This window comes from Sciurus carolinensis, chromosome 1 (genome assembly GCF_902686445.1).
Source record: "Sciurus carolinensis chromosome 1, mSciCar1.2, whole genome shotgun sequence".
Classification (NCBI taxonomy): domain Eukaryota; kingdom Metazoa; phylum Chordata; class Mammalia; order Rodentia; family Sciuridae; genus Sciurus; species Sciurus carolinensis.
Genome location: NC_062213.1, coordinates 131,227,164 through 131,371,342, shown reverse-complemented (window position 1 = coordinate 131,371,342; position 144,179 = coordinate 131,227,164). Strand labels below are relative to the sequence as shown.

At 35.6% G+C, this 144,179-nt stretch overlaps 1 protein-coding gene across 1 annotated transcript; it reads right to left on the bottom strand.

Annotated features, from left to right (window-relative positions):
- Nucleotides 1–52,117: 52,117 nt before the first annotated feature.
- Hfm1 (helicase for meiosis 1) lies at nt 52,118–139,342 on the bottom strand. The gene is made up of 38 exons (XM_047564451.1): nt 139,249–139,342; nt 133,409–133,521; nt 131,892–132,198; nt 125,286–125,542; nt 124,962–125,009; nt 120,520–120,590; nt 119,949–120,081; nt 118,952–119,103; nt 118,313–118,390; nt 117,935–118,093; nt 114,721–114,921; nt 114,550–114,638; nt 109,323–109,366; nt 109,119–109,220; nt 108,571–108,716; nt 107,576–107,670; nt 106,142–106,275; nt 103,495–103,542; nt 96,398–96,478; nt 91,335–91,426; nt 89,676–89,782; nt 89,536–89,583; nt 87,885–87,982; nt 87,673–87,804; nt 86,882–86,967; nt 86,576–86,659; nt 86,291–86,448; nt 84,764–84,867; nt 84,178–84,324; nt 72,522–72,602; nt 72,159–72,274; nt 69,510–69,589; nt 68,402–68,505; nt 59,137–59,259; nt 57,542–57,632; nt 53,717–53,828; nt 53,473–53,624; nt 52,118–52,363 (listed from the first exon to the last, which is right to left on the bottom strand). The coding sequence occupies exons 1-38, from the start codon at nt 139,317–139,319 to the stop codon at nt 52,294–52,296; spliced, it is 4,314 nt and encodes a 1,437-aa protein (XP_047420407.1). The 5' UTR covers nt 139,320–139,342; the 3' UTR covers nt 52,118–52,293.
- Nucleotides 139,343–144,179: the final 4,837 nt, after the last annotated feature.

Here is a 144,179-nt window from a genome sequence, read left to right as displayed (position 1 = left end):
AGTTGCACCATGCTTGCTCACTCCAGTGTAGGGGAGGCAACTTAGAGTGAACTTACATTGGAGGGTAACACAGTACATATGTTTTTAGGAAAGTAGCTAACAAAGTTCATTCCAATGGATTTTGCAAACACAATTGTTCTCCTTAAAAATGGCAGAAAATAGCACCACCTTTCATTGTGGTTTACAAAGGTGAATGTACCTACAGCTGGACACTGTTTCCCTGCAAAGACTGATCATTCTGAGACTGCTCTGGTGTGGCAGGGTGTTTGTGAGCAAGAGCCCTGTGGTAAATTCTTCCATTTATGGTAGCTGCCACTGAATGCAGAACACAGAACCCACATGAAGTCAAGTAAGCAACATAGAACCACCATCCAAACTTGTGGTAGGCAGAATAATGGCCCTCCCTCCCCAAAGATGCCTGTATCCAAGTCCCTAAAACCTGTGCATACGCTACCTCACACAGGAAAAAGGATGTGGTGATTTCCTAGGGATGCCATTACAAAGTACCACAAACTAAGTGGCTGAAATTACAGAAATTTATTGTCTCACAGTTCTGGAGGCTGAAAATTCAAGATCAAGGTGTCAGCAGGGTTGGTTCTTTCTGAGAGCTGTAACTGAAGGATATGTCCCAGGCCTTTCTTCTTGGCTTGCAGATGGCTGTTTTCTCTCTGCATCTCTTTAAATTGTCCTCCCTCTGTGCATCTCTGTCTCTGTATCCAAATTTCCCCTTTTTTGAAAGGACACCAGTCAAATTGGATTAGGGCCCAATTTCAGCTATCATCTTAACCAATTGCATCTGTAACAAACCTATTTCCAAATAAGATCACATGCTGGGGATTAGGAAATTCATCCCAAAACAAGGGTCTTTGTAGAGATAAGAACTTAGACATGGGGTGGTTAGCTGGAGTAATCTGGGTGAGCTCAATCTAGTCACATGAGTTCTCAATCTGTGGTCAGTGAGACAGAGTAATGATGACACAAGAAGGGTCCAAGAAATGCAATGTTTCTGGCTTTGGAAAAGAGGAAAGTTGCCATGTTTCTTTTTTTTTTTTTTCTCTACTTTATTTTATTTTTAAAATTTTTTTTAATTGTAAACAAATGGGATACATGTTGTTTCTCTGTTTGTATATGGAGTAAAGGCATACCATTTGTGGTTGCCATGTTTCAAAAGCTGCTGGTGGCTCAGAAGCTGGAAGAGGCAAAGAAGTAGATTGTCCCTTGGAGCCTCCAGAAGAGAGCCCAACTCTGCCAACACCTTGATTTTAGATCAACACCTGATTTCCTCAGGTGAGACCTACGTAAGACTTCTTACCTACAGAAGTATAAGAATATATACTTGTGTTGCTTGAAGCCTTTAAGTTTGTGGTAATTTGTTAAGGCAGGTGTAGAAAACTAATATAACTTCCTCCCAACCCCAGCCTTGAAAGTATCCACGTGATCTCTCATCCCCAATGGTTAGTGCTCCTCTGCTGGAAATACCTCATCACAGAACAGTCCCCACTCCTGCTGCAGTCACTAATCAAAGCCAAGTCCTATAAAGTGGCAGATGCCTCCCAGGGTGTCTGGGTGGTCCATGACCCACTCCTTTACTTCATCTTCCAACTGCTGGATGAACCTTGACAACCACATTTACAGGAGACCCTCCAAACTGGATGCAGCAGAATGGAAAGGTGACACACACTGCAACAGATTGATTTTTTTTTTTTTTTTTTTTTTTTTCAGTGCTGGGGATCGAACCCAGGGCCCTGTGCCTGCAAGGCAAGCACTTTACCAACTGAGCTATCTCCTCAGCCCTTGATTCTCTTTCTTGAGATTTTGAGCTAAGAAGACACTGAGCCCAGGGGCTGGGAGTTGCTGCCTGTTATTGTCGGGCATCTGGTGAGAAGGGCTGTGGATTTGTGCTTCTGAGTCTGTGCCATTTTGCGTAAATGGCAGTGAGTTTGTACAACTTGCCAAAGAGCCTTAGTACTCACATTTATGAAGCCAGAAAGTCCCACCAGGACTGTACCGTGGACAGAAGGAAAGGAGGGGGACAGACAAGAAAGTCCAGGGCAGGAAGCTTCTGGGGGCCCCAGCATGGAAGAAGGCTACCACTCCTAGAGAAAATGAGTCTCAGAGGGGTTTGTCACAATGAAATGTTGTCAAGTGACTGTCATTTTTCCATGAAAGTAGGAGCCAATTTCTGGAGGCCTCATTTTTTTTTTTTTTTTTTTTTTTTTAGATGAGCTAAAACATGCATCTCATTTTAGGAGGTTGTTGGTTCTTTCATCGTGAGTATTTTATTTCTCCTTACCTGAAGATTTCAAAATGTGCAAGTACCTCTCTGTGCTTTTGTTTTGCATTGCTGCATTTTGTTTTAATGTGTTTGATTTTTTTAAAGCTGTTAAGCCCTAGATTGGAAGCTCTCCGGTGATCAGATCTCCGGTGTCAGGATGCAAACATGTTAGTCCCTACGTACACAGGGCTTCAGTTTTTTCTCTGTTATCTATTCCATCAGGAACTGCTGGAGATAAAAGCAAATGTCTTAGAAGAGCAAGTGTGACATCTGGTACGCTATCAGAGATAAATCTCTACCTGCCAAGCAAGACTGTAAGGCAATCTGGAACTAGTTACTATACAAACTTGTTTTATTTCAAAACTGCACCGCCTGACTTACTTTTCTGTTTCTTGCCTGTCTTGAGTTCTTTTTCAGTATCAAGATGCTGCTAATGAAACGCAGTTGACCCTAGCTTTGAGGTGAATTGTGAGAAAAGAGTTTGTAAAAAGAATGAATGAAAGGGAGAGAGCCCTCATTTCCTTTAGCTTTTGAAAGAATGGTGTCAAAAACAGACTGAAAAGGTATCACAGGAACCAAGACCCAGGAGGGCAGGGAAGGAACAGGAGATTGGTGGTGCTCTGACACTCAATCTACTAGTTTGAGGAGCTGGTTTTAAGATGTGGAAAATATGCCAGGAGGTTTTGCACTTGGAGTCGGATGCCTGTGGGACCACTATGCAGGGTGTTGGAGGACCCTCAGGCAAGGAGCTCTGGATGGCAGGCCCGTGTCTGGGTATCCTGCGCTGAGCTGTGCTACACCCAGGCAGGGTCTTTGCAAAAACCTAAGATGACTGACAGGCCAGGGGAACACCTGGAAGTTGCCTATGCTGACTGGATGGTACTCTAATGCCCTGGCTGGTTAAGATCTGGTGTTCATCCAGGTGAATATTCAATTTCAAAACCCTGGAGATGCCATTGGCAGGTGAATGTTTTGAATGTGACCTCCAAATTTCATGTGTTGGAAACATAATCCTTGTTACTCGGGAGCTGTTACTCAGCAATTGCAGAGTGCTGCCATCCAAGAACAGGGAACCTTCTACTTTTCAAGAGAAACCAGGATATGGGTTATTTTTGTATGTGTGTAACTTATTAAAAACAAATTATTAAAAACTTAAAAAAAAGAAAAACCCATGAGGCCCCAATGTCCTATCTTAATGACTCTGAAAACTCTGTCCTGTCTTCCTGCCAATGTGCAACTTCTGCCGCGACTCATGTTGCATGTATTGAGCGCCTGCCATGTCAAGGAACTGTGCTGAGTGCTGGGAAACACCTTCTGGGTGAGGCACACCTTCTGGGGGCTCCTTCATTCATGTCTGCAGAGTCTCTACAGGCTCAACGTCTATTTCTGGCCTTGTGCTGGCTGCTAGAGATTAAAAAGAAAAAGAAGAAAAAACAAAACCAAAAACCACAATGTTGCACAACAATGTGCATGTACCTAATGCTGCTGAACTGTACAGTTAAAAACGGTTAAAATGGTGAGGCTTGTGTTATATATATTTTACCACAATAAAAAGTCATGCTAACAACAACAACAACAAAAAAAAAAACCACATAATTTTTATCCTTAAGAAAGATAAAATCTGAAAGAAGAGAGAACATAGCGCTATCAAATATTTCAACCCAACAAATATTTGAGTCTCAAGCACCATTCTAGGTGCTGGGAATATAAAATGGAGGAAACTTTATTTCTGTCTTCAACTGTAGCACCAACTAGGTGAGAATAATGTAGGGAGCGGTCTTGTTTTATTGCAGTAAATAATAGCTGCCATTTGTGGAACAGTAACTCCCTGCTAGGTTATTTTGCAACTGCTCTCTGCACACTGTTGATCTCATTTTAAACTCACAGCAACCCTAGGGGGCAGATACTAGTGTTTTACATTAAGTCCATTTTACAGAAGAGGCAGCGGAGGCTTAGAAATATTCCGTAACTTGCCGAAATTCACACAGTATGAGTAGTGGAGAAGCCAGATTTTTTTGTTTGTTTGTTTTTTGTTGTTGTTGTTTTTGGTACCAGGGATTGAACCCAGGGGTGTTTAACCACTGAGCCACCTGCCCAGCCCCTTTTATTTATTTATTTTTTAAATTTTGAGACAGAGTCTCACTAATTTTGAGACAGGAGGGCTTTGAACTTTCAATCCCCTTGTCTCAGCCTCTTGACTTGCTGGGATTTCAGGAGTGAGCCACCATGAACCCAGGTATGCTTCACCCTAAAGCCCATAGGCAGAGGGAATCCAAGAGCCGTGGTGGTGCAGCCTGCTCAGCGGAGATCAGAGTGGAGCCTGGGAATCTGGGCAGAGGAGCTTCAGGATCAAGGTAAATGTTCTGCAGACCCAATACAGGTGTCTCCTGTTCCAAATGCAGGGACAGTTTCACAGAGAAGATTCCTGATGATTTTTCCCTAGTGATGGGACAAGATAGGAAAGGACTTTCTAGTCACACAGACCAGGGAAAGGGGATCTGCCTATGTCACTGAGCATTTGCTGCCCATAGCTGAGATGCTGAAGATCATATCACACAATGTGGTGGGCATCTCAGGGAGATAGCAGTTGTTGCAGGGCCTCTGTTCCTTCAGGGGGCCTGGCAGGCCTCAAAAACTTCAGCAGGAGGCATCTTACCTGGAACAGGATTGGTACAAAATGCCAGGTACTACCTGGCAGCTGTGAGGGCTAACCTGGACAGATCTTGAAATAGTAGGAAAGTTGGCTTCTAAAGAACTGGAAGTTCTACCAACATGCCTGAATGGAGACAAGGAAAGGAGCGGAGGAGATGAGGTGTGCCTGGACGTGCCAATCATATTGGGCCACCAGGCTCCAGGCTGAACGGAGCTCGTGCACTGAGGATCTGGGGGAGCTTCAGCAAGTGGGAAAGAAGTCCCTGGACTAGGTGCGAGGGGTCCAGGGGGAAAAAAAACCTGCTGGAGGGTGAACTTTGTAAAGTTGATTGACAGTGCAGGATACTGTGTCCAAAAGACCTGGGGGATTCAAGTTGGGTTCAGGAGGGCATGGTCAGAGGAGGGTTCTGATGTGGAGCAGAATGTGGCTGTGGGAATCTGCCCGACAGGTCCCCAAACAAATCAGCGTCAGCAAGTGATGAGGGGATTGAGGTTGGGGCAAAATGGAAAGCGATCCCTGGAGGACGGAGCCAGCGAGGCAGGCCTGGTATCAGGCCTCTGTTTCAGGGTTTATCAGGAAACAGAAGCCGAAGCGAAAACCCAGGCAGCAAGTCAACACTGTGGCAAGCTGAAGGGAGTTGTAGTGGAGGGAGGGTTTAGGGAGGGTGATGGACAGAAGCACTGAAACCAAGCTCAGTCCTAGGAGGAGCACTGACAATAAGGCTGACTTGGGCGCCACCTGCTGGGAGCAGTGGCCACTGCCACTCTTCTGGTCCTGGTTAGGCCTACCTCAAATGGAGGCAGGAGGGAATTTGAAACAGCATTTGTGAGGGGATTCTTCCTATTTCAGTTTTGGTTGAGGCATGACTACAATAGATGCTAAACTCCAAAGGGGCCACTGTGCAGACATTTCAAAGTACTATCAAGAACAGGACAATTTTTTTTTTTTTTTTTTTGTACTGGGAATTGAACACAAGTGCTCTTTACCACTGAGCCACATCCCCAGCCCTTTTTATTTCTTATTTTGAGACAGGGTCTCGATAAATTGCTGAGGCTGGTCTCGAACCTGCCACCCTCCTACCTCAGCCTCCTGAGCAAGCTGGGATTACAGGTAGGTGCCACCACAACCAGCTGACAAAAAAATCTTATAATCCTTGACTGTTAGGAAAAGGCGAAGAGGATTTGCAAAGAGAATTTTTAGAGTGAAAAGCTGGTGCATCCAATTCTTCCCAGGGTTAGTGGAAGGGGTCTGTGACTGCTGCCTGAGAGGGGTTGGAAAGAGACTGCTAGGAGATTTTGGTAGGAGCTTGCCGAATAGAGATGAGGGATGGGGGTGTGACTTTTGCCTACTTTTAATGGAGAAGAAAGGCTGGTTGGCTGCTAGGAGGGGGAGATATGGCTGCTGCTTTTGGCAGGGTTGGTAGGGGCAGTGTGTGTGGTTCCAGATGAGAGAGAGAGGAGGGTTTTTGGTCTGCTGGTTGTGGTTGTAGTTGCTTGCTTCTCAAGGTTTTAATGAAAATAGTTAAATGGCACAAGATATGAAATACCATATTTCCCAAAGCTAACATCTCTATTTTTGTGATTATAAAAATAACACATGCAAAAAAAAGTCAGAGAAGCTCAGAAATATACATTAGCAGAGAATGAATTTCCATTTAATTCTAACCCTGTGAGTATATTTTAAGGCAATTCTCAGCGTTAGTGTTCTCAACTACTTTCTGGGGCACGTTCTGCTTTGCGACCAGCAGGTGGCAGCACGCCACTGCTTTAGGGAACACCAAGCAGGGGATTTGAGAGGCAAGTCCCATGGAGACTTTGCAAAATGGTTTCTATTTCACACTTCTTATGTTTTAAAAAATGATGTCAGGACAACCTCTCAGTGTTTTGTTTTTTAACATGTTTAGGACCAGTCAGTTCTGGCCATTATGTGCTAGATGAAGACATTATAGCCCCTAAGCTTTGAGATTTTGAGAGCAAGAAAAGTTCATAAAACAATGAACTGTATTGGCTCAGGTAACTAGAAAGTCCAGAGCTTTATTCTGGGGGAAGCCATATGTGCTTCAGGTCTGGTCTGATCCAGTTTCATCTTGTCATCAGGGTCTCAGGTCTGTTTCTCTGACAGTATTCCCATCTGGAGGTTGGCTTTGTCCAAGGCAGTCTTTCCTCTATAGCAGCAACAGCTCCAGGTCTTACATGTGTATAGTTCACCTTTCAGAGACCCCCAGAAAGGGGGTGCCTTGGATTACAGTGGACTGAATTGAATCAGTTAACCATTCTTTTTTTTTTTTTTTTTTTTTTTTTTTCCTGTGTCTGGCTGTTTTCTTTTTTTCTTTCTTTTTATTGGTTCTTTTTAGTTATACATAACAGTAGAGCCCATTTTGATGAAATTATACAGGCAAAGAATAGATCTTATTCTAATTAGGGACCCAGTCTTGTGGAATTCACTGCAATATATTCATATATGTACATAGGAAAGTTGTGTCAGATTCTTTCCACTGTCTTTCCTATTCAGTTGCCCATTCTTTTATATATATATAATTTTTTAGTTGTCAATGGATCTTTTATTTATCTATATACAGTGCTGAGGATCAAATCCAGTACCTCATACATACTAGGTAAGCACTCTACCACTGAGCTACAACCCCAGCCCCCAGTTGCCCATTCTTAAAGCAAACACTATGACCAGGTGGGTAGAATTGTCTTATTCACTTGTGACCAAGTCTTATGCCCCAAGGATGCAGTCAGTTTCCTCCTGACATATATGGACTGAGTTGGGTAAGGAACCACTTGGATGAATCAGAATGGTTAACCTGGGGGTGGACTTGCATGTGTGTGGATGTTTGGTAACTGTATGTGGGATATTGCTGCCACTCTGGTCTCCAGGTCTCTGGGAAGTCCTGTTGTCCACCAAGGAACCAGTGAAACTGAGCTTTGAAGAAACTAACTGGACAGCCTCCTCCAAGCCTGTTGGCCCCAATCCATCCTCCACCTTCCTAGAGCCTGAATCTCTTCTTCAGATTGCACATTACTTTGCACAATTCCTCTGCCGAAAATCCCATTGATGGCCCCCACTCCCCACACTCAAGTTCTGTTTCTTAACAAGGCACAGAAGAGCCTGCACCCTCAGGCCCCTCATCCCTCCGAACCCCTCTGCTGCCACCATCCGTGTTGACCTGCTTGTTGATTCTCTTCACTCTGATCGGACCATCTTTCCAACCCCCTGCTCAGGTTTACTTCTGTTCATCCCTCCAAACTTAGCTCAAGTGTCACCAGCATCTCAAAAACACTTCCTGCAGATGGCCCAGGCTGTCTTGGTGCCCTTGTCCTCAGCTAGCTCCCCTGCACTCTCAACATGGTTGTAACCGCATTGTTTTGCAATGATATTAGCTGTGCTCCTCCCTCTGCCAAACTGAGAGATTCTTTTTTTTTTAATTATTTTTTATTTTTACAGACTGCATTTTGATTCCTTGCTCACAAATGGGGTACATCTTTTCGTTTCTAAGGTGTGCACGATGTAGATTCATACCATTCGTGTAATCATACATGTACATAGGGTAATGGTGTCTGTCTCATTCCACCATCTTTCATACGCCCCTCCTCTCATTTCCCTCTACATAATCTAAACTTGAGAGGTTCTTGATAGCAGAGAGCTGAGGCTGGCACTCAAGGAGTGTCAGGGAGTGGCTAGAGCGAGCTGCCAACAGCACAGGGGTCCAGTTTTCGCTCTGCACTTGGCTGTGAGAGGGAGAGAGTGGATGTTCCCCCTCAAGAACAGAACTTTCTCAGCCACATGTTTTTCTCCCCAGGTTCATTACCATCCCATTGGTTTGAATGATCCTGTGGGATCCCTTCCAGTCTTAGAGTGTATGATTCTTCCCTGCTAGAAGCGTGAGAGGAGGGCTGGTCCCACTGGTCTAAGATGGTGCCTTCCTGAGAGCTTCCCTCTACAGAAAGTCCAGTTGCATCATCAGGGGACAGTCCCAGTGTTTGGATCTCCTGGGTTCCTAGCAAATCATACACACCACTCAGGTCTCCAACCATCCCATTTTCCCTCCTCCCAAAGATAATATTTTCACTTTCTCCCCGCAGAAATTTCTAATTATGTTTCCTTCTGGCTTCCCTGAATGGTTTACCAGGCTGGAAAAGACTGGCGTACCTTGAAGGAGCAGGAGGGGGGCAATGGAGTGGGCTGTTTGGAATGGCATTACCCTGACTGGTAAGGACAGTTCACGATTTGTGAGTGCTCACTTCATTAGTTATCATTTTAAAATATAACACAAGTAATAAATCACTCAGTATCTATGACGTTCTGTGAGGTAGGTGCTAATATTATTCCCAATTTACAGATAAGGAAACTGGGATATGGAAAGGTTAAGTATCTTGCCTAAGGCCTTGAAGACAGGCAGTGACAGAGACTGGGTTCAAATGCAGGCAGGTTGGTTCCCCACACCCTCCACCACTGCCCCGTAATGCCAGTCTTCTCCAGGCTGTGGAGGAAGGGGACAGGAGAGAGGCCAGTTTGGAAGGAATATCCCAGCCAGTCAAACTCTCCCTCTACTGCTACCACAGCTACTGGCCTCTAAGACTAAATTTGTTTCACTTCTATCCACCCATGAGTGTTTAAGTTTCTGTAAATACAATTGTTGAATTATTGTAAGTAAAATGCTTACTATTAATTTGCCATGTTACAGCTCTCAGAACACACGATAAGCCTTATTTCATTTGAGACTCATAGTGGCTCTGTGACATGGTTGTGTTCCTTCCATTTTCTAGGAGGAAAGGCCTCGGCTCAGCAAAGCTAAGTGATCACCCAGAGGCCCCCAGCAGGTGGACAGAGAGTTGGAACTTGCTCTCTGTGGATCAAGGGGCAGAGATGATACCAGGGAGGAAACATGTTTGAAGGTTGTTTCCAATCTTCCTTGTAAGAAGCACTGACTAAGCCATACTGTTTAAGTGACTCTAACTGCTAAGGAAAACCCACTCTAGGGGGACACAATTTCTGTTCTCTTTACCAGAGTCCCCGAGACCTTCAGCAAATTACTCCTCTAAGTAAATGTGATAACCCTCTCTTATTTACACGGAAATCTGGGCTGTGGCAGGAAGTTCAGTGAAGTTGGGTCATGCAGGAAGTTCAGTGAAGTTGGGTCATTTGGAATAACATTATTATGACAAATAAGGACAGCTCACATTTTGGGGGAGTTCACTTTGCTAGCTAAGATTTATTGAACACTTACTTATGCAACTTATTTTAAGTGTAATATATGAATAAACTATTTAATAATCACAACATTCTAGGAGATAGGCACCATTATCTTTCCCATTTTATAGACAAGGAAATGAAAGCATAGAAAGATTAAGTATCTGATCCCATTCTATGACCCTTGTGTGAAAAAGAGAAGCCAGGAGCTGAGATCCAACTCTGCTCTACCCCTGGCTTCCCAGGTAAGTGGCATATTCGTCCACTTATCTATTCAAGTGTCTGGTATGTGCTGAGTTCAGGTCCTACAAAGAAAATAAGACTTACAAAGAAAATCTGGCCTCCATAAGTTCAATGCATGATAGTGAACACAGACATGCAAGTTATAGGATAAGCAAACAAGTGCTGAGAGCGGGTGGGTAGGAAGTGTGTGGGACCAGAATGGGGAGTTCACTGGGATAGAAAAGCATTCCAGATGGGAGAAGCTGCATGTCTCCAAATTCAGAGCCAAAAAAAAAGGATGTGCTTCCTGGGAAACCAGTCTGTGATCCATACCCTTGCTGGACCCACTTTGGGCAGAGAGAGGGGAACATCCCTTCAGATAACTGGATCATCTCCAAGATTCCCAGCCACTGGCCCAACATCCAGCTGACCCTTTCTGGAGAGATTCAGGGGCGGGTGATGGGAAGAATGGGTGAATTACCAGGGATCATTCATGACAATGTCAGTCCTGTTTTCTAGGCTCTCTTAAAAATGCATGCTGTGGTTTTCTGATATTTTCCATATGTCACAAAATTTATGAGTCTGGTCTCACAGAGAAGCCAGAGAGCTCAGAGGCAATTGGTGATGTGTGTGAACAGTCTGGCTCCTCTGAGGAAGGATTCAATTGTGTCTCTTAAAGTGATTTAATCCTAAATCTTAGGCCTGGAACAAATAGAAAATGCAAATCTGTCTTCCTTGTTTAAGGATTTTGCATTCCTTGATAGTTTCAGAACAATTGTGCAGAGAAAAAAACATATTTTAACAAATAATATCTTGTTGGAAAGTGTAGATGCTTTGACAAATTAGGAAGCCAACCAAGTCAGATGCTTCCTTGTCAACTTTTGCTTTCCAGCTGGCAAGCATTTAAAATAATATTCCAAGGAGGTTTAACATTCGTGATTACATTGTTTGATTATTGCACTTTCTAGATAATGGTTTTTCAAAATTGTATCTTGCAGCTAAAAATTAAATAGCGACTTCTGGGTATGCACGACATTCTTTAATAAAATGAGACCCAATATAATATTCTCAGAGGCTGAGCAGTAATATAGAAGAGATTTACTGTAGTCCAAATGAGTGAGATCACTGATCCTATAGGATTCTTATTATTTTCTCAAGTTAAACTCCAGAGAATGCTGGGAATGGGACTACAGCCTCTGATCAGGACTGGCAGGGTCCAGCACAGGCTTTCCCTTCCCTCATGGATAGCTAAAGAATTCCTGGGGTCTTTTGGCTGTGTACTGGGAAAATGCCTCTTAGAAAGCTATGAACATAGTTGTTTATGCCCAGTGTAAAAATGTACCTCTGATATTCAGGGTGGTGAAACTATTCTGTATCATACTATAATGGTGGATACATGTCATTATACATTTGTCCAAACCCATAGGATGCACAATACCAAAGGTAAGTCCTAATGTAAGCTATAGACTTTGAGTAATAGTGACTATCAATGTTGGTCCTATCAATTACAAGAAAAGTACCAATCTGTTGGGGGATGTTGATAATGGGGGAGACTGTTCATGCCTGGGGTGAAGGGGACTACAGGAACTCTGTACTTCCTGCTCAATTTTGCTATAAACTTATAACTACTCTTAAAAATATATATGCATCTGGACAGTTCAGTACACCATGTAGCCCCTCCCTGCCAATGCAGGCAGATGTGGCCCTGCCAGCACTCTGTTCTCAGATTGTTCTTCCTGTCCCTAACCTAGGACTTTGGTTCCTGCTTTGTTTCCCACCATCAGGATATTGTCCTCCAATCAATGTTTATGGAGGTTGTGATACATCCCAGGCACTAGCTTACATTCACATTCAAACTTTGATCTGGTTACTCCTCAGGGACCTTGGCTTAGACCCAGCCTTAAAGCAGAGTCTACTTTGAATAGACCCCCATATACATTTGATCAAAATATTAGGTCAGATGGGCTTTTCTATCTGGAATATTTATTTAATAAGAAAAATCATTTGCAAATGTGCTAAAAGTAGAAAACTGGCTGGATTCCCAGAGGGGAAAATGTTCTGGGTCATAGGTACCTCCTGTTCATGTCAGAACAAAGAATTGATGCACCCGAGGATAGAATGTGTGGAATACTGGCAGCAGGCTTACTCGCTGGGCACCTGCCTCCCAGTCAGGCTAGATTAAGCTAAATGTGGTAACAGACCACTACAAAATCTCAGTGGCTTAACAAATGAAAGCTACTCTTCATCCATGCAAAATTCTATGTGAAAGTCACTGCTGGGGTATTTCTGAGTTAGGAGTTCCAGGGTCCAGCTCCCAATATCATATGTAGCTCTGACATTTCAGAATCCTTTTCTCCAGGAACACAGATGGCAAAGAGGGAGACCACACAAAAGCTTGTGGGACATCACAGGGTCAAGGTCTCAAAGTGGCACACACATTTCCACTTGCATTGGAAAGAACCCAGTCCTATGACCCCTCTTAACTGCAAGGGAGGCTGGGAAACAGATGAATTGTGGGTCCCAATGAGCACCAGCAATCTCTGCTCCATAGTAAGAAATCACTTCTATTGGGGAGATTTTAAAGCTCAAGGGTCATTTTCTAGAATTTTTCTATCCCATCTGCCAGACTTTTTGTCTTATACGTCTAATGTCATTAAACCAGTGATTTTTAAAAATTAATTTTTTTACAGTTCTGGAGATTGAACACAGGGTCTTGTGCACGCTGGGAAGGTGCCCTGACACCAAGCTACATCCCTATCCCAAACCAGTGACTCTTTAATACAGGCGTTCTGAATTGCCCACCTCCTGCCTAGAGCCAAAGAAAAGCCCTGTGTGGTAAGACAGGAAGCTCACTGTGTCGGGGGGTGGGAGCAACAACAGCCTCTTTGCCTGTCAAGAAATGGATACCAAAAATACAAGAAATGCCATGACACACCCAGTGAGAATTCCATAAATGTAACTATTAAGGAAGACAAAAACCACATTATTTTTCTGGAACCCATAAATAAGCCCAGAGTATGTGGCATATTCTGAATTGCAGGTTAATCTTAGATTTTAAAAACATCATTCTCTTCCTAACTGAAAACACACAGAGCCAAAAGTACTTGATAGTTTTTTGATCATTGTCTGCAAATATCTGTCAATAAAGATCTGTGGTATTAAGTAGTTCTAGAAAAAGTTTTAGTAATGAACTCTGTTGGGTTTAAGGGAAGATGTATATTTCCCCCTTTGTTACTTGGGTCACCACATTTTCATTCAAAGATTTTTTTCCCTTTTGAGATCTCAGAGTAGAGACTACAAGAAAGAAGAAGGAGGAGGAGGAGGAGGAGGAGGAGAATAAGAAGGAGGGGAGGGGAGGGGAGGGGAGGGGAGGAGAGGAGAGGGGAGAAGAAAGGAAAGGAAAGGAAAGGAAAGGAAAGGAAAGGAAAGGAAAGGAAAGGAAAGGAAAAGGAAAGGAAAGGAAAGGAAAGGAAAGGAAAGGAAAGGAAAGGAAAGGAAAGGAAAGGAAAGGAAAGGAAAGGAAAGGAAAGGAAAGGAAAGGAAAGGAAAGGAAAGGAAAGGAAAGGAAAGGAAAAGGAAAGGAAAGGAAAGGAAAGGAAAGGAAAGGAAAGGAAAGGAAAGGAAAGGAAAGGAAAGGAAAGGAAAGGAAAGGAAAGGAAAGGAAAGGAAAGGAAAGGAAAGGAAAGGAAAGGAAAGGAAAGGAAAGGAAAGGAAAGGAAAAGGAAAGGAAAGGAAAGGAAAGGAAAGGAAAGGAGGTATGTGTGTATTTTCACACATTGCATTTGCTATAATTTAGTGCCTGTTCTTGTTGATAGTTTGATGTAAGCTCAGATGATGGTGCCTTTATTTGTCTATTTGGGGTTTTAGGAAGGTACTCCCTACCTCACCCGACTCCCCTCTTCTACTTCCCCAAGAACAGGAAATAAAATTTGCCCTTTAAGAGCCAATCAGTAAGATCAGCAGCAGAGAGAAATGAGGTTGCTTTAAAGAGACAAATTGGCTCCAGGGTCTCCAAAGCCCTACCAGTAACCCAGGGAAGGGCTATGTGTACAAAGGAAGAATGTGGCCATTCAGAGAGCAGCTCCTCAACACTGGCAGCCTACAGAAAGGATAAGTTCCAGGGCACATGCTGATGGTGTGAGCAGACTTTCAATGACTGTGGAAAGGGCCTGGGACTAGAGCCCAGAGGCCAAGGGAAGCCATGGAAAGGAATCCTATCTTAGAGAGATCATGGCTCTGCTCCTTACTTATTCTTTTTATTTTTTATTTTCGGTACTGGAAATTCAACCCAGGGGCGCTCAACCACTGAACCATATCTCCAGCCCTTTTTATTTTTTTATTTTGAGACAGAGCCTCCCTAAGTTGTTGAGACTGGCTTTGAACTTACAATTCTCCTGCCCCAACCTCCTGAGCTACTGGGATTTCAGGCCTGTGCCACCACACCTGGCATTCTTTGTTTAATCATAAAATTTTATTGTACATGCTCAAATATAAGATGAGGATTCCTCCCCACCTCCAGAAAAAGAATCCCTTGGTAAAGAGGAAGCAGCGAAATTTTTAAGAACACAAAGGCTCTCATGAGGCTGTTCTCTCAATTTCTTTACTGTAAATAACAAAGTGATATTTGGGGAAGATACATCCAGGTTAAACAGAGTCACTCTCTATGGCAAAGACATCCTTAATGTGAAGAAGAATGCAGAGGCTTGAGGGTGTTCTCATCTTCCAGCCCCAGTTAGTTCTAGATCCAGTTTCCAGGTGGGAGCATTATGCATATTATTTTGATTTCACTAAATAGTCAAGTCATCATATGCTTCCAAATCTATGCTCCTCCAACAATCTTCTGATCATGATTTGGAGGCTGCTTCAGACAAAGAATGAACTGGACATGTAGACTAGAGTGCTTGGGCTCTGTAAGAGACCCTGCTCATTGCCAGTTGGAACATGGTCAGTGCCCTGACAGTGCTTTTATCCTTTAGTCTCACTTATGTGGCTAATAAATAGGTCTCCACCTGGGAAAATGGACCTGCTCTTGGTGGGTTGTCCAAGTTTGAGCCTCAGGGCTGAAGTCCAGTCCACAAAGGTGATAAAGTCCACAAATCAAAACTTCCCAGCAGATGACCTGTTGATCTCGTTCTTCAAGAAAATTGTTTGGCTTCTTGGGTGAGTGAAAAGAGCTATTTTTTCTATTGTCATGTGATTGGATATTTGCCAATTCAAATGGCAAGCTTTCTATCCTCATTTCTGCACAGTTCCAAGTTGTTTCTCATTTGTGCCCCAGAAATGAATTTTGCAAGAAATGCCACAATTACTAGGTTACTGGCAATTTTGGAAGTGACAACTTTATCAGTTCTTACTTGCATTCCCAAACAAGAGCTCACAGTACCCTCCACAAGAAATGTGTATAAGAACTAAGCTGATGTAAACTCTCTTCAAGATCTGAAGGCAAAGATTGGAGCCAATAAAGCTGATAACCAACACTTTCTTTCTTTTCTTTTCTTTAAATTTTGTTTAAACCTCCTCTCCAAGCTCCTTAGGGAGTCCATTTCTTGACAGACTAGCATGCATCCATGTGTGTACATTTCTGAAATAAAGCTTTGGCCGGTGCTCAAACCTGCTATCGTTTTTCAGTTTGTTAACACTATTCTAGAAATACTCAGTTCTCTTACCAAGGGAGGCTAGTATAAAACATAGATTTTAAATAGAACCTAAAATATCAGAAGTCACTTGCAAGTAAGAACTTTGGAAATGAGAAAACCTCCTTAGGAGGTTAGGCTAGAAAAGCAGATATCTGATCATTTGTAATAAAATTAACTAAGTGAATAATTCTAGCTCCCTGTAATATGCTCAGATGGAATCCTGTCTTCTCTTTTATAATCTTTGTGCCACGCTTTGTAATTAGTCAGTTATGCAATTATTGGGTTAATGTCTAAATTCTTGCTACAATTCAGGTTCCGAGAAGACAGGCTTCCCCCTCCCACCCCCCGAAAACTCAGCACCTAATGCCTTGCACGTGGAAGATGTTTAGTAAATAAATATTAGATGAGTGAATTATGTACTATCCAAGGGACTGTGTCTTTCATCTTTGAATCACTAATGTCTAGCAGAGTGTTTGGCATAGTGGGAACTCAGACATCAGCTGAGGAAGGAAGTTGAGGGGGTGGGCAGGAGGAAGGGAGGAGTCATCTCCATCCCACAAACTGAGTGCAGTAGGATTTCAGGTTTCCTGATTAATATCTTCAAAGGGCAAATCTCCTTTAGTTAGCAAAAGATGTGAAAAATAAACAGAATGACATCTAATTTAATTTGAATAGCAAAAGAAAGTGACTAATGAGGCACTCTGTTTGGGGTATGAGGAGGACACCCCCAGAATTACCTGGAAATGGCTTTAGTTACTTTGGTGACTGTTATAGTCTTGTGAGAATAATCTCCTCTTAATAAGGACAATTACTTAGATTTATTACTCCTCAGTGGTCTTGTTAAAGATCTAAGAAGAATCCTATTTAAATGGAAAGGACAATAGGAGCTTTTTAACAGGGAGCAAGGTTTAATTAAAACCTGAACCTAGAATTGGTACCTCTGGCTGAGTGGAAAAACTAGGTTAAAAAAAGAAAGAGGAATAAATAAATGATGGTACCTTTTTTACCAACTTTTGGGAAAAGAAGTTCATTTTGAATGAGAAGTCTCAAAAGGGTGTATATATTCAGGTTACAAAAAACATTCTTTTTTTTTTTTTTTTTTTTTTTGAGGTTGGCCTTTTGGAATCAAGTTCTCCTACCTTACTTAATGGAATAGCCTTCCTCGGTTTGAGATAGGGAGCTCTGTTACCTCCTGGGTGCCCAATCTGAGAGGGCAAGTTGGGATGTCTGCTGAGAATTACTGTGATAATTATAATGCTCTCAGGAAGCACCAGAGACCCAGATTGCTCCCAAAGAAACCCACTGTCCTAGAGTCCCACAAGTAGAAGTTCAGGATTCTTCCTGCTTGAGTAATAACAACAAGAGTCATTTGGAAGTCCCCAAATGTCTGACTCTGGGAAAATATCATTAAAAGGAATTAACATGCTAGGACCCCCAAAACAGAAATTTAGAATGAAAGACCACAGATCAATGACCAACAGTCAGGTGGGTTCCTGGGCTGGATGGGGTACCTTGCAGCAGAGGCATGGCCTCTCAGCTGTGTGATGTACCCAGTGTTTCCAAGTAGGAGTGGCACATACAAATGCAGCTGTCTGTCTGTTCGTAGCATTATTCTGCTCTAAATAAATAACCAATAGCCATTATTTAGATGTATTTTGGGTGACAATGGCACATGGGAACTCATCTCATCAAACCTAAGCCAGAAGTATTCTCCCATTAAATTATATTATTGAAAACAATGCAGGACCAAGCATGGGATGGGACGGGGGTGGCCGGGCTCTTTCTTGGCTTATGGGGTATGTTCTGATTTTATGTCACCCTCGTGGTCAACAAATGTCATGCTAAGAACAGATGAGCACTAAATGAATCTCTTCTTGTGATGATTATAACAAGACTGTAAAATGGAAAACAGTAAATATAACTCATCCTTATTAAGACTCTCTGGTATTTGTTTCCAGCTAGAGCTCTAACAAGAGAGTAAACAATACTTGGTCTCTTGTGATTGCTAATTAAAATGCAATAAATTATGGAATCAATTTAAATTCTGGATCAGCTCTACGGTGGGTTCAATAAACCTCCTAAATTTTATTTTTCCCTTGCGGTCCCTTTTCCTTGAGGTAGGGGTGTGAATGTGTATGGCCTCTCTTTTGTTTGAGTTTTAATTGCTCTGGCAGCTCCTCTGCGGTAAGATGGCCAATAGCAGGGTGAATCCCAAGATCCTGCCATGTGTTTTCCCTGGATCTAATTTACCTCAGGCAAGACTAGGACAAGACTTGGGGTCACTGCCCGAAGTTGTACAGTGGCAGTTGCCTTGGCATTTTGCCCAGAACAACCAACCAGCTTGTTCCCCACATACTTATCTGGGCCCAGCAAGAACAATGGGGACTAAGTCTACCTGTTTGTCAACTACATGGAGGCAGAGTGTCAGTGAGGCCCAGTAAGAAGTTAGTGCCTCTTAGGATGGGAATGTAGTTTTGTTTTGAGGCTATTCTGAGTCTAATAGATTCTGTAAGAAAGAAAAATATTCTAAGAAAGATCCCCTAGGAAGAACAAGTTACTTTGGCTAGACGTGGTGTGGCTCTTTCAAAATGTCAAAGAGGACAGAAGGAATTTGCTGTCATTTATAATGCTAACCCCAGACACTAAGAAGTGTTGTCTGAGTGAAGGACCTTAGAAGGCTTTGCAGACTGCTCACAATTTGCATCAGCTAGGGGCAGGTGTTGTGAAGAGGAGTGTGTGTATGTGTGTGTGTGTGTGTGTGTGTGTGTGTTCCAGCCAGAATGCAGTTCAGCTCGGCTTGCCCTCAAAGCCAATCCTAAGACACAGTTCCAGGTAATATCACAACTTAGGTTAGAGCTGAGGCACCGCCAAGTTTGTGTAGAATTGGCTTAGTTCCTTTTCGTCCCCTCCAGACAAGCAACTTCAGCAGTTTCAACATCTGTTCCCTGTGAAGTAATGCTTGCCAGCTTCCACCGGTTACCCAATAAGAACTCAGGAGAACTAACTTCTATCCTATTTGGATGTGTAAAGGGTTCTTAACCTCAAACCCAGTGCTGCCTACTCGGTCAGTACTTAATACACACAGATTGGTTATTTGTGCTGCTGTAACAAAATACCATAGACTGGGTAATTTATAAATAATAGAAAATTATTTCTCATGGTTCTGAAGACTGAGAAATCCAAGATCGAAGCACTAGGCTGGTGTCTGGTGAGTGGTACTGTCTGCTTCCATGATGGTACCTTGTTGCTGCATGCTCCAGAGGGTAGGTGTGTGTGTGTGTGTTCCAGCCAGAATGCAGTTCAGCTGTACTCTCACATGGTGAAGGAACAGAAAGGCAACACGTGCTTCCTTCAACCCTGAGTCCCTTTTTAAGGGTGTGCACACCATTATAAAAATCTCTACCCTCATGACTTAATCACCTCTCAAAGGCCACACATTGCTATACTGGGAATGAATTTTGGAGAGAATGCCATCATTCAAACTATAACAGAAAGGCAAAGGACATTTCACCTTATAGATAAATTCTTTGGTCTCTTTAAAAGTCATCACAAAGCCTATCATGGTGGTGCACACCTGTAATCCCAGAGACTTGGGAGGCCAAGACAGGAGGATTGCAAGTTTGACACCAGCTTTGGCAACCTAGTGAGGCCCCAAGCAACTGAGCAAGACCCTGTTTCAAAGTAAAAAATAAAAATGGCTGGGGATGTGGCTCAGTAGTAAAGAGCCCCTGTTTAACCATCAGTACTACCCCCCCCCAAGGAAAAAAAGTCATTATAATATAGGAGAGTAAATATGGACTTCAGTGTGAAATGGAGCTGGATTCAAATCTCTATTTTGTCTCTCATTTACTGCATACTCTTGAGGCAGTTATTTTGTCTTATACATGAAATGGGACTAATAATATCTACCTACATAATTGGAGCTATTAAAGAGCTTAAGCAAGTTTCTGCACTCAAAATGCCTAAAACATTTACCAAATACATTCAGTAAATGTTAGCTAAAACAATTTAAAATTGGGTTAGTCTATTCTGTTAATATTATTTTTATACATCAATCATTTTATGTTTACATAAAAAGAACCTTAAGTATAACCTATTCCCATGCCTCCTGCCCAGGGTATCTCCTTAAAGGTATGGCATGACAAGGTATTTCAAACAGCATAAGAATGGCTTTTCTTGTCTGAGAGAACACACATACACACACATATGCATGCTACACACACAGCACATATGGAGGCCAGATGAATGACCTCCCAAGTGCCTCAAGTGTCATACTGTCATCATAGTTTAGAAGGTAATGTTCAGAGTGAGAAAACACACAGAACCCATCCCTGAGCAGTGCATGATGGGAGATGTATTCCTCCCCCACCTGTTAAAAGAATATATGTTCTGAAGAACTCAGTAGAAGCAGGGTGTAGACCCTGCTGCCTGCAGATCAGGATGACCAAATCTTGGGCACTTATGTTGGAAGAAAAACATAACACCCAGCATCACTGCTGTGATCCAACTCTGCAGTAGCTACTAATGAACATTTAATAGTGATTAGTTCTATTCTGCTCCAGAATCTGTCAGGAAAACTGTTGACAGAGCTGCAAACAATAGCTTTAAAAGCCTGCATATTCTGGCTATTCTAGAAGGAATAGCCGGGCCATCCAAGGGGTTTTTCCTCCCTGTCCTTCTAATTGCCCTTGAATTTTTCGTCTGACAGAATCACATACAGTGAGCCTTTTCTGGTTTTGCTCTTTCTTGGGTGGGTAGTAAATCCAACACCATCTTCCTGTTTTTCTTCTGCCAGGTGTGTTTTTTGTTTTTAGTACTGCCTGAAGATAGATGGGGTTCCTGGAGAGCCACAGCCAAGACAGAGGTCAGGAAGAGGAGCCCAGAGAATGTGACCAGAGGAAAGAAACCCTGGGCTGGAGGGAGGTTGTGGGTGTGCTACTGTCCAGATAAGAGAAGGTTCCAGAAAAGTTCTGTTAGAAATTAAATGCTTCTTTATAATAAGCAAAATAAGCCAAACCCGGAAAGTCAAGCGTCGTATATTTTCTCTTATATGTGGAAGCTCAAGAGAAAAAAGGAAAATAAAGGTGTGTGTATGGGGGTGCAGTGGGGGAATCTCATGAACTAGGAAGAGACCAGGAGGAGGGAGACCGGGAGGGAGAAAGTATCAGGGAATGAAACTGACCGAATTTTATTGTTATATTGGGTACATGTACAAATGCGTAATAACTAATCCCACTATTACGTACGATCATAATGCACCAATAAAAAAATACCCGAAATAAATAAGTAAATAAAAGTTATATTCCTAATTGGGGGGCAGGGATTAAGGGCTTCAAAGAGCTAAAAGTGAGCAAGGGAATCATTTCACCACAGAAGGTTACCAATCTTATGGATAACAAAGGCAGGGAAAGATCCACAAAGAAAGAAAACTGTCTTTTAATGTTTTAACAATTAAAAATAAAGGCTGCAAACCACTGGCTTTAAAAAGTCTGGTTTCATTTATGACTACATAAGGGGGTGGATGTGCGGGAAAGGAAATAGAAATAAAGACACTGAGAAATGTGACGGTTTGTGAAAGACGAGCTCAGTTCAGGCACCCAGGGTTAATCCCTAGTCCCAAACGCTGAAGAACTAGAGCGCAGCAAGGGCATCTCCAAAGCAGCCGAAGGACAGAGGAGCCTCAGGACGAGGCCTGGGGAGTTCGCAGTCACTAGTCCATGAGCCCCTAGTGGCGACTGAAGACAAAATGGAGAAAACCAGCGTTGCCGAGAGGCCCCCGGCTGGAAAGGCAACCGCATGACGGCCTAGGCCGAGGCCCCTCCAGCGCTCCCTGACGCACTCCACGCGCACGCGCGCACTCACCTCCCCGCCACCTCCTCAGGTCACAGAGGTCCATCTTCCTCGCGCCCTCTGACTTTTTTGCCTTTGTCCCTAGGAGAGGCCTCAAACTCGAGATGATTCCTCAATCCCTGTTCTGTCACACACCTTTAACCCATTTCAGTCTCATTTTCTGGCCTCCTCTTCTTCCTTTCCCCAAACTCCCCTCTCCGGATACACTTTTGCTCTCTCTAGAACTCACTGTCAGTCATCAGCAAAATCCCCACATCTGCCCCCTCTTCTCTGAAAGTTCTTTTCACCTGTGAAACTTGCTCTTCTGAGGACATGGCTTCTCAGTGGTGTACCCCAAATCTGCAAATTTGTCTCCTTTTTCACTGTCCCTCAAGTCCCCCAACTTCTTCCCATCTTAAAGTTCATGGTTAATCATAATTGCTCCCGTATTTACATCTCAAGCTTGGCCTCCTCTCCCGAGTTGGAGTCAGATATCCAGTTGCCAACTTGATGTCTCCACCTGAATTTCTAATAGTCTTCTCAAAACTTCAACAGATCCAAAATCGGGCTCATAATCTTTCCCCTCCGCTCTTCCTGTACTCTCCTCAGTTTTAGTAGTGACCCTTTTTTATAATTTCTCCGGTTAAGGCATTTTTTGTGACCTTTAGGACCTATCTTTTCTCGGACATCTCATAATCTATCAACTAATCCTGCTGGCTTGATCGTAAAAAAATCCATCCTAGATTGGTCCATTTCTCACCATCTCACACCATCACACACTGGTCCTGGCCACCAACATCTCTTCCCTGGATTCCATAAGAGACTCCTAATCATTCTCCCTTTCTCTCTTTCTGCCTATTTCCACAGCAGCCAGAGTGATCCTGCTGAATGAAGATATGTCATGTCACCCTTCAGCTCCAAAGGCTACTATGACTTCCCACATCAGAGTAAAAGCCAAGCCCTTACCATGCCCAGCAAGGACCTTCCGGTTTTGCTCCCCAGCTTCATCCCACTCTGATCTCATCTCCTGCTCTTGGTTCCTGTACCCTGCTTCTGTCACTATGACTTTCCTGAGCTTCCTCATGGTGCCAGGAGTGAACTTCTACCTCTGGGCCTTTGCACTGTTCCTACTGTCTGGGATCCCCTCTCTAGTCCTTCCTGTCTTTATGCCTTTTCAAACAGGCTTGCCCTGGTTAGCCCATCTAATCCACCCCCCACACCCTCTATTCCCCTGTTTTCTCTCTTTACCACTGCCTAACACCATAGTTTTTGTTGTATTATATCATATATATTGTCTGTCTTCCACTCCAAGAAGGTAGGGTATCCTATCTATTCTGCTCACTGCTGAGTCCCTATTGCCCCCCAATACTGCCAGGCACACAGATGTTGGGTAAATGAATGCATGCCTTGGGCTCTGGGAGCAGGCCACTGGTGAAAGCATGGAAGAGGAAGGTGGAGTAGAAACGTAGCTGTGACAGAGCTGGGCTCCAGAGCAAGAGGCCACACAGGGTAACTGGAGAAACCAGCTCTTGGAGATCAGCGTTATGGTCAACATTATTGTCCCAGCATCTGGCACAAAGCTGGGCCCCCAGCAACTACCGGGAAGTATTTATGAATAAAGGAACCCACTTTCTTCAGGTTGGAGAAATGTGACTAAGAAAAACCAACAAGAATTTTTAGATCTCTTATAATCTGTGGTTACTCGGAAATCTGTCACTTGGGCGTCCCCTTGCTATTAAAATAAAAATACACCAAATCCTATGGGCCAAATACGATAGAAAGTCCCGCATCTTCCCAGGATCAGGATCTCAGTAAATCCCCAAGACCTAAGTGCCCTGCGTTACCTCTCTCACTAACTCCCCAGGACTGCTAACTCCCTCTCATGTGTTAGTTTGGGGGTTGTTCACTCCCCTGTGGAGACTAAAACCCTCTGCACCTTGTTAGTACAGAGCAGAGTATGCAGCAGGCTCATCCTAAAGTTGGGGGTTATGCCACAAGACCACACATCAAAAAAAAAAAAACCAAAACCTTAAAATTAGTTATTTCTGTTCCTAAAAAGTCTCTTGTCATCTCTCCCTCTTCCCACTGTCCCCTTTTCTCCCCAGGTCACACACAGACATGGACAGGGCAAGTCTGACCCTAGCTGTAGCTCTTCTCCTTGGGTCTGGCCAAGAGTTCTCTGGGATGCTGTCACCTGTACTGCCAGGGACATGGGCAGAAAGCTCTTTTCTACTTCAATTAGCTAAGTGTGATTTGTTTTTGAAAATGTGGGGGTTGTCTTAAGTATTTTATGAACACAATTTTCTGCTTGCAAATAGTTACAAAATTGCTTCCTTCTTGACCTAAGCCTATGGTGGAAAATCAAAAGCAACAATTTAAATGGGTCTTACTATACCCAAGAGTTAATAATCTAGACCCCAAACCTCACTCAAACCCCAACCCAATCTGCCGCTGTGGATGTGGGCAGGAAATAGGAGGCAAGGCACCAGAAGAGTTGCTCCAGCTATGCCCACTCACTAGAGAGTAGGATGTGGGAAGGAATAGCTACAAGAAATCTGCCTGACCCACCTCACTCATACTCTTTAGGAATCAAGTTGTAAATCACTTGCCCCTAAGAGCAAGCTTTCCTTTAGCAGAACTAGCTGACCTCCCCAGCCTGCATCGGAAGATTCATTAGTCCTTCAGTAGCACATTGGGGTGGGGGGTGCTGACCACTCGCACATCAACACTGCCCATTCTGTTTTGTATTACCTAAGGCAGCAGTCCTCAGAGTGTGGTTCCCAGATCACCAGCAGCAGCGGCAGTAGCTAGCAGCATTAGCATCATCTGGGAATCTGCTAGACTTGTAAATTCTTTAGCCCTACCCTACAAGTACTAAATCAGAAACTCTAGGAGTGGGGCTCAGGAATCCATGTTTTATCAGGCTCTCGATGCATGCTTGTGTTTAAGAACCATGGGACTAAGGGCCCCCCAGGACTTTCTAAAGTTATTGTTGATTCTGTATACCTTATATGCAAAGTCAGGCCTGCAAATATAGTGAAATCTTTTCAATCATTTTCATGTGTTGGAAAAGTACTAAAAAAAGAAACTTAACAGTGTTTATATAGATCAATGAACAAGAGCCTAACTAAAGAAGTCACAGAGAGGATGCTGGATGGTACTGCTTTAATTCAGTAGGTACAACAATAAAGGTCTGTTGGTGTCTCCAGGAGTGAGGTGCTGGTGGGGTCAGACCTTTAAGACCCAGAAAGGAACATGCAAGCAAGTAAATAAGGCCCCTGAAGACCAGTCAAGCAAGCTGTCACAAAGCCTCAGGGTCTTTTCAGAAACAATTCACTTTTAGCTATACTCTATAAAACCTGATGATTGATGTCCCAGCCCCCAGAAGACTCTGTGCCTAATTTTGTGAGCATGGGTTTTCCATTTTACAAACCAGGAAACTAAGGGGATATAGGTAGTAGTAAGTGGTGGATCTGGGATGGAGCCTAGATGCAAAACCCCACTCATCTGTCATAACCTGCCTCCCTCTGATTAGAAGAGGTAAGTGGCATTTATTGGTAAGCATACAGTAAGCACTAAAACGGAATTCTAAAGCAAAAGAGGCGATTGAAAGCCACAAAGAGCCAAATGCAACTCCAATGCCCTGGAAGCTACAACTGAGTGGTTACTGGTAAGAGTAATTCGTTTTCCCTCTGTTTGAAAGATAAGGAAGTACAACTAAAATGCAATAGTGTTACACCAAATGGTTTAGAATAAAAATTTAAATCAGTTGTTTAGAAGATTCACTTTAATAGAAAACAACCCATTCACTGGTGGTGTTAGATAAACAAGGTATTACTGAGATTCGCTTTGGTTGGAGAGCATGGTGAGTTTTTCAGAGTGGTTTTAGTGGTTCAGAGTGGACACCCCATGAGCCCAGGAGATGATGGGGACAGCTGGAAGCATTTGCTCCACAGTGTGGGCTGGCAGCATTCACCCAGGGAGGCACTTTAAACTAGAAAGTTTAACCAAAGCCAAGCAAACGTCAGCACCTTGTTACTATTATTGCTTTATTAAGCAACTTCAGCAAATGTACCAATCTCATCATCCTGAATGAAGAGAATCTAATCCTTTTTCCCTGGTAACAAAGTAATGACTGATGGAAAATATTGCCTACAATACACAGAATGGTGGAACGATAGGCAACATTCAAACTGGCGATTAATTAGTATTTGGGCCTCCTGCCTGTTTCTCACATGTTTATTAGTTTTGCCTGCAAAGTGGGGTTGCAGAATTCCTTAGGACACACTGGAGAAGTCAGCAACTTTGCTGTTCTGAGGATGGGGGACACATTAATTATTCCTTTGAATTCTATTGTGTAAAGTGGTTCTTTTTCTTCCCTTCCCCAAAGGACAACAGCAGAATTATTTCCTAATAAAACTTCTACCAGGCCAGTGTTGATGGAACATAATTTTTAATATGCAGTGGCCTGGAATCTGACAGATATTGGCAGAGTGGGTGCCCCTGTTTTAAAAAGCCGAATGTGGCTGAGAGTAATATCACTGCTTTCTTATGTCTATTATAGTCGGAGCAAGGTTAGACAAATACATTCCCACCAGCACAAAACAGCAACCTTCCAAAATGTATGTCAGTGGTGTATTTACAGCCAAATCCAGAAGGAGCTTGTACTTCTTATGTTGCTCCCATTAATGAGACAAATGTCAGCATCCATAAGCTATTTTTTTGTTCCTGCTTATCAAATCTTTCAAAAAATTGATAACTAGTCTTTATAGATTGTGAAAGTCAGATATAACTCTGAATGTATTACTTTGCGGGACCCCTTGGGGTAAACTTATCACCTGGAAACCATTTTACATGGACGATTTGACTTTCATGTGGAGTGTCATAATGCACCCTAGATGGAAATCTAAAATAAAATATCTGGACTACAACCTTCCTCTTGGTGGAATTTATGATTCCCTCAGTACAATAATTTTGAAAATTGTATCCCTTAAGCTACAAGACTTGATATATTATTAACTGCTTGAATTGAAGAAGCTTCCAATAGGCTTACGTGCTGTCTAGAGGCACGGATTAATTTCTATGGAACTACAAGCTTATCTCAAACTGTTTCTCAGCAATCTAAACTGCCAGCTTCATCTTCTCTAGGACAGAACAGAGTACCCATGTCATCTCTGGCGGCTCTGGGATGCGCTGCTTTTAGCAAAGCTCTTCCAGGGGACAATGGCTGTTGATTCGCTAGAGAATTCGTGGCATTCAGTCAGTCACACCCCAGAGATACTGGCATCCACTCAAGGGCTCTTATCGTTCTATTTCTTGTGGAATTTTTCTAGTTTTATTCTACTGTGGTGGAACAGACCTGTTGTCCAGAAAATGCGGGAAGAGGGAGTCTGGAGGTTATGGTTTTCATGAATTTAGAGAAGAGTCTTTGTTTGTTTGTTTGTTTAAATTTAAGGGGCTTGGGCTGCCAGAGGAAAACTTTGTTCAAAAGTCTTCTACTGACCAGGCATGGTGGCACACACCTAAAATCCCAGCAGCTTGGGAGGCTGAGGCAGGAGGATGGCAAGTTTGAGGCCAGCCTCAACAATTTAGTGAGGCCCTAAGCACTTTAGCAAGACCCTGTTTCAAAATAAAAAATAAAAAGGGCCGGAGATGTGACTCAGTGGTTAAGTGCTCCTGAGTTCAATCCCCAGTACCCAAAACAAAAAATAAAGAAAGAAAGAAAGAAAAAGTAAAAGTCTTCTACTTCTTTTCCACAGCCCCTCTTCTGATGTCACACATACCACATTTTGAAATTGGCAATGACCGGTTACAAAGAACCACATGACTATCTAAAAGCACAAAGGGCCAGAAATCTTGCTCATGAGATGCTTTCTCCTTTACCCACAGCAGCATTGCATTGGGAATACACTCATTTGGGGAATATTTTATCTGTGTTTTGCAGTTGCATCTGCTTACGGCGAGGACAGCCCCATCCCCCACACAGGGACTGCTTTGAGAAACCATACTGCTGGGGACACAGAAGTGCAGGGCCTGTTGCACATTGCAGTAGAAAGTGATGCCTCCTGTGGCCTAGGTACTGGGAGAATGTGACCCTATTTAGGATTAGTCACTACACAAGAAAACTTGAAATTCTCTGAAATTTTATAACTCATATATGAAAGAAAGTTTCTCCCCAAATTGACCACAATCCTAAGACTTCATGTGAAATTACCCACAGCAATTTTTGGAAGTCAAATTTTTCTAAACTATGAACACCAAAAGGAAACTTTTATCAAAACTAAAGAGGTGGTCAATTATAGAGGGAAAAGTGGTTTAGAGGTCTGTCAACCAGTTAATCCATAAAAGTAGGTTAGTTTTGTGGCTTTTGTAAGGTTTAAAATTTGTTGTGATTTCTTTCTCATATGTTCACTTTTGTACTTAATTTTGTATCAGTAATTTTGTATTTTTAAAGAAAGTTCTCCAAACTTTATATGCTTCAGGCCTCACAATAACTTGATCCACCCTGAGTTGTATAGATCACTCTTCTCTAATTTGGGAATGCCAAACATTGGATAATAAGATCATCTTCTATCTATTTAATTTGATCAATTACAGGTCTACTCTTTTTAGAACTTATAGTTTTAAAATCTTTATTAAACCTAAACCGCCGTATGTATCTCCATGAATCATTTAAGAGAATATATCAAAAACCTCAGCAAATTGAGATTCTTCATTCAAGTTGGCATAATAGAGTTCTCTGAAGTTCTTTATGAAGTATAAATGTATGGTGAGTTTCTAATTTTTCCCTTTTCTCTACTAGCTATTTAATTATTTATCAGCTATCTTTAATTATCTCTTTCAAAATGTGCGTGTATGCCAAGAACTTTATTCATCCAGTATATGTGAATGCATCGGGTTTAAGAATATGCCAAGAATTAGTTACCTGGCTTATCTATTAAATAATTCAATAATCAATGTTCAATCAATGTCAATATTGTCTATTACTTAGAGGAACAGAAGATACTAATTTTCTAAAGGAAACCCTCAAGTTATCACTTAAGTGATTATCATTTTTGAGAAAACATGCTTCCTGAGGGAGCTGCAGTCTGGCAAGGTGAAGGTGAGGTACATTTCTAGGCCTTCCTAGCAGCTCATAGACATCCAGCAAATTCAGGAGGACCCACCTACTTCCTCTAAGCAGCACAGAGGGCTCCTATTTAGACGCACTGAGGCGATTCCAGGAGCTGTTTTTTTTTGTTTTGTTTTTTTTTTTTTGCCAACTCTGAACCTCACAGGTCATGGGGCAAGAAAACAATGGTGGGTGCATAGGAAGTTTGTGGAAATATCTGGAATACAATATTTCCCTCTTAATCTTTGAGCCAGGCTGTTGGAAAACTTCTTAGAATATGGAAACTGATGCTTCGTTGGCCCTCCAAAACAGAAAAAGAAAAAGTTGACATTTTTTTCAGAGGAGAGACTGAAATCAGAAAGTGCTCTGGAATTTCTCCCCCAGAAGACACCTGGACATACAACCCTCTTTGTTAGCTGTGAAGAAAACCAAGTTTGTATTGGTAACTTCGGCTGTCACAGAGACTATGCATTTGTAGAACATTTAGCTTATTGACCTAAATGTTCTCATCTTCCAAAAAAAAAAAAGTACTTTAATTAATTCACAATAAAAATCTTCCATTTCATAGAAGATAAAACTAATATAACCCAAACAGAATTGAATGTGTGATATGATGCAGTCATCAGAATGCAGCAGCCTTAAAAATTACAGTATCTGACCTTAATATGTGTGAATCTATCAGGATTCCATTGTCGACATGTATATTTTTCAATATTCTTCTCTGAGCTGAAATCATGTCATTTATATGCAAATGACCACATCTTCAGCAGCTGCTGCTTCTCCGTTGAAGCCCAGGGACTTATTTGCACTTAATAAAGCCTCATAAATAGGTTTTGCCTTTAAATGGGTGGGGGAGCAAGAAACCCATCATAGCCTTTTACAGTTACAAGCTTCTTTTTGTTTTGAAAGTGAGAGTGGCCACCTCTAAGAGGATGGTTTTCAGTTGCCAAGAAACATGTTCCTCATCCAGCCTCTCTCCCCCTTCTCTCCGTAGGGGGGGGGTGTGTGCTTCCCTTTGATGGCGACCTCCCCATCACTGCGTAGGTATGATACAATCTCCAGTCTGGGTGGCAACTTAATCAGACTTCATTGCAAGGAGAGTTGCTTTTTGAGCACAGTCTCTTGCCAGGTGTTAAGGGTAGGCGTCCAACTGGGAAAGGTCCCTCCAGCTCCCCTCAGGCTGTCCTGTCTGAAGAGCAGAAGGGGAAAGGGAAACTCCTAGGCAGGTGGAGAAGAAATATTCCTTTTATGAGTTATGAGTTTCTGTTTTAAAATGCTCTGTGTAGGCAAGGGGCAGTGAGGGGACTGTCTGCCAATCAAACAGCAATAAGAGACATCAAAAACTCACCTTAATTCATGTGATAATCACACGCTACTTCTCCCTCTTTCCTAACTGATCTTTTTTTTTAATTTCAACAGAACTGGATGGGAAAGGAAATGATTATATGCACTTGGTATGCATATAACATGAATTCTACCCATTTTCTATTAAAGTTCCTATAAAATCACTCATGTTTCTACTTTGGGGCCATCAGAAACATTGTGTTTACCATTTAAAGCATGTTTTTAAAAAGTAGGAAAATATTATTAGGCTAATTGTCTCCTGCTGTTAGATGTAAGACAAATCTGAAGCACTTATGAAAAATGAATAATGATGGGGAATGAGGCCGTTTATTTTTAAAGCACTGGCTGCTGATTTGGTAATAATGACCTATTATCCTTGTCAAGGTAATGAACTGTTTCTGGAGTTTCATTTCTAGAGTGTGAGCAACTGGCAAAGCAGATGATTATACTGTCTGATAAATGTGTATAATCATTGAAGGCACTGGCTGACAATACTATCATTAAGTTGTCATCAGTTTAGCAAAGAGACAAGCATCCCTACCATGTCAACAAATCAGATATTTATAACTGTAAAAACATCCAGGCAGAATATTAATCTGGAAAACTGAATGCGTGTGTGCACACCCCCCTCCACCCCCACACCCCCACACCTCAGAGTCTAGACACTTAGAGCAAAGTTCTGCTAGGGAATATTGAGAAAGGAATAATATCAGCCCTTTAGATCACGAATACTGGGCTCTAGTCTCATCTCTCCGAGCCTCAGTTTCTTTAATTTTGAAAACAGATCATGTGTGTCCTCTCTTAAAATATTATTGCGTATCAACAATTTTAAAGATACAAAATACAAAGTACTTAACAATAATAGATTCCATCCTCTTGTATAAAGTTACTCTTGCTATATTTTTGATGCTATATTAGTTTCTGTTTTAAAATTTGGTGAAATGCACAGAACCACTTCTAAGTGTGCAGGTGTGTGGCACTATTCATATGGTCATACAACCATTATCACCATCCATCTCAGAACTCTTCTCACCTTGCCAAATTAAAACTTTGTATTTATTAAACAGTAACTCTCTCTTCTCATACTTTCCAATCACCATTCTATTTTCTGATTTTATAAATATGAACACTCTATCTCATTAGAGTGGAATCATACAATATTTTCTGTTTGTGATTGACTTAATCACTTATCATAGTGTGCTCAAGGTCCATTCATGTTTATTTATTTATTTATTTATTTATTTACTTATTTATTTTGGGAATCAAACCCGGGGTTGCTTAACCACTGAGCCACATCCCTGGCCCTTTTTATTTTGAGACAGTTCTTGCTAAGTTGCTTAGGGCCTCAGTTGCTGAGGCTGGCTTTGAACTTGTGATCCTCCTGCCTCAGTTTTCCAAGCTTCTGGGATTATAGGCATGCACCACTGTGCATAACTCATCCATGTTATTTTTATTTTTATTAATTTTTTATACTGGGGATTGAACCCAAGTGCTTTACCACTGCGCTACATCCCCAGCCCTTTCTTAAAATGTTTTTATTTGAGACAGGGTATCACTAGGTTGCTGAGGCTGACCTTGAACTTGAGATCCTCTTGCCTAAGCCTCTCTAGTCTGAGATTACAGGTGGCACTGGCTCATTCATGTTATAATGTGTTAGAATTCCCCCTCTTTTTAAAGCTGAATAATATTCCCTTGTGTGTATGTACACATTTTGTTTATCCATTCATCCATTGATAGATACTTGAGTTGCTTCTACCTTCTTGCTACTGTGAATAATGCCGCTATGAAAATACTTGTACGAATAGTTCCAAGACTCTGCATTCCATTTTTTTCAGGTACATATCCAGAAGTGGAATTGCTGGATTGCCTAATAATTTTTAATTTAATCTTTCAAGAAACCACCATAATGCTTTCTCCAGCACTGTACGATTTCATGTCCCCACCAACAGTACACAGAATTTCTAATTTCTCCACATTTTTGATGACACTTATTTTTTGTTCTTTTTAGATTGTTGTCATCCAAATGGGTGTGAGATGGTATGTACTGGTTTACTTTTTAGTACAATGATGTAGAAGAGCCTTTGTCTAATATCATTTAAGTTTTTATATTTGGAATGAATTTTTTATTTTTAACCATGAATCAGATTCTTTTATATATATATATATTTTTTTTTTTTTTTTTTTCAGTGCTGGGGTTCAACCTTGGGCCACAAATGCCAGGCAAGTACTCCACCACTAAGCTACATCCCCATTCCCTAAATATATATATTAGATGAATATATATATATATATATATATATATATATATATATATATGGAACTTAGACTCCCAAGTTGTTTATATGTCTAATTATATACATACCATAATTCATATGTACAGCTATAGCAACATCTAAGAAGAGTTACAATTTGTATACATATGTAATTACAAAGCTTCTCAGTTACATATATAAATTATATGCATGTGTTTATAAAACTTCTTACATAAATCAATTAGTCTTTATCTAAAGACTAAGAATATTCAAAAGCTTAAAAACATGCAGATACTCAAACCTCACCCCCAGAAATCCTAATTCAGTTGGTCTTGGTTGGGCCCAGGGCTCAGTATTTTTAAAGTTCTCCAAGTTATTCTAATGACTCTACTGTGGCAAACCCCTGCTGACCTACATCCATTTTACTGCAATTTTAAATATTAGTACTGTGCTTTTCCAAATGGTGGTTTGGGGGATCATCATTGTTGTCATTCATCATCACCTGAGAATTCAGAAGTTCAAATCTCAGTTTCCATCCCTGACTCACTGAATCAGAATCTTCATTTTTAAGGAGATCCCCAGGTCATACATATGGGGAAGTTTATCAGAGGAGATGGAGACATGTTTTTCACCCTCAACCACAACCACACTGTATTCCTTTTCAAATTCCTGCACTCAAATGTGAACCAGCCTCCCTTTGAAACAGTCAAGAAAGCAGAAGTAATCTCAACCCTATTGCAAACGGATGGCAGCTCAAGTCAACTCAATTCTATTGCACAGGGGGCCGCAGCTGAGTTCTGGTAGCCATGACTGCACCTTCCCTGTGGTCTTCGCTGCTATGGGTACTGCAGTTGTCCTTGTTCAATCTAACCCTGTATCTGCCCCCAGATTGGGCACAGATGGTCCACTGCCTAACCTCAGCCCATGAAGCAGAACACTGACAGCGTGAGCTATGGCTGGGCTGCTTACCACATCCAGCGCTGTCCAGCCACTCTGATCAGCAGTGTGGAAGGCCCTCCTTCTGACCTTCTGTCCTCTCTTTAGGATATGTTTTTCCTCATCCTCCTCATGGTGGGATTCCGCTGAACCACCTCCTATGTACGTGGGCCATGTTTTAGGTGCAGGACAGAGAGTACCCCGAGCCCTAATGAATGATTGATCCTAGAATCTTAATGCTCATCTCATCCATATTCTCATCCATGGCACAATACCCTCAAAGGCCTGTCCAGTGATTATCTTCTGGGTGACTGAGTATTTCCAGGGATGGAAGCAAAGTCACAAGGTTGACCTATACTGGCTTTTTTTGCTCTTGAATAAAATCTTTTTTTTCTTTTAAATACAAGATATTCAGTACCTTATACTCTGCTTCTAGAATTTGATATTAGACTAAAAGATAAGACTCTTGTGGGCAAATATCATAGTTAGATTTGGTCTGGTTTTTTTCAGCGATTTGAGAATTTTTTGAAATCTAATTTGTAACTTAAATCCTTTCCATTGATCAGCAGGCTTCAGAAGATGGCATAATAGTCTTTAGAGAAAATATTGTATGATTTAAAGCTGAAGAAATTCACTACAAGTCACTCCTCCTAGAAACCTTTTAGATCTATACTATTTCTTAACTAATGCTGTTTGGGTTGACAAGTTAAAAATGCTCCTATGTGTGACAGCCAGCCTGCAGTTCTTTCACAAGTGCCTTTGTGAAATTCTTAGTCATGCTGAAATCCCAATACTCTGTCTATAAAGCTCTTTTGATAGAAAATGTACTTGGGTTGATATGACTTATTCTTATTCAACTCATGCTATTCCTAGAGATCACTATTCTAGAAACCGGCAAAAGTATCTTTAAAATCATTAGTTCTAGTTTTACTATTTATTCACAATATTTATTCTTTCTCCATAATTTATTAAATACATTAAAGATCACTGATTACTGTCATTTCAACTATTTAGCCTATGAAAAAATATTGATAAAATGAATTTGCTATGTGCCAGATGCTATGGTAAAGTGCTTTACATTGAATCCTCACCCTAACTCTGTGAGGTATACATTGTTATCCAAATTGTAAAAGTGAAAATACCAAAATTTAGACCTAGACAACACAGTAGACCCTCAGGTCTATCTGACTTCAAAGCCCATTTTCTCAGCCAATACATTACCTTCCCCTGGGATATGATGGTTCAGATGTGGAATCTTGAACAAGTCAGGTGTCCAATACCTTCTAAAGAGCATTGGTTGCACCCTTTCCAGTTAACTCTGGTGAGTTGTCTCTTTGCCTAGAAATAACAAAGAAATAAAGAAATAAAATAAGAGAGTGGTAGTAAAGTAGGAGGGAAAAGTTCTGCTTCCTCAGTACTGCTTTGCTAATCTAGCATCATTATTTTCAAGTTGGAATCTTTCCCTTCCTCATGGAAGCCATAAAGCGGAGAGGAAGATACCAGCATCCTATAATCCCCTTTGAAAGCACACCCATGGGATCTTTCAAATCTTTCTGCATCGAATTTCTTCTTTTCTTTAGCATTTTCATCTCATTCTGAGCATCGTCTTCCTCCCCAATTTTCTTTACTGAGTTGGTCTAAAACTTTGGGCCTATATTATCTTGTTTACGTTGAATCCATGATCATCAGAAAGTTTGTTATCCAACCTAATTGGTCTCTTTGGATTCCTCCAGCTTTTCTCTGTCAGTGGGGTCATTACAATGGTCAGAGTCAAATGTTTGCCTCACCTGTAATGGAGTCAACTATCAGGACATCAGTCTTTTCTATTGGAACCATAAGAACGAGGGCACTTCAGAGAAAGTCAAGTTTTGTAGGGCATAGTCGGCCCATTTTCTGCTGACTGCATTTGGCAGAAGGACTTTTCTTGGGTGCTATATGTAATATAACTTTCTTCTAGCAAAGTCTTCCTGCATTCTCAGGAATTTTCTGGGGCAGAACATGCAGAACATCAAGAAAATAAACCTGCCATGACTGTCATATACATTATTTTCCAAGTGAGCTTCTGCTATGTAGAAAGGAATGGACAAGGGACACAGACTAGTAGTAAACAATCCAGACATTCAGTAACTCAAACCTACATGAGTCTGCTATATGTCAAGGTGGAGATGGTAACATAGTGCTATAATTTGGATCTGGAATGTCTTCCCAAGACCCACGTGTTAAAGGCTTAGTCTTTAGCTTAGGGTTATTGGAAGGTTGTGGACTGTTTAAGAGATGGCACCAAGTAGGAGGTCTTAGGTCATTGGGGGCATGCTCTCAAAGGGGACTGTGGGATGCTCTTTCTTTCCTTCCTGGCTTCCGGGAGATGAGCAGTTTACTCACCAGTGTCCTCACCATGATGTTCTGCCTTGCCACAGGTCCAAAAGCAACAGATCCTACTGGTCATGGACTGAAATGTCTGAGACCATGACCAAAAACAAATCTTTCCTCTTCTTAAGTGCAATATCTCAAGTATTTTGTTCTAGTGACAAATAACTAACACATGTGTCTTAAGTTTTAATATGAAAATGAGGATAAGTCTAAGATAATAGCATGCCAAGTGCTCTTTAATTTGATGTAAATGCTCTTTAACACCGTAGCTCTTAATATTATCATTATTCAGTTTCTTGGCCCCATGTGAAATTTTGATCAACTGCTCAAAGTCCCTTCCCAGCATATACTAATATCTTAAGGGCATATCCAAAGCTTGTGACTCCCACTGAAGACACTTAACCACCTTCTAAAGGCTTATGAGCATTTTCCTCAGCCTCCAAGTGGTTCATTCTTAATTTTGAGTATAGAATAGTGGCCGAATTACTGAAAAGTCATAGTTGTAAATATCTTTTTAGGCAATGTTGTTCGGGTTGTAAAAGCCTAGGAGAGGGGAATTAACTCCCAAAAGGACTGATTTCTTCCTGTACTTAGGAGCCCTCACTAACACTCCACTTTTCTAAAAACCTGAAAACTATTAGCTAAGAAATAAGCCTGTGATGAACAAAAGGCACAGCAGGATCTTCTGATGTAAGACCGACCCGGTTTGTGATCAGATTTCTTTCTTGGATTATAGAGGCAGTTTGGAAAAGTCAGTTCAGTCTAACTAAAATGGTAACAATATAGTTCTGTGCCACGTGCCCAAAGATCTGTGTTAGTTTCCAGTGCAGCTGTACCAAATTAATCACCACAAATATAGAAGCTTGAAATAACAGAAACTCACCATCTTACAACACAGATTCATTATCTTACAGTTTTGGAGGTCAGAAGTCCAAAATCAGTGTTACTGAACAAAAATCAAGTTGCTTGATTTCAAAATTTGGGGCTACCCTCCTTCCTTGAGATGTGGCCTTTCCTCCCTCAGATCTCTCTGTCTCACTCTACTTCTATCATCACTCCTCCTTCTCTGACTCTGACTCTCCTGCCAACATCCCAGCTTCACCTACAAGTCTCCTAGTGATTCTTGGCCTATTCAGATAATCCAGGAAAATCTCCTTATCTCAAGATCTTTACATGTGCAAGTTAAATAATGTGCCATTATTTTTTCTAGGTGTGATTATATATTCTTTCCTTTGTCATAGAGCCAAAATGTTATCAGTCCCAGTTTATATTTTGCAGTCAAGACTTCTAATGGGACAAGCTGACATTCAAAGAAGCTAGTCAAATAAAAAGCAGGTATCAGCATGCACTTTATCACATCACCAAGAGAATCAAACAGTATGATAGTAAATTTGACTTCTTGTCATGTTGAATTCTTCTTTCAGTGCTATGTTATCAGAAAGAGATAGTATTGTTATAATGTAATTTATATAGTGCCTTCCCCTGAGTGATGAACAGAATATTCCTTAGTATCCTCAGAGAATTAGTCTCTCTATCTCTTTTTATCCTGGCTCAGTCACTCCAGCAATATAATATCCAGCAATATAATATCTGCATGCAAGAAATAAACTAGATCCACTAAATTTAAGGATGTTCACTTAAATAAATTCCTTTTGGAGTTTCTTTCTTTTTCATTTTTTTCTCCACCCCCATTTGAAAATACATTCTTTGGGTACTATAGAACCATTGACCCACATTAGATTAATTAGGTCAATTTAACTTTATATAGTAATTATCACTCTGATGGCTCTGAATAATATCCTTTTAATAAGGATATACCTTGAAGAGATTATCAACTTAAATTGCTGCAAGTTTAAGAAAAACTTGCATTTAGAATTCTTTCTGCAGTGTGCCTTTGAGCATAGGAATGCTACTGGGTTAGATAAAGCTTAAGGACTTTGCCTTGATGAGTTGATTATTCACATTCATACATTGTTAAAAGTCAGAGGGGTAGTTTCCATCTAGAGTGGCTATTGGTAACCAAGAATGCTGAGCCTAATTCAGGGTAACTCCTTCTCTTTCTTTAACCTGTCAATACTAACTCCCACATTTTAGACTCATGTTGGCCCCAGTACCTAACCTCAGACTCCCAATAGCCATCAAGACTATTTGAAATTTTTTAGCTATCTACTTCTCACCAAAAACATTCCCATATTTTGTCTTAATAATGACAATGGGTACCACCTAATGAGTTCTAGGCATTTCATATTCATTATTCCTAATTGTTACCTTGAGTTAACTCTCTGAGAAATATTTGTTGAAATATTTATTCTAGATACTGGAGATAGAGCCAAGTAGCTATCCTTCTCCCCACATAATAGTTCAGGAAAGAGAGCCTTAAAGGACTTGAGTGACTAGTCCAAGGTCTTGCCGAGCATCCATATGGGCAAAGCCCAGAGTCTCACTGCTGTAATAGTTCGGCTCACCCTCACATCCCACTTCCCATCCCAGACTGCTTCCTGCTGGGTCATTGGAACTGCTCTCTGATTGGGTTAGGATGCTTGAATATCCTTTCAACTGTTTAGAGCATGATGCTACCAACAAAGTTAGAAACATTGAAAGGCACTTTAGGAATAGAGCTGAAAAATAGAAAACTCGAAATCACTCAGAACACAGGTTCTACTGTTAGAAATTAAAGCTTTTATTTTTTCTTTGGTTACTTTCAGAATTCTGATGCACATATAAAACTTGATGTGAAAAGTTGACATATTTCTGAAGTGAATACATACAGATAAATAGGAGGTAGTTCCAGGTGCACCCCTTCTGCTTTCTCTCAGTCCCTGGTGTGCAGAATAGATGAAGTGCCAGTTGTGCACTGACCTTAGCATGCTTTACAATCTCTTATCTCACATAACACTAAATAGGACTCTTGAGTAAAGTTACTCAGTTGCACATTTGGATCACCTGAAATATGGAGATAATTTTGTTTTTGCTTGTAGGGTTTTTCGTCACAGCATTTTAGGTTTCAGAACCTTGTAGGAATCAGAAAATTTCATACTGGGAATGTAAAATGATACATTTCTGAAGAGCAATTTGACAATTTGTTTCAAAATTTAAATATGCATTTCCAGCAAAAGGCAAATAGATAGTTATATTTGGAAGACTGTTCATTACAATACTGTTTGTAACAAAAAACTGGGAACACTCTAAATATGCATCAATAGGAAGTCATTAAATAAATTATGCACATTCCATGAAGATACTACATAAAATGATTAAATATATAAATACATTTATATTGTATTGCTAAGTAAAAATAAAAATTTAAAAACAGGTCATAATCCCATTTTAAACTATGTGTGTGTGTGTGTGTGTGTGTGTGTATGTGTGTTTTGTGTGTGTATCTGAATGGATATATGCCAAAACATGTTAAATGTGATTATAACAAAGTAGTGGGGTTGAGGGTAATTTTACCTTCTTTGTGCATTTCTGTGTTATCTGAAAGGTTTTCTTTTGTTCTCTTTTATTCCCATTTTGTAGTTATGATACCGCCGTTTACCGGTGACGAGTTCTGCTTCTTCTAATGTTGAAGATTAAGCACTAGAGAAGCACGCCAAGGCAAGCATATTAAGCAGGTTTTATTTAAAGGTAATAATACAGACTTCTCCCTGCAGGAAGAAGGGGGCCATGGCTGATGTTCTAAAGTCCCAAGAAGTGAGCACACCCTGCATCTTTTATAGGTTAAAGTCTCTTTTGCTCTCCAGTTCTCTCCCCCCTTATCTCTCCTTCCTGCCTTCGTGACTAGGCCTGGTTTTGCATTAAGTGAGAAGCCATGGGCAGGGGGAGGGCCAAGGTGATTCAGGCACATAAGGGCCCAGGGGGCATTAATTAGCAGCTCCTTGTTTGCAGTCCTTGATAAAGGCAGGTAAATTTGGTAATCAATGGGCTCCGGAGATCTTTGACATTCCATTCTTCCAGGGGCAGTCTCCAACTTCCAAAGGCAGATGGCTTCATGGCTTCATTTCCTCGAATTGACCCGATTTCCTATTTCTACACTAACTACCTGTCCTTAATTCTGGCTTCAGTTAGATCACCCAACCCCTTCTATTCGCCACCCCCCCACACACATTGACAACTATTGTAATGTGTTTCATGTACATTTTTTAGTTTATATGTACTTCTACTGTGATTATAGTTTTAGGTATAATTTTAGTAGGGTTTGACCCTCTGGAGAACCTTGACTAATATATACAAAAATATAGTTTTGCTTCTTGTACAGATATTTCAAATTTTTTTAGACTCACATTCTGTTTCTTACATTTTCACTTAGCACTATGCTTTTAGATCTACATAGGTATGTGTAAATCTAGTCTAATGCATAGAACTGTTGACATTTTATAATATAGGTATTGTAAATTCTAAGAATAAGCATGTGCTACTTGCATAATAAAAAAGATTCAGGAAAGTTATTTTTATTGTGAAGACAAAAAGAGATGGGCAACAAACTTTCTTTTAACATAAGAGCATACATAGGTTACAAAATAACTATAAATTATTTTGTCAATGGAATTATCCTAATGGAAAAATATCTATTATACTGGAGATTTTGTTTTATGAAGAACCTCTTCATTAATGAAACATTTGGATGCAGGCATCTCTTTTTTTTAAGAAACACAAATAATTTGAAGAGAAAAGATATTTCTTAGATTCTAAAACACTTCACTTATTTTAGGGGACAAAAATTTCAAAAGACAAAGTTATTCTGAAAGTGAAAAGTAGTGATATGAACTTATTACAGTATGTTCTCACTATATATTAAAAATGAAATTAATATCACTTAAAAGAAGTATGACATTGCAATGCAAACAGAAATTAAGGAAAATCCCAAAAGGATAGGAAATGGTTGATGGACAGCACAAGAAAATGAAAAGACAGAGGAAGCAATAAAGTCTATTGGGAAAAACTTGAATTTATATATTGAAAGTTCATCATTTTTAACACAAAAATCTAATAATAACTGCTAATCCCTTTCCTTTCTTTAAACTTTAATTTAAGGATAAAAATAGAACTTCAAGAGTAACTTTATTCAGTCATATTTTTTATAATATAGATATCTAATACTCTTTGTTAAGATTTGTGTTTAACTTTCAAACTTTTCTTCAAAACAACATCCTGTTCCTACATGAGAGGTATAAAAAAAAAATCACATATACTGTATATTATGGGGGAAAATGAAAAACTGGGAATCAAATTTCAAAGTAGATGTCACTGGAGTACTATGATCCCAGAAGAGGTAAGAAAGAACTGTGCTTCTCTCTCCTATTAGGGTAATTTTCACTGGTAACAGCAGAGAAGCTTTATAACACATCACTGGCAGACAATACCAAGCAGCCCTTGCTAAGGGCATTTTGTTGAAAACAGGGCTTCCCAAACCCCTGCATCCCATTGTATGGATATTTGGTTTCAAAATGAAGTCACTGACCCAGGAAAGACAAACAAATGGTTTTGAGAGACCCAAAGGCAGGTCCAAACAGCAAATTAAATTACAGAAGTTTAAGTGTGAAAATGAAAAACAAAGAAGACATCTGGGGCTGGAATTGTGGCTCAGTGGCAGGGTGCTTGCCTAGCACATGTTAGGCACTGGACTCCAACGAACTCCAGCACCACATTAAAATAATAATAATAACAAAGAAATAAAATAAAGGCATTCTATCCTGCTACAACAACCAAAAAGAAAAAAAGAAAAGAAAAGAAAAAAAAGTAGGCATCTGAGTGTTCAGGGCCAAATGGGAAGAGGGGATGTGTACTATTGTTGACAGAAGACTAAATAGGGAAAGGCCCAGCACAATGGCCAAATAATCTAGGGAGAAGGTCAGAGCTGTCTTGCTTCTCTAGAAATGAGAGTTGAGCTAGAAACCTAGACTGTAGGATATGTCCCAGCTAAGAACTTGCTTGAATTTGCCTTGGATTCTCCCACTGAAAAACTATAAAGATTAGGAGAAACATGGGTTTTGACAATTTGATGTAACTTTAAAGATGTAGCCAGCATTTCATTCATTTCTATGCAGAATAGCTTATTTTTCTGCAAGGAATTCTTGAATCCCCAAAGTTCAAGCTTTGAAAAACTGTGGCAAATTTAGCTTCCTCATCTGTAGAGTGAAAAAAAATACATATATGTATATGTAGATATCTATACCTAGATACCTATATACCTACACACACACACACATACACACAATGAAAATTCATCCCATAGGATTACTGAAAAGATAATCTAATAAGCCTTCTAACAGACTTAGGACAAGTTCTGGCACATAGTACATGTTCAATAAATGATAGCTGGTGTGGTAGTAATTTGTGCATCCATTTGCCTAAGACATCAATGGGAGATTAGCATGTTGAAATGTTTTTGATAGATCATATTCAATGTGAAGAAGACATTAGGAAATGAAACTTCTTGCGGATTTACCACTAATAATGCAGTGGGCACAAATATCACTCCATAATCTCAAGTATACAGGAAACATTAAGTTTTAATTTCTATTTCAAGACCCATTCCACTAAGATGTTAGAAAATAATCTCAGTCAACTCAAAGCTCCCCCACCCATGCTGATCATAATCCTGAAAGACACAATCCTGAGAGATTAAAATTACAAATGCTGAAATCCTGAAAGCTGAAATCTGGAAAATTGTAATTCTCCAGGGATTGGGGGAAGCTATATCAGGTGTAGAAAGCTGAATTCTGGGGAAGGGACTGGCCACACTATGCAGCAATGACAAAAACTTGAATTTCTTTCAGCTAATGCAATTCCAGGAGCTTTAAGTGTAAGGAAAAATGCAGCTCAGCTCGGACCCGCAGCCATTCTAGCCGCCACTGCGCACTCCCGTCCCAGTTGCAGCTGGACAATAGCTCCCAGAAAAATGCACCACGAGGCCTCACGCAAGAGACTTTATTATGCTAACGACTAGCGCCTCCACTCCAGGGTGAAAAGAAAGGAAAAGAGGAAAGATGGCGTGGGCGCTTCTGCCAGATATTGGAATCTCCTGGGCTGGAAGGAACCAGTGGCAGAGGAGAATACTTGCAACCTGACTGGTGAACCAATAGCTAGCTAGCATGTTAGGATGTAACGTGGGAAGCAGGAAATGACTGTAGGTAGGCCAGAAATTCCTCTAATGTAAGAGGCGGGCAGAGCACAGATTGACAAGTGGTTGGGAGGCAGGGTATTGGCTTTATATTACATTAAGGATGTAAAGTTGCATTTGCCTGAAGAAGCCAGTGAAGGAAGTTGCTGTTTGATTATCAGTTAGTTTCTGTCAAATCTTTGGTCTGTACATGGAATAGATTGCTGAATATCTAAAACAACATAAGCATGGCACAGAAGATGGGAAAATGTGTTAGGGAACACTAACGCATGTTGGTGTGTCCTGAATCATTAAAGAATTTGGCAAAGAGTAGTGTTATGTAGAAAATGAATGTGAATGCATTCGCCAAGCAGACCCATGCCCTAAAAGTAAAAAAGCAGCTATTCGTCTTGATGCAAGACTTCAAGATATCATTGTTGTAAAGTTGGCCAGTTTGTAAGAACTCCCTCCCTACAATTACCTATAATCTAGACTTGAAATACACTCTCAAGTGCTGAATTTTTTTAGCTTTTGTTTTTCCTGTTTAAAGTTTTTTTCTCCCACTACTTAAAATTGCCAGCATTATTGTTTACAATGTGCTATACTCTGCATTTCATCTTCGCATCATTTCCAAACTTGAGGTACAAATTGTGTAACGACTTTCAGAGAGTTCTAATTCATTTTGTGCATTTTTTTTTGCAAATTTGACTCCACAAAAGTACATTATCACAACAATATTGAGTTTGTGTGTAATCATTGTGTGTGTATGTAAAAATATTGAAACTTCCTCAATAAATAAAGAGATGTGCTTTTTTGTACATCTGCATTTATAAAAGAAAACATTTTTCCAGATCCTGGCTCTTTGGATGACTACATAGGTGGTGGTAATCCATCGTGGTTTTGGATTGATCTTGTAAAAACGACTTAGGTTGTCTATTATGGTATTTCAGAGGAACATGTTATAAAGCTGGGTCCACAAATTACCAACTGTAGTGATATGCATTTACAGATTTCACTGTCTGTACAATTTCTTTATGAATACAGTTCATCTGCTCATAACGGTTATTCCTATACAACTTGAGTGTTTATGCTTGCAAAAATGTTATCATTACTGATTTTGTTTTGTTTCCTAGGGAGTGTTCTATCATGTTTTTATGTTTCTTAAATAAATTCCCCTTTAAAATGTCAATAAATTAAAATGTCAATAAATGTCTTTTGAAGTTTTCCAGAATTAATTGGAATTTTGATATTTCTGGATTTTAGACTTTAGAGATTTTGAACTTTTGGATTTTAACATTTGGGATTACAACATTCAAGATTGTGTGTTTTGGGATTATGGCCTGAACAACCCCATACCCCATGACACTGGAATTACATATATGTTTCAGGAGGTCATTATCTTTTGTTAGTTGTTATCATCTGGCTATGCTACTATCCGCTAAGGCATACAGTCCTGGCTGGTGAGTCCCCCAAATTTATAGCTGTGTCCCCCTTGTGTTGAATACTAGATTCTGTGACTTTTGGGACAGTGAGAAAATGAGTGGTGGGACACTAAAAGGCTTCTCAGCCCTCTACTAGTCCCTGGCTCATGGAAAATAATCCTGCTGCTCCTTCATGCCATGCTTAAACATAAAGGTACTCTATGAGGCTATTTCAGGCCTCCTTTAAAGTCAATGTACCATTCTTGTCTCTTTATATTGCTCCTGTGCCATTAACAGGGTGAATTCCCAGTACCTTTCTCAGATTAAATAGAAAAAGTGATATTCCTTCTTCTCAGGAGTCTCCAAAATTAAGTGGAGGGGAGAATTCTATTATATTTTAAATCCACTGCCCACCCTACTTCAGAAGAAATTCAAGAGAAAACCGGAAACAGGTCTTCTCTAGGTACCCAGCATCTAAATGCTTCCTCCCCACCCTGCCCGTCGACTTTCTCCTTTCCCACAAGTCTAGTAAATCTTCACTTTTGGGCCTGGAAAAATACTTTTTGACCCATCAGGCATTTTCCAATTCTTTCATCTTAGTATGGATCTTGGCTTTTGAAATTTAAAAAAACTCAAGAATTTCACCACTCTTTCCTTGAAGAATGTCTACTTCATATTCTAGTTGCCTCAACAAGGAAAGCAACAGGAAAAAGAAAAAAAAATCTAAAAACAAACTACCAACAATATTGATTCAGCAAAATACATCAAAGTAGGTAGGAATGTCTGTTTTTCCCTTTCCATCGAAAGCCACATTTTAAATACATGTAAGTAGTCTTCCAAATAAAATAGTTTCCTTTAGTTAAAAGGATAATTTGCTTTATAGTCTATTGAAAAGTGCTGGACTTTATAATTTCCTCTCAATTTAAATTATAAATATTAATTACATAATTAAATGCATGTATATGATCTTTATACTGGTCTTCCAGATGAGGAAGACTCACTGTCTCCAATTCTTTTTATTGCCTCTTTTTCTCTTTCCTTAATCTGTCAATCTGTTCCTCAGTGACATTTCGTTCCTCCTTAATTTTACACCATCCTCTAACTTCCCTATTTTAATAATCCATTATTCAAAAGAATATGTAGCTTTGCTTTCTGTAAAATGTGTACATGTCTGCATGTTACCTCTTTAAGAATTCAGACATCATAGACTTAGGCAAAATCTAGAAAAAAATCTTAAAAGTCAGAGACATCTGGAAATATAACTTGATAGAGATAATATTAACGTTAAAGCTATTGATAAAACTTTCAAGGCCCATATTTTTATCACATTTTGATCACTGTCATCTGAATGAATCATGTATCAGCCCCATGAAATATGACTTGGTCATATTCATCTTTCCAGGATATGTAGGGATCCAGCTTGACATGACTATAGTCATCTTGGTTATAAATGCCATTTTGCCTGTTAGGTAACTCTGGTACCCACTCCAAACTCTATAAAATAAACAAAGTCATTAAGATAGTCAAACTGTTTCTTAACTGATGTTTGACATGTTAATAGTATTTGAAGAAGCCCAGGTACATTCCAGTTGGCTGAAGCCCACCTTTGTCTAGCTTAGCATATAAACACCTTCCTCCTGCTTTGGGATATGAGGATCCTCCTGTCTTGCTGTTGCCCAAGACATGTTTCTGTCTGTAATAAATTTCACTCTGTGCAATCCTGGATTTGTCTGCTTTTTATTGGGTCTCTCAGCAATTTCCAACTTTGGCAGCTGGTTCTCATATACAAGTTTTTTCCCAGACTTCTGCAAGACACAGTAGCTATTTAAACACTACTGAGCAGAAAAAATAGTAAGACATTTGTTTTCAAACAACAGGGTGTATCAAGACCATTATAATCTACATGTAACATATAATATAGTATATGTCTGTAATGTTTCAAAATGATAAATGCAGCTACAATTATGGGTAAAGTTGTGTTTAGAAATGAACTATTGCTCCTCTTGGTGGCCCATGCCTGTAACCCCAGAGGCTCGGAAGGCTGAGGCAGGAGGATCGAAAGTTCAAAGTCAGCCTCAGTAATTTAGTGAGGCTCTAAGTAACTTAGTGAGACCCTCTCTCAAAAAAAAAAAAAAAGAACTGGGGATATGGCTCAGTGGTAAAGTGCCCTTAGGTTCAATTCTTGGTTAAAAAAAAAAAAAAAAAAAGGGAAAAAAGAGAGAGAAAAGTACTTTTACAAAGAATTCCATAACACATTTAAGGAAGAAGAGCAGAATGAATACATTTTACATTTCTGATTGAAAGACAAAAGTTTACCAAAGTGAGCATGGAAATACAATTAATATAGGAAATGAAGTAGAAACAGTCTGATACAACCTGGATTCCAGTTCTCTTTTTACCAATATTTGCTGAGAAACTGTGGGCAATTAATATTTTTAAAATTTGTTCTTTTTAGATTTACGTGACAGTAGAGTATATTTTAACATATGAATATACCTGGAGTATAACTTATTCTAATTAGGATCCCACTCTTGCAGTTGTACATGATATGGAATTTCATAGTCATGCATTAATATATGAACATAGGAAAATTATGTCCAATTCATTCTACTATCTTTCCTATTCCCCTTCATGGTCCCCTTCATTCCCCTGTCTAATCCAGTGGACTTCTATTCTCTGCCTCTCCCTCACCAATGTGTGCCAGCATCTACTAATCAGAGATAATATTTGGCTTTTGGTTTCTGGGGATTGGTTTATTTCATGTTGCATGATAGTCTCCAGTTCCATCCAAGTGCCATAATTTCATTCTTCTTTTAGGCTGAGAAATATTTCATTATGTATATATACCACAATATCTTAATCCATTCATCTGTTGAAGAGTACCTAGGTAGGTTTCCATAGCTTGGTTATCATGAATTGAGCTGCTATGAACATTGATGTGACTGTGTCACTGTAGTATGCTGATTTTAAGTCCTTTGGGTATAGACCAAAGAAAGGAATAGATCAAATGGTGGTTACATTCCAAGTTTTCTGAGAAATCTCCATACCGCTTTCCATAGTGGTTGCACCAATTTGCAGTCACACCAGCAATATATGAGCGAACCTTCTCACCTACATCCTTGCCAATATTTGTTACTTGAATTCTTGAAAATTGCCATTCTGACTGGAGTGAGATGGAATCTCAGTGTAGTTTTAATTTGCACCTTTCTCTATTTGCTAGAGATATTGAACATTTCTTCATGTATTTGTTGACCATTCATATTTCTTCCGTGAAGTACCTGTTCAGTTCCTTTGCCCATTTACTGATTGGGTTATTTGTCTTTTTGGTGTTAAGTTTTTGAGATCTTTTTGTATATCCTGTTGAGTAATGCTCTAAGTTATAGGTGGCAAAGATTTTCTCTCATTTGTTTGTTTCCTTTGCTGTGAAGTTCTTTAGTTTGATACCATCCCATATATTGATTCTTGATTTTACTTCTTGAGCCTTAGGATGGGCAATTAATATTTTGAGGGCTTCAGTTTTCCCTAAAACAAAGTGAAGTTTTGAACTAGAATCTCTAGGTGTTTTTCACTGTACCATTCGATTATTTAAAAAAATATATCAGATAACAGAAAGAATAAAAATAATGTTTTAAGATAAAACTAATTGTAAACCAGTCATTTAAAAAACATGGTAAAATTATTTAGCTTTAAAAAACAAAAAAGTTTCCGTACTAGGAATGTAATTCAGTGGTAGAGCACTTGCCTAGTATGCATAAGGCCCTGGGTTTGAGCCTCAGTGTGGGGGAGAGGGTTTATAATTTTTAACTGGTAAAAAGTTTAAGTTTTCAATCTGATTAACATAGAAACTAAAAGAACAATGATTTTATATGTGTAGTTTCTAAAGGATTCAAGTCATCTGCTGTCATAAAGTGGTCATTCAGAAAAATGCTAATGTTAGCTTAATCAGAATTCATTTTTAAAGTAAAAATTTTATAGCTATAAAATATATATGCAAGTGTAGCTTTGTGCACATTTTTCTAAATCTTTCATATAGAATGTTATGAGGGTTTTGTTTGTTTCTCTTTTGTCTTGCCAAAGTATGTAGAAATTTTTAAGGCATGTGTTAGTTTAGGGAAAAATTTCTGAACGGAAACAAAAATAGATCTTTCGAATTATCTGCTTTTATTATGCTAATTAAAATGAAATTCTATAGAGTGTCTAAGTACCACTCAAGCTGCATAAAAAATACCCAGTTGATGCATGAGAATTATAAAGATAATTTATATAGTTGGTGAAGAACAAAACCATACTAAAAGGCAATTAAACAAGAGCTATATCATCATATTACATTTTAAATTGGAAATATATGTACAGAAAATCAAGTAATCATCATTATTATGATACTTGTCTTCTGGAATGGATCCTCTTAAAATTCTGATGTTGTCTCCCTTCCTTTCCACATTATACAAGTGCTCCTTACACTTTAATGTGCACGTAATCACCTGAGGATCTTGTTAAAATGCATATTCTGACTCAGATGAACTAGGGTGAAGCCTGACACTGACCTTCTAAACCAGTTTCCAGGCAGTTCCCATATTACTAGTCTTTGGATCAGACTTTGAGTAGCAAGGCTTAAAATTATGGGCAGCCAAGAGTTGGAATTGGCAAAAGAAATAACAGGTTTTCCCTTTTTGTTCTATTTCACAAACTAACCAAACTCAGACTGAAATTCTTAGCTTATTTATTTAGTTTAACTTTAAGCTTAGCTTTTCTTTGCCCTGACTTCCTCCTCACTGGTGTCTTCTCTACTCCCACGAAAGTAAAAGTTCTTAAATACAGACAATTGTTATTATCTAGGATGTCACAGGCAAATATTATCCATGTGAGTCCCAGGCTAGGGGTTCTCAAAGAGTGGTTCCCTACAGTACCTGATGAGGATTTCTAGAAATAGGGTCACAGTAAAGAAACTGGTAAAGGAGTAAATTGTGCTAAAACTTAGAATAATGAATAATTTAACAATCATTTCTATTTGGCTTTAGAATGTATAAGAGAAATTGCAGAAGACTTATTTTCTAATTATGTTTTACTTAAGGTAATAATAATACAGATTTGTATGCTCTGATCATACATCAACCAATAGTGTTATGAGGAGGAGATATGGGGTAGGGGTATCTTCCAGAAAGAAAAAGTCTATGTAGGAGAATGATCTAGGATAACATTTTTTTCTATGGATGATACATCTGTGGAAAGTCAAATCCTTATGCAAATCAGTACAACTTGAATATTATATTATTTCCCCCCTTCTCAGTTGGTCATTTAAAGTGTTATAAGGACCTTTTTGGGTACAAACAGCTATCACTTATTGAACACAACTATGAATCCATTCCTAAATTAATAAGAGTTTTCTATGCAGTGGTGGTAGATGCTATTATGTCAACAAAATAAGAAAACAGCCTACTGAGGAATTTTTAATTGAGAAAACTTAAAAAATTTTAATCCACCAGTAATTTTTGTGAAAAGTTATGTTGTATGATTCACTCTAAATAAATAAATAAATCCAATATATAACTGATAAATAGGAAAATTTAGGACTATTATTTACTTCATGAAAAGAACAGCCAGAAATTGGACTCCTTTAAGTGGTTAGTACGTGTAACAGCACTGTAGTTGTTGGTTTTGAGTTACATATATTTAACAAACACATAATTTCCCAGGTAGTCACTTAGGAGGTGAATGTATTATTGATGCAAGTGTTTCTCAAATTGACCTGATCATAAGCACCATTTGGAATGCTTGTTAAAACTACAGAATTTCTAGTCCCCTCCACTGGAGAGTCTGAATCAGTAGATCTGAGGTGAGGTCAAGATATTTCATATATTTAATATTTTATCCACTTTTTATGATGAAACAAGTTTGGGAAACAGTAGTCTACTGAATAAAGGCCAAGTTTCATCTAAAGCCCCTTCTGGCCTGGCCTTACATTTCAAACATCCATAACATTAACCCATATTTTAAAAAATCTATCCATTTCCCCCCAAATAGACTTTCCTCCCTTGGACCTTTGTTAAGACAATTTTCTCTGCCAAGAATGACCTTTTCTCATGCCATTTTTCCACAAAATCTTATTCATCTTTCAAGGTTCAGTTCAAATTTTAAATTCTCCATTAAGAATTCCCGGACCCTTTCTGGCCAGGATTATATTCTCTCTTAGGTATTACTATAGCTATTTAAATCTCTATTGCAGAGTGATACTCAAAGTGTGATCCATGGACCAGTAGGATCTGCATCATTTGGGAATCTGTTAGAAATAATCTGATACAGTGCCCAGCAATCTGTTTCAAACACTCTAGGTGATTCCATGCACCCTTAAGCTTACGAACCACTGCTCGAATGTGTTCTAGATTTTATTATTATAGATATACTTCATTTTATTGTGCTTCACTTTATTGCACCTTAAAGACATTGCATTATTTATTATTTAAAGGTTTTGGGCAACTCTGCATGCAGCAGGTCTACTGGTCCATTTTTCCAACAGATCAGATTACTATTAACATTTTTAGCAATAAAGTATTTTTAAATTAGGGCTTATACATTTTTAAAGATATAATGCTATTGCATATATAATAGGCTACAGTATAGTGTAAACATAACTTTAATATTCACAGGGAAACCAAAAAAAGTTTGTGTGACTTACTTTATTGCAATATTTGCTTTATTGTTGTGGACCAAAACCAAACCTGCAATATCTCTGAGGTATGCCTATACTATATATCTTAACTTCTCTACCAGAATGTAAAGTATGCTCCATAAGAGCAGAAACAGTGTTTCCATTTTACACAGTGTCAACTACAGTGCTTTTCACTTAGCAGATCACAATAAGTCATGTTGAATTAAATTGCTATTTTTTTAGTGTCAAAGTCTATGTATATAAGATAAACAGATTTTAGGGAATCACATTTTCATTTTAATAGTGTTTAAGAATCTTTAAAAGTTGTAGTAGGATTGATCCAGATACAGAGACATACCCATTGTAAACAGGACTAAAATAAAGGAACTAGTTAGTTGCCCTTATTTTTCAACACAAGATAAAACCTCTTTTTTCCTAATCTTTTTATCTAAGTTTAATATATATCATTTCTCATAAATATTTGCTAATCTGGAAGTTTCTCTTATTCTCTTACCTCTAAGGTTTTTATGCTTAAAGAAATTAAGTATTTCCTAAAATTATTTAAGTGGGTGTCAACCTCACATGGTATTTATGTAGTAAATAAATTAGAAATAAGCATTGCTTATGGTGCCTTATATGCTAGATTAATAAAGCTAATTAAAGTTGAAGTTGAGATATAATTTATTGGAAATTAATATTTGCTGAAGGTCAATATAACAGGGTTTTAGAATTCGTGACACTGAAAAACAAACTAAACAAACCAACAATCTATACCAATTATTATTTCATTTAACATTGTTCAAAATTAGATAACAACAGGTTCAAACAGCCAAGGGATTTCTAAAAATCTAAAATCGTAAATAATAAAATAAAACACATGAAAACCACATGAGTGAATAATCCATACAATAGATTCATTGATTTGACATTATTTTGACAGAATAACCTTCTTAAGAGAAATATAAAAATGATAACCTCTATTAGTCCTGTCAAAATTCAATCAAAATCCAACTAATAACTACACAATTATTTCTAAGTATAAATTATGGAAACAATTTCAATCAGCTTATTGAAACAAAGCTACTGTAAAAGCATTTTTCATGATGTTACAATATAGTGGGCAAAACTATATATTTTGTTGCAAAAAAAGTCAACAAAATTGATCATATTTAAAAGAAAAAATCTGAACATTATGAACTACTTTTTAAAAATATGAAGCACAAAAAATAAAAAGTCATGCTTGTGTGACTAGGTATCTTTATACTTTTTTTGCATTAATAAGGAACATTTTTTGTTTGTTTTAGAAAATGCCATCAAATATTCCCAGAAAAGACTTCATTTCATCAGCTTCATCATTAGGATGATACCTACTGGAGGAAAAAAGCAAATGTAAAAATAACTATTAATATAAAACATTTTAAAAAACACAATAAATAATACTAACAGAACATATAAACTTGATTGCTGTGAGGTTAATATATCAAATAAACTTCAGTGTGTATAACCTTACAGGAAGTCTTTGGGTAAAAAATTAGACTTTGTAAGCTATAAAAGGACCAAATATCAATGACATTTCTTTAAAGTGGAAAGTAATGTAATTTAATGAGAGTATAAACATACACATAATCTTTGACTCCTGAAGTTTCTCTTTCAAAAATGACCTGAAGTGGAGACACTGATTTAATTTAACCTGACATTTTTCCTTCTTTCCTCCCTCCCTCCTCCCCGTCCCCCGTACCTTCCTCCCTCACTCTTTAACAGGGGTGCTTATTTTTAATTTTTATTAGGGTCTCACTAAGTTGCTTTGTGTCTCACTAAGTTGCTGAGGTTGGCCTCAAACTTGGGATCCTCTGTAGACTCCTGAGTTACTGGGATTATATAAGCATGTACCACCATGCCTGGCTGTGACTTTTTTCATTGAACCTGTTGAACTGTGAAATAACTGGAAGGATAAACTACAACTGAATTTTTTAAAAATTAACTGATCTCATTTGTATTCCTCAAATCATGTTATACTTTATACAAAAAAATACTGTATTCAAATCAGTTTATGGACTCAATACAGAATTTTTAGGATATTTGATTCTGTGAAGAATCTTTGTTTTCTTTTTCTTTTTGGTACCGGGGATTGAACTGGGGGGGCTCTCAACCACTGAGCCACATCCCCAGCCCTGTTTTGTATTTATTTAGAGACAGGGTCTCACTGAGTTGTTTAGTGCCTGGCTTTTGCTGAGTCTGGCTTTGAACTCGAGATCCACCTGTCTCAGCTTCCCAACCCACTGTGATTACAGGCATGTGCCACTGCACTTAGCCCATGAAATACCTTAAAGAGCTTAGCTCATTACAGGTCTAAAATTTCAATGTCTTTAATAAATATGGTTAAGTTCTGATCTTTAAAAATGAATCAAGGAAAAAGGAAAGCTGAATTTCTTTGTGAGACGCTTTTATTGACAAAATCTTTAACATAAAGAATTCTTACCTGGAATCAATTTCCTTTACAGGTTCACTATTTCTAAAAAAAAAATCTACTTTCTTGAAATTTGAAGAATCTGATATATTTTTGGAATGAGTAAAGCACAGTTTCTCAATCTCTGGTGACAAACATTGCTGTTTTCTTTCCTGTAAATGGTCCTATATTTTGAAGTAAAAAAAAATAGCAACCAATGAAAGTTTAAGTATTTAGGTAAAATTTATAGGAAAAATAAAGAAGTGCTTTTGCTTACAATATTTGCATTTCCAGCTTGTTGAGATAATTGTGTCATGGAAGATGTATCAAACTTGGATGTAGCAGAATTTGACAAATAAATGGCTGGCTTCTCATATGATGAAACAAAACTAAAAATTAAAATTAATTATTTGTAAAATACAGCAAAAGAGAAAAACAACCATTTTAATTTGCATTAATCGTGATTCCTTTGGGAATACTAGTAAAGTTTTATTATATTTATCACAAAAAATTATGCTGTTTCTTATACTCACAGAGAACTTGGTGTATTTCCTTTCTTTTAGACCAAATCACAATTTATATATTCCAAATTAGATAAGAGTACAATTTTTAAGGGACTATATAAATATTGTTCAACAATTTTCTTTAAAATTTAGTCTTATGCTTAACTGTCCATCATCTAAAAGTCTGTAAAACTTTTCTAAATTCTACTTACTTAATTTTTAATATCCTTTCCCTATTCTGGTCTCTTTGTAAACAGATGTCTAGGCATCTTCTTAAGTATAACTGTATACTAGAATTCATCTATAACCTTCTGTATTAAATTCATTGATTAAAACATGTTTCTTAGTCACTACCATATGCCATGTTATGCTAGGAGTTGGGTATTAAATGGTAAACAAACCTATAGGGAGTTATCTAGTAGAGGAACAGACAATGAATAAAAATAATTATGGATTATAAACATAATTATAGATTCTGAAGGAATGAATTAGGCAATATCACAGGAAATAACAGTGTGGAGACATAAACCTTTTTTTTTTTTTTTATGGTGCTGGGGATTGAACTCAGGGCTTAGTGCAAGTGAGGCAAGCATTCTATGAATTGAGCTATATCTCCAGCCCACATAAAACCTTTTTAAAAAGATATTTATCAATACATTTCTTAGGGAGTGACAATCTAAGATGACACAAAGGCTAAAATGTGACAACTGTGCGAGGAGCAATGAGCAGTGGGTAGGGGATTGGGGGAGCCATGTACATTTTTGGGACTGAATCTTTTTATTTTTGATTAATAAATATTATATATACATGGCAAGAAATTTATATAAAAAGGCCTTCCCTGAGTAACTTTGGATATCAGTGGCTTCCTGTCAGGACCCATTTTTAAACCCATTTATATTCTGCTGGTCACTTCTAATCTCTTCCAAAATTATTTGCAGTATTTTAAAGGTGTAGTGCACCTTAAGATAACATGTGGATTGTTATCTTCTTACTTGTGATACATCTATGTTTTGCTTCTCTAAATCCAGATTTGTTCTATTTTGATACTTATATCTGTTTATTCTATATGACTCAGAGTCAGAACCAATGAATGGAAATGATAAAAAGACAAATTTTAGGTCAATATTTTAAAAAGTTATTGAATGGTCTGAGGGATCCAAACATCGAACAAGTGATATTTTGAAATGAATGAGCTTCTGGTCACTTGGAAATGTCTTGGTAGAGATATAATTACTTGCTAGTGATGCTGAATGGTGATTCAAGGATCAAGTGGTATGGAGACTTTATAAATGACACTTAAATTCAGTCTCCTTTGCTCTAGAATTCTCTGAAATCTATGACTTTGTGATGGTGATAGTAATAATCAGTAGAAAGACTAAATAATAGCAACAATTCCAAAAGATAGCACAGATATAGCATTAAAAAGAAAAAGAAAAAAAGAATCCTTAAGTGAAAAATTGGACCTCAAATAAAAAGTTGTCAGTATTTCTTCTATTTGGGAAAGTTTGGGTTCTGGTCATAATTTCTGTCCTTTGATTTCTAATCAGGTCTGGCATTTCAAAATGTATTTTGCATTCCTGCAAATATACATCAAATTGAAATTTAGAAATTTTACATTTCTAAAATTATTTTCACTTTGAAATCGGTCTCCTGAGTCCTCAGACAATATCACCAATCTACCCAGTTGCTATTTATTCTTCACTCTACCTCAATTATCATGTCTTATTAATTACCAAACTGAATATACTCTATCTCTGAAATGTTTTAAAAATCCAATTTTAATCTTTGTTTCCTGCTCTAGTTCAGGCCTCACTATAGTCTGCCTTTAACTCTTGATCTCCTGGATACAGCGCAAGTGTCTGATCATGGCTTTTAAAGCTCTTACAATCAGCCCTTGGCAATCTCAGCCAAATACTATGGCCACACATGCCACACTTTACTAATCCTTGAGCACAGAATGTCTTTTCAAGCCTTACCCCCTTTTAGATGCTTTTTAAAAATACCTGAAATGCCTATCCACCTCTCTTCTACTTGTCTTAGAAAATATGAAAATTCCTGAGCTCTTTTCCTAGAGACCATGACTCAGTAGGTCTAATGTGAGGTCCAAGAAAGTGCTTCTTTAATATGCACTTCTAGGTGATTTTTGATCAGGTGTTTTTTTTTTTATTATTGTAAACAAATGGGATACATGTTGTTTCTCTGTTTGTACATGGAGTAAAGGCATACCATTTGTGTAATCATAAATTTACATAGGGTAATGTTGTTTGATTCATTCTGTTATTTTTTCCCTTCCCCCCACCTCTCTCACCCCTCTTTTCTCTCTATACAGTTCTTCCTCCATTCTTGCCCCCCTTCCTAACTCTAACCCTAACCCTAACACTAACCCCTCCCACCCCCCATTATGTGTCATCATCCGCTTATTAGCGAGATCATTCATCCTTTGGTTTTTTGAGATTGGCTTATCTCACTTAGCATGATATTCTCCAATTTCATCCATTTGCCTGCAAATGCCATAATTTTATCATTCTTTATGGCTGAGTAATATTCCATTATATATATATACCACAGTTTCTTTATCCATTCATCAATTGAAGGACATCTAGGTTGGTTCCACAATCTGGCTATTGTGAATTGAGCAGCAATGAACATTGATGTGGCTGTATCTCTGTAGTATGCTGATTTTAAGTCCTTTGGGTATAGGCCGAGGAGTGGGATAGCTGGGTCAAATGGTGGGTCCATTCCAAGCTTTCTGAGGAATCTCCATACTGCTTTCCAGAGTGGCTACACTAATTTGCAACCCCACCAGCAATGTATGAGTGTACCTTTTTCCCCACATCCTCACCAACACCTATTGTTGCTTGTATTCTTGATAATCGCCATTCTAATTGGGGTGAGATGGAATCTTAGTGTAGTTTTGATTTGCATTTCCCTTATTACTAGAGATGTTGAACATTTTTCCATATGTTTGTTGATTGCTTGTAGATCTTCTTCTGTGAAGTGTCTGTTCATTTCCTTAGCCCATTTGTTGACTGGATTATTTGTATTCTTGGTGTAGAGTTTTTTGAGTTCTTTATATATTCTGGAAATTAGTGCTCTATCTGAAGTATGAGTGGCAAAGATTTTCTCCCACTCTGTAGGCTCTCTCTTCACATTGCTGATAGTTTCCTTTGCTGAGAGAAAGCTTTTTAGTTTGAATCTATCCCAGTTGTTGATTCTTGCTTTTATTTATTGTGCTATGGGAGTCCCGTTAAGGAAGTCTGATCCTAAGCTGACATGTTGAAGATTTGGACCTACTTTTTCTTCTATAAGATGAAGGGTCTCTAGTCTGATTCCGAGGTCCTTGATACATTTTGAGTTGAGTTTTGTGCAGGGTAAGAGATAGGGTTTGATTTCATTCTGTTGCATATGGATTTCTAGTTTTCCCAGCATGATCAGGTGTTTTGACAACAGCATTTTGAGAAACATACCTCAACATTAGGTTAAGGTTGACTAATACCTTATATCTTCTCTAACATCTAATGACTTGATCCTCATCTCCAACTATGTCTCAAGAAGATACAAAGTTGTAAGAATAACAAAGCATAAGTTCTAAAACTTGCCTGTTTGACATTTCTCTTTGGAATTTGCTCTTTGACTGTTGGAGAGGTAGCTTACTTCCTCTGGTACTTGAAATCAAAGTGTTTCCAGATCCTATATAAAGAGATAACAGTTTCAAATAAAATGCCAGTAAAGGGCTGAAAGAAGTTTTTTACAAGTTCTACAAGGGAGCTCTCCAACAGATATGATCTGATTAGTAAAGGGATGCCTAATTTTTTTCAATAATCAAATTTAATTTGCATAAAGTAAGGGCATAAAGATGAAGAAGTAAAATTATAAAACACAAAAGTTAACTTATTAGTTACTATAAAAAGGGGCTGGGGATATAGCTCAGTTGGTAGAGTGCTATGCCTAGTATGCACAAGGCCCTGGGTTCAATTCCCAGCACCACAGGGGGGAAAAAAAAGTTACTATAAAAAGGTCCTCAAACCACCACTATTTATTTATTCATTTTTAAAATTCAGGTAAATGATCAAGTTGAGATTCATTCAGTATTTTCAGTGGTCTCTATGTGATCATAAAAGTGCTTTGCATATGGGCGAAAATGGCATTTACTGATTTTCCCAGTGATAAGTCTATGCCCTCATAGGATTAGGCTACATCAAAAGATTGTACACATTGCCTATTAACTTGGAGAACACAGTGACATTTAATTTTAATAAAGAGACTCTTAATTGTCAAGTGATAGAGGAAATGATATATAATGATCCAATATCACAAAAATTTTCCAGGTCTATTTTGTGAAGTTGGTCAAATCCTGATCTTTCTGAGAAAAGCATTTACTTTTTAAGGAAATTCTTAGGATCTTGAAAAAACATTTCCACTGCTAATTGCTTCTCTTAGAAATATATTTTTTTAAAGAGCAGACAGTAGTATTTTAAAAAGCAAAAAACTATAATTTTAGGAGTAAGAGTCTGCACTGAGAATGCTGAGGGACTGATTTCCTTCTGTCAGCACTTATGGGCAAGATTATCTGCATTTGTTATCTTGTTAGACACTTGATATGATTTTCAATTTCTGTTTCAATGAAATAGAGTAACTTTGCCTGTAACTCAAAGGACTAAGTCTCATTATTTTGGGTTTGTATATGATTTAAATATAATTGCCAATACAGAGAAATGAATCCTTTCTTATGTATTTATTTATATCTGAAGTCAGTATTTTGACTAGAAATAAAGCTTTTTTTTTGGCAAGCAAATACTTTCAAAAATGGAATATTTTTATCCTTCACAAAAATTAGCAAACCATGTGTGGTCTTAGAGTGGAGAACAGGATAGTCTGTATTATAAGGAAAAATTCAATCAACACTCTGAATTCGAATAGGGTCTTTAACGAGGGGCAACAAAATAGGAAAAAGTTCATTTGCTCTATCACCATTGTGAAATAGCCTTGACCTCTGTTCTTAGTGGGTTGGTGGTAAAATGCTTTTTATGGAAGGGTCACATTTTTAGTTTTGCTAAAAATTATGATATTACTGAATCAAATCTAATTAAACAAGCACACATAAAAAGGTGAGGAAAATTACTCCCTGGAGTTAAAATGAAAAATATTCAAAGAATTGCTAATGAAATTACTTCATGCTAAAATACATGTTTACCTGATATCTTTGCATTCTCAGTATTCTCAGTATCAATTGAAAAGCTAGTAACTTCTATTAAGTTTTCATCATCAAAATCATCCCAAACTTCATTTCCCAATTCAAAGTTCACATTCAAAACTTCTGAAAATGGAGAATTACTTTTATTTGTATCTATCAAATTTTGGTTTCCAGATATATTAAGATTTCTGTTGAACACCACTGTTTGAGGGACTTTCTCATTTGAAGTTGTAGAATAGTTCCATCTAAAACAATCTGTTATGTGTATATATAAAAGAGTATAGTTACTTTTAAAACCATAAACATGATTTTATATTGATACATCAAACACATCTTTCAATTACTAAGCAGAGTTCTTGAGCAGCAGTTTTCAAAAGCATTGTGTCAAGCACTGTTGAATATTATGTTCAGTCAGTTCTATTGACTGTATTACATGTACTGAGTGTAGCACTATATTTTTCATTGAATTTTAAAAGACAGAATTAATTTTTGTCTTAATTCCTAGATAAAAATAATTCTACTCTGATTGGCCTCCACCTCTTATCCTTACAAGTTAATTTTGAATATTGTTATGGACTATACTTATCCAAAATATTTATTTTTCTGTTGCTAAAAAATCCTCAGTGTTTTCACTGTTTATAGCCTGGGTTTAAAAACTGACTACCTGTGTAAAAATTTTACTTTTTTATTTGTATGACTTTACAGAAGTAATTCAAATTCCCTGAGCCTAGTTTTCTCCTCTGCAAAAGGAGAAAAATAATAGCACGTATTTCAAAAAGTTATTATGGAGACTAAATCCCTTTACTTGAACAGTTTTACATAGAAGTGTACTAATATATGTTTAATAACTGCCTCTCTGAAGTGTATGCACATGCATATATACATACGTTTAACAAAAAATTTTAGGATGTATATTATACAATTTAAAATAATATTATATACTGTATGCCTAACTGTAAATTCTATATAATTATTTGATTCTTGTTAAATGTTTCTTCTATCTGTAGCCAACCAATGGTTGCAATCGACAAGTAAGGACAAGTTCTCACATGAATGTATCTTGATATTTTTGTTGACTTTAGCAAGATAAAGTAAAACAAAGACATATGTTGGGACTTCACTCAATCATCGTTGACTTAAGTAACGTCTTTGCTGAATTAAACAGTAGTTTTCAAATACTAAAAGAATATTCCCTTAATTTTTTGTTATATTCAATCTAATGACTCTATAATACACTGTCAAGTTTAATCATCACTATTGTCTCTTAAATCTAAACAATAAACAAAACAATAAATCAAATCCTGATAGGCAGTGTTTGTTGAGTCCCACAGTAAAACTTTTCTCACCATAACTGATTTTAAGCTACTGTGACACTACTGATGAGAAGTTGGGAAGAAATGTACAGTAGCACCCCACTATACAGTATTGACACCATATAGATAAACAGCCTCAAGAATACAGATAATAGTAAAATGTAATAGAATAATTAGGAAGTGATAAATTTTAAGAATTTTTTACTTTGTTTTTAACAATTTATTTAATTGAAATTTTATATAATTAAAATTGCAATAATGATCCGAAGATTCCAATCACTTTTCATAAACAAATACAAGCTTGTGCCAGTATACACTGAGTCATTTTACATTAATTATCCCCCATCCTCAGTTGGGAACAGTTTGCATTCCTGTAATACCAGAAACTTGAGAGGCTGAGACAGAAGGATCACAAATTTGAGGCCAGCCTGGGCAACTTAATAAGACTCTGCTTCAAAACAGAAAAGAAAAGATGGGAATGTAGCTCAATGATAGTGGTGCACCACTAGGTTCAATCCCTAGTGCCATAAATAAATAAATAATAAATAATAAATAAATAATCTCTGCCCTCTTCTTCATCTATTCAAATCCTACTTTATTCTTCAACTGTACCTACAATGTTCACATTACTCTACTTTTGTGTGTTGATACATACACACAATGTACTAAAAATGGAAGTAGATACAAAGTACAATGAGAAGGTAGAGGAAAGAGTAATGGGAGTCAAAAAGACTCCTCAAGGTGAAAACAGATGAAACAAGCTTAGGACTCTAAGCTTGATAGGGATGTGATTGTGAAGAAAGGCAAGATATTCTGTGAAGGGACAACAGCATGTAAAAAGACATAGCAGGATGAGAGACCAAAGAACATGGGAATTATGAGTTTTCAGGATTTCTGTAGCACACAGCAGAAGGCAGATCCAATTGAGACTGCACAGGGAGGTAAATGCCAGGTCGTGTTGAAGCTTATTTGTCACATTAAGGAGACGTGAGGCTGTTTTAGCAACAGGTTTATTTAAGCTGCCTGTTTGATCACTCAAAATGGTTATACATTAGAGGATAATAAGACTAGAAGTAGAGAGGAAAGTAAGAAAGTTATTGAAATAAACGAGGAACAATGAATGCCTCAGCTAGAGTATTAATAAAAAGGATAAAGAGGAAAGAATAGATATGAGAAATGTGTAGGAGGCAAAATAATTAGGATTTGGTGATTAGTTATATATAGGATGAGATATTTCAGACAATTTTTTTATGCCTTTAGCAGCTTAAATAAGAAGAGTGTTAATTTACCAGGCTAAGGAAAAAAGAACAGAGTGAAGCAAAGAGAAGATAGAAAGAAGAAGGATTGGGGGTGCTGATGTGTTAACTTTTAGGCAGACATCTCCAGGAAGGTGATTATACAGATAGAATTGGAGTTAGAAAGATTTAGATGGGAGATACAGATTAAAAAAATCATCAGAATATAGTTAAGTGATTGAAGACACAGGCTTAGGTGATAGTGGTCTAGAAGTTTTGAAGTGAGAAGTTAGAGAAATAAAAAAACAACAAAAAAATCTTTTTACATCAATGGGAAGAAAAGCATAAACAATCTGAGAAATAGGAGAAAAATAAATAGAATGATTTAATTGAAACCAAAGGAGAAACTTGTGAAAGGAAGGAAAAGACCAGAAAATCAAAAGTGTCAGATACTACAGAAGGCCAGGCATATGGCCCACATCTGTAATGCCAGCACTAGGGAGGTGGAAGTAGAAGGATCATTTGAGCTCAGGAGTTTGAGACAAGCCTGGGAACACAGAAAGATTTTGTTTCAAAACAAAACAAAAAAATGACTGAGGTCCAAAAGAGCAGAAGTTGAAAAAAGTTCACTAAATTCAGCACTTAGGAGGTCATTAAATGACCTGAGTAAAAGCCATTTCAAAGTAGTGATAGAACCCAAATTTTAATGAATGAAGCATGGTAAGGCTGTAAGAAAATAAGCATGCTAAGAGTAAAATGCTCTTTCAAGAAATTTTGTTTGGATGAAAAAGAAGAGATAGAGGTTACAGAGACTCTAGAATTCTGCTTTTGTCTGGCATGCTTTCCCTTTGTTTTGTAAAATACCTCTCTTCCTTTGGATAAGCAAGCCTCCACCATTCCATGTGATCCTGGGAAGGTCATCTTATTCAAGGTGGCCTGCTTTCCCTGGGCCCACAGAGATAGAATGATACCGCCCTCCACCAGGCCATAGGAATTAATTAAAGATAAACACTGGACTCAAAGGAGCATAGTCAAGATGAACTCTGGTCTGAGTTCAAAACTAACAGGGAAGAATAATTTTTTTCTACTGAGGCTGCTAACCTGGGAAGATGTAAGATAGGGATTACCTGCCATGTGAGAAAGTTCATTTAACAAATAAAGTCAATCAGTAATCAGGCATAACTAAAAGACTGAGAAAAGCCAGAGGCATGATGAGAATATTGAAGTGCTTCCATCCAGCCAAGATTAAAGCCAGATACATGCTTGGACTTCTCAGTTTACATGAGAGAATCAGTTACCTTTTTGTGTGTTTAACTCACTTTAAATAGAATTTTTGTCACTTATAATCAAAAAGGTCATGACAAGCTAGATGGAGACATAGAGCTGAAGAAGAAATAAATTTAAGCTTATGTATATGTTAAAGAGAAAAAAAGACAATAGAGGAGGGAGAATGAAAACACAGAAATTAGAGGAGAGGATTAACTGGTCTCCTAAAGTCCCAGAGAGGGCAGCACTGGATAAAGTTAAGAAAATATGGAAGAAATGGACAAATTTCTGGACACATATAACCTACCAAAATAGAACCAAGAGGAAACAATTATAAAAACCTAAATAGATTAATAACAAGTAACAAAATTGAAAAAATAATAAAAAGTCTCCCACAAAAGAAAAGTCTGCACATGGACGGGTTCACTGCTAAATTTTACCAGACTTTTAAAGAAGAACTAACATCGATGTTTCTCAAACTAGTCCACAAAACAGAAAGAGAAGGAACCTTTCCAAATGCTTTCTTTGAAGTCAGTATTACCCTGCTACCAAAACCTGATGAGTATACAACAACAGCAAAATAAAATTGTAGATCCAAATCCCTGAATAAGCAGAGATGCACAAATCTTCAACAAAATACTTCCAAATCAAATTCAAATACACATTAAAAAGATCATAAATCATGATCAAGCTGGGATGCAAGGATGGCTCAAGATATATAAATTAAAAAATGTAACACAACAGAGTCAAAGATTAAAAATCACATGATCATATCAATAGATGTAGAAAAAGTCTTGATAAAATTCAATATTCTTTTATGATAAAATCCCTGAATAACTTAGGTATAGAAGAATCATACCTCAACATAATAAAGGCTACTATGACAAACCCATACCCACATCATACTTAATAGGAAAAAAACTGAAAGCATTTCCTCTAAGATTAGGAATGTGTGAAAGGCAACTGCTCTCACCACTCATATTCAATATAGTACTAGAAATTCTACCCAGGGCAATGAGGCAAGAGAAAAATAGAAGGCATGCAAACAGGAAAGGATGAATTAAAATTATCCCTCTTTGTAAATAATAGGATTCTATATACAGAAATTACTTAGAACTCTATCAAAAGACTTTTAGAACTAATAAATTCAGTAAGGTAGCAGGATATAAAAGCAACATACAAAATCAGTAACTTTTTTATACATCAGTAATGAACTCTCTGAGAAAGAAATGAGGACAGCAATCACATTCACAATAGCCACTAAAAAATAAAGTATCAGGAGTAAACCCAACTAAGGGTATGAAATAAACCTAAGTAAGTATGAAAACTGCAAAACACTGAAGAAAGAAACTGAAGACAGCACTAGAAGGTAGAAAGACCTCCCATGTTCAAGAGTTGGGGAAATTAATGTTAAAATGGCCATACTACCCAAAATGACCCGTAGATTTAATGTAATCCCAATTGCAATACTAATGATAGTTTTCACAGAACTAGAAAAAAGTCCTGGAATTCATATGGAAACACAAAAGACCCTGAATAGCCAAATCAATCCTGAAAGAAAGCAATACTGAAGGCATCACAATATCCAATTTCAAAACATACTACAGAGCAATAGGAACAAAAATAGCATGGTATTGGCATAAACAAGACCTATAGATAATGGAATAGATAGAAGGCCCAGAAATAAATTCATGCATCTTCATCAACTGACTCCTTACAGAGGTGTCAAAAACAAGCATTGGAAGAAGGACAGTCTCTTCAACAAGCTGGGAAAACTGGATATTCACATGTAAGATTGAAATTTGATGCCTATTTCTCACCCTGAACAAACAACAACTCAAAATGGATCAAAGACCTTAATGAAAGACCCAAATCTTTGAAACTACTAGAAGAAAACACAGGAGAAACACTTCAAAGTATTGGCACAAGCAATGATTTCCTCCCATCGCCCAGGAAACAAAAGTAAGAATTGCCAAATGGGATTACATCAAACTAAAAAGTTTCTGCACACAAAGAAAACAAAATGGTGAAGGGAAAACCTACCTAATGGGAGAGAATCTTTGCCAGTCATTCATCTGACAGAGGATTAATATTCAGAATATGAAAAGAACTCAAAAAAATTAACAAAAGTCAAATAATCTAATTAATAAATGGACAATTAAGCTGATTAGACACTTCACAAAAGAAGAAATACAAATAGCCAGTATATGAAATAAAATTAAAATATTTCATATAAATATATGAAAAAATATTAATATCTTTGGCCACTAGGTAAATATAAATCACAACTACATTGAGATTCCACCATAACCCAGAATAGCTATTATCAAAAACAAAAACAAACAAAAATAATAATAAACAAGAAATAACAAATGTTTGTGAGGTTGTGGAGACAAAGGAACCCTTATCTACTATTGATAGGAAACATAAATTAGTTCAGTCTTTATGGAAAATAGTGTGACAGTTCTGCAAAAAAACTAAAAATGGAGCCACCATATGATCCAGCTACACCATTACTGGGTATATACATCTGAAGGAAATGAAGTCAGCATACAAAAGAGATTACTGCACATCTATGTTTATTTTGCCACTTTTTAGAATAGTACAGGGATAAAATCAGCGTGGGTATCACCTGTCAACAGATGAATGGATAAATAAAATATGACATACACACACACACACATACACACATATACACATATTGATAGACGGATCATGGACTATTATTCAGCTATAAAAAAGAATGGATGTTCCCATTTGCAGAAAGATGGATGGAACTGTAAGACATAATGTTAAGCAACGTAACCCAGCCCACATAAAGAAAAGTAATACGTTTTCTCTCATATGAGGAAACTAAAAAAAGAGATGACCTGAAAGTAAAAGAGGTGGGTAGTAGGGTGGGATTACATAGGAGAAGGGAGAGTAGACATGATCAAACTGTGATAAATGCATGGATGGAAATGCCTCAGTGAAACCCATTAATTTGTACAATTAATTTGTTGAGAATCATAATAAAAGATTATAGGGGGGAAATAAACCTTAAATAGAAGAAAAAAATAAATCATCTTTCAAGACAAACAGAGGATTAAGGATAGGTTTAGAGACAGGAAATAAATAGAGTGAGGGTTGAATGGGATGGTGGAAAGCTGAAACAGTTCATATACTATAGGTTCAATTTTCAATTCTCCACTGATAACTAAAAGTCAATTTAATTTTCTAGAAATGGCACTGGACTGGGAATCAAGAAATATGGAATGTATTTCTGGTCTTGCCATTAATTAGCTATGTGATTTTGGGCAAATCATTTAATCTCTCAGAGTCTTGACTTCTTTCGCTATAAAATGAGAAATTACACAAAGGTCCCTTCTAATTTAAATTTTATGATTCAACACTGTTTCTCATATAATTTTTAACATTTTTTTCTTCTCTTCTGAAATTGGAATACAGATAGTAAAAATTGCCATGTTTTTCTTAAAATACTCTCAAAAGTAGTATTTTGATACATTTTGAAATGTTTTGCCAACAAAGAACAATGTAGGAAAAGTATAATAAACATGCTCAATTACTACTCTTAATACCAAATACTATGCTAAGAGCTTTAATTTAATTCTAAAATCTCTAAAATGTACTCAGATGAGGGAATTGAGACACAGTGGTTAAATATGCTATATGGGGCCACAGTAAATGGCAGAACTAGAACTTGGACCTAGATAGACTGTTTCCAGATTCTGTGAGCTTAACTGTAATACTATATGACTCCCTCTTTAAAAAAAAGAAAAAAAAAAAAAAAAGGAAAAGAAAAAATGAAAAGTGGCCCACTCAGTAAAACAGGAAAATGGTTATGACTGGGGGTTAAAGTATCTAGATGGAACTTTCATATCATGATACAAATTTGATTTGGGATGGTGGTGGGAAAGAAATAATAAACCTATGTAAATATAACATGAAAGTAAGTAGAGGGGCTGGACGTGGTAGCATACACCTGTAATCCCCGTGGCTCGGGAGATGAAGGCAACCTGGCAAGGCCCTAAGCAACTTGGTGAGACCCTGTCTCAAAGTTGAAAAAATAATAATAAAAAAATGGCTGAGAACAGAATGAGACAAACATCATTACCCTATGTACATGTATGATTACACAAATGGTATGACTCTACTTCATGTACAACCAGAGAAACAAGTTGTACCCTATTTGTTTATAATGAAATCAAAATAAATAAATTATTAAAAAAATGGCTGAGGATATGGTTCAGTGGTAAAGTACCCCTGGGTTCAATCCCAAGTACTAAAAAAGAAAAAAAAAAAGAAAGAAAGAAAGTAAGTAGAGGGGAAGATGAAATAAACTGCAGAGAATAGAGTGGTAAATATAGGAAGAAGTAAATCAGAGAGCCATAGGCTGAAGGAAGATAATAAGAGAGCTGAAAATTTTAAATCTCCTATCCATTTTCTAATAATATTCTGGCTCTGAATAAGTTGAATAAATGTTGTGATTAGGGAATGTGTGATTAGGGAACTTCCTTGATCTCATATTGGCCTAATTGCCACCATGACATAAGAGATGGGTAGTTCCAGTCTTTGCTTCCCTAAGATGTTTTCCATGCTACACAAGCACTCTATCACTGAGCTACATCTTTAGGCCCACTAAGATATAATGACTAAAGAAAGTATAAAGTGACAGCAACAAAAAAAAGAGTGAGAACAGAAGTCAATGTTAAACATGAAATTATTTTCAGAAAACACCAAGCTTACCATTTCATTTACATTAACATACAGTCACTTGAACAAGCAACTCACTGGCTAGGATTATTTCTCATTCATTTTAATAGTTTGAGTATTAACAGCACGATCAAAGGAAATAATGTGCCTCATAGCAGGATGCTATGAAACCAGGCATAGTGTTGAAGAATTTATATGCATTATCTTATATTATCATAGAAACTGTAAGAATCATAGGTTAAGAACTGAAGAGATATTAATGGTTCACCCATTTCAGTCTGATTATTTAAAAAATACCAGAAAGGTCCAAAGAGATTAAGTAATTTCCCCAAAGTCACAGCTATTTTAGTAAAAATGGACTAATTTTATAAAGTTACTTTAAATAATTCTAGAGATAGATGAAAGTAATAATTCAGCATTTTAATACGATATTTACCCAAAAATCCCTTATTTTCTCAGATTATCGTAAAATTAAATTAGTCAACACCGTGTAGGGAATATATATATATATGCATATATATATAAAATATATACATGTATTATATATACAAAATTAAATCCATGACTATCTGAATTAACAAACTCAAGAGCTTAAAGTTGGTTCAAAGACCCAAGAGAAAAGGATGCTCAGCTAAAATTCAGTAATTTAAGGTTTTGGCTTTTCAATAACATTACTTGCCAATCTGAAGTAATTGACAAATCATATTCCCTCTCAGGTCAGTATCAACAGTAATTTACTTTTGTCTTGATATTCAGATGGCTCTTGTTGAACTTTCCCAAGAATTTCATGTTGATCACATTGCTCCATTACAGGCACTTCAGGTATGTTCAAATATTCTGATCTTCATAAAGGTAGAAAAAAAACAATAAAATGTGAAAGTAAATATTAAGAAGAACTTAGCCTTAAAAACTCATTTTTCAAAACAATGAAAAAAAACCCCATGGCTTATCAACTCAATACTTCATTGATAAAATGTACCCAGACTAGGTAGCAAAGGGTAAAAACAGAAGTTTAATGGAAGAGACCAACATTTACCCATCTTTACACACCCCCAATAGATATTGTTATCATTGTACAATCTTAAAAAATTTATTGCTAATGCTACTTACAGTTAGATAACAAAAGGTGAAATCTCTAAAAGTAGTTCTGGGATTTAGTATTCTGATTGGGTTAGTTCCTGTTCTGTATTGGTTGTTGAATAAATTTAGTGTTATCCCTGGATCTAGAATGTCCTTATCTGAATGGAAAATTACTTGTGCTATTGGTTTCTAGGCATAAAGAACACTGAATTATCACCTGAGGTCCTTGGCTTACTAACTGGGAATATGAAGTTTGAATTTTTTTCATCAATAAAAAGAGATTAAAAATACCTTATTTTATAAGCCAGGTTGTTGTTAAGGCAAGAGAGATAATGAATAAACGTGAAATTTTAAAATTTTAAGGTATTTTATAAATCTGAGGTATTATTAATATGGGACAAGCACCTGAGTAGAAAGATTAGACTTTATATACCAATATGGTTTCTCTTTTTAAAGCACAGTATATTCCTGTCACTTAAGTTTAGAAGGCAAAGAACCTGAGGGGATGATATATAGAACTGGTAGTTTCCTTAGAAAGAGACAATTCAATGAACATTAAAGTATTCTGTAACTGTAGAGTTTTAAATAGAGTATGAAAGATAATGGAACCCTTATGATATTATCACTTCATTATGGAACTAAATGATTACTGTAATTTACTATGAACTGTAACCAGTGACCACCTTTTCCTGAATAAGCAGTTATCTGGAGGAAAAGAGAGTTTAAGATTAATATTTTATCTTAGATATTAACATTATATTTGTACCTTGATAAAATAGGAAGGGAAGGTTTGGGAGTAAAACCAAACTCTTTAAAGTTCACACTTTGAGATTTATTCATCTGTACCTATAATGAAAAATAATTATGAGTTGAACTATCAGTTTTACATGAAAACCTTTTAACAAATGAGATAAATAGCACATCACAGTCATATCTGGTACATAAAGTTCAGAAATCAATGAACTAAAAAGAACTCAGGTGAGTGCTCAACTCAAATCTTTCTCAGGTCTTAAATGTTGCTATCTTCATAGTTCTTTACTAGGCCTTCTCTCTTCACTCTTCATGTTCTCAAAACTCGATTTAGTCAACTAATGATGTCAACTATCATTTTCTTGTGATTGACTCTCAAATCTGTTTCTAGCTTAACTCTCCTGATTTTTCAGTTATATACAACTGTGTGCAGGACATTTATACTACACATTTTTGTAAACCTCTAAATTTGGTTATTTCCAAAATTGAATTTATCCTTCTCTATTCCCCCTAACTTGCTTTTCCTTTACTGTTCCTACCCTAGTGAGACCTAACTTTTCTCCCAGTTGCTCAAGTCAGAAATCTGGGCATCATTTTTAACTACTTCCTTCAACCTTACTCCTCATGACCAATGAAGTACCAAGGTAGTCCATCCCATCTCTGAAAAATATTTTAAGCCCCATCAATTCTCTCCATTGCTACTGGCACTACCATAGCTTAGGTCATTATTTTGCTTGAAATATGGCAAAAACAAACTAACGAGTCCCTACTTTTTCATCCTCTAATTCCTTCTCTACATTGCAGCCAGCATGATCTTTATGAAATGTAATTCAGATCATTTCACTGATTAAAACCCTTCAGGGTCTTACCAATACTTTCAGAATGAAATATAAATCCCTAAAGTAGTGAAAAGGCCTGAATGATTTGGTTTTTACTTACCTCTTCAGCCTCATCTCTCTCTACTCTACTTGTAACTGAACTCTAGATATATTATTTCAGTTCCTTTAAAGATCTCTCTCTTCCCCACCCTCACCTTGAGAATTTTTCTGTCCCTCCCATTGCCCATTCTGGTCTCCTATACCTCCATACTTGGCTTATTTTGGGGGTCTGAATCATATCTACTAAGAGTCCTTTCCTGGTCCATCAAATGAGGATTCAGTATACTTTTTTAAAAAAATCTAAACTGAAGCATTTTTTTAAATAAATTTTTTTATTTGTTCTTTTTAGATATACATGACAGTAGAGTGTATTTTGACATATTACACATACATGGATTATAACTTATTCTAACTTGGATCCCATTTTTGCAGATGTACACAATGTGAAGTTTCACTGGTAGTGTATACATACATGAACATAGGCAAAGTTATGTCCGATTCATTCTTCTTTTTCCTATTTCCATCACCCCTCCCTTCCCTTCATTCCCCTTTTAAACTGAAGCATTTTTATACTTCTGTCATAGAGGCACTCATCACACTATATTGAAAAGGCCTGTTTACTTATTTGTATCCTTTATTTAACTATAAATTCTATGAGGACTGGAAATAAAACTATCTTATTTATCACTGTACTTTAGCCTTGGGAATATTCTTGATATTCAGTGAATATGGAAGGAAAAGAGGAAGAGATGAAGGGAAAGGGAGAAGAAGAGGGGGAGAAGGGAGGGGAAGGAAAACATGCCAATAAAAAATTATTTTCTCAAAGAAGATGGTGACTATTTCCTACTTCATTCCTCTCTGTTTCCTGACATTCTTCTTGTTTAGACTCATGCCTTAAAATATTTATTCTAAGAGCCCTAGAAAAGGGCTTTTCTAGGATATAACTTAGGCTTAAGAATAGTCACTTAATGACTAGTCTATTAACCACTAGACTCTCATTTATTTATCACTTGGAAGAAAGGCTCTTGCTTAGTACTTTTCTAGGTTCAAGAATCCAAATTAGCTGGGGTTGTGGCTTAGTGGTAGAGTGCTTGCCTAGAATGCATGAGGTCCTGGGTTTGATCCTCAGCACCACATAAAAATAAAATAAAGGCATTGTGTCAACCTACAACTAAAAAAAAAAAGAATCCAAATTGACTTCATAATTTCCAACCCAATACAGTACAGAAGGAGCAAGGATTCCTGCTCACCAAGGGACATACTGCTCCTGGGGAACACATCCAGCTGTTTTCTTGGGGATGGGTGCAGTGGTGCAGGCCTGTAATCACAGTGACTTGAAAGGCTGAGACAGGAAGATTGCAAGTTTGAGGCCAGGCCTGGCAAATTAGTGAGACCCTGTCTCAAAATAAAAATAAAAAAGACTGGGGGTGTTGCTCAATGGTAGAGTGCCCCTGATTTCAACCCCCCAGTACAGAGGAGGAGGAGCAAGAAAAGGCAAGAATGTCTAGTTCAACTGTTGCTGAACTAAGCCAAGCTCATTTTCCTTCTTGTTTAAAAAAAAAAAAAAAGAAAAAGAAAAAATGAAAAAAGGCTAATGAGAAAGAAGCTGTATAAATACATTCTAAAAGTAGGTTTACAGATTGATTATAAATAATGGGCATATTTCTAGTTAAGTCCACATGTAATTCTAAAGCACACTGTGAAGACCTACCTAATTGGTATACAGAATAAGTGATATTTATATTCATTTAATTGCAGAACAAAGGATAAATGTTATTAATACTAACCTTGAGACGTTTAACTGGAGGAAGAGATGAAATAGCATTCCTGTTTCTTAAATCAGATAAATACGAAGAAATTGTTGGTTCTTTAATTTCTGACTTCTGTGCAACTCCAGTTTTACCTATGAAAATAAATTTCAGATACTTTAGGTTAAACTTCAGGCATTGTTCATGTAAAGCCAAATTTCTTCAAAATTTCAAACCTAATATTTACTTTTTTTCATGTTGTCCACAAAAGACTGAACATTATTTGAGAGTTTTAAGCTGCATGACATAAATATCATAGACAGATAATTAGGATGTCATTACTACTTATCAAAGAACTTTCAATTTTTAATGTCTAAAATAAACTTGTTTTATTAAACTCACAGCAGTCATGGCCACACATATGTTTATTTTTACAATGATGATTGCATTCTCGGTTTCCAGGTTTTTTGCAGGCAGTTATTCCTAAATCAATATAAGAAAAGACCTATTTGTTATGATATTTATTATTATGAACTTAATATCATTAATTTTTATCCAGTCTCTTCTCTCAGACAGCACAAAAGGATTTTGACTTCGCATTTCCTCAAGTGTTAACCCATACCATTAAAAAAATATTTCTAATAACAATTCCTGTCCCATTATTAGCCCTAACCTTTTTTTCACAAGGAATACCTAGGCTCCTATAAGCTTAACACAACCTCTCTGGTATAAACAGAATCAAATACAGCAAAACATAAGCAACATACTTTGTCCTTAATGAAGGGAGAATGAGGATAGAGATTTAAACTTTGCTTTGCTTTATCCTTAAGCTTGAGAATTTGGAAAGAAGCAAACCTCATGGCATTTTGATGGTACCACTTACTCATTAATAGATAGGACACCATTCTTCATAAATGTTAAAAATAAATGCATTAGGAATATAAAAAATTTGATATTTCAATTCAAAGAAAGGAAATATTGCTTCCAGCTTAACTTCTGTAAGAATTAATATACCCACAAATAATTAATTCTTCATTTATTGTACTTTAAGTAGGCTTTTTCTTGATCTTAGTTCTGACTAGTAACATGGATAAGGAGAAAGAGATTTAAATTGGTCCTTGTAGGACAGACAGGATTAGGATATGAAAAGGGGAGAAAGAGAAGATATTCCAGATAGAAGATATAATATTCAAAGGCAGCAAATCACAGATTATAGGAACCAACATCAGCTTATTTTTGCTAGAGCATAAATTTTAAGTAAAGTAGAAATGTTGGAGATAGCAAAGAGTTTTGAAGACCTCTACAACCTTTCTTAGATTTTACTCTTCATTTTTAGAGTCACTCTTCAATTAACTTTCAGTCAAGTCATGATACTTCTAGACAATGATAATGTATGTCTAGTAGCATGGGATAAATGGATGAGCCTGCTCATCAAATGAGGCTGATTTCTTTCTTTCTTTTTTTAAAAAAATGTTTTTAGTTGTGGATGGACACAATACCTTTGTTTTTTTATTTATTTATGTGGTGCTGAGGTTCGAACCCAGTGTCTCACAAGTGCAAGGCAAGCACTGTACCACTGAGCTACAACTCCAGCTAGAGGCTGGTTTCTTTCAAGGACCTAACCAGTACTTAATCAAAGCATTAGGTACTGATAAAGTAATTTTTAAAAATTCCTGGTAGCTTGCAAACTGACAGCTAAACTATACTGTTCCCAACTAAACATGAACAACTTGGAGAATATAAACAATGTACAATGTTATTTTAGTGGAAGTCAGCCATAAGATTACTATGCAATTACTTCTTAAACTATAGGCAAGAACACTCAAAAACCACAAAAATAATGAAATATCCCCCTCTTCTGGCTAACACAGATGACTACTATTTTTAAAATCCAACACCAAGATCAAAAGACCAAAATATAACCAATACTTTACTTTCTGAAGGTATCCAATTTAGAACTAATCTCTCCTTTCCCTAAACTCTTCTAAGAATCACCCAACATGAGATGAAATCCTGTCAGTTTCTCTCAACTTCCGAGATGATCCACAGTTGGGCTAGTACTGTACTCTTACTTGTTGCAGGATGTTAAATAAAGCTAACTTTCTTTAAAGGCAGATGTGTTCCTAGGGGTCTTTGGTTGAAAGGCTTTTTGACATTATATTTTGTAAGGAGTGCCATGATTTATTGGTTCGGAAGTTGTGCCCAGCATCATGATCTTCTTACCACTAACTTAGATGGTACCTGGTTTGTTTGAGGTCAGTCCTTCATGCTTCAATTTATTCTATATATTTTTCGTAATTAATACTAGTAAAGTTCAACTCTGGTTAGATGCCCACTCATCAACATTAGTTACTTCCTACTGACAAAATTATTCCATATCCAAGGTCCTGTATAATCTAATTCCAGTCTCCCTTTATAGCATCAAAACACATTCAACTGCCATTCTTCAAATTATCCCATGCCTTTCTCTGACTGTATCTTTGATATTACCTCATCTTAGAAAACCCTCATTTCCTTGTCTATCAGAAGAAGCTTATCAACTTTTAAGGCAACTCAAATGGCACTTCTATCACAGACCTATTGTGATCACTTCATCAGAAGTGATTTCTTTCTCCTTTGCATCTGTTTTAGTCAGCTAATTCGCTGCTGGGACTAAATTATCTGACCAGCACAATTAAAGAGGAGGAAAGGTTTATATGAAGGCTCACGGTTTCAGAGGTCTTAGTCCACAGAAGTCCAGCTCCATTCCACTGGGCTTGAGGTGAGGCTGAACTTCGTGGCAAAAGAGTGTGGCAGAGGGAAGCAGCTTGCATCATCAGGAACCAGAGAGAGATTCTCTAGTCACACTCCAATTTCCACCTCCTCTAGCCACACCCTACTACTTCAGTTAATCTCATCAGGGATTAATTAAGATTGGGTTAAGACTCTTACAACCCAATTATTTTTTCTCTGAACCTTCCTGCATTGTCTCACATGTGAGCTTTTGGGGGATATCTCACATCCAAACCATAACAGGGTCCCTGTGGCTTATTCTTTGTGCATTTCACTTACTATATGCTGCCTTGTACTTAATATATTTACAGGTGAAGTACAGGGCACATTAGAGTAAAAGAACATGAGTTCCAATATGAACTCTTATCTGAAAACAATATAAAGCAAGGATTAAAAACAGTATCTGTTACTGGCATAAAAACACACAAAAACCAACCTTACAGAAGAGAAGACAGACAAACCCACACAGATAATGCCATCCTATGCTTGACAAAGGTGCCAAAAACATAAGTTGGTAACAAATGGAACTGGGTAAATGATATCCATATGGAAAAGAATGAAAGTTGATTCTATCACTCACCCTGTACAAAAATCAACTCAAAATGGAACGAAGACCTAGGAATTAGACCAGAAACTTTGCAAATACTAGAAGAAAACCAAGAGTCAACACGCACCATATAGGTGCAGGGAACAATTTCCTCACTAGGACTCCTAATGCTCAAGAAATAATACCAAGAATTAACTAATGAGATGGTATCAAATTAAAAAGTCTCTGAATAGCAAAGGAAACAAGTGTGAGGAGAGAACCTACAGAATGGGGGAAAATCTTTGCTAGCTAATTTTATGACAATTAAAATACAGGGAGCTGGGTTTGTGGCTCAGTGGTTGAGTGCTTGCCTAGCACATGTGAGGCACTGGGTTCAATCCTTAGCACCATATAAAAATAAATAAATAAAAATTAATATATAGAATATATAAATAACACAAAAAATAAATAACCCAATCAATAAATGGGCACATGAACTAAACAGACATTTCTCAAAAGAAGAAATACAAATGGCCAACAAACATATGAAAAAAAATTCAATCTCTTTAGCAATTAGGGAAATACAAATCGAAACTGCACTGACAGTTCATCTCACTACAGTTAGAATGGCAGCCATCAAGAATACAAATAATCAAGATGGTGAGAATGCAAAAGTAATGCTTTTACACTGTTGGTGGGAATGTAAATTAACCACTATGAAAATCAGTATGAAAATTCCTCAAAAGACTAGGAATGCAACCACCATATGACCCAGTTATACCCCTCCTTGGTATTTAAAGTCAGCATACTATAGTACTACATGTGTGTCCACGTTTATAGCTGCATAGTAGCCAAATTATGGAAGCAGCAGAGGTGACAATCAATGGATGAATGAATAAAGAAATAGTGTATATACATGATAGAGTTTTATTCAGCCATAAAGAAGAATAAAATTATGTCATTTGAAGAAAAATGGATATAGCTCGAGAGCATTATGTTAAGTGAAATAAGCCACACTTAAAAAGGGTCAAGTTTTCTTTCATATGTAGATATGAAAGAAAGGTAGATAGAAAAAAAGGGGGAAAAGAAGGGGGTTGTCTCATGAAAATAGAAGGGAGACCAATAGAATAGAGGAAGGGGACCATGGGAGGCAGGTTGGGAGGCAACAGGGAGGTACTGAGGAACAAAATTGACCAAATTATCCTCTTATATTATATGCATGTATGAACATGTAGCAACAAATTCTCATATTAGATATAATTACAATGCACCAATAAAAGTTTTTAAAGAGAAAATGAACTTAAGTATATAAAAGTATTTTTAAATTAAGTGATAAAATAATATATTAATGTACCATCTCTACTATTCTTATATTAATTTAAGATTATACAAATAATTATAAAAAAAACCTCTGAGTACTATGAAGAAGAGGAACACACTGTACATATCACCATGCTATGTGATAATGAGGTATTGTCCTGGTCAGGAATGTTGGGCAGAGGATTGAAGAAAGAGTGGGAGTTAAAAAGACAAAGTAGTAGGAGAAAGAGTTTTAGGCAGAGAGTACAACATTTACTAATGCTCTATGACAGGAAAAACATAGCCTACTGGAGAAATCAAAAGGTTAGTGTGGGTGATGCTAAAGCAAGAAAGTACATGAGACTACTAGTAGAAAAGGCAGCTTATGTGTGTGTGGGGGGGCACGAACAGCTCCACCATAGCACCCAGGCAATTGCATGTCTTCACATAGACCACGTTGATAAGGCTCAACTACTGGCAGAATGGCCTATCATCCAGGCAGTCTTATAAGGAGCTGTTGCTCATTTGACTCCTTAGCTTACAGGAGGCTCCCTATCTTGCATGAGACTACCATGAAGCAGTTTCTTATCTGTTTCCCTGATTCCAGTAAGGCATGGGACTTTCCATTTTTCCCATTTCAGACATAGCTGCAGGATAGAGTTCATACCTCAAAAACAAAGTGACCCACCATTCATGTTTGGCCCCTTTGGTCCAGTATCATCCTCTGGGATGAAGGATGGGAGTAACTGATACCATGCTGATTGTGCTTTGCTGTCTGTGTAAGTATTAAACTATCTAAATACATCTAAGACTCTTGTGTCCTTCCCAGCCAAATTTTCTGAAGTAAGGCAAGACCATGTATGAGTTGCCATCACATTGTTGTTTAGGGACTGGTTGACCCTATGAAAGTGTGGAACCTTGTAGGGCATGCTAATGATTTAGATTTTAAGAGGTATAGGAAGTCACTGAAGTGTTTTAAACAAATGAGGGACATCTCAGATTTGTATTGTGAAAAATATTACTCTATGAAAAGTAATATGAAGAAGAGATTTGAGATAGGATAGAATGGATGCAACAAAACTAGTTAAGAAGCTACTACAGGAGTCTAGGCAAAAAAAAAAGAGAGAGATATTAACTCAGACTACAGTGATGGCAGTAGTAAAATCAGTCAGAAAAAATAGGCTGATTTGAGAGACATATAGAAAGTAAAAATAGTTTTAAAGCAAAACCAAGTGAAGTGTTTTTCTTTCTTAAGCAGCATATTGCTTCCCCTGAAGTTTTACTGCTTTTTTTACTCTAGCAATATCTACTTTAAATTTCTTAAAGTTCATTCAATATTTCAGGGATAAAGAAAAATATAAGGAAACACCTTGCCTGTTTATTTCCCCTTCATAGATACCTCCTTCCTTGAGCCCTATATCCTCTTCCTAATGCAGTGGAAGCCAGTCTTACAGCTGTCACCCTGAAACTTCCTTTCATTAAGCTCTTGAGCTGAATTCACTATACCTGAGTTCTTTGACTTTTTCTTTCCTGGTTAACTCCCTGGTTTTACTGTGCTCATCCTGAAGCAACTACCTAAAAATGGATGTGTGAGAATGAAACTTAAGAACCTTCAAATGTACTTTTGTATTTAATTAAGAGTGTGACTGGGTATATAGAACACTAGGTTGAAAATCATTTATCCTCTGGAATTTATGTCCATTCTCTTCTAATATCCAATTTGCTCATAAAAACATTTGGTTTTGGGCTGAAGATATAGTTTAGTTCATAGAGGGCTTGTCTCACATGGGTAAGACCCTGGTTTCAATCTCTAGCACCACAAAACAAACAAACAAAAATAACCTTGGTTTTGTTTCTTGGAAATATTTATGATTTTCTCTTTGTCAAGATGTTCTGAAATGTTGTAATTATGCCTTACTTGTAAATCTTTCATTCACCCTAACTAGCATTGAGCCTTTTTGAGATGCAGATTTATAGCTCATTTTAGGTCTAGAAAATTTTCTCAATATTTTTCTTCTAATTGATATTTTTCTGGAACACTTGTTAGTCAGAAAATAGGCTCCTAGATTGCCTCTTTTGTCTCTTAAATTTTCTATCTCCTTTTCTTTTTGCTTCATTATACCAACTTTATATTCTAGTTCTCCAGTGTTTTTGTGTTTTTATAATCATAGATTTTACTTCCCCATACTTGCTCTTATCCTTTTTTTCCCTTAGACATCCTATTTAGTTTTATGGTTCCAATTTTATCTTTAATTTCTCTGAGGTTACTATTTGAAGTTTTATATTAAGTTTTATTACACTTCTGAATTATCCTGTTGTTTCATCCACTTTCTGTTTAATTATTTTGGACTTTCACATGTTCCATAATGTTCTTCAAATATCTGGTCTTTCTGTAAGGTATTTCTATTATATCTTCTATTATATCTTCACTTCACATAAGAGAAAAGTAATTCATGCAGAGATTAAATAACATGGTCAAGACCACACTCTTAATAATGAGCAAATTTGGTATTCTAATTCCCATAGTCTAAATCCAGAGCCTAATTTCTCAACCATTCTGCCTTTCTATTAGTACTAATTGCTTTAGATCTCCTCAAAGGATTAATTTAATTTATTTAGAGAAGGACTCTATTATTTGGGGGATGGGAAAAGGAATCTATTATTTGGGGGATAAGAAGACATGCCTTGCAAGTTTTTTTTTTTTTTCATATGAGATAGAAGTTGCCTTTGTCTCTTAAATCAAAGGACTTCACCAAAAACAATGCATTTTAAACTATTGCCACAAGATGGTGTACAATGACTATGCACAACATTTGCTGCCAGTAGCAAAAACTGACCCAGGATGTGGATATCTAAGTTTCTAAGGGCTCCCAAAAATTTCAAAGCAGAGTTGGCATATCTTGTCAGGAATAAGAACTGTATACAAGTTTGTTTAGAATATTAGCATATGGATTTTATCTAAGTGACAAAAATTTTTCCCTATATTTTTGTTAGAAATGGTACTTAGAGCTAGGCAATAGGGCATGCCTATAATTCCCACTACTCATGGGGTTGAGGCAGGAGGATCACATGTTCAAGGTCAGCCTGGGCAACTAAGGAAGAAGCTCAGTGGTAGAGCATCCCAGTACCATATAACTGCTTTTCCACCCACCCCACTCTATAGTCTGAGAATTATCTGAATGTCTTATTAACAAATATGTTTTCAAAGATTGATAATTTTTAAAAATATGGTTCCAGAGAACATTAATCTAAACTGTACTTTTCAGTATACTTTCAAGTTAGCAGATACCATATTATCACAATCTGAGATGCATACAGTTTCATAGTTATGACACATGAAATTTTAATTAACGTGTTTTTACAGTCCCCAGTTCTAAGCAAATATATTAATGATGCTAAATAGAAATGTATTGAATTATATGGTTTGAACTAAATATAAGACACTCTCCAATATATGGTGGTTCAACTTAATGGTTTTTCAGCTTTATGGTGGTTGGAAAATATGCTTCAGTTGGAAATCATACTTTGAACTTGAATTTTTCCTGGGCTAACACTATGTATACAGTATGTATACAATATTCTCTCTTGTGATGCTGGGCAGGGGCAGTGAGTCACAGCTTCAAAAGTCACACAATCATGAGGGTAAACAACAGATTATCTACTGCTAAGCTCTGATGTTCAATAGTTTAGGTGTAGTAAGTACATTTTTGATTCATGATATCTTCCACTTACAGAGGCTTATCAAGATATAACCTCATCATTGTAAGTCAAGAAGCATTGACATTCATTTGTATAATTTAATAACATGGTCTGACACGAGATCAGAATAGCTGAAATTTGGATTATCTTGAGAAAGTTTAAATTTTGTGTTACAACTTTAGTAGGGTAAATCTATGGCCTCATCTTGTGTTTGTTACTGAGAAAGAAAAGGTAGATAGTGAATATATGTTATATTTAAAGGTATAAAAATATATCTTCATTTGGGAATATGTGAATTTTCATGTAAGAACTAAATTGTACAATCAGAATGTACATAAATTCACAATATTTGGGATGGCTATATAGATATATATGTAAAAGGTGTGTGTGTGTAATAAAATATTACTTGTCTGATAGGGTGTATTTTCTGTCTGCTTTCCACAGGGTTGTGCTGAGTATGTGGGGAACTGGTACCCTTACAAAAGGCTCATGCTAGTAGGAAGTACAGCAGACATTCCAGCTTTCACTACAGTTGCAAATAAGAGAAACAATCAAAGAAACAATTCAAGCTATTTGAAACAAATAACTGGTGTGAGTAGGAAAAAAATGTGAACACAGTTAACAGCTTGTAAATGGCTTTCCCTGTGTCTTCTTATAGTCTTCCCTCCATGTGTGTCAGTGTCCTAATTTTCTCTCTCTATAAGAAGACCAGTTATATTGGATTAGAGTTCCTAATGATTTTAACTTAATTATCTCTTTACATTATACAAATATAGTTACATTATGAGAACTTCAATGTATGAATTCAGCCTACAACATTCAGGAATATGTATTAAATTTTTTTTTCATACTCCATGAATTACTTTTTATTCTCTTATAGGTGTATGTTGATGAACAGTTCTTAATTTTAACACAAGCAGTTAGAACTTTTTGTGTGCTATTAAACTATGTATTCCAAGGCCTGGAAGATCTGTTCTTCCTCTAAAAGTTTTATTGTTTCTCTTTCACATTTAAATCAGCAATCTATTTAGAAATAAGTTCTGTTCAGAGTATGAGTTTGTGACCAGGATACGATCTGTAATAGTCTATTTTCTGTTGCCTTAACAAAATATTGGAGGTTGGGTACTTTATAAAGAAATTTGTTTAGTTCAGTTTTGGAGGCTGTAAGTTCAAGCTCAGAGGGCTCCAATGATTTAGCCTCTGGTTAGGGACCCTTTAGCTATATCACAATGTGGAGGAGAAGTGGAAACTAACTGCATAAATTAGGGGTTAAGCACATGGGATGGACTCATTTTGTAAAAATCTGCTGCTCCTGGGAGTACTCACTCACTCTAGGAGACAAGTATGAATCTCTTCCAAGGGTAGGAATGACCCCATCACCTTCCATTAGGCTTCACCTTTTAAAAGTTTTATCTCAATAACACTAGACTGGAGATCAAGCTTTCAGGATGTGAACCTCTGGGGAAGACATTCAAACCATATCCGGCACAATTTTTTTTCAATATGAATATTTAATTAAGCTAGCCTCATTTATTGAAAGACCATTCTTTCTCTATGGTACAGTCACTTTGTCATAAATCATTGCTTGTACAACTATAGGTCTGCTTCTGAATCTTAATCTATTCCATTAGTTAATGTACCTATCCTTATGCATACATCAAAATCTCTTAATGTCTACTGATTAGTAAGAGGTCCTGATATCTAGTAAAATTTCCCAGATATGTCTTTCTTCAAGTCTGTCCTGACTATTCTTGTTTTTTTGAATTTTCACATGAATTTTATAATCAGCTTGCTGTTTCAGAAAAAAGCAAACAAAAACCCACTGGGGTTTGGGATTGGGATTATATTTAATCTAAAGATTAATTGGGGAGAAATGATATCTTTTACAACATGTAATCTTTCAGTCCTTGAAATAGCATATCACTTAATTTGTGTTTTCCCTTATTTCCTCTTAATAATGATTTTTAGTTTTCATGAACTGCTCTTGAACATCTTTTATTATAGCATTATTAAGTATATATTTTTGATGCTATTTTAAATGGTTCTACCACCTCCCCATACCACCACCCTGGAAACCAGGCCTTTAAAACATGGCCCTTTAGGAGATATTCAAGACCCAAACTTTAGCACTTATGTAGTTTTTAGAGGTGCTGCCATGGAAGCACCAGCCTGCTACAAACTACTATATTCTGTTTGGAAATAAAGCTTTTTTGTGTTCTCTGAAGAGGAATGAGTTGAGTGCTCAGTGGCTCACAGATTACTTTTAAATGTATTCTTTCTGCCACTACTCAATGCAGTTTCTACCTATTATAAGTACCAATACCATTCAGAGTAAACAACTATTCAGGTACTTTGGTAGGATATTGCTCTCACATTCTCCAGTATCTGTTATCTGCTCCTTTTATAGGGCCAAAATAGTGAAAATAGAAGCAAGTGAATGAGGAACAGCTACATGATTCCATAGTCCAATCTACAAAACAAACACTAGTTACTGTTAGCACTTGGAGGCATAAATAGTCTACCCATGTAGAAGAAGTATTCCAAATGATTTTAAAACACATGAATTAGACTATATATATGTATAAACTGTGAGACATATTCTGAGAACAAAAATATCTGCAAAATATTCTCAAATTTTAATAATCATGTTAAGCAGGGTAGTTTGGTATTGCTATTCTTAGATCACTTATTGTGAGTATTATGGTGCAAATGATGGAAAATTAGCAGCATTTTATAATTTTTTTGAGTCACTGAAAACCAAATTTCTCAGCCTGACATAAAAGAAATATAGATAATTGAGTTTAAGGATTATATCCCTGAATTTGATTTGGACTTGTAAGTATGAGTTATACATTTGAGTATGATGTATTTTATCTTTCAAAACAAAACAAAATCACATATTTCCTAACTCTGCATGGAAAAATTCAAGTGATCACTCAATGGCAATGAATTCCTCTAGGACACAGATTGTGATGTCAGAAAACTATTATCATTAAAAGAAACCTAGGCTCCTTGGAGAAAGGGGTTATTACAGGTATGAAACTAGAAATATCCAAGCTGCACCTGGAATAGCATATCACCCTGGACAGGAAGGAAACTGTCAAAAGTACCAGGGACTCAGGGGTCAATCTGGTATATCTAGAAGGTAATTAGATAGTGTATATATACCACATTTATGAGACAATTAGCAATATGAACATTGATTCAATATCGGGTGGCATTAAGTTTTAGGTAATAAAGTGAAGCAGTTATGTTTTTTTACAAAAAAATCCTTACCATTTACAAATATATAATGAAACATTTACAGAGTGAATAATATGATATCTGAGATTTGCTTCAACATATGAAAGGAAAAACTGAAATAAGGTATAGCTAAAACAATATTAGCCATGAGTTGATCACCATTTAAGGTAGCTAATGAATACCTGAGAGTTCATTACACATTTCTGTCTACTTTTGTGTATATTGAAAATTCCCATCACACACACAAAAAAATAAATTTATTTTCATTCTAGTTTGCCTCATCACATTTGTAGATTCTTGTACATCACTTGCTCTCCCTCTGATAATGGCCATAAGAATGAAGTAAGTATGGGAAAGGGGAAATGTATATAAAAAGACTAATAAAACAGCATAAGCTCCAAACATCAATCTAACTTGACAAATATTAACCATGAGGAAGAATTTCTACTACATATTACTAATGTAAATAATCTAAATATCTAGTCCTAAAATATCTACAATATGACTAGAGCTATTTACCTTTATTAGGTCCTGCTACAGTAGATCTAGCTGGATATTTAGAATGAGAAATCTCTGTTTCTGATTTTCTTTGTATAATTATTTGATTTCCAAACCTCTTAGGTCCTAAGTAAAAGACTGTAAATTTCTGCTGAATATCAAGTCCAACTAAAAAGAGAAAAAGGTAAAAAAATGCTCATTTAAGTCATATAAGTCTATAACTGAGACCATTTAATTCTTTTTAAGTCTCTTATATTACTGTAACTCCGTAGTTAAGAAGTCCAGGAAATGAAAATATTTTTAAAATGCTAAAAAATATGACCAACAGAAATTCATACATTTATCTTACTAAAAATAAAAGTCAATGTTCCCATAATAATTGAAATTTAACTATCTTGGATATGTTTATAAATGAACAATATGAATTGGTATCCTGGTTCATGTTGCCTATTCCATATCTAATATGGTGAGACTCTACTTAAAGTTTATTCATATTATTTAAATATATTATTTATATAATATCTTTATTTTTTCTGTATCAACAAAAAGGAAATATTTTTTAATGCTATTATATTTTTTATATTTATATCTTCATTAATTAGCTTACCAAACTCAGAACTAATTAGATTTATGCTAAGATCTTCAGACATAAGAGCTCTCTTTACATCAATCTTTTTAGTCCAATTTCCAGTTTTGAGCAAAGCAGAATCCCTGCAAAATAGTAATGCATAATTTAAATAATGATCCAAATACTAAACAAAATAACATTAATTCCTAAGGGTTGACTATCTCTAAGATAGGTACTCTCTAGTAGTAGAATGAAATTGATTACTAAAAATTACTTTTCTAAAATTCTGAGGAAGGAGAATAAAGAATCAGTGGAGTTGTGGTAACCATAATTTTCTTAATTATTCCTGTTTCCAAGTTGCACTGACTCATTTGAGGCCCACTTGGAATATATAGTTGCTACCAATAACACATGAGCTTGCCCCTAAGTCACTACCATTTTAAAGTGGCTATTTATTTGTAAGAACAACTTCAATAATATCATTAAAATTATTCTGAAATAGTTTGTATTTAATAATATCACAAAAAAAAGCCACCAATTTTATGATTAAATTTAGTTTAGTCTCAGACAGTCCAAGCTATCATTAGATTGAAGAATCACAGAGAACAAAGATTTGTACGATGACATATTCTAAGTGTACCATGGCTAGTTGCAGAGGGCAGTTACCAATGAAAAAAATCTTACTATTTATGTAGTCCCTTTCATACCTTTTTTGGTGACCTTTTGGGAAGGTATCCTTTATTATACTGTCAACCATTAGGAGATTCCCATCTTAGAGTCACTGTCATTCCTGAGCTTACAAGTATGGTAATATAATTAGGAGCATAGGTTCTGGATTAGGAATGCTTAGGTTCAAATTCAGACTTCACTATGAACTAGATATGCCTTGGCAGAAATTACTACTCTTTTTTCTCAATTTACTCCTCCATAAATATGTAGATGATGATAGCTCCTGTTTCATATAAATATTAAATAATTCAATATTTGGAATCTTCTCAGTACTAACAAAGTACTAGCTATATAGCTGGAAATGAAGTCCTTAAGAGTTTTCTATAACATCCTGGAAGAAAATGATAGTTTCTGGAAAGATTATATAATAGCATGCTAGAGAACTAGGTATAGGGTGGGTACCTCCTAGATATATGTCATCTGGTTGCCTGGATTTCACAACTAAGCTACAGTAGTTTGTTAGATTTTAATTTGGAAATAGAAGATACATTTTGAGATGAGCAGGAGAAAAACTATCCAAAAAGTAGAAAGGCCATAAATGACTGGAGAAAAGCAGAAAAATAAGAACAACCTCCTAAAGGTCATCTATTTACTTGTTTCAGATAATGGTGATAGATTTTATACTTTGCTCATTTGAATACTAAATATAAAGATCTAAACAGACCCAATGTTAATACTTCCCTTAAGAGATAAATTTAAAAACTACCCCATTATTGTTTTAGGAAAATGTAATTTAATTGATTCTACAATGATATTTTTTCTTTTATTTTTCAGTAAAAATTTTTATCTACAATATATGCTTAGAAATAAAATCAAATAAAGGTCATAATTACTTACATAATTCTGTGCTTAAAAACCACTTGATTGTCTGCATCACCTATGATTAAGGTAGCATAGTGAGAATCTGGTGCTGTTCTTTTATTTTGTAGCTGTTCAAAGTTCCTTAATATAATGGTCACTAATATTTCAGCGACAGTATCACTGTATCTTGTAATCTTCAAAAGAGGATAGGCATAAGAAATGTTAAAATATAAGCTTACTACTCACACTCAGCTCTAAGTCTAGTATTAGGTAGCTTTATTCCTGAAAAGAATCAAAATAGTTAATAAATAAAATATTTACCTGTTCTACTTCAAGTTCATATTTTGGCAGATACATCACAGCTTCTTTTATTTGGGTTCCAAAAGGGGGGTGTCTATTTAAAATCTAAGCATATTTACATGATTATATTCTTACCATAATACTTAAAACTCTTTCAGTAAAATATTTTTAGAATAGGTTTTAATAACAGTTACTACCCAAAATCTTGGTAAGTTAAAATATGAATATAAAAAAGAAAATAATTTGACAGAAATAAAGATATCAAAATTAGGTTCTAGAATTTAAATAGAATTCAGGTAAGATTAGGAATAAGTGAATACTAAATACCAGTTCAAGTTCCCTTGCATCTGTTTCTTCTATTTTTTTAAAGGAGGTCAAACCTGCATTTACCATGGTATTTGACAATGTTATACCTATGAAAAAGTAATCAAAGGACAATTTTTAAATAATCTACTTAAAATGAAATCTATATCTTAATTATTTAATAACTAATATTAGTAAGAATGTTTTTAAAGATAGAACTTTTTAAAAAAAAAGATTCAAACATCTAACTGCTATTGTTTGGATATGGTTTGAGGGTCCCCCTAAGGTTTGTGCGCTCCAGGCTTGGTCTTAAGTGTGGCAGCACTGAGTGGTAGAACCTATTATTTATTTATTTTATTTTTATTCTTTATTTACTATTATTGAAAACAGAAGAAAAGTTCAAATACAAATAACTGATATAATTTTCTGGTAATTGATTGGGAATGGCCAGAATTGTTACCTTTGTACCTTGTAATTGAGATCACAGCAAAACATTAGTCACAGAAATGAAAGAAACAGCATCACAGTTAGTTACCTAATTACTAAAAGAAAAGTTTACTCTTGGTATGAAAACAAAATTTTAAATTAGAGTATTTTTATTAGATCTCTTATGCATGATTCAATTGATTTCAAAAGGAATCATTTAAGCAGGAACAAATGAAAATCAGATTTTCAAAGTAAGGACAGCACCTTATTTAGGTCTATAAACACATATCTTCCTTAATGGTCTATAATCACAGAATAATTTGCTTAATGGTGAAATACAAAATAAACTGCTGACATTACCAAACTGGCTTTCTGTATGCAGTACCTACCAATTTTTTCTAGCTGTTTGGATACATGCAGAGAGTTTTCCCAAAGTTTGCATCTAAAACATTTAGCTAAAATCAAACTATTCAGCAGTACGGCAAACTTCTTTTCCTGAGCAGCCACAAAATCTGACAACCCTGAAAAAAATTTTTTCAATATTAAATCTAGCACTAATTTACTGGAAAAATATTGAAAACCCACTAATCCTGTAACATACATCTTGTAATTCGTGAGCCATTTCTGAAAATCTTTGAGGTGTCTTGTGTCAAAGCAAAATCTTGTATGGGAATACATCCTAATTGAGCCTGTATAAGACTGAAGGAAAGAAGAAATTTCATTATTTTCTTTTAAAAGCTAGAATCCCACAGTATTTGAAATTATTTTTATTTTATTTTTTTGGGTGCCAGGAATTGAACTCAGGGGCACTCAAGCACTGAGCCACATCCCTCCAGTCCTATTTTGTATTTTATTTAGAGACAGGGCCTTACTGAGTTGCTTAGTGCCTTGCTGTTGTTGAGGCTGGCTTTGAACTCGCAAACCTCCTGCCTCAGTCTCCTGAGCCGCTGGGATTACAGGTGTGCACCACCCTGCCCAGTGGTGTTTGACATTATTGACTGAAGTAGTCCTTCTTAGAATTTTCTATACCTTGATTTCCATGTACTTCATGATTCTATATCTTGCATTATCATTGCAGGTCATTATTGACTTCCTTTTACCAACCCTTAAAAGTTCAGTCATTATTATTTTTTTAACTCTTCTATACTCAATCTCCCGTTCTCTCAAAAACCTCTTTTATTCAACAAAGAAGTAACTGATGGAAAAAACATGGATGAGATGCTTTTAAATAAAGATAAGTAAAACTCCTTGAGAAGATGTCTAGGGATACACAAATGTGGGATATATTAACTACTGCCTGAGTAAAACTACTTTATTTAGTATCAATATTTCTATTAATAAATAGAACACTTTTCAACATCAAACCTCCCTGTTGAAAGTCTTAATACAAGCAGTAATAAGACAGGGATGGGGATGGGAGAGAGAATAGAGATTTGTTCTAGGAGGTACAGAACCATGACAAGATTGCTCTTCACCAGATAAAGCTAGCAGTGACGTTCCGTGATCTTAACTATATATGCTTGTCCTCACACCTTCTGTTGTGGTGGTACCTCTGCCACTAACCAGGGCAGAAGTACATGGCAGTATAATCTTAGTTTACTCTTCCAATTACTATTCCTGTATACAAAATCCCCATTTCTAGCAAGTTATCCACAGGCATATATATATGCATGCCTTTTCTCAGGTTTTTGCTTTTACTTTTTGTGTCTCCCAAAATGCCACTACCATTCAAAAGACATTGATTACATGTATTTTAATAAATTTTTAAAAAAAAAATTTTAGTTAAAAATTTTTTAGTTAAAATTTTTAGGTTAGTTAGTTCACAATACTTTTATTTTACTTATTTATATTTATATGGTGCTAATGATCAAACACAGTGCCTCACACATGCTAGTCAAGTGTTCTACCACTGAGCCACAACCCCAGCCCTACCCATTATTTTTATATGCATGGTTCTCATTCAAGCTAAATTAAAAGCTCTTGATGATGAGAAGCATAAATAAGTATGTTTTCTGTTGTCTACCTTGCCTCAATAAAACATATTTTCAACAAATGTTTGTTGATTAAAAATATCCATAATTCATTTTAATTAAAATCTCAGAATTCTTAGAAATTAATACCATATCTACATTCTGACTCCTTATTTTTATCTAAATGTTTTTATTAAGAAAAGCAAATCTAAAATGTTTAAAAAATAAAAAAAAATCTTCACAAATAATTATATGTTAAGACATTTAAAAAATAATTATTACCAATTTACTTTCATTTCCCTTGTTTTAATTCTCCCTTCCATTGGAAATCTATAAATAAAAACACAAGACAAAACTTTTATTATTTGTTTCCACTATATAAAACCTCTTAAAATTACTTAAAACATATGTAATTTCTGTACCTGATGGTTACCCGATTTGGATCTTTGTTCAAAGTATTCAGTATTTTCTTTTCATTTATCCTTAACTGCACATCTAGAAATTCACTGCAGCTAGATATCATTGCAACCTATAAAATTTAAGTATTTGTCCATTTAATGAAGTACTTTTTTTACTTCTTTTCTCTCATCTTCTTTCTCTGAATATTTTTTTATGCTATCTTGGGTCATCATAGCTTTATTAGATAAGAGTTAAAAACCTACCTTATACATTTTGCTTTTTTAAGAATTTATTCATTTACTATGTCTTATGTACTTACATACATCTGTTATATGTCATGATGATGCGGCATATAATGCTGCTAGACATTAGAACTATACCAATAAGACTGTAAAGATTAACAAAATAAAATTTACAACAATTCAGTGCCCACTGCATAGTAACAGGCACTCAAAAAATGTTGTTTTTGTTACTATCATTACTACTATTATCTGCTCTTCTATAGTTTGCAACTCATTATCCCAATTATTTGGTATTGGAAAGAATGTTTTATATATTAAGAAATTTGGGGGCTGGGGAGATAGCTCAGTCGGTAGAGTGCTTGCCTTGCAAGCACAAGGCCCTGGGTTTGATCCCCAGCACCCAAAAAAAAAAAAAAAAAAAATTAAGAAATTTGGATTCTATAGCCCAGTTCAGATAACTGAGCAAGAATGCTCTGTGCTTTGTTTTCCCACATCTATAAAATGAAACTTACTCTAATTTTCCTATATACTTGTTGAACTCAAGATCAAATGAGTTAATGTTAACATTGGGCATTTTCTATTCCTGATTTCTTTTTAGTAAAAATAATATTTACATGAAAATATTAACCTTTCACCTTTCAACAATTTTTTGCTCATGTGACTCCTTAATAGTAGAATTTTATTATTCAATCTTTAGTATGATCTAATCGGTCAGATATTTAAAAGATATTTAAAATGGAAGTGAATGGTTTAAATTTGGGAATAAGTATTTTCTTTTACAAATCTCTCATTTCCTGGTCATGTCTCCAGTAACGAGAGAAAGGACCAAGGCAGTTCCCACATACCAACAGTATGTCTGTGGTCTGTTAACTCCTGCAACTGCACATTTGCCCCCACTGTTGATATTTTAGCATCACCTATTGTTATTCCCATTTTCTCAATAATCACTTATTTTTTTCTGGGCTAGTACCAATGTTATTCTGTTTCCACCAATATTGCCATTCTCATACAAAAGACTTAGGGAGGGACTGCAAGAACAAGGCACCAAGGCATCATGTTGCAACTCATCATCATTCATGGCACTCACCTAATATGTGATGCTATATTATCTTGGAATTTTTCTTGCATATTACATTTGGTAGATAATATCAAGGTAATCAGCATCAACAGGCAAGTTGGGAGGTAGCTGCCACACCTATTTTTGGCATGTATATAAACTTTCTTAGCTCCCAATAAGAAATACAAAGGAAAATACAATATATTCTAAGGAGGAATATTTAATATCTCATGATCAAAGATATTCTGAGGCATAGCATTATTAGAAATGCTTTTGTCTGTTCATTCATTCTTAAATTATATGAGATATATAAATCAATAGTTTCTTCAATATCACTCTGTTCTCTATCATTATCTATTTATTTTCTAGTGAGAATTAATTACCAGATCAGATAAAGATTCTTTTCCACCGATTGTACAAAATTTCTTCACTGTTTCAAATGTAATATAATACCAAGCCATCAATCTTCCTGCCTCTGTGAGAAAAGATGGAAAAATAAACATACCCCCTATCAGTCAAAATGCCTTATCTTTTCACCAGTTTAACAAATATTTCCTTAATATCTACTCTGTTTCTACAGTGATACCTGGCACAAAAGATGCACCAAAAACTGTACAACACACATCTCTGGGACTTATAGGTTGGCTAGGGAGATGATTACATGTTAAATAGCTAGAGGACAAAATCCAGAGAATGATAATACTTAAATACAAACATAAGAGCAAATTAAACCTAGGAGAATGGTCAGTGTAGAACGGGCTAGTATAGAAAATGGGTCTTGAGCAGGATTTAGAAGTGACTAATGTGCTTTGGCAGCCAAGGAAATAAAGCCAATAAGTTTGGGAAAAAGCAAGAATTGTTTATTGAAAAAGTAAAATTTAAAAGACTAGCTTTAGAATACTGTAATGATAGATATGGCTTAATAGTGATAAGTTTCAGGTCAACTGACTTAGAATTCTTGCTCTTCACTTATTAGGTAGGTGGATAATCATATGCAAGTTACTTAACAGTTTCTTAATGTATTGTGGGATAATAAAAGTACCCTCTTCAGAAATTTGTGAAGAAACTTAAGTGCAATTTTAAAAATACATATATAGTAGTTGGTATAGTGCTTAACATTAATAAATGTTACCTACTTTCATTATTAAGAAATGATGAATGATAGACTAGAGAGACCCACAGAGAGCCTTGAAATGCTATTTAAAGGAGTATACATTTTGGATTTGATTTCTAAAATAACAGAGGGCCACTTAAAATTATCAATAAATAGTTTAATTAAATTGGAATTTCAAAATAAACTCTTCAGAAAATAGAAAAGCAGGTTGGTTGAGGGCAGTGGACGAATGCAGTGGGGGGTAGGTAACTGAGGGAATGAAATTCACTTAAGAAGTTATTAGATTCAAGTATAAATTATCTAAAAGTATTCCAAAGAATTTCAAGCATTGTGAACTTACACAGAAAACAGCTGGGAAGAGGAAGGAGGATGCTGTTTCTCAAGGAAAGGGTCAACATTTATGCAGGGACTACTGGTTTTCCAGAAGAAGGGAATATTTTTGGCATCCCAAAAGAGTTATAGGCATGGAAGACATGGTACAGCAGAGAGAATTAACAATCAGAAGTAGAGAAGTAGCCAAGCCAGTTTAAGAGCCATTTTCTCAATCAGGAGCTTAGAGAACATGTTAAGCCAAAATGTGGGTGATGCAGTGGGTCAAGAAATGGAGTTTCTAAGAGAAGTATTTAGGTATCATGAATATGGTTACCAAGGGAATTAGTATATTAATCTTTAATATTTAAACATTAATATTTAATGTTTAATATTTAAACATTGTTCTCTCATTCTTGATGTTTATAAATTAATGTAAGTATCTCCTTGCTAGAGAAAATGAAAAGTTTTAAGAAAAATCTTGATACTTGCTTGCTTATTAGTAAGGATGAAACTCTTTTAGGTAAGATAGAAAAAATAATCTAGAAAGGAAACCATGAAGAAGAGGAGTCAAAGTTGAAGGAATGGAAAGAAATGAGAAAGATCTGCAAGTAAACAGGAAATACAGAGGCAATTTGCTATCAGTAGAGTTACTGACTGAATGATGAATACTCTCACAGTAACAAATTCAGATTAATTCAATTTAAAGACCACAGAGTTTTCAGGGAGGTCATGGAGGCCATGAGATTGTACCTCTCAGACCTTCTACTGCAAGAAGTGTCATTGACTGATGGTTGCTGTGTTCTGAATTCATCACCATGGAATCCACACCAAGCTCATGTTTTCATGAGATCTTCTCAATGACTGAGCATGGTAGGAAGACTAAGGAAGACCTAGGAAATAAGAAACTTCCCTGATGGACCTTTAACTTGAAGATTCTTCATCAGCTTTGCCAGATGTATTTAGTATTGCAATGGGGGCTAAGACTCTCCCTTCCTCCCTCCTTTCCTTCACAGAAGCAAGATCTATACTCCAATTTAATATAACTCTGAAGCCTCTTAATTACTATCCATATTAAAGGATTAATCCTTCTTAAAATAGGCAAAATCCTGGATATGAACACAAGTTAACAATAAAAATACCTAGATACTTGAATATTATAATCACAAACTCAAAAGCAAAAACTCTAAGAAGAATTATTGGAACATATAAACTAAGAATTGATATACAAAAAAGAAGCTCAAAAGGACAAAAATATTAGTAATATGAAGGAACAAGAACTTGTTAAAAAAAGAACTAATTAGAAATAGTATTGGGCTAGGGATGTGGGGATGTGGCTCAGTGGGTAAGCATCTCTGGGTTCAATCTGAAGGAAGAAAGGAAGGAAGGAAGGAAGGAAGGAAAGAAATACTACATAAGAAATTTCCACCTATATTAATGGCAGGCTAAGTAATTATGAAACAACCCTTCTGATAAAGGTAATTAAAAAAGTTAAATGAAATGTAAGTATCTTCTATAAACATGAAGGAACTAACAAAATATATATCTAGGAGGGGCTTAAACTAAACAGGTAAAATAAAAATTCATAGGTTTTAGTTCTAAAAATTAAAATTTATATGTCTTAGGTAGAGTTAATTAATTGCATTTTTAACACAGTAGCACACTCAGTTGATTTTGACTGCAAGTAGTAAACCTAATCACATTTAAAGAAACATCCTACTGTGTGACAGGAATATTTTCAGTTCTAAGGTTAGATTGTGTTTTTGGTGTTTAATGATTAATTCAATATGGAATAACCGAGGAATGAAAAAGAAACCAAAGGTATCCAATATTTTATCTTAGGCTTAGCAAAAATGCTAATGAGAATAATAGGCAAACAATATTTTTCCAGCCATGAACAAAAGAGTCCAACAACTCCTGTTACAGTAAAATATTTTTAAATTCATTATTGCATTTGATCATCATGACAACCCAATAAAGTAGAAAGGACATGTAGTAGATTCCTGTTTTTTAGATAAATAAACCAAGGCTCAGTTAGCATAAGGTCACAGCTAGTAAGAAATAGTACTGGCACTGACATCTAGGTATTTGAAACCAAAAATCTATGTTCGCCCCATTTCACAATATTCTAAATCACATGAATTCTTTTCTTCCTCATTTTCACTGGGCTTTGTAATTGTACCTAATAGTGTGATTCACTGTTACAGATTTATACATACACATGATGTAATAGTATCATTAGGCCAATATCATTAAATGCCAAAATCAAGTTTTAAGTCATATATGTAAGTGAAGATTTACTTCATTTTACTTGAAATTGAGGATCAATTTTTGCATCAAAGGTGAGAAACTAGGATCAAAACTATAATTTTAAATTAATTTACATAATGGTTATAGCTACAGCTGTGAAGGTAAATTATATTTTCAAAGAAAGGAACATAAACTGAGAATAAAGATCTAAGGCCTAAAACTTTAAGATCATAGTAAGCAGAAAGGTAACCAAAGAGAGATTGATTAAAAAAGCAAAAGGAGAACCAAAATAGAATTTTAAGAAGAAAAAATTAATCAAGTAGTATTCACTGATGACTGAAAAAGAAGATATGCTATATAGGTCACATATTAGATATATTAAAAGACAGAAGGTATTGTGTAAGATTCAAGAAGTACCACAGGGAAAAAATTGATAGTGGAATAAGATTCTTCATGAGAGTGAAAATATCTAAGAATAGATGAAGAAGTTACATTAGTAATTCTCATGCTCCCTCTAATGAGATACCCTAAAATACACAGAAACTAATTCTCACAAACAAAATTAGACTTGTCAAAATAAGGACCAGAAAACAAGGGGGAAAATGCTATTAATTTAGGCCTGAGTTAGGACAGTAAGTTATTTTTAAAATTCAACTTTATGTTAAATACTAATAAAACATGACATAAAATTGTTAATTTCTACAATGTGGTTATAAAAATGTAAAAAATGCATTAAAAATGGAAGGATATGTGCCAAATGTTAAAAAGATTTTAAAACAAAAACTTTTCTATACTTACCACCTTTTATATAGTTAAATACCTTTTCTTAAAAGGATTAATTAGAAAAATGAAGTTGATCTTTCCCCCCAAATGCTTCTAATCATGAGGGCTAAAAATTATGAAATATTTTTTTCTTTCTTCTATTCTACTATAAATAAAACTAAACAAAAAAGGGGGGGGAGAATTGGCAGGGCTTAGGACACTCTCCCCCAAAATATGACATCATATTTCAAGCTAAAGGAATTTGAGAAGCAGTATGTCCAAGAAGGACTTCCTAATCTTCCCACAAAGCAGGTCATAGACCTCTCATGCAACAGTTGGCCTCCCTACACTTGGAGGAAAACAGCACTCTATCTCTGAAGAGAAAGGAGAAAGGAATCTGAATGTGGAGGCCTTCCTAAGTTTCCCCCAGTTTATCATGCTTAGTTCATATTCCCTTTGTCCTATTATATTTTTCTATGACTTTCTATTCTTCATCAAACTTAGCATAAAAACATTCAGGTTTAACCTCTTCTTTGGGTCTTCATTTCCTTATGATGGCTTCCATTAGATAAATTTGTATGTTTCTCTTTTGTTTATCTCTTTCATTACAAGGGCCCTAGCTAATGGGTAGAAAGAAAAGATACTTTTCCTGCTCTTCAAGAGCCTAACCAATCAGATAATTAATGCATGCATAATTAAAAACTGGCAAAAATATCTACAATAGTTATACAAGGTATGAAGCAACCCAAAGATTCAAGCATTTCAAATCTTCTGTGAAAAGTCACCAGAATCAGTGAAGATATAGTCTCTCTATCAAAAAGATGCTCTAGACTTTCATAAAGAGTACTCATGTAAATTTATTATACCCTACAGCTATTAATAATGATACTCTATTGGGAATGGTTATTACAATTCAGTTTTATCATCATCTAAATTTTAGTACAAAAAATTTAAATTCAGGCTTAAGTAAGCAATTATTAAAAGTAGTAACAATTTTCAAAGGAAAGTTACCTGTTGGTTTGAAATTTACATCTTCATTCATTTTTATCAAGTCAAGAGATGATAAATCATTCAGATTCCTCAAACACAATTCTGTTAAATTATGGAAAATACATTTTTAATTTTAGTAAAATAAGAGAGTAAGACAAAATAGAAGTTATTAAATATACTAAATTTGTGTTATAGTGTAATTGTTCCGGGAACAACTGTATTCCTTATTTAAGCAGTAAGAAAAAACAATTAAAATTAAGAAACCAAATAACATGCTAAAAAGATTTTCTAATAGCAACAATAACACAAATATTAAAAATAACATTCAATAAGTGATAAAATAACATTTACCATTTGGAGCATTTAAAATGATATACATGTGCTACCTTATTTAATTCCCAAAATAACTCAATAAGGTATGCATCAATATTATTTCCATATACAGGTTAGGAGACATAAGAATAGAATCTAAGTAACTAGCTCCAGGTGTAAGTAACTGCTTTGTTAGCTGTCTTCCATTATGGCAGTGGTTTTCTTTTCCTTTTGTTTCTTCTTTAAACTTCCATTAAAGATATATATGCATAAATTACAGAAAGTCAAATAGTTCTACAAAGTTTGTTTCTTTCCCCACCTCCCCATTTGCCACTTCCTTGAGGCAACCACTTAAATCTGTTTTGCCTGATGCTTTTAGTATTTACTTTGATTTTTCTGTAAATTCCACTGTTGCTACCTGGAAGGAATCTCTGAATAGGAAGCAATACTAGTTTATGCTAATTGATAGGGATTACTAGACCACTACTAATTGCAGTCTGCTGCTTATATTTCTCACTCTGTCCCATGCTACAGCTCAGAAGTGAGGTAGTTCAGAGCAGAGTGAACATGACAACCTGTTCAATTACAAGACAGTCAATACATTATTCAGCAAACCCTCAGAGAGCTACATTCAGTTATCTTAAGAAAGGTCTTATTGATAGGTACCAAACCGCTCTGGGGAGCAAAAAACTCAGAGTAATCAAATTATGGGTCTCTATGGACAATGTACCACATTGGCAAGGTGGGAGATGGCCACTCAAGACAGTTGTAGCTGGGGGAAATACAGAATGAGTCTGAGGAGTGGTTAAAGCAGCAGAGAGAATGGGTTGGGACAGAGGGTGGAAGACACAGTAGTCAGTGGTCACTCCCTCTGTGAGGAACAAGACCAGATGTAGACAGTGTGGAAAGGATCCAAGTCTGAGAGTGCTGGGACAGAGGGTGGCACTCTCATGCCTCCCCCTCTTGGTGAGGAACTTGCTGGTTTGACTCACATGAGGTATCCTGAGTGTATGGTTCGGTCTGGACATTTGCCAGGCCACATTGACCATGCCACCATGCATGCAACTAAGGGTCTCTGTTAGTGTGTACATGCTCAGAAAGAAGTGTCTTTAAACCAAATATCTCAGCTAGGATGAAATTTAATTTGTCTTAAAAAAAAAAAGGTTCATAATAATTACACATAATAGTGGCATTCATTGTGACATATCCATACATGTACTTAACATAATTTGGTCAGTTTTGTTCCCTAGTACCATCCCGTGTGCTTCCCTTCTCCCTCCCCTTGAACCCCTTCCTTTACAACACCAGTCCCCCTTTTATTTTCATTAGCTCTCTTTTCTTCTCTCCTTTTTGCTCTCTAGCTTGTGCACATGAATAAAAACATATGACCCTTTGACTTTCTAAATTTGGCTTTAACATGCTGCTCTAGAGAAAGTTTTAACTGGCATTTTTTTTTTCTTTTCTCATTTCCTCTATTCTACCTTCTATTTTTTTTTATTTTGTTACTTTTCACTTCTTTACTTTTATTTTAATTATTTTAAATTTTAGTTATGTGATAGGATTTTCCTCTTTATTCTTCTACTGTCTCATTTTTCCCTTTTTAGTTTACCCTATAATTTTAGCCCCATTCGTTTCTGTAGTTATTGGTGTTATAGTTATTGTTATTTCTAATTGATGCTTACTGTTTTTATACATCTGCTTTGTTTTTATGTGTATTACAGTTACTAGTTTTCTTTCTTCTGAGTGGAGCAAGATAACAAGTCTAGCACTTCAAACAGGTTGGGTGGGTGCCCTGTACAACCTTAGCACAGTTGAGAAGAAATGCACTTTGTTCTAGTCAACTAGTCCCACCTGAACTTAGGCAGATACTTCAATTTTAAGAACAAAGGAGATTAATGTCCCCCCTGATAACCCAGTCGCAAGTATACATATAGTGCTATGTGGGCCCAAAGTTCTGTTCCTGGATACTAGATTCCTTAGCAAGGATAATAGACCCCATAGCAAGGGCAGAGAGAAATAACACAACCGTTGTGGACACTGCAACTATGAGTGATCACAGCACAGGCACTACCATACCCTGGCACACAACACATTGTAGGCAAGAAAAAAGTTTATATGAGAAAAGTTTATAGCTATGAGTGTATACATTTAAAAAAAGAAAAAACAAAAAAGAAAAAAATTGAGATATCACTGATAAATAACCTAATGATACATCTTAAGGTCCCAGAAAAACAACAAGGAAAACCTGAAATCAGTAGAAAGAAAAAATAAAAACCAGAGCAAAAATTAATGAAATAGAAACTGAAAGAATACAACAGATTACTGAAAGAAAAAATTGGTTCTTTGATAAACAAGAATGACAACTCAAGAAAGAAAGAGGCCCAAATAAATAAAATTAGAGACAAACAGGGGATATTACATCAGATACTACTGAAATCTGTATGATTGTTAAGGACTATTTTTAAAAATCATACTCTGATAAAATGAAAAATATAGAAGAAATGGACAACAGTCTAGCAAAACTGAACCAAGAGGATATTAAAAACCTAAATAGATCATTACAAACAATGAGATTTAATTTCCCAGCAAAGAAAAGTCCAGGAATGGACAGATTCATTGCTAAAATTTACCAAACTTTTAATGAAGAACTGACACCAGTGTTCCTCAAACTATTCCATGACATAGAAAGGGAAGGAACTGTTCCAAATTCCTCCTATAAAGTAATATTACCCTCCTACCAATAACTGAAAATAGCACAACAAAATATAAAACTGTAGAACCAATACCCTTGATGATCATAAATGCAAAAATCCTCAACAAAATATTTGCAAATCAAAGTCAGAAACATATTTAAAAAATCATACACCATGATAAAGTTGATTTGATTCCAGGGATACAATGAAAGCTTTACATACACAAATCAATGAATGCAACACAAGACAAAATCATGAACAAAAATCACATGATATCTTAACAGATGCTGAAAAAGCCTTTGATACAATTCAACATCACTTAATGATAAAAAGACATAAAGAAACTAGGTATAGAAGGATCACACCTCAACATTTTAAAGACGATATATACAATGAACCTGCAGCCAATATCATACTGAATGGGGAAAAAATGAAAGCATTTCCTCTAAAATAGGAACAAGACTCTCATCATTCCTATTGAAATTCTAGCCAGAGCAAAAAGGCAAGAGAAAGAAATAAGAATCATACAGGGAGGAAAGGAAGAAGTCCTTTGCAGATGATATGATTTTATCCTTAGAAGACCCTGAAGAACCCACCAAAAGACTATTAGAACTGAGAAATGAATTCAGCAAAGTAGCAGGATACAAAATCAACATTCAAATATCTTTAGTTTTTCTATATACCAATAACAAACTCACTGAGAAAGAAGTCAGGAAAACAATAAACAAACAAACAATAAAACTAGGAATAAACCTAACCAAGGAGGTGAAAGACCTCACCAGTAAACATGTGAAATTAATGAAAGAAATCCAAGAAGACACTAAAAGGTGGCAGGCCGGGGGGAACCCCTATGTTTCTGGATTGGGAGATTCCCATTGTTAAAATGTCTATACCACTAAAAGCAACCTACTGATTTATTGATATCCCCATCAAAGTACCAATGGCATTTTTCAGAGAACAAAACACAACAATAACAAAAAAACCTAAAAAGTCATATGGGAACACAAAACACCCCAAATAACCAAAGAAGAACTGAGCAAAAAGAGCAATGCTGGAGGCACTGGTTCTTTGAAAAGATAAAGATTGACAACTCTTGGCCAAACTAACTAAAACAAAGAAAAAAGACTCAAATAAAATAAGAGACAAAAAGGGGGTATCACAAAACCTGATTTCAAAATGTACTACAGACACACAGTAACAAAACCCGCATAATACTGATATAAAAACAGACACACAGACCAGTGAAATAGAATAGAGGACCCAGAAATAAATTCATGTATATATAGCCTTGTGATTCTTGGCAAAGGTGCCAAAAATATGTTGGGGAAAAAATAGTCTCTAAAACAAATCATGTTAGGAAAACTGGATATCTACCTGTAGAAGACTAAAACTAGATTCCTATCTCTGACCATATATATATATATATATATATATATAAAAATCAACTCAAAATGGATCAAAGACCTTAATGAAAGACCTGGAACTTTGAATCTCTTAAGGGAAAACACTTCAAGATATTGACAAAGGCAATGACTTCCTGAATAGGACTCTCATAGCTCAGGAAATAAAAGCAAGAATTGACAAACAAGGTTACATCAAATTAAAAGGCTCTGCACAGCAGAAGAAACAATATAGTTAAAGAGACAGTCTATTTAATGGGAGAAAAATCTTTGCCAGCTACTCATGGCAGAGGACTATTATCTAGAATATATAAAGAACTCAAAAAACAACAAAAAACAAGTAATCCAATTAAAATGGACAAATGATCTGAACAGACCTTTCTCAAAAGTAGTATAAAAATACAATAAATACATGAAAAATGTTCAACAACTCAGCCATCAGGGAAATGCAAATCAAAATTCTAATTACATCTTACCCCAGCCAGAATGCCTCTCACCAAAACAAAAACAAATAAAAAATAATAAATACTGGCAAGGTTCTGGAGAAAAACCCAGAATAGTATTGGCAGAATAGTATTCGGCCATAAAAATGAAACTGTCATTTGCAGGAAAAAAGAGGTCACTATGTTAAGTAAAATAAACCAGACACAGAAACATAGGCATCACATGTTTTCTCTTACACATGAAAACCTTTAAAAAAGAAAGTCCTGAGAGTAGAAGAGTAACTATCAGGGGAAGAAGAAGGGGAGGGTAAAATAAGGTAGTAGGGAAGATGGATATGATTAAAACATGATATATGTATATATGGAAACATCACAGTAAAATTCATTAATTTGTACAATTAATGAGTTAATTTTTATAATAAATAAAAAGAAAAAATTACCTTTGTCAAGCTTTATTTGTGTGAAAAAAAGTAATCCATACATTATTTTTCTAGATAAGTTTACTTTCAAAAATAATTTATAAAAAATATCCTTCCTTCACGGACACAAACCCAAATAAATACAATTTTCTAATACTAGAAAAAGGTGCCAAAAATATGCAATGGAGAAAAGATAGCCTCTTCAACAAACGGTGCTGGGAAAACTGGAACAGAATGCAACAGAATGAAACTAAATCCCTATCTCTCACCCTGCACAAAACTCAACTCACAATGGATCAAGGACCTTGAAATCAGACCAGAGACCCTGCATCTTATAGAAGAAAAAGTAGGTCCAAATATTCACCTTGTTGGCTTAGGATCAGACTTCCTTAACAGGACTCCCATAGCACAAGAAATCAAAGCAAGAATCAATAACTGGGATAGATTCAAACTAAAAAGCTTTCTCTCAGAAAAGGAAATTATCAGCAATGCGAAGAGAGAGCCTACAGAGTGGGAGAAAATCTTTGCCACTCATACTTCAGATAAAGCACTAATTTCCAGAATATATAAAAAACTCAAAAAACTCTACACCAAGAATACAAATAACCCAATCAACAAATGGGCTAAGGATATGAACAGACACTTCACAGAAGAAGATCTACAAGCATTCAACAAACATATGAAAAAATGCTGACCATCTTTAGTAATAAGAGAAATGCAAATCAAAACTACCCTAAGATTCCATCTCACTCCAATTAGAATGGTGATTATCAAGAATACAAGCAACAGTGGGTGTTGGAGAGGATGTGGGGAAAAAGGTACACTCATACATTGCTGGTGGGGCTGCAAATCAGTGCAGCCACTCTGGAAAGCAGTGTGGAGATTCCTTAGAAAACTTGGAATGGACCTACCATTTGACCCAGCTATCCCACTCCTCGGCCTATACCCAAAGGACTTAAAATCAGCATACTACAGAGATACAGCCACACCAATGTTCATAGCTGCTCAATTCACAATAGCCAGACTGTGGAACCAACCTAAATGCCCTTCAATTGATGAATGGATAAAGAAACTGTGGTGTATATATATATATATATATATATATATATATATATATACACACAATGGAATATTACTCAGCTATAAAGAATAATAAAATTATGGCATTTGCAGGCAAATGGATGAAATTGGAGAATATCATGTTAAGTGAGATAAGCCAATCTCAAAAATCCAAAAGACAAATGATCTCACTGATAAGCCAATGATGACACGTAATGGGGGGTGGGAGGGGGGCAAGAATGGAGGAAGGAGGAACTGTATAGAGGGAAAAGAGAGGTGGGAGGGGTGGGGGGAAGGAAAAAAATAACGGAATGAATCAAACATCATTACTCTATGTAAATGTATGAATATGCAAATGGTATGCTGTTACTCCATGTACAAACAGAAACAACATGTATCCCATTTGTTTACAATAAAAATAAATTAAAAAAAAGAAATAAAATGTTTCCAACCAGTTTGAAATAAAATAAAATGTAATTACTAATGACATTTAAAAAAAAATAACCTTCCTTGCCAAATATAGTGGTGCACACCTGTAATCCCAGAGGCTCGGGAGGTTGAGGCAGAAGGATTGCAAGTTCAAAGCCAGTCTCAGGAAAAGTGAGGCACTAGCAACTCAGTGAGACTTTGTCTCTAAATAAAACACGAAATAGGGCTGGGGATGTGGCTCAGTGGTGGAGTGTCCCTGAGTTTAATCCCTGGTACAAAAAAAAAAAATTCCTTATAATAATAATGGATGTTTTTTGTTAAAATGTATAGAATATATATTTTGTAGAAGGAAGTACATCTAACCTTGTAATTTTGCTTCAATTCCATCTTTGTTCAATCCAGATGTAAAACCTGTATAAGTCATGAAAATTTATAAAATAAAATAAAATAAAATGGGTTTAATTCATCTTTATAGGCTCAATTTATACTCCACTTAACTAGAAAAGAGTATCTAATTAAATCTTATATAGGAAAAAAGAAAACAGCTTAATAAGTTCAAACAAGGCTTAAATATTTATAGAATACAACCACTATTTTGAAATCCTTTTATATCAATTGGCTCTCTTTTGCTTATTATGTTATATAAAAGCGACCAGGAATATTATATTTTAAAAAGAATGATGGGAACAGATTTCTAATGCTTCATGAATAATAAATTTCTGTCAAGTGATGAATATTTTCTAGTCAACTTTCATTATAAAATGCATGTGCCTATGAAAAAATGTTTGGTAATACTACAATTTTAGAAAACTGCTATGTACTGAAGTTGAAACTACACATACTCTATAATAGTAATTTCTCTTAGGCATATATGTATACAAGGGTATCAAAGGACATATGACAAAGTTCACAGCAACATTATTTAAGTAAGAATTTTCTTTTATCAAAAGATTCCTTAAGAAAGTGAAAAGTTGCTGGGCATGGTGGTGCACGCCTGTGATCCCAGTGGCTCAGGAGGCTGAGGTAGGAGAATGGCAAGTTCAAAGCCAGCCTCAGCAACAGTGAGGCCCTAAGCAACTCAGTAAGACCCTGTCTTTAAATAAAATACAAAATAGGGCTGGGGATGTGGCTCAGTGGTGGAGTGCCCCTGAGTTCAATCTCCAGTACCCACCCCAAAATAAGAAAGTGAAAAGTCAAGCATGACTGTGAGAAGAGATTTAATACATTTATTTGACAAATAATTCATCCAGAGTCTATCAAGAACTCCTATATATTAATCATAAAAATGGATGAAAGAGTTGAATGGGCATTTCATAAAATAGCATATCCAAATGACCAAGAAGCATATGAAAAATTTCCTCATGCTAATATTCATCATGAAAACACAAAATAAAATCACAAAGAAACCACTACACCTATACACACACACACACACACACACACACACACACACAAGAACGGCTAAAATAAAACCAATCATTGACAAGGATATAAAGAAGGATGTAAAGCAACTAGATTTTTTTTTTTTTTTGGTAGTGCTAGGGATTCAACCCAAGGCCTCCAGGTTCTTCTGCTTGTTAGATAACTGCTCTACCACTGAGCTACCCCTCCAGGTTCTGTTTTCTTTTGAGGTGGGTGGGGTCTTACTATGTTGCCCCAGCTGTTCCTGAACTACTAGGCTCAAGTGATATTCATGCATTAGCTCTCATTGTAGCTGGGATTACAGACTCGCTTCACCTAGCTAGATTTAGAATTCTTGCATGTGGTTGGTGAAAGTATAAATTGGCTAAACTACTTCAGAAAATTACTGTATTTGAGGGTATCTACTAAAGCTAAACATGGGTTAATAAGCCTACCTGATTTTTTTTTTTATATATTTTATTTTATTTATTATTTTTTTTTATTGTAAACAAATGGGATACTTATTCCCAAGTATATACTTGAGAAAAATGAATGTCTTATCCATCAAAAGATACATACAACAATATTCATGGTAGTTTTATTCATTATAGTAAAAAATTGAAAATGACCCATATGCCCTTCAAAAAGAAAACAGATGCTTAAATTGTGGTATATTCATACAACTGGATACTGCATAACAACAACAAAGTGCAAATGACTACTAAAAATCCAATAATATGTATAAATTTCATAATATGTTGAGCAAAAGAAACTAGAGATAAAAAGAGTAAATGCCATATATATGCATATACACACATATGCCTACATTTATATGAAGTTCAAGAATAGGTAAAACTAACATGTGGTGACAGAACAGCATTTACTTCTGGGTGGGTAGAAACTGACAGTAAATGGGCATGAGGGAACTTCTGAGAAATTTTCTGTATCTTGATCTGGGTTGTGTGTGTGTATATATGTAGGTGTACACATAAAATTTCACTGACATTTATACTAAAGATTTGTACAATTTATTGTGTATAAGTAATAACTCAATATGAAAAAGGAATTGCAATATATATTTATAAATTTTTAAAAAAATAACGGCAAAAATAAAATTATAATGAGAAGGAAGAAATGTAAATTAAAGCATATCATTATTCACACATAATATTGTTAAAAATACACTACTATATACCCTCAAGATAAGGCTGAAAAAACAGAAGGAATATGGTACTTTTAAACACTGCTGTAGCTATGAAAATTGAAAAACAGTCACAAATTCAGAATAAGAAAATAGCTGAACACTAAGTACAGGAAAAAATACCTTCAATATTTTAAATTACTTTAGGCATTTTTGCTATTTCTACTGGAATTGAACTTTTTCTACTACATCTGTTTTTAATGGCATTGATTTCAAAGCTTATTAAAAGACTAGAAGTAAAACAGATAGTTTTCTCACTTTTTTCTATTTTTGCTTCTAAACATATTTATAATGCTGTTACCTTTTATTACCTTTTAGTTTCTGGAATCTATTCTGTAACTTATTAGTCTAAACAGAGACACAGCAGGATTTTAAAAAGTGCTACTTTTCTAGGTCAAAGTAACAAACCATAATGAGATGGGTTTTTCAAGGCTCTGATATAAAGCAAGGTTGATCGTATCCATTCCAAAGCAATATTCACATCTGTGATGGTATGCAACACTATCTCTGCATTTAAATGTTCAATAAGATGTCTGTGCAAACTAATGGGGAGAAAAAACACCTCTGCATTACTAATATTCATTTCAATGCCATAAGTCTTACTTTTAAAAGTTTAATAATATATAATACACTCATTGCTACTTTAATAATTCATTAAAGACAATTTAATTTCAAAAAATGTAAGAAAATCTTAAGTCAATTCAACTTCTAAAAATTTTGACATTTCTCTTTACTTCATAGCTCTAGAAGGCAAATTATTGCTTAAGAAAATGTATATGTGTATATGGGGGGGGGTGAATTCTATTCTATTTTCCCCAAGAGAAAATATATCAAATACTCTACTAAAAGGTCTCAGATTAAAGCAGTGTGAAGATTCCTTAGAAAACTTGGAATGGACCTAACATTTGACCCAGCTATCCCACTCCTTGGCCTATACCCAAAGGATTTAAAAATCAGCATACTACAGCATACATACAGCCACATCAATGTTCATAGTTGCTCAATTCACAATAGCCAGATTGTGGAACCAACCTAAATGCCCTTCAATTGACGAATGGATAAAGAAACTGTGGTATATATATACCATGGAATATTACTCAGCCATAAAAAATAATAAAATTATGGCATTTGTAGGCAAATGGATGAAATTGAAGAATATCATGCTAAGTGAGATAAGTCAATCTCAAAAAACCAAAGGACGAATGATCTTGCTGATAAGGGGATGATGACACATAATGGGGGGTGGGAACGGGGCAAGAATGGAGGAAGGAGGGACTATATAGAGGGAAAAGAGGAGTGGGAGGGGTGGGGGGGAAGGAAAAAAATAACAGAATGAATCAAAAACTATTACCCTAGGTAAATTATGATTACACAAATGGTATGCCTCTATTTCATGTACAAACAGAGAAATAAGATGTATCCCATTTAATAAATAATTTTATTTTAATAAAAATAAATTTTGAAAATCTGATTGTCTCTCTTTTATTATAAATTAAAATTTTAAAGATATAAAAATATTTCCCCTCTTACAAAAAAATTAGTAATTATAAATGTATATAATTTAATATGTAAATTATGATAATTAGTAAGACCTTACTACAAATTAGGTGTTTTATAACAAGGATACATGCTACCACATGCTAATAAACATCACTGAATAAAATTATTGCTTCCTTTTTACAAAAACTGTTAAATTCCTTAAAGTTACACAAACATTCCAGTTAAATTATTGAAAATTTTCTGAAAAATGGCCTTGAAATATCTCTAAAAATTTCCTTTTAATATATTAAAAGAAAAAAATTATATTAGCATTATTATCTTTTTGGAATTTTTTTGTATTACCTGCTTTCTACAGTGTCACTACAAGCTAACATCTGAATGTACTTCTCTCTTGTATTTAACCGAGTCATAATAACTGCTGTAGCTGTTGAGTCAAACTAAAAATAAACAAACACCACATAGGTAAATTTGGTAAAAAAAAGAACATATCATGGCACCAGTTCTTTTCAATAATTCAAGACTTTAAATTAAACATCTCCTTACCCCCTTGTCTTAAATAACAAGTCAAAAGGCCTAAAAAATGCTTCTGAATTTGAAAGTTAAATTTAATTTTAAAACCTTCCAAGAGTATGAATGTAAATATCACTTTTGTTTCAATGTAACAAAATTTTGGCAATGTTAAAATCAAAGCAAACTGGTAACTAGGTAAAAGTTTTAAGATTTGATGTAGTTTATACATAATCTGATTTATCCTGTACAATTAAAAATATGTATAACATAATATTTTGACATTCTTTGTAAAGAGATTCTTCCTGAATGTTGCCTTAGTACCAATATGAATGACTTCTTCATTCAAGTATTTGTCACAATAGGGTAAGTTCTGAAATATATATAAGCTGACTTTTAATTGTTACAATGCCTGGGGACACTATTGGTATTTATTGTTAGAACCCAGGAATGTTCTATAAAGCACATGACAACCCTACAGAATGGAAAATTGGTTCCGATTAAAAGCATCTCTAGATTCAGAATAAAAACAAAACAAAACTCAAAAAACTCAAAACCAAAAATCCTTTAATAGTATATTAATTCAAAAATCCATCCCTTCATTAAGCAGTGGGAATTTATAGAGACTGGGAGTTTGGGGAGGGGTATGATATATCCCAGTTAGTGAGGGTTGTTTTATTTCTATTCTTTCATTACAGTAGATTTTTTTGAGTTACATTACTTTAAACTTTATTTAATTATGAAGAACTAACTAAAAAAAGGACACAAGAGTTTTTATTTTTGCCATGTCTTTAATACAAGTTTTGACAAGTAAAATTACTGTTACTTACTTGAGGACGTCCAGCTCTACCAATCATTTGTAGAATATCTGTTTCACTGTATTCTTCAAACATCCCTCCAGCATAATGCATTGTAGATTTTATGACTACTAGGTGAGCAGGCAAGTTTACTCCCATAGCTAAAGTACTGGTAGTAACTGCATCAGATTAAGGAATATTAATCTCAAGCCTTATAACTTTTTTCATGCCAGAAAGACATTTTCTTATTAAAAAAAAACATTGTTATAAATGCAATGACTCATTCGTAAAAAAAAATTCAGAGGAAGAAAAACATAAAATTTTAATCTAAACTAATAACACATCCTAAAATAAAAAAAAAATTAAGCTTTTACTTTTCAAGTTACACTACATTCAATAACATGATAAAAAAATAAAAACACTGTCAAGAGTTTACCACATGTACATACATAGGTAGTTACATAATTTGAGCTTCTTAGAAGAAAATCAGAAACAAAACATAGTATTTAAGTTTTTACTTTTTTCTCTTAAAAATAATTTTCCATAATAATTTAGAATATGCATAAGAAATACATACTTACAAAGAACTGGTAGATCTCCAGTAGTGAAAGCTCCTTCAACTACTTTTCTATCTGACAGCTCCATACCAGCATGATGATAAGCAACTCCATGAATTAGGATATCTAAATAAAAATATGACACCTGTCAGTCACTGTTAATATTTCATCAATTGACTCATTTTATCTATATTTGAAAATATTATTCAAAATTATGTCTAAACCTACCTCTCAGTTTTGAATCTCTTATGGAATAGGCACACTTCTGTAACCTATTTAAAGATACCACAAAATTACTGAGTTATGCCTAGCAACATCAGAAAATTCTGAAAAAGTTTTTTAATTATTTTGAAACTTTCAAATATAAACAGGGTTTTCATAATATCTGAAAAGTATCTTTAAAAAGAATGTATGATTTCACGAATGGTATGAATCTACATCGTGTACAACCATAGAAACGAAATGATGTGCCCCATTTGTGTACAATGAATCAAAATGCAGTCTGTAAAAAATTAAAAAATAATTAAATTTTTAAAAAATAGAATACATAACATTCATGTTTAGAAGTCCCTAATTTCTTAGCTAAAATACTACAGTTCACTTTCAAACCCAGAATTTAGAAAACTTGCTTTTCTACAGGGGAAAAAAAAAACATTACATTTATTGTGTTCATGGATAAGAATATGAAAGCCTATATTCATATATGCCTAAAATATTTTTATAAGAAATAACAAGTTTTAAAATTCTGCTATATTACCAATAAGTTTAAACCAAAACAGGCTGAAATTAAAAAAAAATATTTTTTATTGTGCTCTGAGATATGGCATGGAAAGAGAACCAGGGAAACATTACAAGACAATAAAGTTCCTTGATAATTTAAAAAGGAATTCTTATACTTTCAAAGATTTTGGAAGTTGGTAGGCTTGTTTCTTGAGCATGTCTAAGATCCCCCAAACTGGTATTTTTCCATTTTCTTGTTGCAGATATGACAGCAGGAAACATTATTTGATATACTCATGATTGTTTTTAAAGAATTCACAATGGAATGAAGAGAAGTCAAGTGAAAGGGCAAGATACTATTAAGTCTAAACTTTTTTCTATAATACACAGGTATAACAGAAATGTTGCCTAATTTAATTATCACAGTAATATAAGAAAGGTGATCCCATATATTGAAACCTGATTAAGAAATTGAAGCTGATGGGCTGAGGATTTAGCTTGGTGATAGAGCACTTGCCTAGCATAAGTGAGGCCCTGGGTTTGATTCATAGCACCATTAAAAAAAAGAAGAAGAAAAAGTAAGAGGAGGAGGAAGAGGAGGAGAGAAAGAAAAAGAAGGAAGGAAGGAATAAATTGAATCGCAGAGAAGTAATATGCCTAATTTCTAACAACTAGAAAAAGTGGTAGTACTATAATTCAAATTTGGGTCTCTACCTTCATGCTGTTTCTTATACTAGCACTTTATTGACAAAAACCCAAGAATTTTAAAAAGGGATAAAGAAAGAGGGACAAAGAATGAAGAAAGAAAAAAAGAGGTGAAAGAAAGAGAAATTTTCCTTGAGTAGCTAGGCAAAAGTGGGAAATGATAAAGGAATTACTACATATGTCTCTGTTCAAGAAAACGATTATCTGAAATAAAATTGACTAATCTGTGCATGATCAGGGAAAAACAGAAAGGATGGAATACAAATTGGTTTTAAGGGAACTTACAGCTTACATATTTTAGTCTTTTACTCATACAAATTCAGCTCAAAAATGTTAATTATTAGGTATTCACCTTAGGAGGTCAGATAACTAATCTATAGGAATGATTCTATCATTGTGCAAAGAATTCCATATTCCTCTCAAAGTACTTTCAGAGTTAGTTTGTAAGAAAATAAGCCTTATTACTTGATAGTTACATCTTATTTTTGACTCCAAGTGACATGGTCCAACTTGATCACCCAGTTTATTCTTACTAAAGAGAAAGCTCTAGAGTACTTAGAGCTACTTTGACTCTTTGCCTTCTATCTATACTCTTTTTAAAAAAATTCCAGTTTTACCCTTATTATTAGCTTAATGAAAAACAGTCAATCTTTCTGAAACCCATCTTTCTTTAAAAATATTTAGAAAATTAATAATCAAGAACATTATAAAGTATGGCTTGGTTTTATAACAATATATAGACATATTTTGTTTTTCAAATGTATAATACAGGAGAAAAAATTCTTTAATAACAGTTTAAAAGACCAGAGTACAGAAAAGTTGGTCATGTCAAGTAGGTTTAGAAGCCTTAGAAACATACGTAGGACCATACAGAGAAAGAGTCAAAAAGTGACGGGTTAAAGGGAAATTAATGTGAGCAACAATCTACACTAACTCAAAATGGCATTCCATTTCTTTTCACTTATGCTTTTCTCAGGAAATGAAGCAAAAGAAGAACATACAAGATAGGCAAATGAGATTCTATTCAACTGGCAATCATTCCAAATAAAAGACTGACTGTGATATATGATAAATATTATCTGGAGTGTAAAATCAAGAGGCAGTATCTTAGTTCATTTTCCAGGGCTATAATAAAATACACAAGGAAGGGTAATTTATAAAGAAAAGAAATTAGTTTGGTTCACAGTTCTGGAAGACCAAGAGCACAGTGTCAACATCTGTTTGACTTCTGGTAAAGTGCACAGGTTTCTCCATGCATGGTGAAAAAACAGAAGGGAAACAGGTGTGTGTTAAGACCACATGAGAGAGCAAGAGAGAGACAGAGCGGAGACTGGTCCACTTTATAACAATTCACAATAACTAATCCAGTCCTGCGAGAACTAACTCAATTCCTTGATACCTAATTCAGTCTCAAGAGAACTAACCCAGTTTGTTGATAAAAGTAATTAATCTATTCTTGAGGGTGATGCTTCCATAACCTACTCACATCCCGGTAGATTCCACCTTTAAAAGATCCCATCCCCCTCTCCATACCTTAAGACTAGAAACCAAGCTTCTTGCATATGAAGCTTTAAGGGAAAAACCATTTCCAAATCACACCAGGCAGGCAGAAAGAAGTCTATATTATTTGTTACCTTGTTAGCATTACTTTCACATTCTCCCTTTCTATCTCTCAGACCTCATGTATGTTTAAGTTATAAGCTCTTTATTGTTTTTTCTTAATCTCTACATTTTTATTATATTATGCCATAATCTTGCTTTGTTGATATATGTGTTAAGAGCACCAAACTATATACTTTGTACCTAGAGATTTGTGTGCGTGTGTGGCGGGGGAGTAGTATACCAGTAAACAAGGAGATCAGGTGAAATCTTTGAAACTAGCTATATTCGTAAATCCTTAATGGACTGAAATGGTCAAAGATCCATCTTTTAAGTAGCTAGGAAGTCAGAGAATGTCCAGAAAACCAAAGTGGTGTCCTGTAGGCTTGGTACATGTCATTGGTTGACAGGTGACAAGAAGCAGTGTAAAGGGACAGACTGGTAATTTGGAAGGTGACCTGACCCAAAAGCTGTTATTAATAAAAATGAAGCTAGGGCTGGGGCAGAGCACTTGCCTAGCATGTGTGAGGCACTGGGTTTGATCCTTAGTACCACATTAAAAAATTATCAAATAAAATAATAATAAGCTAATACTCATTAAGTAGTAGTCAGGTGCTAGTACTCTTCTAAGACCTGCCAAGATTCAGTGGTAAATACGATGAACATAAAGTTCCCCTTTCCTCAAGAAGGTTATAATCTAAGTAACAAAACAAATGTTACAAGAACAATTGAAGAAAAGGATATTTATTACAATTATAATAAATGCTATGAACAAAGTACAGGGTACCTATGAAAGTGAATAAAGGAAATTTGAAGATTACAGAAAACTGATATGAATGATATGACCTGAAGAATAAATAGTAGTTAGGTAAAACAATAACAAGAAAAGAAAACATGATGCAGGTCAGCCCTGGCTATAGCAGTTTGATATACTCACAGAACAGAGAAGCTAATATGGCTTGATTGTAATGAGCATTAAAAAAGCATGGTCAAGATGAGTCTGAAAATTAGTTAGGTATCACATTATACAGAGTACTACAAAATGTAAGATTTTATATTAATAATAAGACAGCTATTATCAGATATCTGGTAGGAAACTGACATATTCAGTTTTAAGCTCCATATCATGCTTCTTTTGAGAATTATATCTGGTAGTTATAATTACAGAAACAAATTAGCTTTGTCAGTCTGCAGACAGATTTGGCCCAGTACTCATCACTTTGGGTAGATAAAGATGAACATCTATAACACTGCAAAGTATTGATTTCTACAACTGTTTAATCAGATTTATTTTTGTACAGTATTAGTGACCTAAGTTATTTTGCTACCCATTTTTGTAAATCAAATGAAATTATAAAAGAGGATTCTGTCAGTATGTACTTATGTATATATGTTGTCCAAATAAAAATAATAAATGATAAAGATTGGGGGAAGAAAGAATGGGCCTCAGACAGAACCATCTAGAATGTCAGAATTTAAGAATTGGGTAGTATTATGGTTTGGATAGGAGATGTCCCCCCAAAGCTCCTGTGTTAATTCAGGAATGTTTAGAGGTAAAGTGAATTGTGAGAGCTGTAAACTAATCAGTCCATCCTAGTCTGAAAGGACTGACCAGGTGGTAACTGGGGTGTGGCAGGAGGAGATGGGTTACTCCAGGGCATGTCCTGGAAGGGTGCATCTTCTCTGTGGCCCCCTCCACCATCTCTCTCTTCTTCCTGACCCTACTATAAGCGGAGCAGCTTTTCGCTAATGGGCCCTTCTCCCATGATGTGCTGCCTCACCTTAGGTCCACAGCAATGAGTCAACTGTCTATAGACTGAGACCTCTGAAACTGTGAGCCCCAAATAAGTTTTTTCTCCTCTTGTCAGGTGTTTGGATCACAGCAATGAAAAAAAACCTAACTAAAAATGGTAGAAAAATGAAAAGGAGACTGAGAATCAGTGGCCTGCAAAGCAGGAAGAAAATTGGTAGAATATGATCATGAAAGAACAGAGTTCAGTGTGTTAAAACAAGGAAGAGAGGCTCATGAGAAATTACTTAGCAAGGTCAGCTTTAGTGAAAGATTAGAAAAGATGCTGAATTCAAAGTGAATGAAAAAATGAAGACAGCAATACAGATAATTTTATCTTTCAAGAAATTCAGTTGTGATGGGGGAATGTGTGAGGCACTGGGTTCAATTCTCAGCACCACATATAAATGAATAAAACAAAGGTCCATTAACAACTAAAACAAAAAATTTAAAAAAAGAAATTCAGTTATGAAATAAAGATAGAATCGCAGTTACACTAAGAGTCACTATCTTAATCCTCAAAATTACTATTATTCTTGTATTACAGATGAGGAACGGAGGCTTTGTCAAGTAACTTGCCCAAGGTTAAGGAATGAACCCACTTTAATCCTTCTACTTCTAAGAAAAAACAAAAAAATTTACCTTTGTTTCTGTTCCACAGTCATAATAAATTTAGCATCTTTCACAAGAATAGAAGCAGCCTGTTGCACACCTTTCCTAGTTGCACAAAACTGAAAAAAAATTAATAATTTCTATATTAATCATGTTAAAACTGAAGATCACACCAAAAGATAATAGACCAACAATCCATACCACAAGTGTGGGCTTCTGATCAGAGTATGTTTGTATAACACTGGCAATTTTGTAGTTGAGAGTTAAATCAAACTTAAATTCAGTTTGGTTACTACTGCAAGGAAATCCCAGGACCACTTTCCGAAGTTTCACAGGTCTGTGGCTCTCATCCATTTTCAGACATACAGCAGGTCTTTCACCATCTGAAATCCATTCTGCAATCTTGAAAAAAACCAGAAAAATGTACATTAAATATTTTTTCTAGTAAAGTTCTATGGCCTAAAAACCTCAATTGTAGATGACTTTAAAGTCAAGGTACAAAAGTACTGAATCAGGTACTCTTTTTTGATATTACTTATTCCATTGATATTACCCTGTTGATATACTGGTAAATGCTATCAATAGAAATATTTCAAGACCATACCTTCTTTTTACTATGGTAAATTTCTAATTAGTTATTATTTTATTTTATTTTCCTTCATAAGAGTTCAAAGTAAAATTAAAATTAATTTTTTAAGAGTTGACAATTTTTAATTAAAAAAGAAACACTTGAGAGAAAGCAGTGCCAAAAATATATTTCAGACTCAATACTAGAATCCCTAGTTAGTTTACAGAGCTGGGTTAAGTTATTCTTATCTTTGCTTAGTCTGGTTAGTAATCAGGCTCCATGCCTTGCTGTGAAACTGACCACTGCTCTTACAGGAGAAAGTTTCTCGTTGCACAGGAAAGAATATTGAAATACTCTCAAGGTTATCACAAGTAGGAATAAGATCACACAAGAATTTATATTCTGAGAGGAGCAGAGGATCAAGGATAAAGGCCTTAACGTAGGGGAAAACTGAGGAAGAGGACCTGAAGAAAGAGACAGAGAAATAGCAATCACAGAATTGGTAACTACCACAAAGGAGGAGAAAGTTTCAAAAATTGGAGGGTATTTATATGATTATTTCTTACAAATCAATAAGGAAAAGTTAGTATCCCAATGTGAAAATATGATAAAGGGCATGATCTCGCAAGTTACAAAAAACAAAAATTTAAACGTTGTTGATAAATATATTTAAGATATTTATTATAGTAAAAATGAAAAAGTAAAAAAAAGAATATTAAATAATAAATTTGAGAAATATTTAATATTCAAAATTAAATAACAATGACTTCATTATTATATTATGTACTGTTAGGATATAGGAAAATGGTTGCCGTCAGAATTCAGAGAAATGGCAGCTTAAATAAATGGATATAACACTTATTGAAGCAATGTACCCTTAAAAGTTTTATATCCTTTGACTCAATCATTAACTCTAGAAGTTCATCCTAAAAAATAATCATGGATGTTTTCAAACTGCAGCATTGTTTATAATAGAAAAATGGAAATAATTTAATTTTCCATTATTATGAGATTAGATAAATAAATTACAACCCCCACACACACAAAAATAGTAGAAAAGAAAACTAATGACATGGAAATGTTTGTAGGTAAAATGATAATGTAGATCAAAAAGTATGTATATTATAATTTCCTGTTGCTATGTTCTAAATATGGTTAGAGATTGTGTCTCAAAGATTTGTTTGTTGGAATGTCTGGTCCCCAGTATAGCAATAGTATTGAGGTGGTGGAATCTTTTAAGAGGTGGGGCCTAGTAAAAGGTGTTAAGGTCATTGGGGGCAATGTTCTTGGAATGAATTAATGCTGAGCTCCCAGAGTAAGCAAGTTCTCATGAGAGTCGGTCAGTAAAAAAGAGTGAGTCTGACCCCTGAATCTCTCTGGCTTGCATGGGATCTCTCCCTCTCAGATGTACTCCTGCCATGATGCTGTCCACCATGTTACCAGGTAGCCAGTAGCGATCTCACCAGGATGAACAGATGAGGCCACCCAATCTTGAACTTTCAGACTCCAAAACTGTAAACTAAATAAATCTCCTTTAAAAAACAAATTGCCCAGACTCAGGTATTTTGTTATAACAATGGAATATAGACTGATATAACATGTATACATTTGAAAGGACAAAGTCTGGGTTTTAGTTTTTTTTTTTATATACTTTAAATTTTTATATATTAATCTTTTTTTGGGGGGGTACCAGGGATTGGACTCAGGGGTGCTTAACCACTGAGCAACATCTCCAGACCTTTTTTGTATTTTATTTAGAGGCAGAGTCTTACTGAGTTGCTTAGTGCCTCACTATTGCCAAGGCTGGTTTTGAACTAGTGATCCTCCTACTTCAGCCTCCTGAGTTACTGGGATTACAGGTGTGTGCTACTGTGCCTGGCTTTATATATTATTCTTGAATATGAACAAAACAAGGTATCATTTTAAGAATAAGAAAATTGTTAACTGTGCCAATTTAAGGATAAAGACAAAATTTTCCATAGGAAGAGCAAAAATAGCAGGTATTTATAAAAATACTTTCTAAGAAGTAGTGGGGAAAAAAAGCCATATTATTGTAGGCTGACAAGTAAACAGGGAAAGTAGAATGACACTGTACTATTTCTCATGAAGTTTACCTAAAAATTAAAGAAAAAGTCTGGGCACAGTAGTGCACATTTATAATCCTAACTACTCAGGAGGTTGAAGTAGTAGAACTACAAATTTAAGGACAGCCTCACCAACTTATCAAGATCCTGTCTCAAAATAATAAATTTTAAAAGGATGTACTAATTTCAGCATGTCAGGATGTAGTTCAGTGGTAGAGTCCTCTGAGGTGACTCCCCAGCACCCCCCCACACACAAAATAAGTTGTATATTCATTACAGAAAGTGTAATACTCCATGTAACTATCTCTTTACACGTCCTTGATTAACCATGAGATCCTCCTCAAGGACAAGTTACATATGTTCTCACTTTTGTATCAATCAGTTTTGCTTGTTGCAATGCCAGGCACATAGAAATGGGGGAGAGTGACAATCATCTCAGCAATTATTTTTATTTCTACCATACTTTGCTATACAATTAGAGTCAGCTGGTTATAATGACCATATTATTAGTCAAGTTGTGACAAGATGGCTGAAACCCATGAAATTAAGACTTTTAGATACTAGCAAACAATAGCCCTCTACTGAAAATATTTTACTAAAACTGATCAACTGAATTTTCCTACCTGAGAGATCTAGCTATAAATTTCTACAACATATTTATTAAGTGATTGATAAGAAAACTCACTGTTCTCTAAGATCAAAATAACTAAACATTTCACCAGTCATTAAAAAAAAACCCTGATATACTGAAATTCTAACTTACATCCTCAGCATTTGGAATTGTTGCAGATACAGCTACAAATCTCATTGGGATAAGAGTACTTGTATTTTCTAAAGATTGAGATAAAGACTGTACAGTTTTCATTCTGCTGACTACAACTTCAAGAGTTGGACCACGATTTTCATCTTTTACAACATGTACCTATACAAGAAATCAAGAAAGAATAATTAGCTATAAGACTACAAATCTATTTAATAAACTAAACTGTATAGTGAAATTAACATTTTTCCTTGAGAAAATGGGCACTTTCCAGCAAATTCCCCTATAAGTATTTTAACAAAGCTTGGTTGATTGTCTTCTTTCTTTCTATTCTAATCATCTTTTTATGCTATCTCTGAAAGTGAATAATGTGTTCACTACCTCATCAATGAGAAATAGTCGCACCAGTTGGACCAAAGAGTTGTCTCTCCATTTCCTAGTCAAGCTATCCCATTTCTCCTACAGAAAAAATGCAAGTAGTTTAATGTAATAAAGAATTATAGTAAGTATTGTTTAGAACATCAACAAAAATTTTAGCATGACATAAATCAAATGACAGGCAAAGGTTTGGTTGATATCTTAAAAATATTCTGAAAAAGATTTAAAGATGAAAAATTTAAATTTTGATAGTTTGGTCAGTGTTTTAACTGGGTCTTCAATTCTTTTAAGTTTAACCACAGAACATTTAAAGTCGCTGTCTAATTACATGTTTTTAAACTCTACCAAGGTATTCCCTCTACAATATGTAATACTTGGGCAAAGGAATACAAGCAATAAATATGATTAAAAATTATCCACAATAACAAACTGGATATTCTTTGTCCATTTTTCTTATTTGGCCATTTGTCTTTTACTTACTTTTTTGTAGGTAACTTTTTTTTGTATCCTGAATATGATCACTTTTTTACATTACAAACACATGCTTCTACTTTGTATTTTCTTTGAACTTCTTTTCTTGATAAAAAGAAACAGATGTTTTCTAATAAACCAAGGAAATAATAAAGGATAAATAATACCTACTGGAGTTGTCATAATAATATGGGCATGCTGAATCTCAAATAGGTCATCCATAACTGTATCTCCAGTGAGTTCTTTACAATTCAAACCAAATGGTCCAAATTTTTCTTTCCAGTCTTCAAAACGCTGACTACACAGGGCTTTTATTGGTGCCACTATAATGATACATTTATTTTGAATATGAATGCAATTTTAAAATTATTTTCACAAATTTTAGTTAAGAAAATTAGAAAAAAATACATATCTAGGTACTAATAATGACAAGTTAAAATGATATAGGTATATTATTTAGAGATGAAAAGATAATAACCAAAAAGAACTAAAGATAAACAGAAGTGATTGCTTAGGGAATTATAACTAAGTAGAGAGAGAGAGTAAGAGAGCAGAACATTTCTGCTTTTCATTATAAGTCTTTTTGTGATATTTGGGTTTTTAAACCATGTATATATACTACTTTGAGGAAATTTTTAAAAATGCCTGAAACAGGCAAGAAGAGGCTTCTATGTAAATTTCTAGAATTATAAAATGCATGATTTTATTTGTTCATTTTGACTGATCTTTTTAAATAAGCATGTGAAGTTAAAATCCTCAATTCAAATATTACTTTTTATTTATAACTCTGAGAAAATGTGTTTTGAATTTAATGGAACAAACAAAACCAATTGTAATATGTCTTTATTAAAAATATATGAAGGGCTGGAGGTATAGGTCAGTGGTAATGTTTGTTTAGCATGCACAATACCCAGCACCACCAAAAAGAAAAACAAAAGGAGAATTTATTAGGGCTGGGGGCATAGCCCAGTGGTAGAATGCTTGCCTGGCATACACACAGCCCTGGGTTTGACCCCCAGGACCACAAATAAATAAATAAAACTAATTTCTTTAAAAATATATGGGAAACCAAATAATAAAGCCTATGACTGAATTGAATTTACTCCTTCATTTTTGCTTTAGTGGATTTTTATTATAATTAACCAGTATTTTTACAATATATACTTACTGTAAACAATTTTAATGTTCAACCATGGCAATGGTACTTCCATTAACAATCTTGTTATAGCTAGTTCAAACATTACAGTTTTCCCAGAACCAGTTGGAGCACAAATTACAAAATTTCTATCTGTGTAAAGAAGCTAAAAAATAAAATTTGAACAATTATGTAACATACAGAATTTTTCACACACATTCTCAACTTGTTAGAAAATATACCTTAGGAAAACTCTAAGGAATAACAGTACAAACACTTGTACCTTTACAATTATTAAAACTGTAACCTTGCTCCAGAACCTCCACAATCAAAAAATAATACTATCAATATTTTATCATCTATTTTATTTCAAAGTGATATGCTAGACCTAGAAGAAAATCATTCCCTTATCTGCTAGAGAAATTCTCATAAATCTAATGAATACAAATTAATCTACCTAGGAGAATTGTATGTATGTATTTAATAAACATTTTCTGAGTTTCTACAATGTACTGGGGACCAAGATATGATCTAGTCTCTCTCCTTAGACAGCATACAACCTAGCAAGAAGAGGAAGATAAGTAAATAATTATAAGATACTTACATCATCAAAGGCTTTGGACTGTATATAGTTGAAATATGGGAATTCTTTGAAAATACTTCTAAATTTTGCCGCTTAGAATAACATTAAGGAGTCAAATATTTCAGAAATTTAAAAACAGGTTATATCTGAGTTTAAAATTCAGTTAAACTGATATTGATTCTGACAGCATTTAATGATGAGGCTGTAACATTTCTGTTTTCTTAAAAAAGGAATTAACAGTTTTATTACAGTCTCCATTTCCATTCTGTTATGAACTTATGAAGTCCCCATGAGGAAATAAAAGATTACATAAGGTTTATAACTTGAACGTTTTATATGATGAAAGAGATACAAATATACAGAGACTGAGTCTATTAGAACTTTTGCTTCTAGTTTATATTTTCCATAGTATTGCTTTTTCTTATTCACTTTGACTAGGCCACTTGTTTTTTACTTCTTCTTTAATATTTCAAATTTCACTTATTGATTATATTGTGCCCAAAGGCTCGAGAACCCACAAAGACCACCAGAGACCACGATCAATGCAAGCAGCAAAGAGTCATTTATTAGCAAGCTCGAGCCTGGTCCTCTGCGTCCTTAACCGGTGACACTAAGGGAGGCCCCGAGCCCTCGTCAGCAGGGTTTTTATAATGAAAGGCAAGCAGTTTTACAGTGTTCTTTTAATTGGTTAACATTTGAACAGCTAAACATTAGTCCTCCTCTGGTTGGGTCCGACCAATCTATTTGATTCTCATTGGGTCGTGGAAGAAGGGAGGAGGGAAGGGGTGAACTATGCAGGAGATGAGTCGGGGCTTAGCCCCGCTCCCATCCTTGACAGATAAGGTCTCCAGGCAACCGCACATTCCTCGGACAAATATCTCTTAACAACCTGGGTAAGCACAGGGGCCCAGCAGTCCTGTTTGTCTTTGAGACAGTTAGCAGCACAGATACCACCCTGCTCTCAACAATTATTGATTGTTGATTGTGTTTCATCAGATAATGTGTATTTCTGGTCGCCTAACCCTAACGCGAAACCATTTGTTTTTGATAATTTAGTTAATTGTTGGCTTTAATTGTATTTATCAGCATACTAGCTTCCCTAAAAAAGTTTTTTAAATTAATAGATATAAAGAATAAGAACCTCTTCAAGGTGAGAATCTATTGAAAGCTTGAGAGAGATTTTACAGCACTCTTCTTATTCTGAATCACTGTCAACTACATTTATTAAATACTTAAGCAAAATGCATTATTCAATTTAGAAAACTGCATATAAAGAAGAAAATGAGTTCCTACCATTGAGATTTCATACTCTATTAGAAGATATAACAGATAAATATATCTGAAAAATCAAACATAATACTATTAAAGCACTATATTTTTATGAAGATATATAAGAATTCATGGATTGTTCTAGTGACCCTTTTAAAGCTCAGATTAAATGACTCTGCTCAAAACCCCTCTTTCTCTCAAAGTACACAGTTACATGTTCTTGTCATCCCACTACTGCTCCCTCCTGCACCTGACCTAGCCTTTATTTCTCTGACTCCATGTATTACAACTGTCCCCCCACCCCCCCATTCATCTCCTCCAGCTATACGGCCATTCTTCAAAAACATAAGACATATACCTGCCATAAATCCTTCCCTCTGCCTAGATTATTCTTCCCTCCAAATTTCTTTGGCTATGTCACCTCCTTCAATTGCTTAAATCTTACCTTCTAATGAAGGCCTATCCTAACTATTCTAATTCTACATCCTGAACCCTCAAATCCAGCAGTCCCAATTAAACCCTCCTTTACCCTGCTCTATATTTTTCTTTTCCCATAGTACTCACTGCCTCTTAAAATACTATATGACTTATTTATATACCATTACAATTGTTTAAATCTATCTTCTTCCCCACCCTTATCCCAAGATTAACTCTCCAAAGGCAAGGATTCACTGTTTTCTTAATTGTTGTATCCCAAATACCTAGAACAATGCCTGACACATGGTAACTCAGTTAATATATGTTTGCATTTATTAAGTCAAGCAGTTAATTTAGAAATTTTCATTTTACTTTCTGTTGTGCATGTCAAATATTTATGCCAAAACAAAAATGAAATTTTGAGTTTGTCAATCCATTAGTTTTGAAGGAATCTCATTTTTCCTTCAAGATAGGTCTTTTCTTATAAAATATTTATTTGTAACTAGCCCACAAGTAGGCTATCATGCTGTTTTTCTCTCATTAGATAGTCCTGCATCAATTTATATTCACAAAAATGAATCTTTGATTCAGAGTAGATGCACAGTTTCCCAGCTCATAAAACTCAATCACTAACATCATTTATCATCACTATCAACACTTGAAACAACAAAACATTTTTTTAATGAACTCAGTAGTGTCACTGTAATTATATGTTATAAAGGGGAAAACTGTCTCTGGAACTGACTATGATAAGAATACTGTGACAGGATCAATCTGAGAAAACTTACTGTCCTCAGTATTCAAATACAGTTAAATAATAGAAAAGAATCAACAAATATATTGTGTCCAACTAATCCACAAACTCAAATTACCAGGAATAGCCTTCAGTCTTCTACTGTACACATAGAAATAATAAATCAAAGCACTTACATGAGTTTTATAGCAAATGAAATTTTTGGACAATAAATCAATGAACAGAAGTGTACACAGTAGTCTTTAACTAACAAAGACACATAAACTACAGAACCACTTAAGCTGAGCTAATAATAGAGCATGAAAATCTCTCAAACTCTTAAAAATGTAGTGTCATATTATGGAAAGGCTTTTAGTAAAAGATAAGAATCTCCAATAATACAAATAGTTAAACAATCTCTAAACATGCTTTTTGCTAATCTGTTTCCTATGTTCCCATTCTACTTAGATCATAAGAGAGAAGTACAGCAGGATTGAGACATCATGTTGAAGAGCAGTGCTAAAGACTGGCTACATCTGAAGTTATAATAGCATTATGCCCACCTTCCCCCATTTTAACCCAATCTGCATTGGATACAACTTTTCATGACAAAATATTTTCTAACATACTTCAGAATTGCCTCAAATGATCCTCAGAATATTTAGAACTAGAGTCACTATTGCCCAGATTTCCCAGATTTTGGAATTCACATGTTGTTTTGCTAACTGGACCATAACTTTTGTGAATTCTACAACATTCCTCAGCTGTGAGTCACTAATTCCATAAAGCATAGTTTGAATGAAGTAGCTTGGCTGCTCAAAAATCTTACATGGTTTCTCTGTGTTGCTCAATAAATTTATTAAAAATAAAAACAAAGGCATGGTGGCATGTACCTGTAGTCCCAGATACTTGAAAGGCTGAGGCAGGACTGCTTGAGCTTAGGGATTCAAGACCAGCATGGGCAACATAGTAAGACCTTATCTCAAAAAATTTTTTTAATTAAAAAAATCCTAAGAGAGCAGATCCTAAGTATTCTCATCACATACACCAAAATGCAAATATATAAGGTGATAGATATATTGATTATGGTAATCATTTTCACATTGTACAATAAAACATCATTGCATATTTCAAATGTATACAATTTTTGTTTGTCAATTATATGTCAATAAAGTTGGGGGGAATTTAAAAAATAAAACAAAATATTCTTCATGTTGGTATTGACAGCATTAAATGATCTAAGATACCTATCCAAGATTATTTCCTACTCCGCCTTTTATATCTTTAATTTCAGTCAAACTGGAATGCTTGTTTTTTCCAAACAAATTCCAGACATTTTTTTACCCTCGCCCTTGCTCATGGCTACTTTTCTGCTTACAAGGTTTCTTACTTAATGTGCCTTACTTTATCTGCCTTTCAATGTATCTGGAGATGGAAAAGTAGATAAAGCACAACCCTTGCTTTCAAGGAATTCTTAGGTCTAGAGGAAAATAGTCACATAAATAGCTGATGAGTTATAATAAGGGTATTAAGATGCAAAGAAGATATTACCACCAGAATACACCCAAAATATTAGAATATAGAATGACCAAACATGTTAAGTTGGATTATATGTATAAACTCCAAATTAGGTTCTTTCAAAAATACTAGATTTGTAAATATGTACCCAATTAACAAAAAGTCCGTTTCTTTTCATTTCCCCTATTCAGTTTAATCCACTATAGTTGATCTTATCCAAAACATAAGAAATTATCTATATTTATCTGTAAGTAAAGATGATCAGAGTTCTGCCAACAATACAAATCTGATTTGTGTATTTATCTTGTCTTCTTCTGGTATATAAAACTCAAACTAACACTAGCCTGTAGACAACACTTGGAATAGCACTACCATACACACGTATCTCTCACGTGACTCAAAAAGATTAACTTTTCACTTTTCTTTGTAACCTAAACAAATGTACAGGAACACAATGAAACAAAATATTTTTTAAATATGATTTCACAAACATAAAGTAGCTGTGGTTAAATAATTTGAAGGATACGGATTTCTGTGACAGCCTTCAAGGAACCTAAACCACTTTTGGTTACCCCTAAAAAAAAAAAAAAATCATACATGATTATTTTTTAACTTTTTCTACAAAAAACTGCTTCAATAAAGCTTGCAATAAAACTTTTTTTTAAGAACACAGGTAAAAATATTAGAACACAGCTAAAAAAATAATAAAATATAATAAAGGAATGCAGAAATTATACATGGAGAGATAACCTACTCAAATATACTATATTTTTGGATTCTTCTCTATGCTACAAATTAATGCAGATTAATTTGTGCTTTTATAAAACCAACTGAAAAAGCAAGGAATTACCTTGAATATCATGAGGTTGGGATGCAAGTGAAAATGATGGTACTTTGAATATGTCATCTCCAATTTTAGATGATGAAAAAGCATCATTTGCTATAAACATGTTTGATTGAGGTTTTTGCTTATTATTGCTACAGTTCCATGATTTCCCTTTGTTCATTTCTGTTTGGACAATTTTCACTGAGTCAACTGGAGAATTCAAGTTTTCACTGTTATTAGAATAAGCACCTCCATGCATATTGTCACATATTTTAAATAATCTGAAAAAGAATCACATGTTTTTCATCTGTAACAGTTGCTTAGAATATGAAAAAAGGCATAAATTGTCTCTTTAAACATGCCCATAAATTATGGCCTATTCAAATAAAAAATCTAATTAATCTCCTAAATTTACCACTGGTATACATCTTTTTCTTTTCCTAAAACTCAGATAAATCCATTTGTGGTAGTGAGTCTCCAAGATGGCCTTAATGATCCTTGCCTCATGTTTTTCATACTCTAGCAATCTGCAACAGATTGAATCATTTTATCAGAACTGACCTGTGTAACTAACAGAGTACTGCACAAGTCCAAGTGTGTGACTCCCAAAGCTAGGTCATAAAATACATCAGACATTGTCCCTTTCACATAGTCTCTTAGATGGTTCACTCTGTGAAGGAACTAATGACTATATCCTAAGAACTCTCAAACAACCGTATGAAGAGGCCCATGTGGCGAGGTACTGAAGCTTCCTATCAACAACCAGTACCAACTTGTCAGTCAAGGTAAATGAACCACCATGAAAGCAGATCCTATAAACCTTGTCAAGTGTCAGATGACCAGACTGTGTAACATTTTGATTATAGCCCTTTGAGAGGTTCCTGATATCTTATGCATTCTCGTGAGAGACCCCAGGCCAAAATAACCAATTAAATTCCTCTGGAATTCCCACTTCATAAACTCCCTTAGGTCTTTGACTTCCTCACTGATTATTTTATTTACTTCCTAGTGACTTTGCCCTATAAAACTGTTGCTTCTTAAGAAAACCCTTAAGTGGAAACTCCTAATTCTCTCACACCCAATGTACTTGAAGGTTGAGAGTGTTTTCCTCTCTATTCCAAATCTAGATCATTATTCCACTCTCATAATAGTATGTATGCTACTTTCTGATAGCATATATCACATACCAACCTTCTGGTCACTTTAGAATATTTTCCTCTTGCTTCCAAATTTTGCCAGTATTCTGTGCTATTTCAACATTCATAGAGACAACCCATTCAAAATCTTGATCCCTTGATTCCTTAGAAAATTCATTTCCAAAGGCATTCTCCTTCGCATGACCTCAGTTATCTACTGTCTCACCACAGAGTTTGTCATTATCCAAAACTGCCCTTTCTCTCAATAATCTGATTAATGATTCTGATATGTTATTTTCTAACTTCAACCTCCTATTCTTTTAGTTTATTTGCCCAAGGAACCAGTGAAGTCAAAGAACAAGTTAACTGTAATTAACCTATGTTTTCCCAAGCTCTCTTCCCTTTTTCTTTTCTTGTCCACCTTTTGTGAACTTAAATTCCATGGCCACTTTCTTACCAATATTCTAAACTCTGTTTCTTCTTGTTAATACAAAAATAACAGAAGCTGGGCACAGTGGCACATGTCTGTAATCCCAGTGGCTCGGGGCTGAAAAAGGAGGATCACAAATTCAAAGCCAGCCTCAGCAACTTGGGGAGGCCCAAAGCAACTGTCTCTAAATAAAAAATTAAAAGGGCTGGGGATGTTGCTCAGTGGTTAAGCACCCCTGAGTTCAATCCCTAATACAAAAACAAAAAAATGCACAAACAAAACAAAACAAAACAAAAATAAAAAAAAGTCAGAGCAAGAAGCTCTACAAAGAAATGAATTCACTTGGAATAATGGTGAACTAATTAGGGCCATATACATACCCAGAGAGGCAAGAAGGGCAAGAATCTTTAAAGGTAAAATGAGGAAGGTTAATAAGTTGCACTGAAACAACTATCCTCAGCAAGGATTAATGAGTAGTGTCAGTCCAAGGCTGAGTAGGTAATTGTTGGGCAAATGTCCTTGCAGAAGTATTCTTTGTGTAAGGATGTGGTAGCCTTAATACTTTTATATCAGGTTATGGTTTCAGAGTCCTCATAACAGTTATTATCATAGGCCACTGTGTGAGAGATGCCCTCCTTTATGACCTTCCAACTCCCTTTTTGTTAGGGTTTGACAAAAGTGACTCCATTTTGATTCTGACAATTTATCCCCCATTGCTTATTATTTTTATCATACTTACATCATAAAATCTCACTCCTGATTCTTTTTTTTTTAATAATTACAGAAGGCAGTAGAACATGAATGGGTAAAAAGTGCAACTATGGAGCAGATGATTAGTATTAAAATTCAGAGTCAACATCAATAAGCTTGTAGGATATAAGGCCAATATACAAAAAACAATTGTATTTTTATAAATTAGCAATGGAAAATCTGAAGAAGAAATTAAGAAAAAAAAAAGAGTCCATGTAAAATAACATAAAAAAACTACTTAAGAATAAATTTAACAAAAATAAGTATAAGACCTATCCACTAAAAACCTAAAATATGATTGAAAGAATTAAAGAAAACTTTAAAAAATGGAAGGACATCTTATGTTCACAAATTGGAAGATTTAAAATTATTCGGATGGCAAGACTCCTCAAGTTGATCTACAGATTCAATACAATCTCTATCAAAATACCTGCTGGTTTCTTAAACTAAAATTCATATGAAAATGCGAAGAATACAGAATAGTCAAAACAATCTTGAAAAAAAGATCAAAGTTGGAAGACTCACACTTCTCAATTTCAACTACAAAACTACATTGTGGGATTAGCATAAAGACAGGCATATTAGTCAATGGAGTAAAATCAAGAGTTCAGAAATGCTATAGTTTGGGTCTAGAATGTTCCACAAAAGCTCAAGTGTTAAAGGATAAATTCCCTGCTACAGGGACATAGTGGAAACTTCAAAGGATGGAGCTTAATGGGAGGTGTTCTAGTCTTTGTAGGTGTGCCCCAGAAGGTCCCTGACCCTTTCTTCCCCTTTTTCTCCTCCCTTTCTCCCATTCATCCACGTGTTTAGAGTGTTGAAACTTTCAGTCTTTACTCTTCCCCCTATGACCTTCAGGAGGGGCTGGAGATTTAGTTCAATAGCCAATGGCCAATGATTTCATCAATCATGCTCATATCATGGAACCTCCATTAAAACAAACAAACCAACAAACAAAAAACCATGAGAGAGCTTCTGAGTTGGTGAACACATCAAGGTGCTGAGAAGATGGCACACTCAGAGAGGACATGAAAGCTCTGCTTACTGCACCCCACCCCCAATAGTCAGCCCTGTGAATTTCTTTATTTGGAGTTGTATCGTTTATAATAAATCAGTAAATGCAAGAAAAGTGTTTTCCTGAGGTCTGACTCATTCTGGCAAAAGAACCTATAGTGGTGGGTTTGCAGAAACACATGAATTTTTCAGGCACACAGAGATGTGAAGAGCCTGGGCACCCTGCCTTTTGGTTGGCATCTTTAGGGAATAATTTTGTAGGACTTCATTAATATTAAGTTTCTTTGGGGGGTGATGAACACGTTTTAAAATTAAATAATAGTGATGACTGCACAACTATGTAAGTATTCTAAACACCAATGAATTGTATACTTCAAAAGGGTGAATTTCATGTTATCTGAGTTATATCTTATTAAATCTGATCTAAGAAATCATAGTTACCTCAACTGTGCTTTTTATAATATCCAGTATTATTTATAGTATCTAGCATTATTCTAATTAGGTTGCTTTCTCAATTTCCATAATTTTCCTATTCTTCCCCATCTTTCACAATATCCCTACTTATTCTCTCAAAATGACAGATAACCTCACCTAAGTCAAAGAACAAAAACTATAAACTAGAGCTCTTCTGAATCTTGAACCTATATAATCTAATTGTATCTGTCTGGATAATTTTTAAGTACCTAAAATCAACATGTCCAAATCCATTCATCACATTCCCCTAAACCTATTCTTCCTTTACAGTTCTTCATATTACTTAAGGGCTCACTGTTCTTCATTATTCTGGCTCAAATTAGAAACCTAGGTGAGAAAAGATCTCATATACAATAATCATTTAAATCTCACTGGATTCTACCTCCTAAATAACTTTGGACTCTCTTCATTTCTGCTATCAAAGTCCTAGGTCAAGAATTCTTTCCCACCTAGAGCAATATAATAATCCTTTTAATTGACTCTTCACAATATATTCTAACTCCCTTCTTTATAATATATTCTCTTCACAATATATTCTAACTCCCCAGTTCATCCACCAAAATAGGGCCAAAATCTTTTTTTAAAGAAAAGAAAATCTAATTTCACTCCTTTGCTTAAACTGCAAGACTTTAGGAAAATGATACTCAAACTTCAGTGTGTATAATGATCATCTGGAAAATTTGTTTTAAATTATAGTTTTCAGATCCCATTCTCATCTTTACTTAATCTATGATTAAGTCAAAGATAAGAGTTAGAAATCTGAAATTTTAACAACCATTCTAGGTACCTCAATACAGTGAGTCTAGGGGCTATAATTTAAGAAATATGACCTTAAAGTACAAAATGTTGATCATGGCCTATAAGATTCTGAATGACTTAGTTCCTTCATACCTTACCTCTCAGCATTCTCTTACTTTAAACTAAAGGAACATTGCAAAGAATTGCTAACCTCTTTGCTACCTCAGGACTTTTGTACATTCTATTCTTTCTACCTATAACACTCCTCCTCTTTATTTTCACCTAGCTTAATTCTATTTTTCTTTAAGGTTAAGTGTAAATAACACTTCCTCAAGAAAGCTTTCCCTGACTGGGGTAGATCATGTCTCCATGTTAAATGCTCCAGGACACCTATTTTCAAAGGAATGTCTGAGACTCTTTCAAGGAGTCCATAAAATCAAAATTATTTTCACAATACTACTAAGACATTATTTGCCTTTTTTCTCTTTGTCTCACTAGTGTATATGGAGTTTTCCAAAATTTCCAAATCACAAGATATCACAACAAACTGAATACGAAGACATGAGAATTCAACAATATTGCAAAAATATTAAACAATGCCACTTTTCTCACTAAATTATTTTTTGTTTTAGAAAACAGGATTTAAAAAAATTTATTTTAATAGATAATTGATAATTATACATAATTATGGAGTACAAAGTGATATTTTGATACAAATATGTGGCTTGTAGTGACCAAATCAAGGTAATTATTACCTCTGTCACCTCAAACATTTATCATTTCTTTGGGATGAGACCATTCTCTTGTAGCTATTTTAGAATATACAATACATTACTATTAACTACAGCTACTACAGTTTCTCAATAGAACACCAGAACTTACTTCTATATAACCACAACTTTGTTAATCAATACCTCTGCATTCCACCTTCACACCTCTCCCAGACTCTGATAACTGCAATTCTACTCTCCATTTCTGAGTTCAACCAACCTCTTTTTTCTTTTTTGCAGTGCTGGCGATCAAACCCAGAGCCTCACATATGTTTGACTTCTTTAGATTCCACATACAAGTGAGATCATGTTATTTGATTCCCCGTGCTTGACTTAGTTTACTTAATATAATATCTTCTAGATTCATCCATGTTGCCACAAATGACAAATTTTCTAGTTTTTTTTATGAATAAATAGTATTCTGTTGTGTACATAGATGCTCCTGGACTTAAGGTGGGGTTATATCCCAATAAATCTATCATAAACTGAAAATCAATAAATCAAAAATGCACTTAATACATCTAACTTACTGAACATCACAGTTTAGTAACACAGTATACTGTAGAGTATCTGTTGTTTAACCTGGTGACTAAGTTACTGACAGGGAGCTATATATAGGTCTCTGCTATTGCCCACATAGTTTTAGGGAGAGAGTATGATATAGAAAAAGATCAGAATCCAAAATTTGAAGTACAGTTTCTACTGAATGCTTATTGCTTTCACACGACCATAAAGTCAAAAAGGCCTAAGTTAAACCATCACTGTGTCAGGGACCATCAGTATACACTACATTATTTTTAATACATTCATCCACTCATGTATGGAAAATCTTTTTAATTGAAAATTCATTAATTAATTGGTAGTGGGTTTAGTATGAGTTTAAGATAAATTAGTAAATAAGTACTTTTTAATTTTTCAATGTTAATTTCTAATATGATTAAATACTGATATATACAATCCACCTTTAAAAAAAACTCCTTAAGAATCTTCAATAATGTTTAAATGCAAAGGGATACTGATGACAAAAAGTTTGAGACTCTCTGCTCTAATAACATACTTCATCAAAATAATTGTCATACTATAAAGTATTTAGTCAATTATTTTTAGTTATTTATCTATGCTTCCCACTAAATTGTAAGGTCCTTAAAGGCAAGAATCTAGAACCCCAAATGTAACATAATGCTAAATGTACAATAGACCCTTTGTTATTAGTGCTTTTCTCATTCAGAATCTACCATATTTAATATTTTTGGGTGAACACATTAATAGTCCACTTTATTCACTGAATATTATTTATCTTATTTATTTAATTAATTACCTTTTTCGAAATGCTGGAATACTCTCTTCCTTTTTCTCTACAAGGTTACCTAATTTTGTATCATCAGGAACATTTTCCTCAGGTGCTATCTTGGTGCTCATGTGGTTTTTATATTTCTGAGAAGAACCATATGTCAGTTTGCCAGCAACATGTGATAAGTCATTGATACCTGTTACTCCTAAATTTAGATAATCATATTCATATTTATAAGAGGGAAATTGGAAATCTTGTGTTGGTGAAATATAATGTATGTCTTCATTAGTATTCTTTAAATTGGATGTTAACATTTTTGGACTCTTTTCCTGACCTACAAAAAAGGAATATATTGGTTATTATATGTTATTCATTAAAACACATTTTCAAAATAATAATGAAAATTTTAATTAATTATTAATAGTTTACTAGTTAAATATGAAAGTCAAGAAAAGTACTAGCATAATAATAAGATAATCCGTAATACCATATTTGGCTTTGGAATACCAGGTTGTTTCTGAAGGCAACTTAGAAATTACTTCAGAATTACTAAGATTAATTCAAAATGTATATAGAATCTACATTATAAATTAGGTTTAAATCCTGATGACACAAGTGACCATAATTTTAAAATTTAACTATTTTGGCTACTACAAATGGCATACTTATACAAGTAATTATGAAGTTGTAAAATTTTATATAAATAGTTACATACAGAAATATAATGGTCAATCATATAAAATGTTAATGAGTATGATTTAGTATTAAAATATATAATACAATGTTTTAAACTTTGTAATCCTGCTTTTAATATCAAGATAAAGGAATATCTTTATCAGAGAAAGATAATTTTAAACATTTCTTTAGAGAGATTTTTTTTTCCAGAATCTGTGGGATGTTTAGAGGGAGTTCAGAAGTCTTATTAGAGCTTAAATTTGCTTTACCATCTATTTATATATATTACACTACATGTATACTATATATTTGATATATTCAAAAGTATACACATATGTATTTGTACATAAAACATGTAAATCATAAGCTTACTATTAAAATGTTTATGCATGAAATCACCAATTTAAAATTAAAATTTTACCAATAACATCATCTTAGATAACATTTATTGTTTAAGCATTCTTCAAGATTTATAAAAATGGTCTCAATATGTATAATCTTCTGTATCTTATTCTTTCACTTAGGGATCTGCCTCCCAGAAGATCTTACCAATTTAGTAAAGAGCAAAGCAAAACTGAACAGCAGTGACAGAGTTTTAATGATTAAAGAGAAACAAATATTCACTGAACAACAGTCAGAACAAGTATGTGATAGTGTATTATGTACCATGCATACATATGTGTGTGTACAGAGAAGATAAATGTGTTAGATCATAAGGTTTGGTGAGCATTATTTTGAATAAGATAAGTCTCTGACTTTCATTTTATTCCATTAAAATAAAGGAATTAATACTTTCATGTGTTACTAGATTTTTTATATTGACATTAACTGCATGCATTTGGTTTCACAACAAATATATGATAACTTACCTAGAAGTTTATGACTTTCTATTTCCTCCTCTAACTCCTGAGTATTTGGAATTTCTGAAATCAATGGAGGAGGAGGGAGAAACCAATCCAATGATTTTTCATTTTCTGGATAGCTATGTAAAATATAAAAATGTGAATATGTTTAAAAAGATCTACAATCAGAAACATGTATTTATTAAACACTACTCAATTTCTGTTACCACTTTGATATATTGCTATACAGCAATGTTCTCAACCTTTTTCCTTTGTGTATCATGAATTAATGTTACTGCATGTAAGATATGCTACTTAAATAGGAATGGCAATAGCTCCATTTCATTTTCTCTAATCCAAATGTCAGTGTCAGGAATTTTAAATCTATTTCAATTTTTTTAAAAGTACTAAATCATTCTGGTTTCCATAGGACTTTTCTGCCCCTCATAATACCTAGCACATAGGTACCATGGCTCTATTTTTAAAATAAAAAATCCATAACACATTATTTGACAAAGTTTGAGAGACTGAGCAAATGCCAAAGCATCTGAAATTTAGTACTAGGACAGAGGGTTCCTAAGATCACACTCATTTCAACAATTTCCTAGCTGAGTCCTACTCCTAGCAATTGGGCATTGGGCAAAGTTCTAGGGAAACCAGGCTCAAGTTTCCAAGAGTCCTCTCCCAGCAGAGTTACAAAGTTCACATTAAGTAATCAATTATGATAACATGCATGAAAAGTTACCAAGGAGAAAAGTTCATTTGGAACTCAGTGGTCAGGGTTTATTGGGGACTAATCACCCAAGCATCTCGTCTGGCATATAAATTCCAGAATCCCAGAAGAAAAGCAGGTGTTCAGCATAAACCACATTATTTGAATAAACAGTTTATGCACAGTGAGCCACTGTTATCAGTTAATGGTGGGAACCTTCCTGAAATCTGTTCTCAGACTTCAACCAGAGGTCAACCTTGCAAACAGGACTTTTCAAGGATAGCCATTTAGGCCTGCTATGTTAACTCTTTTTTATGCAGAGACAATTTCAGAAAATCTAAGAAAGAGAATAATGAGATACAAGAAGTACATGCATCTAGTTCTACTATAGTGTCTCCTCATAAAATTAAATCTTCTTTATGATTTCCCTCTTTTTTTCTAGAGGTGCCATCACTCTCCCAGTCACCAAACTCCAAAGCACAGCATCTTTTTTACTCACAATACACAGACACATACTCCTTTTAATGCTTCTCAAATTCATCAATTTTTTTGTAGTTCCACTGTCACCATTATAATTAAGATTCTAATCAACTTATATCTGATTAAGAACAATAGTGTTTTAACTGAATTCACTGCCTCCAGGTTTTCTGATACATTTTATAAATTCTTACATTAATTTGGACTCATTTTCATCATACCACTCTATTCAAAATTCTTCAGTGGCTTGCAGATAATGACAAACTTCCCAAGGGGCTTAGACTACCTTATAGTTTTAATACTCCTACACATACCTTTAAGTTTAGGGTAAACTGAACTACTTGTTGTATATGTGTTATGGTTTGGATAAGTGACCTTTAAAGGCCAAAAGGCTTGCTTACCAGCTTAGGGCACTTAAGAGGTAAAGCCCAGGGGGAGGAAGTTAGCTCATCAGAGGTATGACCTTGAGAGAGAAAGATTGTGACTATGACTCCTTCATCTCTCTCTAACTCCCAGCTGCCATGAGGTGAGGGCTTCCTTCACCATGTGCTCCCACCATGATGTACTGTTTCACAACATGCTCAAAAGCAACAAACCAACTGACCACGGACCAAACTCCTCAAAACTATGAGATAAAATAAACTTTTGCTTTGTTTAAGTATTTTGTCATGGTGATGGAAAGCTAGTACAATATCAAATAGATAATACATCCTATGCCTCCTCAACTTTATTCAAAATACAGTCTGTACTGCTGGGCATGGTAGTACACACCTGTAATCCCAGTGACTCAGGAGGCTGAGGCAGGAAGATTCTAAGTTTGGGTCCAGCCTCAGCAACTTAGTGAGACTCTATCTCAAAAATAAAATGAAAAAGGACTGGGATGTAGGTCAATAGTTCAAACCCCAGTGCCGGCCCCCACCCCCCCGCCACCCCCCCCACCGCCGCAAAAAAAGATAACAACTTTACTCTACTTGACCTTGTGCTCAACCTCACACCCAAATTCACTTACAGAAATTCTATTTTATTCATTCATTAATCCATTCAACAAGTATTTACTCAATAGCACATGCCAGGTGCTTTTCTAGCCACTAGAGTTTAAATTCATTTAAAGTCCACTCAAATTCTACCTTTTCCAAGAAATTTCCATAGGTTCTCAAAGATTCTCTCCCCTTCTTTTTTAATAGACTGAATCTACAATATATAGTTATCATAGTTTTCCTTGTAGAGGGTGAGTGTGTGTGTGTGTGTGTGTGTGCGCGTGCATATGTGTGTACAGGTAGATAACAGAAAGATAGAAATAGTTAAATAGTCTGATACTGCCTCTAGATTGTAAACATCTAAGAGCAGATGTTTGTTTTTATTTCCATTTATATAAGCAGTACTTAGCACAGTGCTTTTTATAATTGGGTGTACTGTTCGGGAAATGTTTGTTGATTTAATTACATAGCTTTTAACACAGAGAATTATAAGGCATTTAACACCCACCACAATCTATCCTCAACTTTTAAAACTCTGAGCCACTGCTTCTCCTTTCTGAATCATCTACTCTAGAAAATTTCTGTATACTATCTCCTCAAAACACTGTGACTTGTCCCATCTTCATTCTTTTTTTTTCTTCTTGTAACACTGGGTCTTCAAATGCCTACTTCCTCTCTGTCAAAAGAATTATCAGATTTTTCAAAGACTCCTGAAGCCTCTCCCTACTACCATAAAGCCTGACCTGAACATCTGGCTAATGATTATTTTCTTCCAAATTTGAAATATCATTGCATGAATGTTTGTTAATAATTTGCTATGCATACATTTTTTATTTTTTATTGTTAGAACAATCATGTTTCAAAACTTGCCCTACCCCCTTAAACTCTAGTCAGAGCAGTCAGTAAGACAAAAGAAATTAAGGGGATACAAACAGGAAAAGAAGAATTCAAACTATCACTATTTGCCAACATGATTCTATATTTAGAAGATCCAAAAAATTCCACCAGTAAACTTCTAGAACTCATAAATGAATTCAGCAAAGTAGCAAGATATAAAATCAATACCCATAAATCAAATGCATTTCTATACATAAATGATGATTTCACCACAAGAGAAATTAGGAAACTATGCCATTCACAATAGCCTCAAAAAAATAAAATAAAATACCAGGGAATTAATCTAACAAAACAGGTGAAAGACCTCTACAGTGAAAACTACAAAACACTAAAGACAGAAATTGAAGACGACCTTAGAAGATGGAAAGATCTCCCATGCTCTTGGATAGGTAGAATTAATATTGTCAAAATGGCCATACTACCAAAAGTGTTATAATTCAATGCAATTTCTATTAAAATCCCACTGTCATTCTTCATAGAACTAGAAAAAGCAATCATGAAATTCATTTGGAAAAATAAGAGACCCAGAAGAGCCAAAGCAATCCTTAGAAAGAAGAGTGAAGCAGGAGGCATCACACTACCAGACCTTAAACTACACTACAAGGCAATAGTAACAAAAATGGCATGGTATTGGCACCAAAATAGACATGTAGACCAATGGAACAAAATAGAAGACACAGAGAAAAACTCACATAAATACAGTTATCTCATACTAGACAAAGGCACCAAAAACATACACTAGAGAAAAGATTGCCTAGTCAACAAATGGTGCTAGGAAAACTGGAAATCCATATGTAACAAAATGAAATTAAACTTCTATCTCTCAACCTGCACAAAAATCAACTCAAAGAGGATCAAAGACTTAGGCACCAGAACAGAGACCAGGCCCAAATCTTCAACATGTCAGCTTAGAAACTGACTTCCTTAACAAGACTCCTAAAGCGCAAGAAGTAAAATTAAGAATCAATAAATGGGATGGATTCAAACTAAAAAGCTTCTTCTCAGCGAAAGAAACAATAAATAACGTGAAGAAGAGAGCCCACAAAATGGGAGAAATTCATTACCACATGCAACTCAGTTACAGCACTAATCTCCAGGATATATAAAGAACTCAAATACTTAACACCAAAAAAAAAAAAACGACAACAAAAAAACCCAAATAACCCAGTCAACAAATGGGTTAAGGAATTGAAAAGACACTTTACAGAAGAACAAATACAATCAACAAATTTATGAAAAAATGTTCATCATCTCTTGCAATTAGATAATGCAAATCAAAACTACCCTAAGATTTCATCTCACTCCAGTCAGAATGGCAATTATCAAGAATACAAACAATAATAAGTGTTGGAAAGGATGTGGGGAAAAAGGTATATTCATACATTGCTGATGGGACTGCAAATTGGTGCAACCACTATGAAAAGCAGTATGAAGACTCCTCAGAAAACTTGGAATGGAACCACCATTTGACCCAGCTATCCCACTCCTCAGTCTATACCCAAAGGACTTCAAATCAGCATACTACACTGATGCAGCCCCATCAATATTTGTAGCAGCTCAATTCACAATAGCTAAACTATGGAACTGACCTAGATGCCCTTCAACAGATAAATGTATAAAGAAAATTTGGTCCATATACACAATGGAATATTACTCAACCTTAAAGAAGAATGAAATTATGGCATTTGCAGGTAAATGGATGGAACTAAAGAATATCATGCTAAGGGAAATAAGCCAATCCCAAAAAACCAAAGACCAAATATTCTCTCTGATAAGCGGATGCTGACAATAGTAGGGGTGGATAAGTAGGGAAGAATGAAAGAACTCTAGATGTGCAGAGGGGAATGAGGGGAGGTTGAGGTGGTGGTGACAGGAAGGACTATAGAATGAGACAGACATTATTACCCTATATACACGTATGATTACACTACTGGTGTGTCTCAGCACCATGTACAGCCAGAGGAATGAGAAATTATGCTCCATTTATGTACAATGTGTCAAAATGCATTCTACTGTCATGTATAACCAATTAGAACAAATTAAAAAAGTAATAGTAAAAAAATCTGCATAACCCTGACATATTGACTTACAGTCCTGATTTACTCCTACTACCCCAGAAGGATGTAGTTTTTTTACCCTCAAAAGTTTCCCAGTCTGGATCATGATTTACATAGTCAGATTATTTATTCATGACCTTTCCATGTGTGTTTAGTCTCAATTAGATTTTAACTTTTGGAAGTGTATTTCTTTCTTTCTTTTTATATCCCTTTCAGCATTCAATCAATATTTAAATATTTGGACGAATGAATGAATAAAACAATAAATGCTTCATTAAAACACATACAAAATACATACAAAATTCAGAATTGAGAGCAAACTACATGGTCTCACATCTTTATTTCCATCCCTACGTGCTGCCTGTGCTAACTATGCTTATCACAGTTGGCTTTGGCACAATGCTCATTCTGTTTTCAAAAGGTGTCATCACTTCTTGTCCTCAGCTACTCTTTGATCATTACCTCCAGTATTTACCTTGGTCAAAAATAACTTGACAAATCAGAAATGTAAAACAAATGAACATAAAACTGCCAAGAAATGATTCTATTTTTAAAATTACAATATTTAAGATGCTAAACTTTACTTACCTGTGTATCTGAATTCCATGTTCTCTAAATATACAACTGAAGCATTGTTCTGTTGATCTGCCATTTTTATTTGTATATTTAAGAGAGAAAATAAAATTCCCTATTTTTTTTAAACTCTAAAATAATACACTATATTATCAGTCCTTGAGGCAGACTTACTTTTCAACTTCATCTGGGTTTTCAAAAAACAAACTATCCACAGAAAACAAGCAGTCATTTGATTTTGGCATCGTTGAAAACTGGACTTTGTCATAAATCTACAAGATATAGAAAGGTAGTTTATATCTTATTTACAAAGATGTAGAAAATATTTCTGGATAAGTAAACTAGAATCATTAGTTTTTCAGAATGTCCTATAAAATATAACCATAGATTATATTTCCAATTTCATCATCTGTGACTTTCAAAGCATCTCAGTATCAACATACACTATTCTCTGTTCTCCACCCATTCACGTATTTTCACACTTATGCCCCTTTCTTCATACCACACCAATATTTAGAATATTTTCTTTCTGGCAAATTCTTGTCCATTCTTCAAAGTATAGATTAAATGTCATTTTTTTCTTCAAAGACTTTTCTAAATTTGTCCTCTTCAATAACAGAATTAACTGCTCCTTTTGGGCTCTTAATACTTTGTTCATAGTATTGAGTTAGGATAGTATAATTTATTGAATGTATGTATATCTAATACAACTATGTACATATGTAGGAATTTGCTTCAAAATAAAGGAGGAATGGTAGAAGAGTACTGACAAAACAATACTGGTGACAAGTTGGTAATTGCTAAAACTATGTAACATGTATGTGTGGGTTCATAATAGTTTATTTTTCATGTGTTTGAACTTTTACAAATTGATAAATCTAACACATTTTTACATTCATATTATATAATGTGTATATATGTATGTGTATGTATACATATACACATTCTTTTTTTTAAAGATAATTTTTATATTCAGAGATGTCACCTAAATGTAAAGACTCTGACCACCAGGAATATAATAAAAATGTAGGGCTGAATAAAGACTCAAAAGTGATAGGAGACCACAGCACCGTTTTTACAGGTATACATTGCTTCTTTCTTATTCCAGTTACTTCCCTATGCACTTTTAAACTACATTCCAATTTTTTTCTATATTCTGAAACATGATAGAACATTCTGTAGGTCAAAACATGAAACAAGATGCACAAATTATAAACATGAATTATATTTTACTTCCTCTGTGACAAGTTAATACATTACAAATTTGTCCTCACGATAGATATTAAAATCAAAGAAACTATATGGGTACCACCTTGTGGAGAAATCCTCAGTAACAATTCTGAGAATTCCCTGATATGGAAAAAAGACACAAGTAGGACTGACATGGGGAAGAAAGGAATATTTCCATGTCCATCTCTTGAGAAATGCTACTGAAAGAGGGCTAAACCTGCGAACACTTTAAGACTGTTCTTACTGATCCAGAATGTTGTAGAGTTTCACTGTTTTAGTTACTGGGTTTCCTACCCTCCCATATGTTTCCTTGGCCTCTTTATTTTTCTCAATTTACTAATCACTCAGTCATCAACAAAATGAAATAGTAAAAAAATGAAATAAATTAGTGTGGTTTTATAAATATCTCAATTTGTTAACATCTTTATTAGGAAAACAATGTTAAAACCTGAAAACAACTATATGAAAAAATGTAAATAAAAATACTTGTCATTTTTTATATTGTCCAAAAAGTAACAAATGTTTCTTGTCTGGCTTTAGAACTATATATTTTAAATCAACACTTTTTATAAAGTAAAACTCACCAGATCATTTTTATATGGCTTTGCTACCTCAGAATTAAAACAGAAAATCTTAAGGCTAACATTTATATGCTTGAGTTTCTTATTCTAAAATAAACTGCAAATAAGACAATAAAACTATAAATTAAAACTATTATAAGCAGGGGGCTGGTGTTGTTGGCTCCGTGGTAGAACGCTTGCCTAGCACCTGTGAGGCACTAGATTCCATCCTCAGCACCACATAAAAATAAATAAATAAAATAAAGGCATGGTGTCTATGTACAACTATGAAAATATTTTTTTAAAAACGACAACCAAAAACTATCATGAGCAGGGCGCGGTGGCACACGCCTGTAATCCCAGCGACAGGGGAACTTGAGCCAGGAGCTTCGAAAGTTCCACGCCAGCCTCAGCAACTTAGTGAGGCCCTTAAAAACTTAGCTTTTTACGTCTCACAGTAAAAAAAAAAAAAAAAAAAAAAAAAAAAAAGAAAATTAATAAAAAAAGGCTGAAAATGGGGATGGGGATGTGGTTCAGTGGTTAAGTGCCGCTGGGGTCAATCCCTGGTACCAAAAAAAAAAAAAAAAAAAAAAAAAAAAAGGAAGGCGGGAGGTGGGGGAGAGGGGAAAAGGAGAAGGATTTATTAAAGTTCTAGGTTTAGACTCAGATACTAAAATTTTTTTTGTAAGTACAAAATTTGTTGCCTATAGAGACGTCATGTCTTCTCTAATTACTTTGATAACAATATAGCACTTTTTATCATTTATAATCCTTATTTATAAGATTTTCAGATTACTCTTTACAATTTTTAATGTTAAAAATACAATTTCAAAAGTGCAGAAACTCATATACAAATAAATTTACTGATTTGCTAGAAATCGGGAGTGAAGAAACCGAGACCAACTTTCATCAATTGCAGGGAATTTGACAAAGTAAGAAATAAGATGGGAACAGATTCCCGCGGTCTCCAGGTCTCAGGCAGAGAAGCCCCTACAGACGCGGCCCCTGACGGCGAGCCCCGCTCCCACGCGGCAGCCGGGTGGTGAGCTAAATCCCAGCCCGCCCGTCGGAACTCCCGGCAGGCGGGCAGGAGCCTCAGGGCGCGCGTGCGGCCCACGCCCGGAGCGCTGGCGCCACGCACTCCACCCCCGCCTCATTCCCGAGGCGCCTAAACGGATGCGGAGGCCCTACCAGCTTGAGCTCAGGAGGGATACCCCGGGCTCAAAACCAACGGGGCGAGAGCTTCCGGGCCAAAACACCACACGGTCAGCCCCGTGGCGGGTAGGTCCCTTTCGTGCGCGAGCCAGGCAGCTTCCTGACAGGAACGCGCTGAGGAGCGTGGCGCCGGTCTCGGCGTGGGCCTAAAGCTTGGGGACCTGGCCAACACTCCGCCACGGGCAAGCCGGGTCCCCACCTCCTTGCGGGCTTCCAAGCCGGTCCCCACCTTTCCGGCGGGGCGCCTGCGCTCCCAGCCCTCACCTCCCAGCCGGCAACTCGAGCGGGAGCGCGGATTCTCCAGCCCCTCGGAAGACCCCCCACCGCGCCAAGGGGTCTTAGCCGAGCTCCAAGCAATGGATCGCCAGGACTCGACTTCTCCTTTTCCACCGCTCCTGGTTTCTGTATCATTCGCAGGGTACTGTATCAACTCTCATTAAATACACATCTTAATTTTAGGTGTTAAGGGTCTACCAAGTGATAGCTCGTCCCTAACATAGCCTGCTTCTCCACCGCCCTAATCGCCACCCAACTCCTAAACTCACTCCAACCTACCTTTCTCATGGAAGTTAGGCCTCAGTTCTGGGACCTCCATCCTCTTATTCCCAAAAAAGTGCTTTACGTATATTATTTATCAAAATACCACGATGAGACCCATGAGGTCAATATCACCTTGATGGACTTATTTCAGAGATAAATTACATTTCAAAAATAAATATTTTTTAAAGTACGACATTTAAAAATGTTTAACCATCAAGAGTTTACAAAAACTGTGTACTTATGCTATAGATGTGGACAGACTATAAGTTAACCTTTTAAATTTCTTTAACAGAATTGTCTGAAGATTGGCAGGGGTTGCTTTTGCTGGAAAACTTTTATAGATGGTAAAATAGCAATTAGTCAACGATGTGTTTCTTGCAGGGATATGTATCCTTTTAAAACCCCCCACATCTGACATCTAGAGGCCATATGCTACTGTCTGCTTTATCCTATTGGCTTTCTCTCTGTAACTCTGTTTAAATTAGCTATATGGCCTTGGAAAAACACAAACTTTAAGACTTAGTTCATTATCCCCAATGATACTGATGATTCTTAACTCTTAAATATTCTTGCAAGGGATAAATAAAATAATAGCGGTAATAGTCCTAGCACATGATAAATGCTCAATAATATCCTTTCATCTTCCCTGGAACATAAAATCATTCCAGGATTTTGATAAACCAATTATTTTACTAATGATAAACTAATATTTGGGCAAAACAACTAATACTCTAATAACCTAATAAACTATTCATACTAGAAAAGTTGAATTACCATTCCTCTCAAAGGTACTGAACTATATATTTAATAATGAAACTGTCTTAGCAAAAGAAGATACATATGTTAGGAACCGAATGTTTATGAGTCCTCCAATCTGTTGAAATTCATATGTTGAAATTTAAACCCAATGTGTTGCTATTTGGACCTTTGGGAGACAATTAGTTCATGAGGTGAAACATTCATGAATAATATTATTGCCCTTATAAAAAGAGGCCAGAGACCTAACTTGCTCTTTTCCCATCTTGTGAGGATTCAAGTAGAGTCAGAAAGGAGGCCCTCGGCAGACACCAGATCTGCCTGCACTGTGATTTTGCATTTTCCAGTCTTCAGAACTGTGAGAAATAAATTGTTTAAGCCAACTAGTCTTTGGTATTTTGTTCTAGCAACCTAAACAAAAATAGCATTTGTGATAAATTATGGGATTCAGCAGTAGGCTAATATAGAGAAACCTATTGTCAAAGCACACAGTAGCAAATGGTCACTATGTTCATAAATAAATTCATTTATTCAAGAATGTACCAGAAATTCACTGGGGATATAGCTCAGTTGGTAGAGTGCTTGCCTCACATGCACAAGGCCCTGGGTTCAATCCCCAGCACACATACACACACATACACACACACACACACACACACACACACATACACACACACAAAGAATGTACCAGAAATTCTATAGAGCCTGCCTTTCCCCTAAAATAACTTCATACAAATATAAAAAGTTTAGTTTTTAAAAAGAAACATTAGGACATTGATTACTAAAAATCCCATTTTGGGGATT

Coding starts and splice junctions, on each gene's coding strand:
- Hfm1 (XM_047564451.1), bottom strand. CDS start 139,319: ATGCCAAAATCAAATGACTGCTTGTTTTCTGTGGATAGTTTGTTTTTT. Junction 96,479..103,494: donor AATTGAAGCAAAATTACAAG/GTTAGATGTACT, acceptor ATAATTTAACAG/AATTGTGTTTGAGGAATCTG. Junction 86,449..86,575: donor ATGAACTTGAAGTAGAACAG/GTAAATATTTTA, acceptor CCTCTTTTGAAG/ATTACAAGATACAGTGATAC.